The sequence below is a fragment of the Ascidiella aspersa genome, chromosome 1, assembly GCF_963924565.1.
Source record: "Ascidiella aspersa chromosome 1, kaAscAspe10.2, whole genome shotgun sequence".
Lineage (NCBI taxonomy): Eukaryota > Metazoa > Chordata > Ascidiacea > Phlebobranchia > Ascidiidae > Ascidiella > Ascidiella aspersa.
Window position 1 is genome coordinate 20,788,578 of NC_139447.1, and position 129,459 is coordinate 20,918,036.

At 35.4% G+C, this 129,459-nt stretch overlaps 2 protein-coding genes and 2 pseudogenes across 4 annotated transcripts; 2 read left to right on the forward strand and 2 right to left on the reverse strand.

Annotated features, from left to right (window-relative positions):
• The first annotated feature begins 20,139 nt into the window (after positions 1 to 20,139).
• On the forward strand, positions 20,140 to 77,532 carry LOC146168233 (kinesin-like protein KIF23). Of its 3 annotated transcripts, none has more exons than XM_083383273.1 (25): positions 20,140 to 20,253; positions 28,962 to 29,031; positions 35,609 to 35,710; positions 39,317 to 39,422; positions 43,716 to 43,852; positions 50,693 to 50,808; positions 50,970 to 51,137; positions 51,214 to 51,326; positions 51,437 to 51,558; positions 51,925 to 52,061; positions 54,593 to 54,758; positions 55,610 to 55,778; positions 57,463 to 57,552; positions 57,638 to 57,805; positions 60,007 to 60,152; positions 60,245 to 60,307; positions 60,375 to 60,485; positions 66,061 to 66,216; positions 66,284 to 66,451; positions 67,086 to 67,179; positions 72,001 to 72,140; positions 74,410 to 74,516; positions 76,530 to 76,605; positions 76,941 to 76,978; positions 77,298 to 77,532. In XM_083383273.1, exons 1-25 carry the CDS (start codon positions 20,243 to 20,245, stop codon positions 77,308 to 77,310), a joined length of 2,787 nt encoding a protein of 928 aa, XP_083239399.1. In that variant the 5' UTR covers positions 20,140 to 20,242; the 3' UTR covers positions 77,311 to 77,532. The 3 variants fall into 3 exon arrangements, with proteins under 3 accessions (XP_083239399.1, XP_083239400.1, XP_083239401.1); XM_083383274.1 differs by having other exon boundaries at positions 55,610 to 55,766; XM_083383275.1 differs by lacking the exon at positions 60,375 to 60,485.
• On the forward strand, positions 44,350 to 45,657 carry LOC146168234 (uncharacterized; annotated as a pseudogene).
• LOC146168235 (uncharacterized) lies at positions 62,292 to 62,922 on the reverse strand (annotated as a pseudogene).
• A 19,079-nt stretch (positions 77,533 to 96,611) lies between the features above and the next one.
• Positions 96,612 to 109,838, reverse strand: LOC146168236 (solute carrier family 35 member H1-like). The gene is made up of 9 exons (XM_083386176.1): positions 109,605 to 109,838; positions 109,395 to 109,542; positions 104,768 to 104,831; positions 104,617 to 104,689; positions 102,464 to 102,632; positions 101,051 to 101,134; positions 99,742 to 99,917; positions 98,141 to 98,270; positions 96,612 to 98,018 (listed from the first exon to the last, which is right to left on the reverse strand). Exons 1-9 carry the CDS (start codon positions 109,785 to 109,787, stop codon positions 97,915 to 97,917), a joined length of 1,131 nt encoding a protein of 376 aa, XP_083242302.1. The 5' UTR covers positions 109,788 to 109,838; the 3' UTR covers positions 96,612 to 97,914.
• Between the last annotated feature and the right edge of the window lie 19,621 nt (positions 109,839 to 129,459).

A 129,459-nucleotide genomic window follows, 5' to 3' on the forward strand; every position in this document is an offset into this window, starting at 1 on the left:
TCCTTGGTTAAGAAACACTTAAATAGTACATTAAAATTGTTGGCTATGGGACGATCGGGGGCAAAGTAACGCCCGAACCTGTGGATTGTTTATGTTAAAATATGTCCTGACTTACTGCAAAGCCATTTTCAGCCATGCTATTAAAAGTGGTTGTTTTGTATCCCAACTTGGTCGACGCATCAAAATATGTCATTTTGTTTGCCAACATTTCAAAATAAATAAATGCCTCATGACATGCAACTTTACTCAAACAACCTTTAACATGGAAGTTGTTCAGTACCTCTACAGAATTACAATAAATTTTATCTTCCAAAGAATTCACCTTAAATTCTATTCCGGAATAGGTTTTATTATACAAATGACCATCTGGAAATTTAGTTGCCCGATATCTATAGTTGCAAAGTTCACTCTCAATAAAGCTATACAACACGTTTCTTTGATCATAGTTTAGACTACCATTATCTAAACCTATTGTCAAATTGAAAGCAAATAAACAAGGCTTATTTTTCATAAAGAGCAAATGTCGACAACAACTAGGGGTTTTCTCTGCAGTTAAGTGTGGAGTTTTAATTATTATTCGTATTTGATTAACTATCTCACAAAATATTGTTTGAAAGTCAAATATTTTGGATGAAAAATGTGTTGAAAGGTTTTTGCTTAAACTAAATTCAATGCTTTCGCATAGTTGGATCTTTTCACCTCTAAATTTTGTCATATCAGGAATTTTTCGACGCCTTCTTTTAACTACAATGCGTTTGTCAAAAAGTTTCTCATTTTTTTCATCAAAATCTTTTTGGGTGTTATTAGTATTTTCTGCCGAATGTGGGTTTGTATGATCATCCTTATTTTCTATTGGAGATTGTTCGTTCAAGTCCATTGTGATGGTGTTACGATCTCCAATACACTCTAAATTTGTTGTTATTTTATAAAAGTAAATATAGGAATTTTCTAAAAGTTGTTTTTCAATTTCTGACCAAACAACGATTTTAACACTTTCATCATTGTATTGTATAATCTTATTTCCATAAAAAGCGTATGTAACATAATGGCCGACATTAACACTGCTAGATAACTCATAGACAACTTTTCTGTCATTAAAATAAGTGATCAAAAATTTGTTAGGTACAACTTTTTTAAAACATTTAAAACCAGTTGCGTTGCGACTAAGAATTAGACAAAGAACGTCAGGACTGCCCAAAATTCTACCATTAGTAGTACCACAAGAATATGGGTTGTTACATATAAAACAAAACAAATTTACATCTTTTAAAGCGCGATTTAAATATGATTTCAAATCAGAGTTGTCATCGTGATCAGAAAACATTGGAATTGTAAAAAAAGAATGATCGGAAGAAGTCACATTAATTTTGTTTTGGCAAATATCACATGTTGCTGATGTCTCTATCTTAAATAAACTTTGTAAACCACAATTTTCCAAAATTGAAGAAAAATTACACAACAACATAAATTCGCTTATATCATATTGTTCATTATCTTTCAGTTGTAAATCACCGCTTATTGCAACATACATATCTTTAAACTTATTATTATCGATTTTATTTTGTGCCAAATACCCAATAATCGGGGCTATTTTTTCACTTGCAGTACAGATAGTAAAAGTATAATCATGTTGCGCTCTTGTATTACTTTTTACTGCTTGTAAAAAGGAATTCAACCAACAATTATTAGCAAAATTAGGAAGACCAATTCCAACAACATTTGAGGTTTTCAAATAAGTGGATAACCTGTGGTCACATCTTACTGAATCCTGAACAAGTGCGTACAATACCCACATTCGAAAGCAATTTTGGTTAAAATCAATTTGACTATATTCAAGAATTTCACAACATATGGAATCCACAACATAACAAACACAAACACCACAGCTAACACTATCTGTTTGATTTATTTTTTCCCCAACATTTATTAAAATTGTACCACCGGAATACTGTTCAAGTAATGGCAACATATGCTGTCTTATATCAGAAATTAACAATTGGAGGTCTAAATTGCCGGAGTCATACAATGTTAGGGTATGCTTACTTTTTTGAAGCCACATTACCAAAAAATGATTTTTTAACAACAATGGGAAAAACACGTTGTTACGAATATTATTACTCTTATCTAGTATAGGTTTAAGAGCTGTGTTCATATTCTTGTATGTTTTTCCTTTTAGGATTTGACTTGCCAATATGCAATTTAAAAAACCAAATTCTTCAAAATTTTTCAAGGAGTTACATAAATTAACTGTTCTAGCTATGTAACAGTCAACAACTTTATCTGTAAGCCAACCAATTTCAAATCTTTGACCACCAATACATGCAAGAATCGCGCGATATGTTTTACCAACTGGGTTTGTACAGAGTGAACACAAGTCAAACCATGACAATGTTTGATTGTTGTTGCTGACAAGAGCGGTGTCACTGATACAATCTTTTAAATTGCACTGGTGCCAGGTTTCGCACGTAAATTATAGCATTTTTTTCGTAGAGAGGCCTTCGAAAAGGTTATTTTTCTGCAAAAACCTTAATGGCATGAGTTAGTGACTAACGTTATGTTGTTAAGTGTTGTATTAGGTAGTTTAACAGTAATTTTTAGGAAAATCATGGGCAGGGAAAAAAAGTTATAACCCGCCAAACTCGGAGGTTTCGCACGTAAAATATAGTATTTTTTTCGTAGAGAGGCCTTCGAAAAATTTATTTTTCGGCAAAAAGCTTAATGGCATGAGTTAGTGACTAACGTTATGTTAATTAGTATTGTATTAGGTAGTTTAACAGTAATTTTTAGGAAAATCATGGGCAGGGAAAAAAAGTTATAACCCGCCAAACTGGGAGGTTTCGCACGTAAAATATAGTATTTTTTTCGTAGAGAGGCCTTCGAAAAATTTATTTTTTTGCAAAAACCTTAATGGAATGAGTTAGTGACTAACGTTATGTTAATTAGTATTGTATTAGGTAGTTTAACAGTAATTTTTAGGAAAATCATGGGCAGGGAAAAAAAGTTATAACCCGCCAAACTGGGAGGTTTCGCACGTAAAATATAGTATTTCTTTCGTAGAGAGGCCTTCGAAAAATTTATTTTTTTGCAAAAACCTTAATGGAATGAGTTAGTGACTAACGTTATGTTAATTAGTATTGTATTAGGTAGTTTAACAGTAATTTTTAGGAAAATCATGGGCAGGGAAAAAAAGTTATAACCCGCCAAACTGGGAGGTTTCGCACGTAAAATATAGTATTTTTTTCGTAGAGAGGCCTTCGAAAAATTTATTTTTCTGCAAAAACCTTAATGGCATGAGTTAGTGACTAACGTTATGTTATTAAGTGTTGTATTAGGTAGTTGAACAGTAATTTTTAGGAAAATCATGGGCAGGGAAAAAAAGTTATAACCCGCCAAACTGGGAGGTTTCGCACGTAAAATATAGTATTTTTTTCGTAGAGAGGCCTTCGAAAAATTTATTTTTTTGCAAAAACCTTAATGGCATGAGTTAGTGACTAACGTTATGTTATTAAGTGTTGTATTAGGTAGTTGAACAGTAATTTTTAGGAAAATCATGGGCAGGGAAAAAAAGTTATAACCCGCCGAACTGGGAGGTTTCGCACGTAAAATATAGTATTTTTTTCGTAGAGAGGCCTTCGAAAAAGTTATTTTTTTGCAAAAACCTTAATGGCATGAGTTAGTGACTAACGTTATGTTAATTAGTATTGTATTAGGTAGTTTAACAGTAATTTTTAGGAAAATCATGGGCAGGGAAAAAAAGTTATAACCCGCCAAACTGGGAGGTTTCGCACGTAAAATATAGTATTTTTTTCGTAGAGAGGCCTTCGAAAAATTTATTTTTTTGCAAAAACCTTAATGGCATGAGTTAGTGACTAACGTTATGTTGTTAAGTGTTGTATTAGGTAGTTTAACAGTAATTTTTAGGAAAATCATGGGCAGGGAAAAAAAGTTATAACCCGCCAAACTCGGAGGTTTCGCACGTAAAATATAGTATTTTTTTCGTAGAGAGGCCTTCGAAAAATTTATTTTTCGGCAAAAACCTTAATGGCATGAGTTAGTGACTAACGTTATGTTGTTAAGTATTGTATTAGGTAGTTTAACAGTAATTTTTAGGAAAATCATGGGCAGGGAAAAAAAGTTATTACCCGTCAAACTGGGAGGTTTCGCACGTAAATTATAGTATTTTTTTCGTAGAGAGGCCTTCGAAAAATTTATTTTTCTGCAAAAACCTTAATGGCATGAGTTAGTGACTAACGTTATGTTATTAAGTGTTGTATTAGGTAGTTTAACAGTAATTTTTAGGAAAATCATGGGCAGGGAAAAAAAGTTATTACCCGTCAAACTGGGAGGTTTCGCACGTAAATTATAGCATTGTTCTCGTAGTGAGGCCTTCGAAAAATTTATTTTTCTGCAAAAATCTTAATGGCATGAGTTAGTGACTAACGTTATGTTATTAAGTGTTTTATTAGGTAGTTTAACAGTAATTTTTAGGAAAATCATGGGCAGGGAAAAAAAGTTATTACCCGTCAAACGTGGAGGTTTCGCACGTAAATTATAGCATTTTTTTCGTAGAGAGGCCTTCGAAAAGGTTATTTTTCTGCAAAAACCTTAATGGCATGAGTTAGTGACTAACGTTATGTTGTTAAGTGTTGTATTAGGTAGTTTAACAGTAATTTTTAGGAAAATCATGGGCAGGGAAAAAAAGTTATAACCCGCCAAACTCGGAGGTTTCGCACGTAAAATATAGTATTTTTTTCGTAGAGAGGCCTTCGAAAAATTTATTTTTCGGCAAAAACCTTAATGGCATGAGTTAGTGACTAACGTTATGTTGTTAAGTGTTGTATTAGGTAGTTTAACAGTAATTTTTAGGAAAATCATGGGCAGGGAAAAAAAGTTATTACCCGTCAAACTGGGAGGTTTCGCACGTAAATTATAGTATTTTTTTCGTAGAGAGGCCTTCGAAAAAGTTATTTTTTTGCAAAAACCTTAATGGCATGAGTTAGTGACTAACGTTATGTTAATTAGTATTGTATTAGGTAGTTTAACAGTAATTTTTAGGAAAATCATGGGCAGGGAAAAAAAGTTATAACCCGCCAAACTGGGAGGTTTCGCACGTAAAATATAGTATTTTTTTCGTAGAGAGGCCTTCGAAAAATTTATTTTTCTGCAAAAACCTTAATGGCATGAGTTAGTGACTAACGTTATGTTATTAAGTGTTGTATTAGGTAGTTTAACAGTAATTTTTAGGAAAATCATGGGCAGGGAAAAAAAGTTATAACCCGCCAAACTGGGAGGTTTCGCACGTAAAATATAGTATTTCTTTCGTAGAGAGGCCTTCGAAAAAGTTATTTTTCTGCAAAAACCTTAATGGCATGAGTTAGTGACTAACGTTATGTTAATTATTATTGTATTAGGTAGTTTAACAGTAATTTTTAGGAAAATCGTGGAAAAGGAAAAAAGTTATAGCCTGTCAAGTTTCGATTATCGCATGATAATTAAACTGTAAAATGTTCAAATTCACATAGTAAATTTTTAGGAAAATTCATCAGGAATTCATTTAGTTGATTTACAACATTTGTTTAAGTACCTTTCTTTGTGCGAATGTTCAATACTGTACCTTGAAACTATTGCCTCGTTGTTCGTTTCCTTTATTGATTGTTGCTATTGTTACGTCTTTAAAAGCCCCAAGGTATTTCCCCATGTCATTCTTTCTTGTCTAATGAAAAAAATAAAATATATGGTTATTGGTTACGTTGATGTTGTATCAATAAATGTTTAGAAAGTGAAATACAGAAACAGTATTTGCTTTTTGTTTTAGTTTGTTTTGTTTATTATCATTACAAACTACAATTAAAAAATGTGTGAATCTTCCTAAGTCGAATACTTACAAAAATATCGGTGTATAGGTTATCTGATAAACGTTTATAAAACTCGCTATTAAATTTTCTTGAATATGTTTTTTTTTAGTTCTTAGATTGGCAATAAACAATTTTGTGGTAAACGGGTTGAAAATTTTCTAAAAAAAATTACAAAAAATTATTTCGCCGAAATGACAATGGTTTAAAACGCATCACAATAAATGGCAAAGAATTTAAAGTGTCCCTATTTGCTTACGACACTACAATATTTCTATCGGGCAGTTATCAGGATTTTACAGAAGTTTTTCGGATTATCGATGACTTCGGCGAAATGTCAGGCTGCATGGTCAACATGTCCAAATCAAACGCTTTTTTTATCGACACAAATCGTAAAAACAGTCACAAACCGATGGAACAAAGCGGTATTGTATGGCCATCAGGTTCTATAAAATACTTAGGCGTTGAAAGGTACAAACAAGGTAATTACACGGCGTATACTCCCCATGCAAACGTTACGTTGCGCAATAACGGCGTGCAAACAATTCTTGGAAATCATAGATCCAAAGTCAAACAGCCGCCCGATTTGGCTAAACAAAAAAGTAAAATACCATTTAAATGTTTTTTTATGCTGTCACTTATAGATTCCAATATAATTTTTCACCAAGATTTATTGAATATAAACGGCGGGTACCTACAATATGACGCATTGGTCAATAAATTTAACTTTACACCTAACAACACAGATTTTATCCAATTCATAAAATTAATATCGAGTCTCCCAGAAGAATGGGATTCGGGTAGCGCTTTCAGATATGGTTTTGCAGGGCTAAAGCTGATAAGTAGAAGACTGATACTGGTTTCTGCTATGATTGAAACCGGCATCATTTGTTGAGTTGACTTGAAGGTTGCTTGAAAGATTGCGTGTTCTAATAGTTTAGCCACAGCAAGGTATTAAACGGATCTGAGTTTATTGTAAAACATCCGAACATCTCGCTCTGTTGTTTGTCAAGGTCAGTCGTCCACAACCGTGCAATGCAATGGAAACCTTTGTATACAAAACAAAAGAAATACAGTTATTTGTTCAATATTTTGGTTGTTAAATAGCACATTTCATTTAAGATAGTTTCAAACAAACGTAGTACATGAAAACACGTTTCTAAATTGTTGCTTTTCACCCCATCCGTCAGAAATCAGTGCAGTTCTAAGCAAAAAGGTCTACGACAATCAGTGCATTCAAAGGATCAAAAAGTCCGACTTTTAGACTTTGAGGTCTTGGACAATGCACTAATTTGCATTAACAAATGTGCATAAGAAGATTAAGTTTAACAATACTTGACCCAACCAAACCTAAACGCTAACCAGCACCCTAACCCCAATAATGTGCGATAATTTAATAATTATAACGCTTCAGGCCCCAATACATCAATTTGTGACGTAATAATCTTAAATACAATGGACGAGAAACCATCAGAGTTTGGGCTTTTGTCCCCAGCATTTAAAGAATTATTAAAATAACGCACATTATTTGGTTAAGGATTCGGGTTAGGGTTAGGGTTTAGGTGGGTCAAGTGTTATTTCTAACGGATCGGGTGCTGCATTGCCAGGACCTCAAGGTCTAAAAGTCTAGACTTTTCTGCCATTGGATGCCCTGATTGTCGTAGACCTTTTTGCTTAGAAATGCACTGATTTCTAACGGATCGGGTGTGCTTTTTCACTATTGCTTTTAACAAAGGCAGGTATAATGGGCTTATCCCTAAATTCGTGTTTGGACTTGCACGAATTGAAGCATATGTGTCGCGCGTGGAGAAATCATTATGCTTTTTACGAGGAATTTGACGTCTCGTGTTTTTGTAATCTACCTAACTAGACGCGTTCTGCGTGCTTTGATTCAGACTTCCCTAACTAAAACCCAAAAACGTACCAAATGTTTAAAAGAATTTGGAAATTTGACACGAAATTGTTTCGTGCACAACAAAATAAAATCAATATTTACAAGTTTTAGGGCTGTTATCAAAACTTTAAACTATATGCACATTTTTAACATTCATAGCTTTACGCTTAGCCTATTAATCGTGTTTCACAATATAAATGAACAGATCTTTCGATCGGCGGTAAACTTAGATTTTGAATATATATTTTGTAATATAGATCGACATTCACCTTGTTTGCTTAGCAGGTTAAGCGAAAGTTTCAAAGAAATCCAGCGGCGAATTGCGATTTGCATCGCTGCGGTGCCATTTCCTCCATTGTTGATTGGCGGTGCTTGTTCTCTTGTGAACATTTAGTTAGGTGCGCTCGTTGCAATTTGTTGGACAAATGAGGAGGAAAGTTCGTTGCTCGTAGGCTGTCTTCTTCTTCTTCGGGTTGTTGGTTTCATTCGGATGAACGTTGCGGCTCAGTTGTGAAGTTGAAAGGTTCAAACGATTTGCCTGATCCAACGATGACAGATTTTCTTCTTGAAAACTTGTTGCTTCAAATGTAACGCTTTATGGCGGCGCTTAATTCCAGACGCTGATTGACGTTCCTTAACGCGGTGGTCACCATTTGCAGGGCTAAAGCTGATAAGTAGAAGACTGATACTGGTTTCTGCTATGATTGAAACCGGCATCATTTGTGGAGTTGACTTGAAGGTTGCTCGAAAGATTGCGTGTTCTAATAGTTTAGCCACAGCAAGGTATTAAACGGATCTGAGTTTATTGTATAACATCAGAACGGCAATCAACTTACAGGAATAGATTAAAGTCCATGGTACAGTACTAACACAGTCAGCATCATAAAGTCTGTCCGTTACATTATATCAGTTGGTTAAATTGAGATCCAGTCAGTTCCAGTTACGTTCAGTAGGTTCAGCTAAGATGCCATCGATTAGCAGAGGCGTGTTTACGGAATGCAAATAACATCTTCGTGTTAATTTACGAGCAATCGTTGCAGGTCTGCAATTGGGCCACGTAATTAAATAACAACAAATAATAAGCCGACGCGCTACAGTTTAACTTGGGCGCAGTTGTTACAAATTACTACCTTTATTATTTTGGTAAAACCGAATCTAAGCAATGTACTTTTTGTAAAAAAGGCCACAGAAACCCTGTACACCTTGTTTTATTTGTGTCCTGTGACGTGTCTATACTGGGAAAACCTGAGGGCGTGGTTAAGTACTAAACTTCGAATATCGTGTATTTTTCCCGCGAGCAATTACACTTTGGAGTGCACAAAAACGAACCGTTCAATACATTATTGAATTGTGTCCTTTTATGCGCGTGATATGTTATTTATTAATGTCAATATGCCGAAACTGTCCCAACTATGTTACGATTTTTCATAATGTTATCTTCTGTGCGGACTTCTGAACGATATTCGGCTTTAAATAGAGGAAGTATGACGATACACAAAATTAAATGGTCGTTGGCTGCTTGAGATCTTTACTGTTTTGATTTGTTTTTCTTGTTCGTTTTTTCGCCATCTATCATTTTATTAATGTAAAACAGGTTAATTTTGCTGAAGCCAGACTCTCAGGTTGAATTTTTTGGCCATAGTCAACCTCGTGTTATTTTTAACTGAATCCACAACCCTGACTTCCATGTATTTGCAAATTACAATAGGATTTATTGCTAAACTGATGTTCGACACACGGAATTTCGTGGATTTTAAAACAAGTTGATGAAAGTTCGCCCAAAACTTTTAATGTAAAATATCCCCCTAAGGTTCAAAACTGTTCAAGATTTTTGGTGGAATGTTAATTTTAAAGTCATTTAGGGTTTTAGTCTTGGAGCCTAGTAAGAAATATTCTTTGATAGATCCAGCTTGCTTTAGGATGTTGAACCCAAAACATTTGCTGATTTGTAGGATTGTTTGCAGTGTTGAGTTAATGACTTGACTTGATTTAATGACTTGGCTCATCTTTTTGGAAAAATATCTTGACTTAGACTATCTTTCAGACAAAGGACTGGGTTTAAAGAAGTGTTTTCACTTTTTTAAATATTGAATATTTATATTAATTTTTGAAGAGGCTATTTACACGGACACTAAAGTAGTTTAAAACGACATATTATCATTATTGGGGGCAAACATAAAAATGCGATCTGGGCACAAATCCTATAGGCACTTACTAAAGCTATTTACATGATTAGCAAACTAATTTAAAATCGATTTAGGAATAATGCTTGGAAATTATGCAAAACTTGTGAATTTAAATGACTACCAACACCCAAACACTAACCCTAACCTAAATTAATGCATAATCACTAGGGCGATTATTTTTGGACCAAAAAAATAAGAAATTTTGACCTGAAAATTAAAATTTTGACAAATTTTGACCTAAACATAAATTATTTTGACAAAAATTTGACCCGTTAAACATACATTAATTTAAACAACACATTGTTGTTTGAAGTAGCCTTCTGCATTAGTGTCTAGGCGTCGTCAACCACACGTTTTTGATGTTTGAATGACTACAAATCGAACACAAAATTTTTTTCGGATTTATGCAAAACTATAATGAAAACATGTGGTTGAAATTTTTGTTATTTAAAAAAGACAAACACCTAAAAAAAATGCCAAATTAAAAAAATGTGGTGTAAACGGTTGAAATGCAACGAAAATATAATTTTGCAGAAAAGTTAACAGAGACCTAGTTTTCACAATAGGAAATGGGATAATTGCAAATCACAAGCGAAAAAAGAAAGCAAATAGGCAACTGTTAAATGCATTTGTCCAGATCAGAGAGGCCTCGGTGGTTAATTCGGCTCGCGTATATCGTATATATTGTTCTGAAGCATGCGTTTTGAATTGCAAGTCTCATTAAACTAATTTGCCTCGGCAATCAACCTCGCTATTGCTTCAATAAGTATTGCTGTTGTCTGATTACAATTCCACACAGTTTGTGTTGGCTATTATGGGCAAACCGGCTAATCCCGGCAAGCTGATCCTGAGAACTGGACATTTTATTTTTGTAAGCAATCCTTTTTATACACAAAACTTAGAAGAGAAATTTTCTGTGCGAGAAAAAGATTATGACGCAGCAATGACACGGCAAATTGTTACATTATCTAATATTAATTTCGTCACACGGGTGTTGGCTTATCGCCTTTCTCTCTCAACTTATCTCCTACAAGGAAGTTAGAATCTGTCCATATTAGTACACGAAAAGCGGCTTCTAACTGTAAACATAATTTCAATCATTGTTTTGAGATGCGGCTAATGTGCCAATTCTCAACGCGGCGATTTTTAAGGTCATACTTTTTAGTACAATATAAGGAAGGATATGCGTCACGATATAACATTTATCATGTGTGAAACAGCCGAATGCTTTGTTCTCATAATGACAGCGAGTGTTTGGTAAAAGGCGTAAAAAAAAGTGACAAATCATAAAATATTTGATAAATATACAACAGGATGTTTTTGGTAAGGATGCGTTATGACAATTTTGATAATTAGACAAGAAATAATAAAGGGGCGCACGTTTTTGTTGTTCGTTAATTACTTAAATCGATTAATTAAACATCTAAAAATGGCCACTGCCACCACAGTTCTAATGAAGATATAATACAGTTAAAATGTCGTCGAATGTGAATCAAAAGTTATTTTTTTTTTGATAAAATTGAAATACGAGTTCAAAAAAAAAATAAAACTGAACAACAATTTCAAAAGGCTGACTTTTTTGTTTTTTTAATTTTGTAAACGATTTATGTGCTTTTTATTCGATTCTGACTTAAAACAATATTGACAAATTTTGACCTAACGCGTAAATTTTGACAAAATTTTGACGTCAAAAAATAATTGCCCTAGTAATCACTGTTAAAACCAACATTTGAATATGTTGTTTCGAGCAATATGCAAAACTCTTTTATGTGCTCATCAATACGCCACCTTTTATATTGAAAGTCTTGACAATTTAAACCAAATAAACGCAGTGTTCATAAGATTTATTTTTTTTTTCACTTATACACACAAAAAAAAATTAAAAAATTAACAATGACTAAAATAATAAATAAACACTAAACCCTGACAATATACCCCTATAAAATATACAACAACCGAACCCCCGTCTAGTTCTGTATTGAACTTTTTCTACCGCTAGATGCGAGTTGATAGCTATATATAGAGCCAACACGATGACGTCAGAATATTTTAGTGTTTTTGTCCACCAATCAAAGGCCCCTAGGGGTCCAGACTCATAAACCTCTTATGCACACCTACATAGGGGAAGGTTGCCCATGATGGGACACGTTTTTTCAAATGATTGTAGTTCTCAGTTATACCAACAATTTTGAATAATATCATGCCTGTTTGATACAACTTTTTTATTAAATCATCTTAGAAAAAACGTTGCTGTGTCCCGTCTTAGGAAATCAGAGTTTTATTTGATGGGACAGTGTGATTCGCAAGATGGGACAGGAAGAATCCGTTGTTTTAAATTGATCAATTTGTACCACAGGCATTAAAAACAACTTTAATTCCACCTGCTACACTTACATAAGTTTAAAACTAGCCTGTTTAGAACAATTTCACAGAATCTTAAAACAAATTTGCTTTGGTAAGCGAAAATTAATATTTTTAAATTAACAGGACAAGTTCGTGGCAAAGAGTCACTGTCTTGGAACTTTAGTTCTGTTGTGTCTATATTTTTACATTGAATACATTATACAAATATTCTGCTTGTGTTGATAGCTCTCAACACACACGACCAAGGCCAAATCTCGTCTGTTTGCTCGTTTGTTTTTTTAGTGGACTTTTAAACAATAATTTTGTTTCAATTCGAATAGGTATGCGTTTTGTTAAGTGAAGGTTTACCTGCATTTGCAATATTTCTTACAAACATGTTGATACGGTAATCCATTTTAACCAGGTGCATTTCTTGACGTATTTTATGGATAGGGAAACCGTATAAAATGTTTTACGTCATACATCAAAAATTTTAAACTAACCATATTAAAATTTGTTAGTTAAAAACTTTTGAACTATAACAAAATGTTAGCTTCTTAAAAAGAGATAATGGCAAGTCCATTTTTTGTCACAATAACCCAAAATGTAGGTTGCAACAAATAATTCTTCACTTGGGAACGGCGTGTCCCATCTTATGCACCCCACATCACCATATACAGAATATATATTGGCTGCTTATAGGTACAAGATAATATGAAAAACTTACCTGTATAAGTAAGCCTGGTAATTATTACCCATACATTAGTAAAAAATGAAGTTTATACAACTTCAACAAATATGAAATAACTCAGATATAAAAATAATAAAACTAGCAAAAAAAACACCCCTATTTTCTTTAGACTGATATATTGTAAAAACGCCGTCAGCCTACTGAAATGTTTTTGTGTTAAAATGATGGCTACCATTGGGTGCTTCAAAAAATAATTAAGAATTGACGCTACCTAATGGTACGTTGATGTAATCCCCAAGTCCCGACTCAGGCAACGTCCCATCAACCTTCCCCTACCACTCTACGTTTTGTCTGAAAATCTGTGAATTCCACGATGTATAGGCCTACTTTTTCTGTAAAGCTTGGGACAAAAATCAGTCTGAAACATTAACGGCAAAAACAGGATATGTTCCGAAAATAAAATTTCGGCCCATATAATTCCCATTTATAACGATGTCGTCCTCAAAACGATAAATAGCACTAACTTTAAAATTACACGTCACAAAATTAAAAAAAATATATTTTGAGGTTTGTTTGAAACCAATCACAGCTAATTTTGCTGAAGCTAAAATTTAGGGGTTTAGGGGGTCATACGGGAGAAGTACATCGAAATCGAGTTGAGTTCGGGCAAAAATCGAGATAAAACGCCACAATGAACATATCTGCCACAAATCTCACGTCTACCTATCGTATGCATGCCAGAAGGTTTTTTTGACACAAAGCTCCCCCACTACTTAGTAGAATTCGTGATACCTTACGATAAAATTTTATGAACGCCCCCTAACGTGGGTTTGGCGTCCCCGAAATCAAAAAACGACTCACAACGCCCCCTGTAACTCTCCAAATAGAGTTTCTGGAAGAAAATTATTCTAATTTCACCCCTAAATTCAAACAAATTTGTAAATATTTTGTTTCCTTAATTAAAAAAAGTTCCACAAGTGGTCAGAGTTTAAATATGGGTATTGAAGCGTATCGCTAGTCGCGGGATAATTAAAGTGCGTTGTTGCTGAGCTTTGCATTGATTTGACAAGCCAATCGACGTCGCAGGTTTCATTGTAGATTACTTTTATCTAGATCTAGTTTTTTTTAAAGTGATTCTAGAATCTAGATGTAGGATTATACAATGTAAACAAGTTATTGTCAACGTGTTTTCTCAAATTTATATTGTTTCATTGAGCGTTGGCGCATTTTTATTGGTAGAATAAATTTAATTAGGTTTTTCAACGCTGGTCTAGAATCCTACCACAATTATTAAATCAATGCACAATATTTGGGTTAGGGTGCGGGTTAGTGTTGTGGTGAGGGTGGATCAAGTATTATTATATTAATTATTTAATAATAATACATTAGGGTTGGCAAGCCTGTCAATTGACGGGTCAAATACGGTCAATTGACCGCACTTTATTTAACCGGTCAAATACTCATATTAGATTCAAATGTTGTAAATTTGAATTTTTAATAATCTTGGTTGTAACTTTTTTAACAATTCAAATATGAAATGGTAGGGTTTACCTCATGCAAACACATGTTCTGTGGTAATAACAAAGTGTTTGTAATAGCAAAGTAGATTTATTTATTTAGAATAAATGCACCTATATGATGAATCGCGTTTGTCATAAAATAAAATACTAGTTGGGGTATACCACAATCTGAGGCTACTTAGAAATTTAGAAGAACCAAATGCGTTATCTCCCGTGGAACCTGGTGATGATTTAGAACAGTGTGGTTCAACTGCAGGCCCTTGGCCCGCGAGTTACGCTTTTTTGGCCCGCGAACTGATAGTCAGCTTTGCTTCCATCTAGCAATATTACTTCAATTTTTGTTATTGTAATTGACAAAAAAAACTTTGTGAATGACCCTTTGTGATTTGTAGCACCACTAAGAAAAAGTGTATAATATCACATGTAATGAAACATTTATCGTATTGCGTTAACTTCAATTGTTTTGCTGACCGTAGCTGAACAAAGGTGTGAATTTCATGAAGTTAGTATATATGCCATAAGCATAGGCTATGTATAAAGCAATAAGCCTAAAAATCGCTATTAAAAACATTGGTCCGCAAGATACAAAAAATAGTTTTTTGCCCGCGATGAAAGGATGTTGGACCACGCTGATTTAGAAAATTCAGAGTGACAAAAGTTGTGATGGGGAGTAAAAATATTTTTTTACTGATGTATTTACTTGTTGTTAAATCTCGGTAATAAACTTGTTGGCTTAACTTGGTGGTTGTAGTAATGGTAAAAATCACTACAATACTGCTATAGTATTGCTTGCAAGATGTGCATGGTTTTGCAAAAAATCTTATTGATAGTCAAAAAATAATTTATTCTGTTTTACAAACCATTGCACTTGAGCCAAAACGTTTGTATATTTATTTAAAGTTAAAACCAAGGTTATTTTTTACTTCAATTGCATTATGTTAGTGTGTTTAGTATTTGACCAATTTGACGAGTATTTGACCGGTCAATGACCGGATTTTATTTGACTGGTCAAATGCCCAACCCTAATAATACTTGACCCACCCTAACCCAAAATGCTAACCAGCGCCGATTTTTCTGCTTTTAAGCGCAAATAAAGCAACTCAGGCAACGACTTTAATAGGTTTGGAATAATTTTTTCTTTATATCAGTCAAAAACGACAAGTTTTTTAAAGTTTTGCTATAACCGGGATTATAAAAAAAAATTCATGAAATTCGGAATCATAATTTCGCGGAAAATCCCGGGAATTTCCTGTCGAAACATTTCCGGAGAGGAACCCTAACCTGGACACCAAAGTAGTTAAAATTGATATTTAATCACTAACGAGTGCAAGCGTCAAAGAGCGATACTGTTAAATAGCCTAATGCACCTCCTGTGACTATTTCCCGACTAACAAAGTAATTTAAATTGATTTCTTAAAAAAAAGCATTGAAATTATGCAAAACTGGGATAATGAAATACTATACCCCCCTAAAACGCCAGTATGGCAGTATGATTGCGACTATGTAGGAAGGAATACTCTGCACTACAGTTGGTGGGGATTAGTTTTGTTGTGCCATTCTAAAAAAAGTAACTGGAGTACGAAGCACGTTGTTTAGTGGGGAAAAAACAGTGCTAGGCTGATACGAGATTGGAAATTTTGGACTTTGCGCGGGGGAGACGATTTTGCTGCTTGAAATTGCATGGCTATAATAACATTTCCCAAATTTGCGTGGCTGGGGAGCCGGAGCCCGGAGCTAAGCATTTTCTCTGGAGCCGGAGCCATTGTTATTACTTTTGTGGAGCCGGAGCCATTTTTATTATTTTTGTGGAGCCGGAGCCCTTTTTATTATTTTTGTGGAGCTGGGGCCATTTTTCAATTTGTGGTGCTAAAGCTAAGAAATTATATTTTGTTCCATCTCCAACGTTAGTTAGCCAAAAGCAATTTTTAAAACTTGCCATTGAATAAGTGACTGGTGGCACCGGAGCTGGAGCCGGAGTCATTGGGTGTGTGTTTGATGCCTCTGGAGCCGGAGCCAAAGTATATGAGTTTTACTACCCTGGAGCTGGAGCCGTAGCCAAAGGATTGAGTTTTACGACTCTGGAGCCGGAGCCATTTAATAATTGCCTGATGGCGCTGGAGCCGGAGCTCATGCTATTTTACAGTGGCTCCCAAGTCTCCAGCCCTGCTGTAATACCGTTATTTGTAAAATTTACAAGGCTGCAAATGGAGTACTATGCTTTAGCGTAACGTAAGTTTTGCCTGTTTGAGCAATTTTCACGGCTGACCGCATTTTACGTTGATTTTACACGAAATGCGCGGCTATGATCGAGGTTGAGCGGCAAACTGGCCTTACTTTCCAACCTGGGGCTGAAGTACTCAATTTTAATCATAGAATTGTTGTGTGTTTGCAGTTTTTCTTTTAATTATCAGTGATTGATTATTCCTATATTAACCTAAATAAGCAATCACAATAGTTGTAATTCCAGTTAAATGGACTAGTATGACATTCGCATAGGTGGATTCAGGAGTACCAGGCCATGCTTCTCCACTTAAATAAGCTATATTTTTTGTCAGTTTGATTCATGTGTAAATGCAAAAAAAAATGCGCAAAACGCAACCTTAGTTTGTTTGTTGCCTAACTTCCTGTCTCTGTATTGCACAAATCTAATCAGCACAAAAGTGCAATGCATACTATGTCATGTTGCGCTGTGTGACTCAAAACCTTACGCGCTGTGTGACTCAAAGCGAACAATTTTCCTTAAACTGGACTATAAATGCCTTTATTTCAAGCAATATGCAAATGCTTGTTATATGCCTAATCCAGTCTGGGACGTATGGCAGATCTTGACAAAATCTCTCGGTTGCATGGCTGAAAAAACAGGGTGGCCGGGTGCAACAAAGGTAAAAAAGTGGTGCCAACACAGCACAGCACGCAATTATAATGCACAACATAATGACCTGGGAAATATGGCTTCACTGTGTGTGAACAAACACCCCCCAATAAGTATGCCACACCACAACTTGTTTGCTGAAATTGAGTATAAATACTGTTTTATCGAACAATGTGCAAAGCTTTTGTTGCAACAAAGTGTGTATTGTGTAACCTTGCTCCTCCATAATTTAAAATTTTAATTACCTTACACCAAATAGCCTCAGTTATTTTTGTGCCACTTTTTCCCTTTCGAGAAAAAAAAGGGAAGAGTTTAGTCACACAATTGTGCACAACTGCAACTAGGATGTCATGTCTCAAGGTTTTATTTGTTTTATAGCAGTGCATCCCTGGCTAAAACTTTGTATTCCTTTACAGAAAAATTCTGGATCCGCCCCTAATTCTTTCTTTCTTAACAAAGCAACCATTAACAGCTTTTTAAAAAGACTAGGGATGTTCAAAGTAGAATATCGAATCTTTGGATTCAAATCCAAATGGAATTTGTATCCAATTCTGCCATTTATTTCTGGTAACTGGAACTGATATAATTTAAAGTTTTTTTGTCGATGGTTGCCGTGTAATGCTAGGTCCGTAGTTTGCAATTTCCTTTAGTAAAATTCCCTTGTAAAATGTACTAGTCTTAGACAAAATGCGCTACAGGTTTACTGAAGGTCAGCTTTAGGACAATATTCAGCGAGGTTACGCACAGCATAATCGTCAAGTATTGGTTTTGGCAATAGTAACAGTTGTACATTGCAGTACATTATTTGAGTGCATAACTGATCACAAAAAAAGTAGTACTGTCACACAGCTATGTTTTAAAAAACAGGTTCTGAAAAAAAAAGGTTCTACACAGTGAACCTTTTTTTTTCAGAACCTGTTTTTTAAAACATAGCTGTGTGACAGTACTACTTTTTTTGTGTTGCATTGTACTCTCTATATTGGCAAAAAATAGGTTTAGGCAACAACCTGGACATGTATTATAGTTTACACAATTGCTTCAAATGGCACATGTTAAGAATGTTTCACATTTGGGAGATTATATATTGTTTTATTGCAATATACACATGTTAGCAAATTGTTTTGTGATTTATTTCTGTGACTATGGGCCCTGTAGGTTGTATTAAGATTAATCCCTCACCCAAACAAAGTTCAGGTTAAGTAATTAAATCTAAATGTACTAGGATTCAATATTCTGAATTCGTCATTCTAAATTTGATAACTAACGTACTAGAATCCCCTTGGATTCTACTTTGAACCTCCCTACTAACAGCTCATATTATAAATATTCAAGACCATTTTTTGACATAGTTTCCCACATATATTTTCTGTTTTATGTGTGCTGTTTAGACAAATGACATTGTAAAACCAATTTTTAAACTATTTGTTATTATGTTTCGAATTATATTAAAGCATGTGAGTCAGTGGTTCTCCGCGGTCCTTTTGGGGTCCGCAAGACAATTTTCTTGGACCGCGAAGCACCTACAAAACATCCTCACACAACGCTCCTGGAGAAGAAAATTTTTTGAGCAATAAAATTTTCAGGCAACTTACATTTTTAAACCAAGATTAACAAACACAGTAATAGTAACTGTGCCGTACATAGGCTTAGTTATGGGACAAAAGAAAGAAAGCTAAAGTCAAGCTCGACCTATATGTGCAGTGACATTAGTTTTTATTCACTTGATTGCATGCTTTGAGTTGAATTGTCAATTGTGACGTCATAGTCTTGCGTTGTGCTAATGAGAACATTGCGTTTTTACAGCTTGCTGCGCTGCCACTGTGAGCTGTACGGTCACGGTTTCAAAACTGTACTTTGCTTCACTTAAATAAAGTGATTGATTCACTCAAATAAAGTGATTCGTTTGGTTTCACATTTTCCGTGGAGATTTCGACCACAATCGGTCACTTTATTATCTTCAAAGCAGAGGCAGCGTGTGAAGCAGTTCGCACCCGTCCCATTGATACCATTAAAAACAATTTGTTATTTTGTGTTTATTTGTGTATATATGTTTTATCAGGGGACCGTGAGCAATTGAAAAAGTTGTTAAAGGACCGTTGCATAATTTTGTTTAAAAAGTTTGAGAACCGCTGATGTAAGTGATCCAATTCTCTGTCTTCGAAATCTATAAAGTTTATTTAAAAAGTCTTTGAATTTAATTTTTTGATAAAATTTTGTGGCAACCTTGTATTAATAGATATTTTATTATGTACGTTTTCTATATTTTGTCTGTTGAAGGCACACGCTTGCAAAAACAAGTGTAATTGGACTAGTGGAATACACTTACAGTTGGTGATTAAATGTGTGCTATAGGGCGCAGTGTGACATAAAACCCAAATACCAATTAAGTCCACCATTAATGGCACTTTTTTATTATGCTCTTTTCGAATGTGAACCTTGCTTTTGTGCGGTTGCTTAGTTTTTGATTATGAAGGCATTTTATACTATGAAATCGTTTGTTGAAATTTTTGCCAGACCAGTTCCATAAACCATGCCTAATACCACTCTCATGCCCATTCATGCATTTTCTGATGGTTTGTCTCGTTTACTCAACATAAAAAGTTTGGGAGCATTTCATGCAGGTAATTGCAGAAATCGCATTGGTTGTATAACAGTTGTAATTTCTTTATGTGATTTCTAGATTTAGAATTAGACAAATACGTCTACCAACAAATATATACATTATATATATTTAAAAATGTGCCACTTTTTAGTAAATATCTGTAATTACAATGTTTTTCAGTGGTTTTAGAAATGTGATTTTTAAGTTGTTTTGAAACACAATTAGAAGCAAAACCTCAACTTTCTGCTGCAAAACTCTAAACGCAAGAGGAAAGATTTCATCATGAGACCTCAGTAATCAGAATTTAGTTTACCTTATAAATATCAAGATTTTATTGTTTTAACTTTAAACTATATGCTGATCCATTAATCATTAGTATTTGTAGAATTTGTGATCGTTATTTTTGCTTATATGCTGGGGAAGTGGTTCTCAACCGGGGTGCCATTTTTAAAGCTGTGTGCCAAGATATATTTCTAATTCTTTAGGATTCCAATTTTTTCTCTATTGGTAAGCTTCTTGATACACTTATGTACGATAAAAGTGCATAAAAATAAAAAGTTTTTTTCAACCTTTTTGCACAGTTAATATGCTGTTTCATTCTCGTTTATACAAGCAAGGGTGGAGCGAACTATTTATATTTTCTATAGGGTGAAACACTGTGCTAGGGTATTTGTCTTATCAGGGATAAAGATTTTTTACACTTGGCCACTTTCAATGCAAGTTGAATTTGATCCGGATAGGTGCTGATTGACACCCACTTGTCAGACTAATGAATGCCCATATGATCGGTTGGTGTTTTTATACCTGGTGGTCTTAATTTGCAGCTGGTGGTCTTAATTTGTTCAAATATGACAAATTATCCACAACTTTAACAACAAAACCCTTTTTAAATATGCTTGTGCAACTGCTATAAGTCAGTTATAGGCAGGGTTACCATACTGTGCTTATTTATAAGATTTGTGCTTATTTTTGGGCACAGTGTCTTAGAAATCGCAAATGTGCTTATTTCTAAGAAACGTTCTTATTTAGAGTTGTGTGCTTAGCTTGTCTTATTTTAGTTTCTAAAAGCGTTCTTTATCAATTTTTTATTTATATTTAGCAAGTTATTTAACCAAGATTATAACAGTAATGCATTAAATTACATAATAACAATGGATGGTGATTGTTTATTCTAAATCTAAAAAGTACATTGTAGCCTATAGAAGTGCGGTAGGTTTCTTTAGCAATCAAGTAAACTTTCGGCTTGACGTGAGGACTGGCTTTTTTGTGTCAGTACAGACAAAATGCTAAATCAGCCCAGAGGCTATGGAAAACACAATGTTACTACAAAAAAAAATGCTAGATGCATTACAGTAAATCATTCAATGAATAATTTTATTACAAGCCAAACTCCGCCAAGTGAACCAAACTTAACTACCAGGCAGGGTCAGAATTAGGCGTTTCATGCTGCCATGCACCACCGTTTAAAAGGTGTATAACTGGTGCGCTCTGACGCGAAAAAATTGACAAAGCTTGCATTAAATAAGGGTGGTTAACTTGCCAATTTCAACCTAATGAACGCATTTTTTTGTGCTTGGCGCGATTAAGCTACGTTTTGCGCATACAAAAATAGCTGTTTTTAAAGTTTTTATTTTGTTTGATAACGTTATTTCTGAAACCTTTGATTTCACCCCCTGAGTCCTGGATCTGTCCCTGATCTTTAGTAGCGTGCTTATTTTTGGAGTAGGGTGCTTATTTTTTGGTCTGAGCAGATGGTAACCCTGGTTATAGGGTTGCTCATTTAGTTAGCCACATTTGATAAATAGTTAAAAAGTACCATTAATTTAATCATCTTGTGAAATTGTTTCGGCAAAAGAACTTAAGATAAAAGTGTTAGTTAGTGTAGATGGACAAGAACTATCCTACAAGTAATTCCATTTGTCCATCCATGCATCGAAGTACACCTGCATATTTGCCTTTTGAGATCTATGTATACACACAGATACAAAAATACTGATTAAATCATTGGTTAAATACAATTAGATTTTTTGTGGTAAGTCTAATTTTGTCTGGACAAGTGCTGATTTGTAGACACCCACCCAGCTGGTAAGTGCAAATTTAATTCAATATCAACCCCAGTGTTCCCGCTAATTTTTGACCATGTGCGCAGGTGCCCAAAGTTTGCCGCATTTCTCCCAGACATAAAAATGATTCTCTTTATTTGGAGAATTGCTGCTTGATACGCGATTTCGCTTGGCAGTTTGTGTGGCGGACTTAGTCAAGCGTAGCGCTGTTTAACCGCCTAATGGTCGAGGTAATTATCGCGCGTAGTACAGCCTTTTAAACGGGTTACGCAATTTTTTAAAGTGATAAATTTAATTAGAAACAAATTTGGCCTTCACGTCTTTCCTGTTCACATTGACATAAATTTAACCTACTCCTTTAGTTGACACAACACGCAACTTTGCTTTTTCGGGGTATATTGTAATTTGCGTTGTACACTGTTTTACCAAAAAATAAGCCTGTCTTCGGAAAGTCCTAACCTTTTAAGCATTAAAAAACAGCATGAAAAGTTTTTTTTGCAAATAAAAGCATATCACAGCCTCGCAGGTAATTGTAATACTTTTGTTTAAAAGTTTAAAGCTATTACGACGCGATGTTTTTTATATAAAGCAAGTACTTTCCTATAACACAAAACATACAGTGCAAAACACAAGTGAGTCTATTAGAGACACCGAGAACTAATCAAAATTAGTAGTTCAAAAACTTGCCAATCACAAAACCACGAACCAAATTTTACAGTTACTAAACTACCACCCGTCCGTCACGAATTAGTGCAGTTCTAAGCAAAGGTATTCGGCAATTAGGGCATCCAAAGGATGGAAAAGTCTGACTTTTAGACTTTGAAGTCTTGGGACAATGTACTAATTTAACTTAACAAATCTGCTTAAGAAGATTAAATTTAATAATACCTGCCAGCCGAGCCCAAACGCTAACGAGCACCCTAACCCAAATAATGTGCATTGATTTAGTAATAATATAAACACTTTCAGTCCGAATACATCAATGTGTGTCTTTGTGTGACGAACAATCCTTTATAACCTGGACTAGAAATTATCTTATGCCCACCCGAGTTTGGGCTTTTTCCCAGCGTTTAAATAATTATTAAATTAACGCACATTATTTGAGTTAGGGAACTGGTTATCGTTTGGGTTCGGGTGGGTCAAGTATTATTAAATCTATTTCATAGTTTTTAGTGAGTTAATATTTATAGCAGAACTTGCGACGCCCTGAGAATTTGCCGGCGCTCCATTTGGGTGTGAGCGTCTTCCCTAGTTAAGAACCACTTTTTTCGCATGTATATCTCAAAGTAATTAGAACAATTTTTTGGTTGTACGTAGCTCGAACAAAATTAATTTAGGCACTTTTTTGGTTGTACGTAGCTAAAACAAAACTAATTTAAGCACTTTTTGGTCGTACGTTGCTCGAACAAAACTAATTTAGGCCCTTTTTTGGTCGTATGTAGCTCAAATAAAACAAATTGGGGCACTTTTTTGTCCGTATGTAGCTCGGATAAAACTAATTTCGGCAATTTTTTGGTCGTACGTAGATAAAACAAAACTAATTTAGGCACTTTTTTGGTCGTAAGTAGCTCAAACAAAACTAATTTTGGGCACTTTTTTGGTCGTACGTAGCTCGAACAAAACTAATTTAGGCCCTTTTTTGGTCGTATGTAGCTCAAATAAAACAAATTGGGGCACTTTTTTGTCCGTACGTAGCTCGGATAAAACTAATTTCGGCAATTTTTTGGTCGTACGTAGATAAAACAAAACTAATTTAGGCACTTTTTTGGTCGTAAGTAGCTCAAACAAAACTAATTTTGGGCACTTTTTTGGTCGTACGTAGCTCGAACAAAACTAATTTAGGCCCTTTTTTGGTCGTATGTAGCTCAAATAAAACAAATTGGGGCACTTTTTGTCCGTACGTAGCTCGGATAAAACTAATTTCGGCAATTTTTTGGTCGTACGTAGATAAAACAAAACTAATTTAGGCCCTTTTTTGGTCGTATGTAGCAAAATAAAACTAATTTTGGGCACTTTTTTGGTCGTACGTAGCTCGAACAAAACTAATTTAGGCAATTTTTTGGTCGTACGTAGCTGGAACAAAACTAATTTAGGCACTTTTTTGGTCGTACGTAGCTCGAACAAAACTAATTTAGGCACTTTTTTGGTCGTACAAATAAAACTAATTGTGGCACTTTTTTGGTTGTACGTAGCTTAAATGAAACTAATTTGGGCACTTTTTTGTTTCGTATGTAGCTCGAATAAACTAATTTGGGCACTTTTTTGTCCGTACGTAGCTAAAATAAATCTGATTTGGGCACTTTTTTGTCCGTACGTAGCTCAAATAAAATAAATTTGGGCACTTAGTTGTCCGTGCGTAGCTCGGATAAAACTAATTTGGGCAATTTTTTGGTCATACGTAGCTCAAATAAAACTAATTGGGGCACTTTATGTTCCGTATGTAGCTCAAATAAAACTAATTGGAGCACTTTTTGTTCCATACGTAGCTTAAAAAATACTAATTTGGGCACTTTTTTGGTCGTACGTAGCTAAAATAAAACTAATTTGGGCTCTTTTTTGGTCGTACATAGCTCAAACAAAACTAATTTGGATACTTTTTTGTTCGTTTGTAGCTAAAACAAAACTAATTTAGGCCCTTTTTAGGTCGTACGTAGCTAAAACAAAACTAATTTAGGCCCTTTTTAGATCGTACGTAGCTGAAACAAAACTAATTTAGGCCCTTTTTGTTTCGGTACGTAGCTCGAATAAAACTAATTGAGGCACTTTTGTTTCGTACATGGCTTGAATAGAACTAATTTGGGCACTTTTTTGTTCGTACGTAGCTTGAATAAAACTGATTTGGGCACTTTTTGTTCTGTACGTAGCTCAAATAAAATAAATTTGGGCACTTTTTTGTCCGTACGAAGCTCGGATAAAACTAATTTGGGCACTTTTCTGTTCATACGTAGCTTAAATAAAACTGATTTGGGCACTTTTTGTTCCGTACGTAGCTTAAATAAAATAAATTTGGGCACTTTTTTGTCCGTACGAAGCTTGGATAAAACTAATTTGGGCACTTTTCTGTTCGTACGTAGCTTAAATAAAACTGATTTGGGCACTTTTTGTTTCGTACGTAGCTTGAATAAAACTAATTTGGGCACTTTTTCGAAACTTTCGTGAAGCAAAAATGCAGTACATAAGGTATTATATGTAATAATCTTTGCAAAATAGTGATAATTTGGACTTCAGGAGACAACTGGAGGTCGAATTGAATTGAAGTAAAAAAAAAAAAAGAAAAACGTGCGCAAGTGCCCAAAATGTGCTTAGCGGGAACACTGATCAACCCTCTTGTGTTTACCTGTCCATCATTAAACCAAACACCTTCAAAAGATTAGTATGGGGTCCAGAAAAGGTTTCTGCTGTATAAAGAAATGACAGAACAATTTTGTTCAAAATGGTTTATCTTTTTTTGCACTAACTTTATAGTTGTTTACATGTTGTTTATAGACATAGGCCCCGAACGTGGGTGTAAAGAGCGATTTTGTACGCCCTGAATTTCTGGCAGGGCGTCAAAACGCTCCGGAATTTGACCAAATTACATGTGCAATTGGTGTGCAAATTTTACTAGTGATAAATCCATAATAAGATAGCGCAATACACGCCGACAGGAGATTTATGTTCGCTAACTTACTTGAAATATATACTGACTGAAGCGCTGGAATCATAAAATACAATTCGCGTTAATGTAGGTCAAGCTAAGACTTCTGCTTTTGAAATTAAGCTTCTGTGGTAAAAGATGTTTCAACCATCAACTTAACCTGAAATCTAAAAAACTATCAACCTATTTTTTTTAACCGAATAACACACTGCTTTGTCTGACATAACAATTCCTTAAAGGGCCATTCCGTGTCAATTCACACAGTCAAGAAATCCCGATTTTCCTTAAATTTTGCACACCTTTTCACTATCCTATATGATGAACACCTGCAAAATTTGAGCGTAATTTGTCGAGAAACATGAGAGGTATGAAGCATTTAGTTTTGTGGGGTCTGACGAGGGGGCGCAATTTTTCTATTTTTGACCGTGTTTGAGGCCCTATTACTGCTAAACTAAATAAGGAAACAACCAATTTTTTTTACAGGTGATAGAACTTCTACCAAATATTAAAAAAAACATCCTTCACATTGTCACTCTTAAAAGGTTAAAGGTCATAGACATCCAAAGTTAGCCGTTTCTAGCTCTTGGATAAAATTTTCCCAAATTTTGAAACTTCGCCAAGACCCCATTTTTGATTGGTTTTGATTAAAAATGGGTAGAAGTGTTGTTTACAGGATTCTCTCTGAAGTGCAAAAATTTCAGTACAAAATATTAAAGGGGTTGGGAGATATTAAATGTGAAACATGGGTTGAAATGAAGAAAAGCAAAAAGTGGGGTCCTTTTAATATCCCGGTTACCCATGACCCCAGTGAAAATTTGCACTGAAATTTTGTCCACATATTTACTAAGATATGACAAGTCTTCCATGCAAAATTAAGCCATGGTTCTCAATGTTTTGTTATAGAAATTGTTTGTCAAAGTTTGGACAAAAAAATAAAAAAATTCAAATGACTTGTAAATGTGTTTTTGACAATTGTTACATCACAAAACCAAATGTTATACTTGATAAATGAATGTATCACTTGAAAACTTAATGTTTTACTCTTTTTTGACAGATTACTGTATAATTTAAAAAAAATTCACGCATTTTTCGCTATGCACACTGCCGCATTTGTTGTGCTATGTAAAACCTTATTTTCTGGAATGGCAATGAATTTACTCCTAGCAAACTATAACTCACTTTTATACAATTCTAACTTGTGAAATAATAACTTGATTATGGGCTACAAATGCTGACATATTTACATTTGGCAAGACTTTCGATAAAATATTCCAATGGGGTTGCGGCACCAAAAGTTTGAGAACCCCTAAAATAGAGGTTGTCAATTTTTTAGTTTAAATACAATATATTGTTTAATGTTATAAACAATTAGACGAAAACAACAGTTTTATATCTTTCATAATAAGATACAAGCAATAGGCTCATACTGGTAGAACGAAATTTAACTGAGCATCTGAAGCCTGGATGACTTAATTAAATCAGTGTTTGGCTCCTTTCTTGCTTTAAAGACCCACTTCTTCATTAGCAATTCATAATAAAGATACTTGAAACAAAATAAACAGAATTTAGCTGATGAAGTTGTAATATTACTTGATTTTGCTGAGTTGTCCAAGATGCTGTGTAGAGGTTCCATTGGGACTTCACTCCATGTGATGAGATTGATGGCACAAACAAAAGATTTTTTGCATGTGCAAGTCTAGATCTTTTCAAATGGGCACAAAATCTCAGTTCTGGGATTTAATATATCTGGCTTTCCTCAACTGAAATTGAAGACCTTAACACAAAATTTAAATTGGAAAAGTTACATGCATTGTGTAAAACAATAACAGTCACAAGCTTACATCTTAGCTTTATTCCACAATCATGTCAGTCTTTTAAAATGTGTCCACTGTCAGACGATATTTAAGGGTGATCATTACGTAACACAAAGCAGTGTGTTATACGGCGTATCAAAGTTCAAAAAGGCTTAGATAGGTTAATGCAGATTTTACCACTAAGAGATTTTTTTTTTTTAACACAGAATTTTGATCAGCCTATAAGCTTGTCCTACATCAGGGTTCATCAACCTTCTATCTGTACGTCAAAGCCAAACCTAAAATATTTTACTGGGCCCAGATTAAATTTTAACTGACAATGTTTTTGTTCACAATTTAAAATGGGTCGATAATTAAAACAGGAAAGTAAGTGAAATACATTAAAACCTACAAAGTTGGTGCAAATTTGATTGTTTATGGTTTAAGTGGTGTGTGCATGGCCCATTCAGGGTGAAAATTCCCTCAAAATGCTACTCACAAGATACAAGAACAAGATTCGCACAAAGTGGAGAAAAAAAATTATGCAGTGAAAATACCTAAAAAGTATGCGAAACTGCCTTACACAGGCCGGCTGATTACTTTGATGTGCCGTATGCGAGTTCGGCACTTCGGTTTATATATCTGCAGGTCTGAACAGACACTTCCCCATGCTGTAAGTTTTGCACATTATTTTAGTGAACCTTGACTGTGCAAGTGGTCGCTTAACTTCATTATGACGCATTGATAGAAATGCAGTACATCTACGTTTTGCACACCCACATTCGGCGCCTGTGAATTTGCCGAACTGGTATATTCTATAAAACTTGCCATATGCAAAAAAATAATTATTTTGAATACTTATGTTTTAAAAAAAGATCAATGCTTGTATAATAGCAATTTGGGCACTTTTTTGTTTGACTGTAGCTCAAATCAAATTAATCAGGGCACAATTTTGGTTGTACATAGCTCGATATAAACAAATTGGCGATTTGGGGAACATTTTTAGTTGTACATAGCTCAAATAAAACTAATTTGGGCAACTAGTTAAAACTTGAGTAAAGGAAACATGGGGTACTGAAGGTATTATATTTATTTATTGATTACAGAATAGTGATCGCTTTGACTTCGACAAAATTTTGTGAAAAAAAACATTTTAGTTTTCTTTGCTTGCACACTCTACATGTAAAAAAGTAATCCACTGCCCAAAATTTTGCACAAATGCACTTAGCTGGAACACTGGTTGTAGTCGGTAATAGGTTAAAAATATGTTTAGTGTCAAACATGAATTTCGTTACAAGTGATTCCATTTTGAAAAGCTAAATTAATAAACACACTGTCCTTCCACACAAGAACTATGTAAACATACTGATATAGAAAGACATGTTAAATCAGTGGTGAAAAACTAATGACTTATGTATGACAAAAAAGTTACAGACTAAAAAAAATGCAAAGTGCAACTAGCATTTTCATTTTAAAAACCATTATATTGCATGTTTTATTTTTATCAGGCGCACACCATTGAGGACTCCGAAAAAAAATTTTACAAGGCATCCAAATGCACCAACAGATCCTGTTGAGGTAAGAAGCTAGTTTTAAAGAAATCTTGTAAAATGCCCTTGCCTTGTCGAGAAATTTTTTAACAAATAGTGCATTTTTCGCTGCTATTTTGTTGTTGAATCCAAACCCTACTCCACAGATGTTTGTTGTAAAGTAGTAACACATGTTTTCGTTGCAATAGAGTGACGTTTATACTAAAGTTTCCGACAAATGTTTTCATTGGAAGAGAGTGACGGAGCATGGTGTGTGGGAGAGCATGCGTCCTTAACGACAGACGGTGCCATAAAATAGAAAGAATGTCATATTTTATTTGAAATAATTTGTACGATACCAGTTAGATTAAATGTTGCTTTCACATTGGCGGCATACTTTATAGGGTGTTACAATTGTTTGGAAGCATTTCATAAACCGATTTCAGACACAAACCAGTGGCAAACACTTAAGGGTTGACTAGCACCTTCGTCATTTTACAATAGGCTACATGTTTTCCTATCATTCCAAAATGCCAAAAAACACATCACATGTTATGAAATTTCTTTTTTGCTGAACGTGCAGCGACACATGGTGCATTGTCTATGTATAATTAAAATGTTATAACATATGAAAAAATATTTTCACATTAGCCCTCTGTTGAAGATGTTTCGCTAGATGTACCATTACAGGGTTGTTCCTAAGCAAAAATTTACACTCGCCAGTTTGGCGAGCGGCTATCAATCAGCACTTGCCAGGACGAAATAACACTCGCCAAATTGGTTGGCATGCCGTCTGCAAATTTCCGTCCTAGCACGGTCATTTCTTGGGTTATCGTTAACCTGTCTTTTCTATACGTAAACATCAGAGATTGGAAACTTTAGATTTTGCGCAGGAGAGACAACTTTGCAGCTTGGCTGTAATAAAGTTATCTGTAAAATTTGCTTGACTGAAAATGGAATGCTATACTGAAAACCGTTAGCGCGACGAAAGTTTTGCGCGTTTGAGCGATTTTTCGCGACTGACCGCATTTTACGTTGATTTTACATAAAATGCGCGGCTATGAGCACGGCCGAGCGGGTACTTTCCAACCCGGCGCAAACATTAGTTTTTATAAAAGTCTGGTCGTTTAGTTTTATGCATGTATGAACGAATGAATGACCCATAAAGCAGTTTACGCTTAAAACAATGATTTTTAGCCGAAATATTTTTTAACTTTTAGTGAAAAAATAACACTGTGACAATTCCTTGCGCTCTTATTTTTTTCGTATTCTGTTTTTATGTGCTTGCAGAATGTTTCATCGCAGGTTGCTTCGCACCACAAACAAAACGCCAAATTTCGCCTAACACTATAGTTACTGGTTCAAAAGCAAAAAATGACAAAAAGTTAACTTAAATTTTCGCAAAGTTAACAACCACATGCACTAGAGCAGGGGTGGGCAACCTACAGCCCGCGAATGTAATTCATCCGGCCTGCCGCCTCTTTGACAAATTAGACACGACTCTATTTTAAATGCTTTTTGACTATTTTAACTACGTAAGTGCGAAAATTTTTTGCGCTTCGCGCGAATGTTCATTATGCGCCCGGGTTGTTTACGTTTGATGCTGCCTTTTTAACTAGATCAGCGATTCTTTACCGTTGCACCGTGGAAGGCTGACAAGTGCGTCACGCAAAATATTGGATATATATTTTTCAACATTTTTTTTTTTTCGGCAATGTAATGAAAACTCGCAAAAAATTTAAAAGAAATATCGGTACACCAAAAAAAAAAAAATCGCGATCGCTTCGCTCGCCAGATGCGCCTTGACTTAAAACAGCAAACACTGAGCTTAACTTTAAATGTTATCGCGTTCCCTCAAAGTAGATTTATGGCACTTTGCGCTATAACTTTAATGCCTCTGTAAATGTAATTAAACACGTTTCTAAGTGCAAAAAATCTACGAGGCCTGCCTGATTCGCATTTTTTTCTAACATTTTAATAACACCATTCTTACTTATCAATTTGTGCGGCCCGCAGAGACCTTTTTAAGTTTCGTTTTGACCCGCGACTAGAAAAAGGTTGCCGACCCCTGCACTAGAGGTCTGTGCGGCGCGATGCCCTATAGTGGGTCGTTTCTATTTTCCAAGGGCGTCCGCAATGGTTTCGATTCGTATCTAAACTTAATTACGATATAAAATATTTAAAGACAGTTATTTTTTAAGCTTTGGCTTGGCTGACCGCTATGAACTTTAAAAGATCGCAACAACATACTTACGTAGACGTAATTAACTGATTATCAGCTGTAGTTACACAATTAAAGGCGATATTTTGAATAACGTAGTGTTCAGTGGTCCGTTTCAGTCCCTCAAAACATTTTAAAAACAATGCTTACAAATAATATTTTAAGACATTTGCTTCGAACTTATTGTTACCCAAAACTAGAGCAACTGCTGCTTATAATTTTCTCAATCAATACAGAAAAGTAATTTTTTTATCGCTGGGTACGTCCAATAAACTTTTCCAAAGGCGTCAATGACCGGGTTAAACCTTAACAACGTTCAAGTTAAGCAATAAACCTCATAACTGTTTTTACTACTGCGGCAATAACGTCTTTGGTTGTTTGCCGGTAAACGACTTTTTTAAATGGGACAAAGAGTCTTTATTACGAGCTTCGAACATGACTTCGATCAACCTTATTATTTGTGTAGTGTTGCATGTATTTGCACCTTAGTGTTAAGGAAATAACTGGCGCTAAGTAATATTTCACTTAGCAGTGGTGCCTAACACAAGTTGTCCTACACCAACTAATTAAATTTCCCGCTGAAGCCACTCGCCAGTCGGGCGAGTGGGTGTCAATCAGCACTCGCCCGGAGCGAATTGCACTCGCATTGGCGAGCGGGCGAGTGCTTAAGCCCAACCCTGCATTACTTCTTGGTTACATGGTAGTTGCGAGGTTTATTTTTTAGAATTAGTTTTATAATACACCAAGGTGGCGTGCATATTCCAGGGGAATGGTCCCTTACCAGTTCATTGCCTTATATTTTTTCTAACAAAATATAAGATAAAAACACATACACAAAAATAAACAATGCTCATATTATGGCAATTTGGGCACTTTTTTAGTTGTACGTAGCTCCACTAAAACTAATTCGGACACTTTTTTGGTTGTGCGTTACTAGGATAAATGCAAGAGAAGCCATATATATGTGATATATTCTATTTTCTTACAAATCTGCTGAAACGTGTAACTCTTTCAAGACTCTCGAAGTCTCCGGACACTTTTGTCCCATGCGCTACCTACAATTTACTTGGAAGTTACAAATACTTCTCACATAATGCTGAATTTGCCCTATATCCAGGGCTGCCACTCTAATTTTTCATTTTCCCTACCACACATGCCAGTTTTACCCTACGTTTTCCCTATGCTGTGTCTGGTTGATCTAGGGCAGGGGTTGGCAACCTTTCGTACTCAGTATGCCAGTTTATGAACAATGTCAAAATATCAACAACTCGCATGTCAAACAATTTTCTATGTTTAGTTTTGCACTGGCAATCAGGGCTGCGCAATCGGTTAAAAACAACCCGAGTCCTAATCCGGCCGAATATGCGATTTCATTGAGTCCCGAGTCCTACTCCGACTCTACAGCCTGTCTTTCACCAATTTACGTGACTTAAACAAGATGGATATTCCGCAATCCACTTTTAGGGCTCATGGAAAATATTCTACCAGCATATGCTATTCCACCTTAGCAATTTACAGTTTGCTGCCTTATCAGTTAGCCTGTCTTTTACCAATTTACGTAACTTAAACAAGATGGATATTCCGTAATCCACTTTTAGGGCTCATGGAAAATATTCCACCAGCATATGCTATTCCACCTTAGCAATTTACAGTTTGCTGCCTTATCAGTTTCGAAATTTGGTACTGCGCATGCGCACACGTCCGCCCCGAGTCTGACTCCGTAGCCCTACTGTGATGTGACATCTAATTTATCTTTCTTTTTTGGAATATACTTCCATGCTTTCAGCCGATACCTAGTAGTGTTAACTATTAGTTTCGCTTTCGGTTGGTTTCTCAGTCGCACAAAAACACCTGTGCTTACTTTAATGTAGAGAAGTGGTTCTCAACCTTTTTAGCATACAGACCGGTAAAACTTTAAATCAAATTTTGCGGACTGGTTGACCTTCAAAAATTAAAATCAACCCAAAATGTAATTATGACAAAAGTATGCAACTTAAAAGCAAATAACAGAAACTTCAATGTAATAAGCAATTTGCTGCTGTCTTTTTGATATCATACGTGTTATACGTGGTTCTATTGAAGTTTTTCAAGTCCAGACTTAAAAGTTTAAGACTTAAACGAGTTGTAGCCTAATTTTAAACAGATGGGCACATGTGACGTATGACGAAGTCCAAAGTAGATCGTTCACAATGCTGCAAATTACCGAAACTGGCGAATTACGTAACTGAAGTTTTAAATTTGATGGACAAGCTTTTAACATCTCGCATTTCGCAATTGAGATATAAGATTGAATTATATATTGCGGACCGGCACTACAGTTGACGCGGACCGGCGATTGAGAACCACTGATGTAGAATGCCCTGCTTTAACGCGGTAAACGTCCTGCCACTTTTAGGGCATTGTGACGTAATACAAACGGTTAGTCGTAAACAACAAGTGTAACGTCCACAAAAAATAATGTTAAATACAATAGTTAAGACACTTATTCATGACGTGAACTGAAATTATGTGCAACATTTAGTTAGCGCTAGTGATATAATAATATGTTTAATGATGTGGTAGTGTAATGGTTGCTTTTTCTTAAGGTGGATATAACGGTCGTGTTAAATCATTTGGCATGCCCTGAAAAATCATCCCGCGTGCCAGGGGTTACCGACCCCTCTAGGGGCCTATATTATAGGGATCTAGGGGCCCTATAACGACTGTTTTGACGTAAATGGGCTAAACAACAAAATAGGAAGAGTCAACTTGCCTGGCAACCAAGGGCGTATCCAGAAATTCAAAAAGGGTGGGTTCCGAACCCCCACCCCCTGGATACGCCACTGCTGGCAACCCGTTGCCGTACTTCAATTTTGAAGTTATTTTCTTTAATTTTCCATTTTTAGAAAGTTCGGTAAACTGCTAGTGCCTTCTTCTGCAGAATATTTTCTCATTGTGGTAGGATTTAGACCAGCCCTGAAGTTTTCCCATCCGTATTGAACTTTAAAATTCGCACTACTCTAACCGGATAACCGGATTACCAAAATTACAATATGATTTATTGCTAAAGCCGTTTACAGTACTTCGCAAACAAACTTTAAAATTTTACTACTATAAAACGGCTTTAGCAATAAATTGTGTGATAATTTTGCAGATCCGGTTACAGTAGTGCTAAGTTTGGTAAACGGGCGAGCCGGGCAAATAGCCTGTTCCAACAAAATAGGAAATAGACAAAAACAGTACAAATCAATTAGACGTCTTAAATCAATCGCCGAATATAACGAAAGGCATGAATGAGTTATTGATGTCTAACTGCGCAGAGTACAAAACGCTGGATGACAGATATTTGCTACGACATTTTGATAGGAGTACCCAAACTCTAACCTGCACCCTAACCCAAATTCCTTGTGGTACGATTGTAGACCAGCGCCCAATTTTCCCCGCAGGTATTACCTACTCCCTACTTTAGGCGAAAATACCCTACCGTAGGGGAATATCCCTACAAGTGGCAGCCTTGTGGCGATATTTGGCTTTTTCAGTTCAATTAAGCTTCAAGCTACCATGTGATTTCATGGTTCACTGCATCTCACAATTTTCTATATCTGCAACTTAAGTTGTGCCAGGTCAGGTTGTTTAGCTAGTCGTTAATTTATTAAATTTTGGATATTTTTTAAGCCAAAGTAGCTTTAGAATGTCCTGATATACTGCTCTTTACGCAGGAACAAGATATGGACATTGAAAATGATTTAAATGATGATCAACAAGTAACACAATCCACTATTGTAAACTTTGTGTGGTCTAATGCAGTGGTTCCCAAACTTTTTTGGCTTGCGGCGCACTAAAATATCTTAAATATTTCGCGGCACACTTTTAACAGAACAAGAATAGAGTCATTTTGCAATCACCTTTAACGCATGACAAACTATATGTAAATGTCTCAATATATGATTAATTTGTATTAGTGGGTATTTAGGTCTAAAATGCTTGCGTGTATGCCTATTGGTAATACAAATAACTTATTTTCCAAAATTACAGAAAGTTTCGCGGCATGCTTGACTATCTTTAGAGGCACACTGTTTGGGAATCTAATGTGATAAAATACTTTCTGCCATGCATGATTCCTTCTGCAGCTAGGGAGTCATCAATCCGATAAAATGTTTAGAAGTGTATTTAATGTGTCAATAAAAACTTTATGAAATACTGATTAACATAAAACAAACCTCATAGCAATATCTCATCATTTCATTTTTTAATAATTTTTTTAAATTTTAAAGAGACTTTATGGACACCCTGTATATATATATATAAAATATATTTAATTAAAAGTGGTTGTTGATTATTTTAATAAAACGATTTATTTAGTTGTGTAACAATACATATAATTTAAATAATTTTAACTGACTTTAAAATGTTTTATTCACCAAAGGTTTGTGCCAGAATTAGAAATCTGACAAACAAAAATGAGGAGAAATGCATTGAAGTGGTCAATGATACTACAATACAGCTCAGCGCTTCTGATAGTAAAGTTGTAAGTTTGTTATTTAGCTATGTAATAAAGTAAATGTTGCAATCTTACTTGGTTAATAAGCTAAAAGCAACTAATGATCCTAATTGATTGTTAAGTTTTCAGTTAAGTTATATTTCATATTTTCCTAATTTTTTTTATTGGGGTTATCTCTCGGACCCACCTCATTAGTTGGTGCTATAATCATTTTTTTTTCGATTTTGTCGGTGTTTATCTCACTGTCCAAAACGGCAATGTTTTTTTTGTCAAAATTAAATGCCAAACGTTTTCTTTTGTTTCGTTTTTTGTTCGAACCTGGATCTACCAACGCAATGGAGCTAAGTCTATTTTTTAGATTGGTTGGATTGCGCTTGGTTGATTTTGTGGCCGACTTTAAAAACATTTCCGCTTTGGACGGTGAATTGAAATCTAACAAATGCAAACAAAAAATGATAATATTACTTACAAAAGGGAGAAAGGGGTCTGAACCTGGATACACTACTGCTGCCACCACATGGGCCATATCTTTTGAGTTGTAAAATATGTTTGAAGTGCTTAACCTAGTGTTGCATGCTATAACCGTGTATTTAGTCCATTTCATAAACAACACATACATTACAATCAGGTTACTAGGCGCGTAGCGTGACCATTTTAAAGGGGGGTGTCTCAAAATTTCAACTTAGGGAATTCCCCTATTTTCAGTCTGACAGTAATCAATAATAACGTCATAAAATAGTGATTTTAATAACGTCATAAAAAAACAGGATGTCGAACCGGAACATTGTGAACCGGTTTTAGGCCAATTTTTTCCGAACCGTACCCGAACCTGAACCGTTTTTTGTAAAATTTTAAGGAGCCGAACTGGAACTGAACCGAATAATTTGAAAGAACATGAACCTTAACCGAACCCGAACCTGTAAACAAAAGCGGTTCACTCCAGTATGACGTCACAACTTGTATTTTGCAGAGTCAAGTTACGCCATGTTCAAAATTTTATGAAAAAAAATTGAAAATTGATTAAAAAAACGTTTATTTTTTAGATATTTCAATAATAGCCTAAGTTGTTGTTTTTCTAATACGTCACTTAACTTAGATTAAATGACTTGCAAAACTTAGATTAAATGACTTATTCAAAGATTATTCTCTACATTTATTGACCCACATTTTTAGATTTCACATAACTTATATTGTATCCAAACCGGAACGTTATGAACCGGTTTTGAAATAACAATTGTCGAACCGGAGCTGAACCGGAACTTTTAAATTGCTTCAAACCGGAACTGAACCGGATTCTGAAAAAATCATTGAACCTGAACCGAACCGGAACCGGAAAAGTCAAACGGTTCCATTCCCTTTTAAAAATAACCAGAAACAATTAACGTCCAGCAGAATCGAACACGTATGTGGTTGACACTCATGCCGGCGCCAGCTGCTTAACCGCTTAGTGTGCAATAAACTTCGGTGAAAAACTAAACGAAGATCGTGAAAAAACATGTGTGAATGATTTTGGAATAATCATAATTTGATTATCAGCCAAGTCAGCAAAAAACCAAGTTGCTGTTTAGTGAAAATAAGGTGTGTCAAATGTACACTAAAGACATGATCTTAATATATGCTTACAGAGAAAAATTTTGCGGTCACCATCATAACATAAAAATGGCCACTTTGAAACGCGCGTCACAGTCACAGCTCACCTTTTAGGAAACTGCTTCAGTTAAAAAAATGCCGTTGCACCAATAACGGATATTAGCGCAGACAGTGAACAGCGAGGAACATTAGCTGCCAAACACAACATTTTTAGCAAGAAAAAATAAGAAGATTTGTCTTAGTGTTGTCAAAAAAATAGCGTTGTCAATTGTCAAATACGCACTTGCTAATCCAACCTGAATGAATAACGAAAGAGAAAAAATATCCTGCGTTTAAAGTTGACCAAACAAAAGATGAAAAACAGCGTTTTGCGTTTTATTTTGGTTACGCATTAGCTTAAGACGCGTGACCTAATTACGTTAAAAACATTGCCGCTTCGGACAGTTGTAAACCCTGACAAAAATGAACAAAAACAATAATAGGTATATCACTTACAAAAAGGAAGGTGCGACCCCAGCCCCTGGATATGCCAGTGGTGATCAGCAACCCAAATAACTTAGGGGTCTCAGCGTATGGTATAAACTCCCCTAGCAGTTACGGGTGGAGCCCAAAAAATTTGAGCTTACGGCTGTTTAAAATTGTCTGTTTGACACTAGAAAAACGCAACACTTCGTTGACTCATTTACATCCGAAGACACATGATTTCAATTGTGCGTGAAAAACTATGGAATTGTGTTGTCAAACCAGCCTCTGTGACGTATCTATAACAAACTGTTGTACTTCGTTGTGAGCAAAATTAACGATGCTTATCAACAAAATTTGTGATTCGTAGTTTGATTTCGCCGATTGCATAAAGCCTAATAATATTATACAAGAGTTCATATAAAAATTCGAGAAGAATAAATTAATTTTGTTTAAATTACACATTGTTGTAGGTTAAACGCCTGTTTTCTCTACGCCGTTGAGAAGTCTGTTCGTTTTACCAATAAAATATATATTCGGTGACAGGCGAACTGCTAAATTAAATAACAATAACGAGATTAGGCGGTGGCGGCGATAAGCGCCCACGTGTTTTTAATACCAGGTGCAATGTTGCCGATGTATCATTGAAGCAGTCACGGTTTTAGTTTTGTGGTCATTGTTTACTAATATTTTAAAGGGGGGTGTGTCAAGACTCCTAGACACCCCCATGCTACGCCCCTGCAGGTTACATGTTAAATTGCCACGTTTATCAGTTTAATGGCTGTGATTAAAACTAGACCTTGCTTGCGTTCTCTGTTTAAAAACACTTAAATTCAAGTGCTCATTTCTTCGATCCATTTAAGACACAACACACACAGCATTGCTTTTGGTTATAAAAACAGTGGGCGTTTTATCTTCGCAAAGTCCTGAATATAGGCTTGAAAAAAAACAGTGTCCAATTTTTTTTTTTTAAATAAAGTCTACACGCAGATAATTGTGATAATTGTTTTGAAAAAGTTTAAGCTGTTACGCCACAAGATTTTTCGTATATAGCAAAATTTTATATGAGTATTATTTTACAAGGACTAAACATTTATTTCGATTTTTACAGTCACGTTGACAACTGCTATAATGATTTATAACACGTCAGTCTGTTAAATGACACACAGGCCACACTGGTTCTCAAACGTTTTTCAGTTGTTAATCGTCGCCTAACAAAAGGAGCAGTGGTGTTCATCTTGACTTTGTTTTACCCGATGATTTTACTTGCACCAAATTTGTCTTATCTGCTATTGAAACTAACGTACTGTAAACAAACTACAACACTGGATATTGAGTGTCACATTGCTCATCCTATTGACCACCCATATGTCTTTTAAAAGCATGTTTCATTATTTTTTGCCTTTTGATTAACTTATAATTTGTAAAATGCTCCTTCTGAAGTTATACTTTGTAAATGAGTTTGTTGCTTTTCCTCGACAGATGAAAGTTAATTATTTTTATTGGATTATTTTGCAGATTGTTTTTTGTTTCTTAGCTCCAAGTTCATTTTGGTCATTTTTCTATTTACATTAATTACAGACTGAATGCCAATTTTACAAAGTGTTTTCTTCCAACGTTGGTCAAAACCATTTGTTTCATTATGTTGCGGAGCATATGATTGACGATCTTGTCCAGGGAAAAAGTGGTATGTCATAAAGTTTATATATATATTAAAATATTATTAATATTCTAATAATTATTTATTGATAGAGATATGTGTAACTGATTAGCATGTCTAAATATCTGTGCAGGCATCTTTTTAACAGTTTTTAACACAATTTCTTTTGAACTAAATTATTTTTGATTGACTTTCTAATTAAGTGTATTTATATTAAAATAATCTAGTGAGTTGTAAATACGCGCTTTACTAATTGAATTACAGAAAGGATATATATATATTTATTACCATGTTACCTTAACTTGTGTGCACGGTTGAGATTTTGAACTCGTCCAAGTGCAATTGCAATTCCCTTCAGTGACTGCTGGTTGATGGCCACTCACCTGACTGGCGAGTGCCCTTAACTCACAACTTTTGTTGTTGTCTTCAGACCTACTTTGATGTATTGATCTGTAACAAATTATGTCTATTGTAAGGACTGGGCCAATTATTTTGTTAAATCGCTTACAAGTATGGTGGAATGCTGGCGATTTGGTGACTACTTCTGCCGAATTATCAGCCAGAAAACCAAAGAAATTAGTGCAAAAAATGTTTTTAATTTTTTATTTAAACTTTTTAAAGATCAATTTTACACCTTATGTGCAACACTTAAAACACATATTAAGTCTCATATAATTTGCCCATCTTCTGTCATAAAATTGTTGTGCGTAGGGATGTTTAAAGTAGAATATCATATTCTTAGAATCCGAATCCCAAGGCAGGGTTGTTCATAAGCAAAAATCTACACTCTCCAGGCGGGCGAGCGGCTATCAATCAGCACTCGCCCGGACAAAATACCACTCGCCAAATTTGTTGGCACGCCGTCTGCAAATTTTCGTCCTAACGCCTCATTTCTTGGTTATCTTTAACCTGTCTTGTGGTTTCTATACGTAAACATTGTTTTTATAAAAGTCTGGTCGTTTATTTCCATGCATGGATGAACAAATTAATGACCCATATAGCAGTTTTTTAGCAAAGTATTTTTCACAACCTTTAGTGAAAAAAATAACATTGACAAGTGATAATTTAGTAGCCACGCCTGCCTGTTTTTGCGCTCTCTTTTTTACGTATTATGTTTTGTCTGTGCTTGATGGACGTTTCACCGCAGGTTGTTTCGCGCCAGAAACAAAACGCCAAAATTTCGCCTATAATGGCAAAGTAATTGTAAACTACAACTAAACCATTTTTTTCTCACAGTTAACAAACACATGTGCCAGAGATTCTGTGATGCATGACGCCCTATATTGGGTCGTTTCAATTTTCCAAGGGCGTCCGCAATTGTGCGATTTGCACCTTAACATAACTGCGATATAAAATATTCACAGACAGTTATTTTTTAAGCTTTGGCTTGGTTGACCGCTATGATCTTTAAGAGATGGCAACAACACACTTACGTAGACCAATTGCTAATTCTCAGCTGTAGTTACACAAGTAGGCGATATTTTTAAATATCGTACTGTTCACTGGACCGTTTCGGTCTCTCAAAACATAAAAAAAACACTTCTTACAAATATTATTTTAAGACATTTGCATTTAAACTTATTGTTACCAAAAACTGTGGCAATTGCTCTTAATTTCGTAATACAAACAATTAAATAAATACAAAAAGTAGAATTCTTATCCTGGGTACATCGCATCAGGTCCAATAAACTTTTCCAAAGGCGTCAACGACTGGGTTAAACATTTAAAAATTAACAATTTTGAAGTTAAACGATAAACCTTTTAACTATTTGCTACTGCATCAAAGACGTCTTTGATTGTTTGCAGTTAAACGATTGTTTGTTCTAACGGTACAAAGAGTCTTTATTACGATCATACAACGGGACAAAGAGTCTCTATTATGAGCTACGAACGTGACTTCGATTAACCTTATTATTTGTGTAGTGTTAAATGTATTTGCGTCTTAGTGTTTAGGGAAATAACTGGCGCTAATTTATATTTCGCTTAGTAGTCGTGCTTAACACAAGTTGACCTACAGGACCTACACCAACTAATTAAATTTCTCGCCAAAGCCACTCGGGTGAGTGGGTGTCAATCAGCACTCGCCAGGAGCGATTTGTACTCGCATTGGCGAGCGGGCGAGTGCTCAACTCCAACCCTGCAAGGCATTTTATCCTATTCTACCTTTTATATTGTATCACATAGTTAAAACCACCATATTTTTTTGTCGCGAAGTTCGAAAACAAGGCCTGCTGCTATGGCAAAACATTTAAAGTGTTTACTTTAAATATAACAATATAGTTCGGTGTAAGCGTTTTTTCAGGCAACGAGCCACTTGCCGTTGCTTTTTGCCCTAATCATTAAACGCCTATTAAATGTTTAACAGTTACTGTGTAATGCCAGGTGCAGGTGTTTCCATCGATGCGTTAATTCGCTAATGTAAAATACTATGGTAAAAAGGGCTGGCGTCTGACTACTTGCACTACGGGGTTACTCTAGAACAGTGCTCCGCAACTTTTTTCAACTTGCGGCACACCAACAGCGCTAAAAAAGTTTGGCGGCACACCTACGAGATATGTGTCGATCGACAATAGACATTATCATCAAATATCAATGGCAGCCTGGTGAAGATGGGGAGATTTAAAATAAAACACGTTGAAGGCACCAAAAATTCATGTATTACATTCATTTATCTTCTCCTTTTTTGGTTAATGTTTTAGGCGGGTCAATTTCTTTAAAATTGCATGTTCACCCCTTGCTATGTTTAATAAATTTTTCGGAACAGCAGCCAAGATCAATCCATACAATTAGAAAACGCCAATAATAGGCCTACCAATAATGACATTTCATGGGTTTCAAGCGTATGAATATTCTCCCTTTCCACTTTGGTATGAAGTTTGCAAACAGCTGTTGTATATTTATACTCCTGGCATTTGAGTCAGTTAAAAACACTATTTAGAAGCAAGCTTGACTTCTGGCGATTGAACGTAAATGAGATGTACAATTTTTTTTTTTTTATGTACTAATTAATAAAAGTACCCTTAAAACGCAAGTAACACACCTACGGGAACGTCACGGTGCACCTGGCATGGTTTCGGGTGTACCGCGGCACACCGGTTGCGGAGCACTGCTCTAGAACAGTGTAGGTTAACATAAAAGCTTCGGCAGAATTCTGCGCAGCAAAATTGCCAAGTAACTGTAATGCAGTGGACAGCATACTATAGACCGCCGCTCATATGTGGGCTTTTTCTCAATTTTTAGTGGGCTGCTAAGTATTTTTTTCTTAGTTCAGTCAGTTTTATTTTGACTCATTTTTTTTACCTTAGATCAATTTAACTCTGTAAATTCAACATTTTTTTGCGATTCCATGAACTTTAAATGGTTTTACTTGAAACATATTCAACCCAAAGGCACGATACATACAGTATAACTATGGCATGTTGCGTTGTGTGACTCGCGAACTGTACAAAGTCAAATTTATGTATTTCAAGCAATATTCTAATATCTTTATGTGCCTCATGTATTACAAATCATTTTAACTAAGGTTTTACTAAAAAAATATATACACATACGTTCTTGTTGAATGCAATTAGACTTTGCTGCACATTGCACACGAGTTTGTTTTCGCTGCACATCGCACACGAGTTTGCTCGAAACAACTAACCATCAACTAAAAATTATCCTAGGTTCTTTCCTGGTTGTTTCCCCAAAATATCCTGGAGTCTTTTTGGTTGTGCACTTTTTTATCAATTTAAACATCGCTAAATATTATAGTTGTCTTCTTAATTTTCTTACTGATGTATTGGACAAAAACACAATAAAAAAGTGTTAAAGCACTGGTCTAAGCAAAATGTTTTAATTAAAAATGAAACTTTTGTGAAATATTTGTGTGCCGGCTGAAAAGTATTTGCAGATCCCTGAAAAAGTGTTTTGTGTGAAGTAAGCGCCCATGAGAACAATTGAAATATGTCGAGTCTTTCAGATTTGACCTAATTCATGTTTACTTAATGCGGTATTCCTCTGCATGGTATTTACTAATTGAGTTTTTGTGCTGTTACATGAAGATATTTCATGCTTTTAACAATTTGTGCTGTTACATCAAGTTATTTCATGCTTTTTTTTAACAAAGGTTTAAGGTCTGCTAACAGCTGTCACAGTTTCTGGTAACGAAAAATTGTTTTTTTTACTACAAATAGGGTCTAAAAAAGTTGCCTTAGATACCAGGTTCAATAGCTGTTCCTAAAACTATAGCACTAATCAAAATGCTCAAATGGGTTTTACTAAAACATATTGTACAATTGTTATTTACTATTATTGTCTTGTTTTTCGTTTTTATTTAAGGGCTGCTGTTTACATACGGTGTGACAAGTTCTGGAAAAACATACACAATGACAGGAACTCTGGAAGAACCTGGATTTTTGCCGCGCTGCCTTGATATGCTGTTTAATTCTTTGCACAGTGTGCAAGCTTCTAAATATGTAAGAGTATATATAGTAATAACAGTGGTGAATCCATGGGGGGGGGAGGGGGTCGACCCCCCTTTTTTTAAGTGATATTATCATTTTTTGTTCATCTATGTCAGGGTTTAACGCACTGTCCGAAGCGGCAATGTTTTTAATGTTTTGTGGTCAAGCGTATTAAGCTAATGCAAAGCCAAAATCAAATGCAAAAAGCCGCTTTTTTGTCTCTTGTTTGGTCGACCGTAAATGCAGGATCCTTTTTTTTCGCCTTTCGTTATTCGTTCAGGTTGGCTGATTAGCAAGGGTGTATTCGACAAATGACAACGCTAAGCCTTTTTCCCTTTTTTCTTGCTAAAAATGTTGAGTTAGGCGATGTTTCTTGTTGTTTGCGCTAATATCTGATGTTGGTGCAACAACGGCATTTTTTTAACTGAAGCAGATTTTCTTATATTCTATTTGAATAAGGTTTAAGGATTTCATTAAAAATAAACTTAAGTAATATCTTGTAAGTGGAAATGTCACCATCTTCACCTAAATCAGGAACTACTGTGGCGGCCAGGCTGGATGCCTTTTTTAACATTGTGAGCAAAGATAAAGAAGATATAAAAAAAAAACTGAATTCTGTTCTAACTGAACTAAATTCAATAAAAAAAAGTCAAGAATTTGTTTCCCATAAGTTTGATTTAATAGAAAAAAAAAGCTCGCCAATAACGAAGTAGATGTTAAGTTTAAAAAAAAAGAAAATGCTGCATTGAAACAAGAAATAAAACAAGTACAGAGCCAACTCATTGAAAGTAAGAACAGTATTAACAATTTAGAGCAATATAGCAGACGTGATTGTTTAGAAATTAAAGGAATTGCACACAATGAACTGGAAAACACAGATGACATAGTGGTTGCCGTTGCCATACCAGAGATGACATCAACATCTCCCATCGTCTTGGAAAAACTCAAGATTCGTCTGACAAGAAACACCCTAAAATAATTGTGAAATTTATAAGTAGAAAAATTCGAGACAGTATCTACAGTAATAGAGCTAAACTTTTTAAATCAAACCAATCTAAATCTTCAGTTAATCAAATATATATAAATAAAAGTCTAACCAAAGAAAACCGAAAACTATTCTACTGGTGTCTACAATATAAGAAGAATGAAGGCTTCAAGTATTTATGGACAAAAAATGGAGTAATTCTTCTAAAGAAAAATGATACAAGTACAACTATTGTTATCAATAAACAAGAAGACCTAAAGGTACATAACATACCATTTATAAAATAAATATGCTGTTGCTACCAGGCATAGTATATTTAAAACAGGTTCCTCTGGCAATATATATTACTTTCTACCAACGTTTCGGCTTACTATCCGGCAAGCCTTCGTCAGGGACTGACACACAAAGCCAACTAGACACAAAGTAAAATCACAATAAGAAAAAAGGAGATAAAAATGTGCGAGACGCATTCAAAATTCACAGCGATAAAACAACGTTCAAAATATAAAGCGATAAGACAACGCGCAATTTAGAGGTTATCTTTTAGCACCTGTCGGTACGGCGCTGGAAACAAAACGTCCGTTTTGATATTCATCGTATCCGGCGTTCGGTGTATCTGCCAGGATTCGCGAAACAGCCGTTTTCGGTAGTCGCTCTCTCTAGCAAGAACAGTGCCCCCATCGAAATTAATATCGTGTTGACGACTGCAAGCGTGCTGCCCAAGGCTGACTTTTTGGCAAGAATCCTGGCAGATACACCGAACGCCGGATACGATGAATATCAAAACGGACGTTTTGTTTCCAGCGCCGTACCGACAGGTGCTAAAAGATAACCTCTAAATTGCGCGTTGTCTTATCGCTTTATATTTTGAACGTTGTTTTATCGCTGTGAATTTTGAACGCGTCTTGCACATTTTTATCTCCTTTTTTCTTATTGTGATTTTACTTTGTGTCTAGTTGGCTTTGTGTGTCAGTCCCTGACGAAGGCTTGCCGGATAGTAAGCCGAAACGTTGGTAGAAAGTAATATATATTGCCAGAGGAACCTGTTTTAAATATAACATACCATTTACTTTAAAAAATTGACAATTTATTATCTTTTGCTTGTGTGTAACACATATATACCTTCTTAAAATATGTATTTGTTTTTTGGAATTTGTATTTACCAATCGTTGCTGTACTTATTATTTAGTTTTTTGAAACCACGAATAAAGCAAAATATTTTGGATTAGAAGAATTTTCGGCTAAAACCAACACGACAACTTAAATGACATCATAGTGGTACATTTTAATGTTCGCAGTTTAGTGCGCAATATTATACATTTAGAGGAATTCTTACAAGAATGCTCTGTCATTCCCCATATAATAGCTATATCGGAAACTAAACTAAACTCCAATACCTCTTCAAACATTAATCTTCAAGGATTTTGCTTTGTAAGAAAAGATTCAGCAACACATGCAGGTGGAGTTGGCATTTATATTAAAAGTACACTATCATATAATGTTACTCATAAGTACGATATTGATTTAATTAAATGTGAAAGTTTATGGATTAATTTACAAACGCAAAATAGGAAATTGGTTGTTATTGGTGTCGTTTATAGACACCCTGGGATATGATATTGGCCCCTTTGCTGATAAATTTGAAAATTCCCTTTATGAATAAGCAAAACAAATACAACATATTACATAACTGGAGACTTCAATATCAATATACTTGACAAAACAGCAAAAATAATATCATTTATGACAATGGCTGAAAGTTGAAACGCAAAACAGCTCATAACAATTGCATCTCACATTGAACCACATTCAAAACCTTCAGCTTTGGACCACATATACACCAATAATTTTACAGATAATATTATACCTGGACTAATAACTTTTGATATTTCATACCATTTACCTTCTTTTGCTATTATTAAACAAGTTAAACCGACCTCACAAAATGAAAACAAAGTCCTGAGAAATTACAAACACTTTAACTTAGAAAATTTCTTAAACTCAACCAGTACAATTTTAGTACGTAACTCCCATAATATCGATATTCATGAAACCTTTGAAGAATTTATATTACAATTCCAAAATATTATTAATTTTGAAGCCCCGTACAAAACATTAAGTAGAAAATATAAAAAAAATCAATACAAGCCTTGGCTGACCAACCTAACCTAATGCCTAAATCAATTCGGAAAAAGAACAAACTCTACAAAACTTGCATTTTAAATAACAAAATAACAGCTACATATAAAAGTTACTCTAAAATTCTTAAAAAGGTTATAAGAACAGCAAAACAAAACTATTACCAACAGCTATTTACAGAAAACTCACATCACGTCAAACAAACATGGAAAATTATCAATACCTTAACAACCCATTCCTCCAAATCCAAAATAAATATTCGCCAAATATCTGTAAACAACATTTTTATAACCAATCCAAAAGAATTTGCAAATCAATTCAATACTTACTTTGCAAATATTGGTAATACAATGGCCAAAAAAATCCCCAGGATAAATAACTCTTCAAGATACTATCAACCTCAAAACATGAAATCTTTCTACTTTGCTGAAATTAATGAAGAAGAGATTAATAACATTATACTCCAGCTAAATGAAAAGAAATCGGCAGACCCATATGACATACCAGTGAAACTTGTTAAAATTGGGGCTCAGAGTTTAGTTCCCCTGCTATGTAATTTGTACAACAAATGTATTGAATCAAGCACTTTTCCAAGTTGTCTAAAAATAGCAAAAGTTGTTCCAATTTTTGAAGGGGGAATAACAAGTGAAGTAAGTAATTAGAGGCCTATATCAGTATTACCTATTTTCTCAAAAAAATTTGAAAGACTTATTTATAACAGAATGGTTGATTACCTGGAAAAATTTCAATTGTTGACTAAATTTCAAAGTGGCTTTCGATATTCCCATTCAACATCACTGACAGTTGCAGAAATACATGACCAATTTGTGTGTCCCCTTGACAAAAACATGAGCACCTGTGCAATTTTTATCGACCTTGCGAAAGCCTTTGACACTATTGATCATGGTATTCTGATTAGCAAATTACAAAGTCATGGCTTCCGTGGTCATATGCTTGATTTTTTTTAAAAGTTACCTGCACAATAGATAGCAATACACGGTCATGTCTGGTCATTCTTCATCACATAAATCCATAACATGTGGGGTACCTCAGGGCTCAACACTCGGGCCACTGCTTTTCCTTTTGTACATAATGATCTACCACATGCCTCTTCATTTAATATACGCCTTTTTGCTGATGGCACACTTCTGTGGATGACACACAATAATATTTCCACTTTAAAAGAATCTGTAAATGCAGAAATGGTTAAAATAGATAAATGGATGCGAACTAATAAATTATCATTAAACTGCAAAAAAAACAAAGTTCATAATATTTTCCAAGGCCAAAACCAAAACTAAATTCCAAATACATATCAACAAAGTTGAAATAGAACAGGCAGAAACAATAAAATACCTTGGATTTACAATTGACAAAAAGTTGTCATGGGGTCCTCATATCCAGCAAGTTTCCAAAAAAATTACCAAGGTTGCTGGGGTTCTCTCAAAACTGCGTCACTTTGTCCAGCTACAAACACTCAAAACAGTTTTTATGCATTGGTTTATCCAAATCTTTTATATGGTATTTTTGACATGGGGCTAAAAGTTTAGTTGTTATGCAAAATAGAGTAATAAACCTCATCACAAATAGTCCATTTCGTAGCTCCATGAATCCACTCTATAGTAAAACCCAAATCATTGGTTTATCCAAATCTTTTATATGGTATTTTGACATTGGGCTTTGCCAATAAAAGTTTAGTTGTTATGCAAAATAGAGTAATAAACCTCATCACAAATAGTCCATTTCGTAGCTCCATGAATCCACTTTATAGTAAAACCCAAATCTTGAAGTTATCTGACATACATTACGTTGAATTGGCCAAGTTTATGTATTTATTTAATTCAAAGCTATTACCAGATATTTTTCAAACTTATTTTATTGCCACATGTGACATACATGCACACAACACCAGATGTCTTGCAAAGGGGCAATATTACTTACCAAAAATGCTAACAACACATGGCCAGAAAACACTGAAGTATGCAGGTATTAAAGTATGGGATAACATTCCTGAAGATATTAAAAAATTAAGCTTAATTCGTTTCAAACGTTGGATGAAACAAACACTTGTAAGCAAATACGTTACTTAAAACTAACCTGTGTTTCATTCATGTATAATTGTGTATGTAAACACGTGACATTGTTTGTAAACAATTTGATTGCGCGTTGGTCGCTTTGGATTGACCGTTGCCTTCAGCTGAACTGACCATTGCCGTAGGGAACTCAAAACTGATTTGCCTGCCTGATTGCCTGAAACGTGTTTTCCTACCGTGTGAATATTTCGTTCCGCATTGTGGTTTTAGTTACTCTCATAACGATTGGTTGTTCATTGTTTCATTTTTCGCTAAACATAGTTTGCATTGCCAACGTTCCTTATGCATTTTTGCTTTAATCTTCTTTTTTATCGCTGTTATTTCCTATTTTCTGTTGTAACCTTAGTTCCTTATACCTTCAGGGTCAATTGACTCGATAACCATTTTGTGGTTCTTCGTTGATCCTTTGCTACTGTGTTCGCATTGTAGCAACAAATAAACAGTTATCAGTTATAAGATGGTCTAACTTTGACTGTTCAAAGTGCCTTTTTTATGTAATGATAGTTACCGCAAAATTATTCTCTATAAGCATATCCTAAGACCACGTGTTTAGTGTGTAATTGACATAACTTTTTCTCTCAACCACATCTTGTATTTTAGCTGACTTGGCACACTGCTCGGCGCAGATGTTGCGCCAATCGTGGCATAATAAGACCCGGGAAAAATGATCTTTGTTGAGTATTGCGATGGCAAAATGGGTGCTTGTAATTTAGCGTAGTCTCGTACCACTTAGAAAACTGCGCTGCTGATAGTCGAAACATGATTCTTCCAAAATCAATCACTGATATTTCACCGTCTTGGTTTAGTTTTTGTTTACACTAAATGGTTTCCACGCACGTGATCACTTTGCGTCTTAAAGTTTTGCTTTTGCTGGACGTTAATTGGCTGTTGCAGAATATTTTTTTACGTCATTATGAATCACGTTTTTAATGAAATTGACAGGACAACCATGTGCTTGTGTAAACAGGGTGGATAATAAAAGAAAAGTTAGCCCCATTTATTTTTCATTGCCTTTGTATTTCAGCATGCGCCCATAGTTCCTTAAAAATAGTCCATGCACTTATTTGCGTAATTGTCTGGACAAATTGAGTAACATGTAATATAGTTAATAATCAACATTTAATCATTAAGTGTCAATCAAGTTTTATTCTGTCAGGTGCAGAGTTTGCAATTTCCCTAAGGGTGTTAGATTGCAAAAGTAACATCCATCGTAAAACGTACTGGCCTTGGACAAATTACACTATGGGTATGGGGTTACTTAAGGTCAACTTTAGGCCAATGTTCAGTAAGGTTAAGTATTAATTATGCATTACTGGTGGTAGTAACTTTTGTATTCATTACAGCACAATATTTTACTGCCTAACAGTTCAGGTTTCTAGTACATAGAACTGACACACAAAAATGATTTATAAGACGGATTGAATTGCTATTGGTGAATTTATTTTGTTGCATTGCACTCACTTTATGGGCAAAATGTTAGGTTTTGGGAACAACCTGGTGTTTGTATCATGTTTTTGTTTCTCGTTACAATTTAAACAACTGCTTTGAAAAAAAAAAAGTTGTTTAGAATGTTAAAAATTATCTTTTTTTAAAAATTTAAAAAATGTAAAAAATATAATGTTGTTTTATTAAAAGGTATTTGTACCAGATTGCATGAATCAATTCTGTGTACAAAGTGAGGCTGATGCTTTGTTAGAAAAGCAGGAACGAGACATATTACCACATTTAAGTACACCAAAGACTCCAAGCAAGTAAGTTATCAACCAGAATAGAAATAACAGTGCTGATTGGTAGACCCTTGTCCGAATGGCGAGTGTAAATTTTGATTCAATACCAGACCTGAATGCGCTCTAATGTAAAATCCTGAATGTGCTCTAAAATCAACCACGAGTATTTATGCTATTTTTTTTAGAATGCGCTCTAAAGTTCCAGACATCAGATATGAACTAGAACATTGTCAATCTGAAAACATAAACCCTGACTGCCGTTATGCAGTATTTGTTTCTTATGTGGAAATCTATAATGATTACATTTATGATTTGCTGGGGGAGGTTGAACTGGATCCGTTTAACAGGCCTAAGTAAGTTGTTAAAGACTTTTTATTTTTATTGAGATTATCTGAAAGAAGTTGCTTTAATAAAAATCCACAACCCTAGGCCGCCACAATCAAAACGACTGAGAGAGGATAAAAACAAGAACATGTTTGTATATGGAGTGGCTCAAGTAGAAGTAAAGTCCACTGAAGAAGCGTTTGCTGCCTTTCAACAAGGTTAATTTTTATATTACTAAACTATATCAGTTAAACACATATAAAAATACTTAAGTTTCTTTGTTTTTAATTTTCATATAATTTAAAATTTTGTACTTTTGTATTCACAGGCCAAGAACGTAGACGTATTGCACACACACAGTTAAATGCTGAATCAAGTCGCTCCCATAGTATATTTAATATAAGACTGGTTCAGGCACCACTAGATCCACTTGGAGAAGACTTGCTTCAAGTAAGTTAATGACAACATATGAATGTGTTTCCTAACTTTATTGATCTGAACCTCATTTCTATACCCTTCCTTACCATTTTAACATGACTTCTGTTATAAATTCTCAATAAATTTTGTTACTGCAGGTGTTTGTTTCTTGTCAAAATATTTTATTAATGAAAACATATGGCCCTATTGTTGCTTAAATATATTGTTGATTGTTCTACAAAAAAGTACTAGAATGGAAATCACTTTTTGTGAAAACTACTAAATGTGGTTATTTATGTATGGCATCCATATTTTGTACATTTCTTGAATTGAATAACTATTAACAAAATAAATAATTATGTCATATTATATTATATAAAAAAATTTTGATTTTTTTAGGAAAAAAGCCTAATTTGTACCAGTCAATTGTCGCTTGTTGATCTTGCTGGAAGTGAGAGAATGGGCCGGACTGGAGCTGGTGGTGAAAGGTTAAGAGAAGCAGGAAATATAAACAGTTCTCTCATGACCTTACGCAGGTAATTTTAGCCAGCAAGATCCAACCACATGCCAACAACCTGCCAGTAGAACACACACACAGACATTGCTTGCAAATTTAGAGCAATTCATCTAAATTTTATAACCGAGCTGTAAGCGATAAATACCTGTGCATTTTTACTCATGATATTGTGGAGAAAATCTCACAGGTTAAGTAAGTATGTGGTAGCAAAACAGTAATGGACTAGACGAAGCGTTACCCAGGTTAAATAGGGTATTTACTTGTAACAATAATTAAATATGCGGCCATTTGCAAAAAGCGCAATATATTATGTGCGTTCCTGCAATGCCCAGATTTAGTGTGGTAAATCTTGTCTTCCCTTGACTTATAAGGATCTGTTTGGAAGCTACATTGAATCGACTGGCGTGGTATAACTTGTTATTGCTCTAATCTGCGTGACTGTAAAAATTCCAAATTCAATTCTTTGTCTTGTGAAATTAAATTACTTTTTTCATATGTATTTTTATACAATGCAACAAAGTATGTAACCGAAAAGCAATGTTGTGTGGTACAATAAGACTATCACCCTAAAAAGATACCGCCTGTGTGAAAGCGGCATGTTACAGTCGATGGTTTAAAAAATTTGTGACAATTTAACATGCAATCAAAGTGCAATGTTGTAATTTGTTTCTGTAATGGTAAAACCGACCACATTTATCGATCCAGAATTACTAACAAACGTAAAACTTTACGTTGTAACAGCAATTGTTTATACTTGCATAATATGCAAGCTCATAATTCCGGTAAACTGCGTCATACGTGAAAGAGACTTCTTTTTCCTTACGATACAAAAATTGTGTGACCGGATTGTGACGGCGCTCGTTTGAGATGCGCGACTTCCTTCTTCTCATAGAAAGAGACAATTTTTTTCTGTCTGGGAGCACATGAGTTTCGTTCTATTTTACCCTCTCGTCCTGTCTATCTCTTTTTTCATATCAGCGAACGATTGGCGAATGTGGGTAGTCGACCGACCGGCCGGTCGACAAACTTTGTCATTTATATAGTAGATATTTTTGAAAATTGATTTGCTTCAGCTTCAGAGATATTATTATCTTTATTCAGTACCAACTGAGAAAAAAAAATTAATGATGTAATTCACCATTTTATCTATTTCATGTCATCAAAGTGTGGTTTTACTTACGGTGATTGCCAGTAATGGCTATTGTTTGTATTATTATTGGGCTCCTTTTACTGGTCTTGGTTTCTAGTATCAAGCAGAAAACACTGGCCAGTATGGCAGAATGCTGGCGGCTAGACGACTATGTCAGCTGAAGAATTAGACAGAAAACCGAAGAAATTGGTGCAAAAAAATAAATTTATTTTAAAACCGATTTTACAAAAAAACTTTTTTGTTGTTTTCCTACATATTCAATCTAACATATTTTTGCACGAAATAGGAAGGAACACTCCACACACTACAGTTGGCGAGGATTTATTTTGTTGTGCCGTTCTAAAAAAGGAACTAAAGTGCGAAGCACATTGTTTTTTGGGGGAAAAGGCAGTGCCAGATAGGTTGTTTTAAAAAGTACTTCACACAGCGAACCTTAGAAACTATGTGTTGCACAAATCTAAGTAGCACAAAAGCACAATGCATACCATTTCATGTTGTGCTGTGTGACTCAAAACCTTAGGGAACAATTTCCCTTTAAATTGGACTACAAATGCCTTTATTTCAAGCAATAAGCAAATTTTTGTTATGTGCCTAATCCAGTCAGGAAAGTATGGTAGATCTCAATGTGGATTTTTTTTTCTTTCATTAATGAGCTGGTGTGCTTGATTAGCCTGTTAGAAGAACCCTATGTGCAGGCTACATACTAGGGTGTTTGTTTAAAGGGCAGCCTGTCTGTAATAAATATTAGGTTTGATTTGGTGTTAGTTAACTTCAGTTAAATCATTTGCATAACAAAAGTCTTGACTTAGTGCATGGTATGTGGTATTCTTGTAGTATTAACTTTGAATGAATTGCAAAGCAAAAAGGTAGATCAACATCATCTTGATTGAGACATTTCGATTCCGTGTTGATCAGGTGTCACTGTTTAAATAACTGAAACAATAACTGAAGATGATACAAGTTTATATCGAAACATCTTCGAGATCACGTTAATCTACACAACCTTTTTGGCTCTGCAATTCGTTATCAAGTTACATTACAGATCTGTGCATAGTGTACCACAGACTATTGAATTAGGATTTTAAAACTTACTCTTTGTATTATGAACTCATGCCATTTGATAATTTGACTCCATTCACTTTACTTTATTGACTTTACTTGCCCTACTTATCATGTTTTAATTATTAAAAGTGTTCATTTTAACTTTCCACATTAGGAGTAATTTCTGTTGATTGTTTGCTAATCCATATAACAAACTTTTGTATGCCTCAAGACATAAACTGTTTTAACGTCTTGCGTACTGCTGGAAGGTTTGTGTTGTTCAAAGTTCCAGGTATTATTGCGGTAGTTTATAGTATATTTTATTAAATTAATTTCTAAGTGTTTATCTTTGTTTTTAGATGCTTAGAACAGCTAAGGGAAAATCAAAAGAATGGTACCTGTGAAATGGTAAAATATCGCAACTCAAAGCTGACACATTTGTTCAAAAGTTACTTTGAAGGTCATGGAAGAGTGAAGATGGTTGTTTGTTTAAATCCTAATCTCCAAGAATATGATGAAAACATGGTAAATTTTTTGATTTGTAAAATATAGTTTTCCTTTAAATTTTGCATTACCTGACACTATTATCAATCTGACACTATGTGTTGTAAAATATTAAATTTAAATCCTGATGTATTTTTTGTTTTTTTTTGAAGAGACTTATCATCCCTGTGCTGTTTGCACTGATTTTGTCTAAAAGTGGGTTCATTGAATACCTTCTGAGATAAACCTATCATAAACACCTCTGACCTGAGTAATAGCAGCTATTGGTAGACTGGCAGGAAATTCGGAAATATATAATGATTTTTGTTAAATTCCTAATCATTGGTTTAAACAAAGACACCGCTTAAAAAAAATACATCACCTGTTTGAAAATGACATACCTTAATCCAGTGTTTTTCAACCTTTTTAGGCCACTGAAGACATGTGAATTAAAATAATTTTGTGGAACACCAAACAAAACAATATGTATTAAAATAAACAACATAACAACAGTTTATTCTTTTCAGGAAGATTGTGAAACCGCATTATTATTAGATTGAAAGAAAAAACTTAAAAAACTGTGAACACACTGTCTTGGTTATTTGCGTATATGTGTCTATTGCTGTTTTACTATATTTTGTAAATTGGTTGCCTGTTTTACTTTAGGTTTGTTTTTCTATCAGCAGGGTTCATCGATATAGTTACTAAAAACTTGGAATATTTTGTCATTTTTGCTGGGGAGGAATTGACAGTGTTAGGGATTGTAAGGGGGGATAGTTTTTATAAGAGCTTGACTTTGGCTACTACAATTATATTTTACATTTTTCAAAGCATTTGATCAAGTTTTTTGCTTTGCTTGTGGTTGCATAATAACATATTTGATCCCTGCACAGCATGTCGTTCAATTTGCTGAGATGGCCCAACAAGTTGAGGTTGCCCGCCAAGAGGAGTTTAAACTAGATCGAGATTGTATAAAAAAAAGGGCAATGGAGGCAAGAACACGGGAAGAGGAAAGGAAAGTGCAACACATTTCAACTAAACACACTCACAGTGAGGCTCCAGGTTTGTTTCATTTAACTTTTTTTCAGGTTTTATTTAGTTCAGCGGTTGTTAAACTCAGGTCCATAGACTCCTTTGGGGTACGTTGACTACTTTTTTTTTTTAATTGAAAAAAAGCGCTTTGGTGCCTTCTCCTTAAATGTATTGAGACTTCTCTTCAGTTTCACAGTTGTTTGACCGAAACCAGTATTTGTCTAAAGATTACTGGTTTTAGTTTCTTTAAATTTCATGCCGGTCCAGGCGAAGCCAAATTTTTTAAGGGGTCCGTGTTGAAAAAAATTTTGAAACCACTGTGTTTTAGTTGAAATTATGTACAAAAAGTAGCAGTTCAGTCGAAATGTCAACATTTTTTATATGACATGCTGACCTGAAGGAAATCTTCCTTCCTGCATATGGTAATTATTTCACATAACATCCATCCTAAACAAACTAACTTGTTTGAGTGGTATTGTGGTTAGCTCACTGACTGCTGGAAAGAAAAGATTTCAAAAATATCTGTTACAACAGTATATTTTAGTAATATTTTTTTTCCAAATTTCCAAATTTCCAGAAATCCATTGTGTGATGTCTTTGCCACGTACTACTAAACCAGGGATGTCCAACCTTTTAGCAGAATGGGCCGCATTGCAACTTAAAAATTTCGATTGGCCGCAAAACCTCTCAAATTAAAGGGGTGACGTCATAAGTAACGTCATATCCTGACGCCATAAAATAACTTAACATATAAATACCCGCTCTTTAAGAGTGAACTCATGAAATGTTTTAATAACGGCTACTGAAAATGACAATGAGTGGTGGGCCGCACATAAACATCAGGCGGGCCGCAATGCGGTTGGACATCCCTGTACTAAACGAACTTCATTTTTCGCTGGTGTAGCGCAACATCTGCGCCAAACAATGTGCCAAGTCATCTATAATTCTTTGCAGTACATTATTTGACTGCTTAACAGATTAGTTAGTTAAAAAAACTAGAACTTAAACACAACAATATTTTAAAAAGCAGGATCAAAAGATTAGGTTCTTGGAACAACCTGTACTTATATTACAGTTTACACAACTGCTTCAGATGTCATTTGTGAAGAATGTTAAACATTTAGGAATTTAATTTTCAATTGCACAAAACATGTTAGCAAATTATTTTGTGGTTTATTGATGTGACTTTGGGCCCTGTAGAGTATATTAAGATTAATCCACCCCTCCAAACTAAATTGAGGTTAATTTAGTAAAAAGATACTAGGATTTGATATTCTGGATTTGTCATTCTTGATTCAAAACCTTAAGTTCTGCAATCCCCTTGGATTGTACTTTGAACTAACCTAGGCATAGCTATAAGTTTTCCTTATTCCCAGAAGCATTTTTTCTACCTTTGATCCTGCTGCCTTCTATTGCGAACTTAACCAAATAAAACAGCAACACTAAAACTTAAATAATGCACTTAAAAACAATTAAGGACAACGGCCTGCTCACCTTCCACTCACTTGCATTCGATTTCTTTGTCCTGATGTAATTTCCCAGTCACATAGTATATGATATCATTCAGTCTTTTAACTATTTTGAAATAAACTTAATGTTGACATAATAAATGTTTAGGAATTTCCAAGGCCTATATAATGGTCAATTTATATACTGTCTTATGTCTATCAATATTTGCTCTGTTTATTATCATTTATACTATTTTGATTTTTAGGGCATCGTTTGTATAAAAGAAACATTTACAAGAGAATGCCATCAACCACGGCAAGCTCTGATTCTACTTCTACAACGCCAACAACTACAGGTTAGTAGTAACACAGCAATAAACACAGTTTTTACAGCCCTTACTTTTGGATTAATTATATACCAAGACAATTTTGTTTTTTAAGATTGTGAAATAGAAGAGTGGGAGGGACTAAACTTACAGGTCACAGAAAGTTTTCCCAATCTTGAAGTTGTGGATTCCATGGATGATGAGACAATCCCAAACCTTATTTCATTTCTCAAACAAAGAATTTTGAAAAAAAATTCAGGATTTAAAGCAACAAAATCATTAGGTAAATTCGCTTTGGTTAAAAAGATGCTGCAAAGTAGCCCAAATGAATTGCAAAATTGTGTGAAAAAAGTAAAATTTGTGATTGCTATTGTTTTATTGCTAATGACAGTCATGTAGTAATGCAAAGATAAAAAAACACATATCTAGTTATCTAGTTGGAAATTTGGGCATGCCAGCCTTTCAGAATTAGTAACCCAACTGATACCTATTATAACATTAACAATACTTTTTATTGTGATATTAATAAAAAAAAACACTTTTTATTGTGATATTAATGGTCCTGTGCTGTCAGATTGCTGTAACAGCATGTTTAGTTATTTAACTAAAAAAACGTTCAACAATTCGCAGTTAGCAGATTATTAATTTTTGTAGTAGTATTTGTGATTGGGATACTTTTATTTGCATTTCCTCTTTTATACGACCAATTTCACCTATATTTTGTCCCAACAATCTGTTACAGTTGATAGACACCTACATTGTGGTGCCCTAGGTCAGGGTAGTCCAAGGTTGACAGCATCGCGGGCCACAATATTTTGTTAATATTCTTTGCAGGCCACATATAGAAGGCTACATGCATGTTGGGGTGACAGGGCGTATCAAAGAGTTTTGTTTAGTCGGGACATAGAATCTTCAAAAATGATGTCACAAAATTTATTTAAAAAGTAATGGCATAGGCATTTCAAGTTGTGTGCAAATATGCAAATGAAATTGCAATCGGCTCGAAAAAATCGTGCGCACCAGGCGCAAAAATTTTTTTGTGATGCACGAAATGTTTTAGGCAAAAGAGTTGTGAGAGCCATTGATTCCTTAACTGTAAGGTTGAAAACTGTAATACAGTCGCTGACTAAACAAACCATGCGTTGTTTATCTTGTTAAAAATTACCTGTATAAAAACTTTCCAGAACTTTGATATGTTTGATCGTTCATTAGTTTAAAGTGGCAAAAAAGTAATTTAAATAAAGTCATTCTTTCTATGTTTAGTTTATATTAAAAAGACGGAAAAAATTTGGGTGCTGCAGGAAAAACGGAAATATAACATATAAGTTCGCTAAACAGTCATTTAAGTAAGTGACATAGGACACAGATGTGCCTACCATCGAAGCCCGTTAACCCATACAAAATATTAGGCCTTCTTGCCACCCTCTATATCCGAATTGGTGAACGATCGGAACCTGGTTAATTTATTAGTATAACTCGCAAAACGTAATCATATCCAAACTATTTGAAATATGCTAGCAATTTCTTTGTAACTTATATTTGTTTAATTAAACCTTCAACGGAACACATTGCAATAATTTAACAGTGCTCCGCGGGCCACTGACAATGATGTCTCGGGTTAGGACCACCCTGCCCTATATGATAAAAAATATAAAAAGCAGAAAATTGTGCAATGGTCCAAAACAGTCAAACAAATATATAATTTGAGAAAATTTTGATGATAGTATGTTTTTTAAATTCAATCAAAATACGCACAGGTTTATGTTCGTTCAGTGCTTTCCAACCAGTGGGTTGAAAACTATTTCAGGTTGGTCCGAAGCATTTCTAAATGTTACAGTTTGCTATTATATAGGTAAATTATTGCATTGCCATTATGCAACATTTATGCAACAATATCACAAATCCAATTAATTAAGTTGTGTCGCATTAACTATTTCCGTATGTGCGCCAATATTGAGGATACAGGTTTTATGTAACTTTATTTGTTTGGTCATATCTCATTGTGGATCACCCCATAAAACTTGCATTAAAAGTGGGTCGCGAACTGAAAAACGTTGAGAACTGGGAAGCACTGTGTTAGTTGATGTCAGTGTGGCCCTCTCTATTTTCAGTGCTTTGTCTTTAGGGTTTACACTTGTAACCGAGGCATAAGCTTGGTAGCCATTAAAATAATAAAAATAATACGGAAAAGTGTTACCTGTATTACATACTTGAATTTTTTAATCCTGATCCAGAAACTTCTATTTCTATTAAAGTTGGCAACTATATTTTTCTATCATAACAAGCAATTTCAGTTTTTAGTTTAATTACATGTCATTGGTATACAAAAGTTTGTTAAATTCCTTTACACCATGAATAGTACCAACCATGATTTTATTCAATTTATTTTTTTATTTGGTTTTTGTGATCCGAACAACACATATTTCAAAATAGTTACTCTGATCAACGTCATATTTAAAAAAGTTTTCTTAATGTTGTAAATAGCGGTTCAGTTTCGTTCCACCTTAACTTCAAGCACCCAAAACGATAAAGAGCTTCAAGAAAAACTCAGAGAGTGTGCAGAGGAGCTCTCAGCCAAAAACAAAGATATTCTAAAGGTGGAAAGACAAGTTAAGAAGCTGGAATCAAAGGTACAATGGAATAATTGCAATATAAAAATGCTTTTTTTGTAGGTTCAAGCACTAAAGTGTATTTTATAAATAACTGTGTTTCATGTTTACAGAATCAAGTATTGACAAGAACAACACAAGTTTTTGAAAAGGATAAAAAAAACTTACAAGACCAAGTAAATACAGTTCTTTTATTTTTCATTTTTATTTATTTAACATATGTGCTAACAATATCTTTATTAGCTTTGTGAAACTGAAGTGCAATTAAAGAATTCTCAAATGGAAACAAAAAAGATGGAATCAAAGTTACGGGGAACTGTTGCTAGCACAAGGTCGCAAGTGGAAAAGTTATGTGTATGTACTTTTATTGCTTTGTGTCTGTTTGCAGAATTGCCTAAAACTAATATGTTGAGCCTATACCAACCTCAACCAACTATATATAGAGTGGCTTTAAACAATTTATAATTTTATTGTTACAGATATTTGAAATATTTCTTGAAATCTATGTAATTAAATTGCATTTATTTAAATTATAAGGTTTGATTAATCAAATTGGTAGAATTAGGACATCAAAAAAACCTAGCTGCCTAACAAGTTTAGTCCTATTACCAATATTTCTGTTGGAAATATCACCATTTTTACATGCCTGAATGTAAATAGAAAAAAGCAATGATTCTGGTGGAATATCAATGAAAAAATATTTATTGAGATATGAGGGTTGCCACAGAGGATTGATTTGCATATTGAAAGGTCTTTGACAAATCTTATGCTTTTTTAACAGTCTTTGAATAGCACCGTGTAACACGATTTTTGTTCCCGGGTTCTAATTGATATTTCCTGATCTCTCTCACCTAGAAACTTCCAAAAATCAATATAGTTCATTCCAAACATTGATTTTGTGGTTAGGAGAGTAATTTTTTGAATTTGCTAGTATGTGCAATATTGTGCATGGTTATACTGATTTACCCTGTAGGACATGGATATTTACCAAACTGTCTTTGATCGCTGTAAGTCCATTTTTAATCGCTTGGCATCGACTAAGAAGTTATATTCTATCAATGTATTTACTAAATATTCTGACGCGTTAGTCGTAGGCTATCGATTGCTTTTTCGCAAAGTAAATTACAGCCTATTTTTCTGTCTGGCAAAGGGTTAATTCTGAGTTGGCATAACAATAGGCAACGAATTAGAATTTTTGTTATTAAAATCAAATCACAAAGCACAGGCATTTGGTACATGGAAATTTGCACATAAATGTATTAACTGTATCCGAATCAATACCATCGTTAAATGTTAAATGCAAAACTAAATAAATATTTCAGGCTAAAACAGTTCAAGTATAAAATCAGTTAAAAATGGGATGTTTTGCGGGATTTTCTTTTGTACTCTACATCACTTTCCCGCATCAAGGCCCAGACATAATCTCCCATCATGCTTTCATTATATTGCCCTTGGCTTCTCCTTTCAAAATCTTTTATGTCTTGATGGAATTGCTCCCCTTGTTCTTCTGAATAAGCTCCCATATTGTCTTTAAACTCGTCCAAGTGAGCATCAAGCATGTACTTTCATGGACATTCTGCACCCCATGTTTCCATACGACTTTACCAAATTGGCAACGAGCTCGGCATAGTTATCTTCCTTGTTATTGCCGAAGAACCCATTCATCACATCTGCAAAGCTATCCCAAGCCTTCTTTTCAACATCATTAAGCATTTGGATAAAATCATTCGACTTGAGAATCTTTTTAATTTGTGGGCCAATAAATACACCAGCTTTTACTTTAGCTTCTGATAGTTCAGAAAACAAGTTCTGGAGAAACTGGAATGCGTCACCACCTTTATCCAATGCTCTCACAAATTACGGCCAAGTTTTATGTGAAGGGGACATAAGCACTTTGTTTGGGTTAATCAACCGAGTTTGCTTTACGTTTTTCTCTCCAACAACAAATTCGTTTCGTTTTGGCCATATTTGCTTTTTGTAGTGTTCTGTGGTAGCCCTACTCTAGCAAGTTCCATTGCTTAACTCGAGATGTCAACAACTCCACATTAGATTTGGTCAGACCAAGATCTCTGATCAAATCATTCAGATCTTTCTGATTATAGTAATATGGTTTTCCCTCTTCCAACTAAGGAGATCGAATAAATTCATCAATGGCAACATCTACATCTTCTTCCTCGGTGGTGGACTCATCATTTGAAAGTTGCTCATTTCTTGGGGGGGATTAGGCACTGGCAGTTCATCTGAATGTGGCACCGGAGATATTGAGGAAGGAATATTTGGGTAAGCAATAGGAGGAGCGTTTTTTTCCAGCTCTGCGTCGGGATGGATTAACCATATAAAAATAGCTGTCATCTGTGTGGTTCGTTGGCTCCCGCTATACCCTTGGAAGAGCAAACTTCATCGCCCTTTTCTCCCCTCGATACCAACCTAAAAACAAATAACCAATTCTTAATTTGCTGTAACTATAAACATACAAATAGATCAATTTCAATATAATTAAGATTAGCCCAAATAATATGATCGATGAAACCTTACCTTCCAAAGTCTTTTTACAGTCAAGGTCTGTCTTGGTCTCCAACAGGCATTCCAAAATAAGCATTGTAGGCTTCACACATCTTAACGGAAGCCAAAACTGAGTGCTTCTTCGCTCTTGTCTTGATAAATTGTCCACAAATGAAACAAAACGCATCAGCAGAGTGTTTGCAGCTACTAGGCATTTTGAAAGTACTCAAAATGTTGTTGAAAAATTATCAATAGAAAATCATAATATTTTCTATACAACACCTCAAAAATCAACCCTACAAACAGAAGTATCTATAAAATGGCAAATATTGCAGAGTATATTAACATTTAAAAGTGATTAACATCCATCTTGAATGCTCTTTAGCCATATCTTTGATATATTTTCTCAAAAATATTGCGATTTTAGAATTTCATTCTCTAAACCACAAAAACAAAGTTTATATGAAATAAAGTTGATTTTCGACACTTACTGGTCCTAAGCAATAGGGAAAAATCGATTAGAACCTGGGAACAAAAAAAAATCTTTTTTTGTTACATTGTGTAGTCATTGAATATATTTAAGGTTCAGCCTAAGTTACATGTAGAAGTTTGCTGCAAGGTACAAAGTATCTACCATGCAAAAAAAATTCCAACTCAAAACAACTTATCTGGCACACACTGGCATCTGAGCAAGTAATGTATGTTGTTATCTGAACAACTGGCAGACCAAAAAGTCTGTTACAACTGATGATAACACCAATGACGAAGGCCAATATTTGTTTACCTATGCAAATAATTGGCTAGTCCATGAAATGTTAATGCCCTGTTAAATCATATAATTCGTTTCTTATTATTTGTGGGGAGAGATATTTTGGTATGGGGCAATCTTAAGAAATAAAGTTTTGGGTTAGTAATGATAAGATCAGTGTTTCAGCATACACACACACACACACACACACACACCACACACACCACACACCACACACCACACACCACACACCACACACCACACACCACACACCACACACCACACACCACACACCACACACCACACACCACACACCACACACCACACACCACACACCACACACACACACACACACACACACACACACACACACACACACACACACACACACACACACACACACACACACACACACACACACACACACACACACACACACACACACACACACACACACACACACACACACACACACACACACACACACACACACACACACACACACACACACACACACACACACACACACACACACACACACACACACACACACACACACACACACACACACACACACACACACACACACACACACACACACACACACACACACACACACACACACACACACACACACACACACACACCCACACACCCACACACCCACACACCCACACACCACACACATGTTTTTTCGGATCTTTGCAGCCATATGACCCAAACTGTTCCAGATGAAAGAAACATATTACAGTGTTTCTTATGACCAAGTGTTTTAGTTTATTGCTAACCTACTATTTTACCAATCTAGTATTATACAATCAATTTAGGTTTATTTATTTACTTGTAGTAGTAAGATATTCAGATAAGGCTTCCTGTAGGTGGAATGATGAACAATGCAAAGCAGGAAAAATATTCCGTAATATTAGGTACCAGTATACTCAGTCACGAAAATGATATTTTTGCTTTACTTTGAAAGTAAGTATGTATACAAAAAAATAAGCACACTACTCAATAATAACATACTTAGTTTACTGCACAAATTATTCACTGCAAGCTTTTACGATATTCTACACAAATTATTGTTTTTTTTTAAATTGTGAATTGGCAATGTTTAAAATAATATCGTGAGCTAGTTTATGCTTAGCATAAAGTAATAGGTTTTATTTTTTTACATTTGCAAAATCATTTTCAGATATTCATTTAGGCCCTGCACATACTTTAAATTGAAAAGTTTAGATGATCACAAGGGATAAGGTACCACACAAAGTAGGGTGTGTACTTTACACTTTACAGAACAATCAACTATTGTTTTTACAGAATAAAAAAAATTGATAAGCATGCCTTTGTCTAAGCGTCTAAATTGATGAAAAACATTCCTAGAAATATAACTCAAGACAAACGAAGCACACAACTCAAATCTAAGCATGTTTCTTAGAAATAACACATTAGTGTTTTCTAATACATTATACTAAAAAATAAGCACAGATAATATTGGAAATGAGCACGAAATGTTAATCCTGGAACTAGACTGGATCTGTTTTTTCAGAAGTAGGCTTGGTTAATAACTTGCAATTTTGTGCATACACATTGTGCTAACTGGTCAAAAGTCCCTCTCCAAGTCGGTTAAATATTTGTGTTTATTTGAAAACTTTTGTTTAGATGTAGGCAGGACATGTTGGATAAAAGAAGATGCTAAATTAAATGATTTATGCAAATGTTCAACTTTCATTGCCATTGATGCCTAGCTGTATAGCTTTCAAAACTCTATGACACCAGCTTATGGTCGCATAAAAAAGGTTAAATAAAAGTGGTTTTAGAAGCACCATGATTTTTAATGTATACTTAATTTACAATATCGTAAACCCCCCCCAAAAAAAGTTTGTTTTGGAAAGTTTTGGAGAGCAATTGCCTCTTTGGCACTCCTAAAGCACAACCTTATAGAAGGTATAAAAGTTGGTTAAATGAAATTACATGTCCAAGATTGTCCATAAATGAATAAAGCAAAGTTATTTCATGTTAATTGTGGTTGGAACAATAAACAGAATGAAAACAGTCCAATAGGCCTTTGACTACCATACATTCCCAGGTCCATGAAAACCTTAATCCTGCCCTCATTGAAGCGCACGGTACAAAAGGCATAAAGTTGGTTGAGTGAAATAACATGTCCATTGAGGCGCTCAGTGGTCCTTGTACTAAAGTTATGTTGAATTAAAAACATTGTCGATAGAACTAGCTTTGCACAATTAATTATTAGACAATAACAATTAACTCAAACATAATACTTTAATTTCATTCCTGTAAACTAAAAATTTTCCTCTAGTGGGAAACTTCCCCAGTTAGGAACCTCTGTTTTAAGCCATATGTCAAAGATGTTTGTGAGTTTTTTTAAAAGAGCTTAAACTGTGGTGTAATCTTAGGACTTAGTTTGGTATGTTTAAGATAAACTGTTTTCTCAACAAAAGCAGTTAACATGCGAAACAAATCTTTAGATTATAAAGGAATTTAAATTATTAGAATTTTCTATTTTCTATTGCATGGGTTCGTAGAACAGTCTTATAAACTTGTGTGAGGACAATTGACTTAATCTTAGAAATTGTATGCCCCAAAATAGCAGTTTGATGTTCCCAAAATTATAGCGGTACTATATACAATGTTTGTTAAACAACATATTTTGTACAGGAAAAACGAGTTCGTAATGTTCAAACCCACATGCAAGAGCAAATGTGGGTAAAGAATGAGCAACTTCGTCAACTGAAAAACATAATTACAGATGGACGTGAGGGTCGAACTGTCACAAGAAGGGCAACTCCATTACCTCCAACAGCAAGCACTTCTGTAAATAAATAGCAATTATTTTATGTTTTTATACCTGGATAAACAAATGTGACCTATTAATCTAAAGGAGAGTTGTCGTTCAAGACTGGTTCACAAAAGGCGCTCAAGATCGGCTGAAAATCTTTTAAAAGACACAAAAACTTTAAACAAATCTCGACATATTTCAAGTTCTGACAATGACCTTCGACAACCACTTAAGAAAAAGTCATCTGCTTCATCTGTGCCATCACTAGAGGTACAATATATTAATGTATAACTTATAATATTCTTGTTAACTATGGTTTACAACATGTTATTTATATAGGAAAAGAGAAAGTTTTAATTGTAAAATAAAAATGTAGTATACCAAGAGACTACCAAGTCTAGCAATGAATAGTTCAAAAATCTTATTAAAAGGCAGTTAAGAAGCTTAATCGGAATTTATTTAACTAGACTCATTATGGTGGCAGGTTTTCTTGAGCTTTTAATTTCAACAGTTTATTATTTATTGTCGCTTTTTATATCTTATAAATTAATTTACCTATTCTGTTGGAAGTTTTTGGTCAGTTATTAACTCTAAGACCAGCATTATTATTACTTGAAAACATAGATATTTTGCAATATTGTTACTGCAGAGAATGGAGACTGGGAAGGAAAGCCATGTTGCCACCAGGCAGTTTTGTTATAGTTATTTAGACAGTGAAGATTTTCTGGAACAGGAAAATACAAACTCCTTGGGCTGTAAATATGTGAATAAAAACAAGGAAGAAGCCTTTAGACACAGGGTAAAGCGAATGATCATTGTTGTTGTAAATACAAACCCATTATTTTAATAATCATATAAACTACATCTATATATATTTTTCAAGTAGTGTATTTTTTATTTGCAGCCTGCACCCCCAGTTGCAGCCAAACATCGACGATCCAGATCAAGTAGCACCAATAATTGGCTTGCACACTTGCCAAACACCACACTGCCAACTGGTAAATTTGCCCACATATATCAATTGCCTGTTAACTTGGGTCTTGATAGAGCTATGTTTCAGTTATACTAAACCGTGTTGTTATTGTTTGTTTTTTTTTGTACATTTTTTCATTTTATTACTACGGAATCCTGTACTAAATGTCCCTAATTCGATATGGCGTCTTGAGAGCCGCCACCACAGTGCTGTGACTGAGAGCGTAACCCTTACAGCCATTACAGAATGCACTTGTGGTCAAATCTTGTTTTAAGCTTGTAAACTCTTTTGCTACTATATCTTAAATAAACAAATGAAGATCCCAAGATCATCATGCCGAATAGCCTTTTGGATTGAGGAGTGATTCCTTTCCAGTTTAACAAAACAAAGCTTGTCTTTTTCAATGTGTTTTCTAATCCACTAAGTTCTGCAATTGGAATTTTCATACCATGTTGCTTCGATGTATATGTATGAGTCTATGTTGCTCTACATACATTGAACCTGCAACAAATTTGGGGTAATTTATACCACTTCTGACATTCAACTTACCGATGTCCATACCTTAACTAGGTGGACTAAATGTGTGAAGAAACGCAACAAGAAAAAATGTTCTGTTTATCACTGTCAAACAAGAATGGTTATAAATTTTTAAATATAAATAATTGTGGTTGACAGAATTAAGTTTGGGAAACTCTGGCTCAAACTGTTTCAGTCTGAAATCAATGTGCATCCCAAACATGTGTCCCTGAACGCCATATCCGATGTACCATTTGTTTAAAATAAGTTAATCTTAGCGTAAGAAAAAGTATTTTTTGTAAATTTGATCGATTACACATTGATAAAACGAAAAATGTTGGACTGCCAATCTAGCCTTATTAGGGCAAACTGGGTTCATGCAACATTTACACTCAAAGTTAGAAGGTAATAGTTGACAACAGATTTACACATGACTAATGCTTGGATATTTAGCGCAACAAGTGAAATTCTAATAAAAGCTGATAGCTTCAAAACAGTAGCTTGGAATGTTGCTGGTTTCTTGATGAATCACAAAGTTTATTAGAAGCAATTCCAGTTTATTGCCATATTGACATAACAAAATGATTATTAGTTTTAAGTACTTTTTTTTTTATTAAAACAACAGTGACTTAAGTTGGTGCTTCTCAACCTTTTTTGTGGCAACCCAAATACTAAACGTTAATTAATAGCGATGCTGAGGCGACCCAATTTTTTTACACAACTTTTTCTAAGCATAAGTGAGCTTCACACAAATAAGACAATCTAATATAAACATAAAAGTTTTAATTTATTTAAGGTGAGCCTTGATTTTGTACTGTTGCTCCAACTTTGGCAAGAGAGCTGTTACTGCGTGCATGCAACTATTCTTTTTTTGTTCTTGGTTTTTGTCCGAAATTGACCAAGAGTTTCTTTCTTGAATCTATTCATCAATGATCTGTCGCACTGAACGTCAATGAATTCCTCTTCAAATCCAGTAATGCTTTGGTAGCTTTCAGGCTAGGCATCAACATAAATAACAAATGTATTGCGCACCCCATTTCAAATCTTCTGCATTTTTAGGGATTATCGAATCAATGAAGCTAAATGCCTGACTTTGACAAATTGGATATCATCAAAGCACACCTCCATATCTTTCCATAAACGGGAACAGGAAATGATGCTGTTTTTTTTTAAACTTTATCTTCTTCCACAACTTCAGCTTTTTCCCAAAAGCAATCAGTTTTTCATATACATCAACAAACATTATTTATGTTTGGTCCTTGCAAAGATTGATTCAAGACATTTAACTGAGAAAAGACATCATAAAGATATGCTACAAAGGCAAGCCACCTTTGATCAGCAAATTTTCCACCAAATTATACTTCTTTAACGAAAATCCTGGAATATCCTTACAAGTGACAAATCTCTCTGATACTTAGCCACGACATAGCCATCTCACATCACAAAAGTATATCAGGTGTTGGAATTCATCATTAAAATCTTTGCATAGTTTTGTCTCGAATTCAAAGACTTTGCCTTTATGAAATTGACTATGTGGATTACATCCAGCATGACATTTTCTAATTCAGTTGAAAGCCTGCGAAATGCTACATTTTTTTGATGGATGAAGCAGTGATTGATTATTACATCAGGATTAATTTATTTTACACTAGACGTAAAACCTCTGCGGATCCAAGCATGAATGGAGCTTCATCAGTGCAAATACTGGAGCAATTTATCCACTCTAATCCCTCTACAGTCATAAATAAGTTGACCAAAGCAAAATATCTTTACCTCTGGTGGTTGTTGCCATAGATTCGCAACATAAAAAGCCTCGTTTCAAATTGTTTGCACTAAGGTAGCAGACATAAACGTTTAAGTAGCTAAGCATCATCGCTTATGTAAGTACTTTCGTAAGTTTGCAAGCTAAACTCTTGACATTGTTTTATAGAAGAAATCAACTGTTCTTCGACATTCGGTGACATAGAAGCAGTGCACATAACAATCGTGTCATTAGATAACCGGACTATATCTAACTTCTTTGCTATGTCACACCGCATATTATGCACACCATGGTGATGGCTGCTGGCTTTAGTAAAGGCTGGCTTAGGGTTTTTTCGGACATACTATGAGTGATTAGAATTGATTGTTGAAATTTTTTAGCAGCAGGTTTGATAGATTTTGCACATGCAAATCCAGATCAGGGATCGTCTGTAGCCTATTGACAAGAGATAGCAATTGCAGCATCTGTAGGGTTGTAGAGCATGGCAAGTTTATTTAAAGATGCCACTACTGTTAGTTTACTACATGTTTCTAAATTTCCTTGCACTGAGATGTGCTGCAGCGGAAACATGACTTACTGGTAAGCCAATGTTACTGAAAAAACCTTTACTTTAAACCTAATAACTTTTTTTTAGTATAATTGATTGATGGATTAGAGCAGAGGTTCCCAACGTGGGCAGTACCGCCCCCCTGTGGGCGTTGGCGAGTTCCAAGGGGGGCGTTTTGAGTCTTTTCATGATTTGGGGGGCGCTGAACGCACATAAGGGGGCGTTACATGAAAGTACTTATATCAAAATTTTATAAAAAGTTCACATAAAAATAGTAACAAACAGCACTGTAGGACGTAGGTAACTTTTAACCTTAAATGACAACTTCCGTACTGCGAACTTGTAGTAGTTTCCCGACCATTGTTACGTAATAATTGGCTTCCTTATGTAAAGCTGTTGGTTGTTGTTGCGTTTCACTGTTTTATACGCGGCAAAATGTTTGTATATTTAAAGCAGGGGTTGCCAATCTGCGGCCCTCTACCCGCCGACTCTTTGACAACTAGACACGAGTCCATTTTAAATACTTTTTGACTATTTTAACTTAGTACGGGCAAAAAAGTTTTGCGCTGCCCGAATGATCTTTCTACGTCCAGTTTGTTTACGTTTTGATGCTGTCTTTGGACTAGATCAGCGCTTCTTTACCGTTTGGACGTGGAAGGCTGCCAAGTGTGTCGCGGACAAACGGAAAACGTATTCAAAAATACTAGACATAGATTTTATAACATTTTTTATTTTTTCGCCAATGTAATAAAAACTAGCAGGATATTTAAAAGAAATGCCGTTATACCCCCAAAAAATCGCGCTTGGTTCGCTCGCCACGTGTGCCCGGCCTTACAAACATTAACAAACACTAATACACTTTTTCATTAGTAGTATGGATAAAAAAAATCCGAGGCCCGCCTGATTCACAGTTGTTCTAACATTTTTCTTTGTTAACATTTTGCGCGGCCCACAGAGACATTTATGAGTTTGGTTGCGGCCCACGACTAGAAAAGGATTTAAAGTCTTGGTGCAGAAAGATATGAATTTTTCCTGGTAATGACATAACCTGGTAAAATAATGTATGTATAAATTCCAATAGTGAATGTATGTTAGGCAACCTAAAATATCACTGACAGCTTATCAAAACAAAAGTGAAGACAATATGATGTTAGACAACGATTAATATAATACTTTACTGTAAAGCAAGATGAGGGGGGCGATATGAAATAATACTGAGCCCAAGGGGGCACTAGTGTAAAAAAGGTTGGGAAACACTGGATTAGAGCTACAGCAGCTTGTTTTACTGACCTGCTTAAACACACATATGCAGGAGAGTACAACGCAAACCCAGAAATATTGGCATTTCTGCAAAAGTATCGCCATTGTAAAGACAAACAACTTTGCTGAAAATCTTGAATAATTGCAATCAAATTCTAATGTTCTTTTAAGCTAAATGTTGCTTCTGTATGTTCTTCGACAGCGTTTTTTTATTTGTTTGTTAAGTCAGTCTCTTTATTGAATAGCCCATTGTCTCTTTTATTTAACATGTAATAGTGGTTTTGTGAAGCTTATCACAATTTGCAAGTAATTAATTGCCACAAAAATTGCTAACTAAACATGGCTTAAGCAAACAGCACATCGCAAATGTACTAATCTGTAGCAACCTTTTGCACATAAGATTAGATTTAAATTACATGAGATTCAAATCCTTAGAATCCGATATTCTATTTTGAACATTTCTGAACTCCACACAAAATAAATATTTTTCTAAGGGATGATATTTATAGGGTGATATGGACATTCTTCTTATTTATAGCGGGGTACAGACATTCCAATTTTAAAAAGTTTTTGATGCATCAGTTGAGCACAACTTGTTAAAAACATCCATTTTACAAAGTTATTCTACTATTGTGACATCTATGCTTTTGTTTTATGATGTCACACCTTAAAACCCTGATGAACATATCCTGTAACACACCAAAAGGTGTGCATATATCTTATATAAAGTTTTGTTTGTAAACAAAGTTTTTGGTGTTTAGAAACTATTATGCAACCATGCATCAAACCAACACGTGTGGTAAATGTACCATCACCGAAAGATGTTGCTGGTGCTAACAAGTACCTACTCACTCATCAAAGAGAAGATAAACATGGTGAAATTGAAACACAACTAGTTAAGGTGAGTTCATTTATGAGAAAAATATTTATATTTATAAATAGTGGTATGCTGACCTTAGTAAGACCATGGTTATTAAGATAACATTATCCCTTTGAGCATATTACTGAACACAAAATGCCATCTTAATATATAAATATATAATCGTAGATGAAAATTGGTTGTTTTAACACTTGATAACCAAGAAGGCTAGCAAGTTGCTTTATGTCTGTTTGATTGTACTTTACTTTCTTGCAGCATTACATTGCATTCACTATATGCATATCAAAAGTATTAGGCAAACTCCACTCTATGAGCGGTTTAAGATTTTTGATTTGATTATTTGATCCCATAAACGGAATTTTGGACAAAAATAGTTTGTAGTGTTTTTAACAATAGTCTTGCACCTGGTGCGTTTCATTATTTTTTAATAACTGCAAATGAACTAAAAAATAGAAACTAAGTTGTTAGGTAATGAACTAAACCATTAATTTTAAAGACTCGGCCATTGAAAACATATATTTTATATATTTTTTAATAAAAATATGAATTTTAGCACATTTGATAAAATCAGTATATTCTTCTGTTTTCAAAGTATCCACAATAACTTTTGTAAATCTAAAATGAAAGTGACAAAACGGATGAAACTATAATAAATATGCAAAAAATAAGATAAAGTTGGGAAGATCAGCATATAAAAATATTAGTGAAAATTCCTGATAGATGTATATGAATTTGTCCCTTTATATACTAATTTTACACAAAGAGCTTTGTGATAAATCCTATAATGAAGCATAATCAAATAATTTCCGTCTTCGCTTGCCTCATTATGTGAAAAAGTATAGATCCACGTTTTATTGATTTTACTTGCCACACCCAAAGGCAAAACATTGAATTAAAAAAACAATTTAAAAAAAAGGTAAGTCCAACTCTGGATGAAAAAATCAACTTGAAGTCCAAGTCTGATTCAGGTCAATTTGCTGAATCCGTTGAGTCCCAAACTCCGACTCAGCATGTATTTCACCAAATTTTATTTGAAACAAGGAACTTATAGGCCGGGCTTAGTTCGGTGCCAGTGACGCCGCTTCGCGTTGTACCTGATTTTATTTCCTGTCTTCATATCCAACTCCTACCACCATCTGTGGTTAGAAAATGTTCTAGCTATTCCACCTTGACAACTTAAAGATTGTGCCCTTTTCACTTTGCTAGAGTCTTACTACAGTGTAATAAACCAACTCGAGTCCTGAGTCCGACTCTGCAGCCCTGGTTTAAACACCCACATTGTATCGTTAAATCATAATAACAGGTATATTAATATTGTCTAAATATTCATTGTTCTACTTTTTCACATAAGGCAATAGTACGCATAGCATGAAAAAAAGTGCTGTAAACTGTGATATGTTAAGTACAAATGTAAAGTTTGGGGCCACTTCGGAAGTTTTGGTGGGCCACCCTGCATTAAATGCAACAATTTTGTAATACACAAAAATATTTTTTAGTTACACGGAAGATTTTCATTTTTTTTATTCACTCTTGACGAATAAGTTTAAAGCAATTGCATCTTATTTCTACTTTCGTAAATATTCCTACTTAAATGAAGTTTATAAAAATATATGTTTGGCCCAAACCTGACATAATTAATTAAATAAACGCTTGTTTTTCACTGGATGATTTTGAAAATAAATTTTGGTTCTACAACCTGGTAGCAAAAGGCAACAAAACACTTTTTTTGTACAATTTATTCCATAGCAATCAAGCTTTGTCCTGTGGTGTGTGTGATTTGCTACTAGTTTTTTGTTAGCATTAAGAAGGTCAATAAGCTTTCTTTGCCACCACCTTTACCTTATTTGTCAGAAACAATGCAGCAAGCAATATTATAAGCAGAATCGCTTCAACTTTATTTTCCACCTGAAGTATGGCGAATGACAGTAAAAAGAAACATAATTATAAAATAAAATCTTTTTGGACAACATAGGACTACATGTTTTTGTTTTATCAAATTCTTTAAATCAGCTTATAAAATTAAGTTAATGTTTGAAAAAGTAGTTTGAAAAATATTTCATAGAAAAATAGTTTGGGCCACTAATGTTTACTATCTTTGCAAAAGCAGCCAACAAAATAATTTTGTTGTACTTAGTTTACGAGTTTTAACAGCACTTAAAAAAAATGTTGTCAATTTTACTTGCTGTAGGCTCAGTTGTTTCCAAAACTCATTTGACTAAAACACGACACGTTTATGAATATAGGAGTAATTTTTTTTGTATAGATCTATTTTGTATTTCTTCTTTTCTAGGGCGAAGTTTTTCACACACGCACAGGAGGACAACAAGTTCAATTTGTTGATATTGAAACTTTAAAACAACATGACCCCAAGCATCAATCCAAGAAACCATCACCCAGGTGCATTTTTTGTGTGTTTCACCATACTAATTTAAGAAACAAATGACGGTTATTATTTTTCATGTAAAGTTTTCACTTATTATTAATTTTATATCACTTATTATTAACTTTATTTTTCTAGTTTAAGGGATATTTAGCCAATAAGTTGTGATGCGATGCTCAACACAACGCATATGTCACATATATTTGGTCATCTTGATTTATGTTGCACTTTAACAATATTGCGTAGGCTACACTTAGCAAAGTTTTGTCCACAATGCCCAAATTTTCAAAGAAATGTCATTATACTGTCAACGTTTTCTAGTCCGGTTAAATTGCCCCTACAAAGGTCATGCCAATAATTCTCGTGAGTTCAAGCATCTCTAAATATATTTTGCTGGTTTGTCCACCGACAGGTGCCGGTCACCGACATACGTTCTATACAAAAGAGCGACGGGCTATGTCGCGCACATGACGCTAGTTGTAACATCACTTTTTGATTACATATGAATTGCCATATTAATTTTAAATAAGCATGGGTTATCCGTTAAGGCCCGTTTACACTACAGCTGTACTGGGCTGAGCTGGGCGTAAAACTCGCTCCAAAACGTATCGTTTTTCTATAGAGCTGCACTGGACTTGAGTTTAGCAAAACGTGAAACGCTTGCCACAATAAAATTTAAATGCAATTTTTTTTTTTTGTCCAGCATGTTCAGATCATCAACTTTGGGTATCTAAGTATAGGTCAGTCCATGATAACGCAATCTATGGTTTGTTTCTCGCTACACTCGTAGGCTGTTGATAGGGCAGCGTTAAGGTTTTGCACTCGCCGGCTGGCCAATGCAGATCTTGTTAAGTTATTGTGCCAGGACTTTTCCTCGTGGTACACCGTTCTTGAGGCGCCATTATAGTTTACTGAGTTTGCCATTTTCCAAAGTGAAAATTCCCGATTCTTGCTTAGCTCCGTGATCATGCGAACCATCAGACTGTAGGCATTCGGGGGCGGTACCAATTACGTCCGTTGTCAATGGACAACCTGTATTTTACCAAAGTTTTTTTGCACCGTTTAAAACTGAAATTTTATCACGTACCGGCCTTAAAACAACAACAAATGTTCAGTGTTCTAAAGTTTATCGCAAATTTGATTCAATCAGAGAGGCTTGTTTTGTCCCAAAGGTACGTAGTTATAAAACAACATTTAGTTATCACACAGAACGACAGGCCTACACCTAATAAAGTATAGACCAGGAGTGGGTAACCGTTTCCTAGTCGCGGGCCTAGCGCGAAAAAATGCGTTTATTTGGTCGACACGGTATCATCCATGGTCACAATAAAAAAATAATGAAAATAATTTATGGAAACGCGATGAGTATCATCGGTAATTTAGTTTATGGTGTAATTTGAGTAGGGCTATTTATAAGTCTTGGTGTGCATGTTAAGAAGACATAATGGATTTCGGTGAAGCGCGATAAAATGCATTCAGATATAATAAGTTGTCACAGCTTTCATTGGTAATAGTTCCAATCTTAATTAGGCTGGACGCTTTCAAGCCGAAATAATTTCCTCGAGCGATCGAGGGCCATCGGTCTGGCATCGGTCGTTTTGGTGCCAAGGTTTGGACGCCCTAGTCTGACCGGCGCCGTCAGGGCGCCGTTGTTTTGGCACCGAATTTTTTGTCCTGTTTGGGGTTATTGGTGGGTAATGGTTGGGTTTAGAAGATGGGTTAGTGTTGAAATTATTAGGGGGTTAGTGATGTACTTAGGGGTGGGGTTTGGGCTTAGTTAAATTGTTGTTTAGGCCTGATTCTGACCTTTTAGGTCTTATTCCGACGGACTTTTTAGACGGTACTAATACCATTCGGTAATAGTCCTATTTTGGCCTTATTCCGAATTGTGTTTTATTCTGACGTTGGTGTTGTTCTTATCTCGGTCTTATGGCTGGAGTCCCTTCATTCTAACTTACTCGCCAAAATAAAAATATTTTTATTATTTTACAACATAACGTTTATTAATGTACTTATTTTATGTTATTAAGAAAACGAAAATCTAGCACCTCAATGGATAACTTGTCAGCTGGTGAACAATCAAACTGGACCGACGTAGAAACAAGAGTAAGAAATTCTTTTTTTGTAGCAAATTAATCAAGTCCATGCTATCATTGGCAAACTGACAACCCAATCTGCTTCTCTTAAGGCTTTTCATTTATTTCTATTTTCATGATAATTTTGTCTCTGTGGGTTACATCCCAAAATTATGCATGTAACCCAGCCGGTAATAGTTCGAGTTTATTCAGCATTAACACTTTCTTTGATAAAAAATAAAAAACAAAAATTCACCCTTTTTATTTGTGTAGGATTCAGAAATTAGAAACATAAATCAATGGAATGTTTTGTTTCAATTTAATAAATATAACCTAAAATCCCTTTTTTTAATTTTTGTATTGTAGTGTTCGTATGCAGTGAGCAGCAACCAAGCATCACATAAGTATATTTAAATTTATTTTATTGGACCTAACATGTTTGTTTGCATTTTACTTTATAAATTATAATAGGCATACAGGCAAATACCTAGCATAATGATTAGAGATGTCCGATGTGGTGGTATCGGTACCGCTCCCTACCAAACTAATGTAGTCATTTCAGTCATAGTATGCGATTTAACTGAGCGTTGTTAAAAGTTTATAGTAAATAATTTTTGCTTGTTTTATAGTCCTGAACCTCGTTAGTAGTCGCCAAGTAGCACGTATTTCTGCAATATTAGCTAAATGTTTTATTCAAATTATTTATTTAATGTTATTTTACAGGAAAAAGAAATAAAGTGGGAGTGTATGATTCTATGAAAGTACACTATACTTCCCTGCAACCTTGTGCTGGTGTTAAATAATAAACCTAGTTTTCCAATGCTATTGTTGATAGACCAATGTACTCATCGTTAATATGTTTGTACAGTGTGTACTTCATCTGTTTATTGGCACTGTTTTTTTACTTTTACGATGTATGTAATGTGTATTATGCTTGTCAATAAAATATATCACTACCAGTCTACCATATCTAGTTGTAGGCTTGCCATTTTTTAGAATTGCAAATCCGGGACGCATATTAAAACTGCAGACAAACTTAATGTAGGCTACGCCTAATACAAAAGAATTTAACGAAACTAATTAACTAGACGGGGTTGCGCTTGTTGTATATTTTATGAAGGGGTATTTTTCAGGGCATGATTTTTAAGGGTGGTTATCTTAGTAATTGCGTCATCATAAATAGAATAATTTATCAGATTAATTCAGTATTATATATTGCACTTTGGTTTGTTCGTTTTAGGGTATATATGGGCTGAAAATTTCCTTCCTTCACCTATCACTGTACACATTCAGAAGTGGTTTTCAGTTAAGTTTTCTTTCTAAAACTAGGCAAAAATCATTTGTTTCAGTCTTACCAACCCCGACCCTGGTCCAAGGTTGACAGCGGGCCACAATATTTCTTTTGTATTCTTTGCGGGCCCCGTAAAGTGCTACATGCGTGCCAGGCTGCCAGGGGTGTATCGTGATTAAAAAGACGCCACAAAGCAACTTCAAAATGTTACGTCGAAAGACATAAAAGCTCTATAAGCTGCTCTCGTCGAGCTTGCTAGAAGACTGCATTTTATAGGCGTAGAATATTTTTAACTAGATCAATTTTGACAAAATTGCATCATGGAACAGATCAGGGCGTTAGCCTTAAGTTACAAAGAAAACCTGCAAAACAATAATTTCCAGAAGCGCAAAATATTTTATCGCTTTTTTAATTTAAAGTTGTTAAAATAGTAATTTTAAAAGAGTCGTACTTTTTACGTTATGTTCGTGGTAAAAAGACGAAAAACAAATATAACGTACAAGTTTGCAAAACAGCCATTTTAAAAGTTCCATAAAGGACGCACTGCGACTTTCAAACCGGTCTAAAGGTACACATTGCAATAATTCAACAGTACTCGCGGGCCACGAAAAATTATGTCGCGGGCCAGGTTTGGACCAACCTGACTTAACTGATGCGAAGGGAGCAGTTTGATAACGGATACAACTTAGTTAACGGTCTTTAGATAAAAGCTAAGAATAATTACGTAATAGTAACAATATAAATACGTAACAAAATAATATTATTTTAGGCGCTTATTGAAATACAATTAACCCACTACGCATTACAACGAAATCGAGAACCGAGTCCTGTTTACGAGATATTGCTACCACTCGATAGGAATGTAGAGCTTACAGCGATTGTTCGATGACACCACACTTATTTAATGATTACGTTCTCTAATTTAAGGCCACTAAGGGAACACCAAAAAACATCTCTCAACAAAAAAATTGGACTACCCTCAAAAAGAAATCTCCCAGCAACCGCCGGATAATATCCATTTAAATATTTTACCCACCACACACAAAAAAGAAACTAACCTCAGCAACCTCACCCATTGAAAAAATAATAATCTATGTTATAAAAATTTTACATTTTTTAAATTTTTTTTGTAAATCATAATTTGAAAATTCCGGGACAAACTGATTAACCAAGCAAAACAAGTCATTAAAATCGGGACTGTCCCGGCTAAACCACGACGTATATGGCAAGCCTATTAGACTGTGTATAGTGTGACATCCATGTTAATTGTTTGCTGCTGTTGTTTATTTGACGTGTATAAACTAAAAGGTAATTCGTACGGCGAGAAGTTGCTTCAAATTGACTAGTTAAAAGCAGGGCTGGGAAGCCTGAGCTGGAGCCCGAAGCTCTGGAGTGAGTCATCATTTTTTAGTTTTGTAAAGTTGGAGCTTTACCTCAAAAGAATTTTAAATTGCTCAAATGGAAACTGCTATAAATAGTTGCAGAGTATTGGGGTCCGTAGTTAGGGGTAAGAGGGCACTGGCTCTGTAGACGAGAGCCGGCGGCTGCCTGAATCCCTTACAAGTTCTTAACCCGACTCCAAAGGAACAGGCCGCTAAAATACCTGTCCTTAACTTCTTCAACTCTGGACAAAGTCACTTCACTCAGTAGATAATTGCCTGTTGAGTATATTCACAAATCTTAGAAACATACGATAAACGGAGCTGTGATTTACGCCGCTATTAGTAAGACGTATATAATAGAATGAATGCGAAACGTTGAAAGCGCACAATTCGGCGTAAGGTCACGCGTCAGTGCACATCGGTCATGTGTATAGTGACGTCGAATTAAGCAATATCGAGTAATATTGTAGTTAAATGCTACAATAGTTGTGTGGCAAATTTACCTTAATTTAGCCTGTGCTAAAGAAATTTTAAAAAGCTTCTACGATCTGGAGACATGGATATAATTTTTGGTGCTTAGGAGCCATTGGTTAAGTGTTTGCTTGTGATGTTAAAATATGTTTAAGCCACAAGAAATGCATAGAAGGAGGCTATCAAAAAAGTAATTTGAAAACAATTACCTTGTGAGCCATAGAATAAATGCACATGACAATTCGGAATAAGGCCATAAAGGGACTAATACCTAATGGTAATGGTATTAGTACCGTCTAAATCGGTATAAGGCCTAAACAACACTTTAACTAACTCCAAACCCCACCCCTATAATTACATCAATAACTCCCCTAATAATTTCAACACTAACCCGAACCCCATCCATTACCCACCAATAACCCAATACAGGACCAAAAATCCGGTGCCAAAACAGCGGCGCCCTGATGGCGCCGGTCAGACTAGGGCGTCCAAACGTAGGCACCAAAACGGCCGATGCCAGACCGATGGCCCCCGATCGTCCCATATCCTCTACCCACAGGTTCGGGCGTTATTTGGGCCATTTAGGCCTTATTCCGATGAATTTTGGCCTTATTCCGATGAATTTAGGCCTTATTCCGATGAATTTAGGTCATATTCCGGTGAATTTAGGCCTTATTCTGACAGATTTAGGTCTTATTCTGACGATTTTGATCTTATGCTGTACCGGTACTGGATATTACTGCGTAATTGACTGTATTATGTCGTTGGTCTTAATAATACTATAATTTTATAGATTTTTATGCTTTATGTACCGGTATTGTTGCGTTTTAGGTGTTATTGTGTGTTCCCATGAGCTTGTATTGGGGTACCGGGAATCGAAATTAATTGGCGTTAACAGGATTTTTTGTATGTCGTTGGTTCGACATACCGGTACGACCTTTCGATTTTCAAGTGCCTCAAAGAGCACCTAACATTCGTGTTAAAGATCTAAATTTGAACACACACCTTGTGTTGGCATTAGCAATCCAGCAATCACACTTTTAGAACAAAAAATATTTAAACAATACACTGGTAAACAGCCAGTTTAAAACGGAAATGTGATAGATTGATTCTTAGGTGGTTTTGGCGCTGAATCTGAAAATGTTCAAGTGGGCCATTGGCATTTTATTTTTTTTAAATCTAAAAAAATAGTGTATGAAAAAACTTTTATCAACATTTTTAAAGTAGTTAATTTCAGGGAGTCGAAGCGGAACCGAACCTTTATGAACCGGTTTTGGGTCAATTTTTTCCGAACCGTAACCGAACCTGAACCGGTTTTTATAAGATTTTAAGGAGCCGAACCGTACCTGAACCGAATAATTTGAAAGTACCTGAACCCTAACCGAACTAAACTCCTGCATGACGTCACAACTTCTATTTTACAGTCAAGTTACGCCATGTTCGAAATTTTATGAATAAAATATGAATATTAAATAAAAAAATTGTTCATTTTTTTTATTTTTTTGATATTGCAATATTGAGTTGCTGTTTTTTTAATAAGTCACGTAACTTAGATTAAATGACTTACAATTCAAAGATTATTCTCTACATTTATCGACCCACATTTTGAGATTTAACGCAAATTATATTGTATCTGAACCGGAACTTTATGAACCGGTTTTGAAATAATGTTGGTTGAACCGGAGATGAACCGGAACTTTTAAATTCCTCCGAACCGAAACCGGAACTGAACCGGATTCCGAAAAAATTCATTGAACCCGAACCGAACCTGAACCGGAAAAGTCAAACGGTTCGACTTCCTGGGTAATTTCCATACGTAAAAACAGCTTCCAAGCTGAGTAGTGAGTATAAATGTTGTTTAAACAAGTAGGCTACTCTGGAGCACTACAGCAGAAATATTAAAATGAATAAATGTTCAGTAATGCCAGATTTTTATCACTAATATCGTTCCTTACACTTTTTTTGATTTGTGTGACCTAAGACAAGCAACAAAGTATCATTTAATATATCAATAGGTTGGACAGTTGTACTTAAGCTGTTAGATTTAGCAAGGAGACCAATAGCTTACCGCATCATTCCCAATGCGTGTTTCACTTTCTTCTCATGGAGGTCTTGAATTCTCCCTGATAAAGGTAAAGATGTTGGTAATATGAACAAAATGAAAGTTCAAAACCAATTTTGTTTTCTAAGCTAAGCAAAATGAAAGGAAACTTGATAGGCCATAATATTAGTAAAATTCCACAGAATGCACACTGTAAAAAGGTGGAATTTCGTGCTTGCTTACATTGAGTGACTCGCGTGCTAACTTTTCAGAAAATTCAAATTACTTTCTTTTCCGGTACGTTTTGATGATCATTCAGGGTTCGGCAATCGCTGGCACGCGTGCCACTTGTTGCTACCACATCATTAGCATTATTACTACATCACTAACAACTAAATGGTTGCACACATTTCCAGTTCGTATCACAAATTAGTGTCAACTGTTGTACTGGTATTTAACATTATTTTTGCGGGCGTTAAAATTGTTGTTACGATTAACCATTCGTATTACAATTATACATCACAATGCCGCAAAAGTGGCGTGATGTTTACTGCCTCAAAGCAGGGCATTCTACATTGAAGGTGAGCACGTGTCGTTTTATGCGACTGAGAAACCAAGCTAAGAGCAAAACTATAGTTATGACTTCTAGCTCTACCCGAGTTCGACGTGTGCGCGGTAACCCGTGTGTAACGACTCAATTTTGGATAAGAAGGAAAGTGCCGAGGATTTAGACACCGTATGTGCAATAGACACTCAGTAATGCGTTTTACTTGCGAAGGTTGGCCAGCTAAAAATAGAGTCGACATCGACGATCAAGTCGAAAAGTTTGTGAAAGTCGACGAATCATTAAGCACATCACACGGATGCCTACTATACGGCTCACGAGTAGTGGTGCCAACAAGTATCCGTGCAAACGTCTTGGCCCTACTACACGAAGGTCATTGCGGCATGCAGCGTATGTAGCAGTTAGCCCGAACATCCGTCTATTGGCCAAGTATGGATAGCGATATAGTCGACCTGTGCAGGAAATGTCACACCTGTGCCGAGCACCAAAACACTTCTTTAATGGTTACTGTCCATCCATGGATGATACCCGAGAAACCACGGAGTCGCTTACATATGGACCATGCAATCAATTCCATGGGGTACAATTGGTTAGTTATGATTGATGCTTACTCCAAGTACCGGTACCCTATACATTTTACACTTTCGGTGTCAGCGAAGGCCACGATGGATCTCCTGGAAAGAGACTTTTCCCATTTTGGCTATCACACCATTGTGTCGGACAATACCTCGACATTTCGTTCGGAAGAACTGAAAGACGCGCGGAATAGTTCACCTGACAGGAGCCCCATATCATCCTGCAGCGAATGGAGCTGCTGAGCGCCTGACAACTTTTAAACAGGCTTTGCGCAAGTCATCCAAGCCTCTGAGAGAAGCCCTGCTCGAGTTTCTCATGCGGTACATGCGGACACCAACGGCAACCGGATATATACTCTCCCCGAAAATCGACACGGTGACGGTACTCCTGCTCTTGCTCACGTGGCCCGGGGCAAGCAAGCCAGAGAGGCTACCAAATCGCCATCACGGGAGAAAATACATTAAGTGGCACCCACATACCAGGTGGGTGATCCTTGTTACGCTCTTTACTTTGGGCCAAGGCGGAACCAACAACTTCGCTGGTTTCCGGTCATTGTTATCAAGAGGCGCGACAGTCGCAGTGTAAACGTGCGAGTGGTTCTATGGCGACGCCAAGTGGAGCAATTGCGCCCACGTTAAGCCACGATCGAAGATAAAGACCGCGGCGAACCTCCAACGGCGGTTTCTGATTCCTTGTTTTCATCGACCGGTGATGCAGTCCCTGAGAACGTCGGTTCCGCGTCGACAGAGACACACCCTCGGTCATACCCCCATTCGAACCCAAGAGAACGGTCTTAAACGTGGTCGAGTACGTTCCAACGAACCCGAGGCGATAAAAGAGAGCTCGTAAACCGCGGCAGCTCTTTGGTTGCTAACCCTTTAACCAAAACATTTGTTTTTCAGGCTTATTGGGAGGGTGTTATGGAATTCGACCATCGTATCAATTTAGTATCTGTATTTCGTTGTTGCACTCTATGAGTCTACCGCCATGCAGCATGCACGATTTGTGCACGACTTGCTCCCGTTGGTATTTCGCTATAGCGTCCCTAAAGCGCAGTAATTATTGGTTTAAGTGGGAATGGTGATTGATTTCTGGGCCTTATATAACCGTGCGTGTTTTCGTTCTTTCATCCTACTTTACTTCTACGCCCATAAACCTTCTATGAATACAACAATTTACAAAATACTTGTTTTTTAAACTCTAAAGTTTAATCATATTCGTTAAATAGAATCATGAGCAAAACGTTTTATAAGATTGATCGTAAAATTGGACGTTTCAACGAAAAAAGTTTTAATAATGGGCAATCTTTTTACTGAATTAAACGCAATGAAAGATTAAAATAAAACCATAGGCAAATAAATGTTACTCTTGAAGGTTTATATACCATACCGTATAGGCTTTTTTCAAAACACCAACGTTTAATCTTCTACGTAAAAATATTTACAAAAAAGGCCAAAACACACAAGAAAGCTTTAGTTACAAATTATTCAGCAAAAAAGTAACTTTGCCTTTACTTTAACTTTAACAAACGCATAATTTTACTGGGCTATCCGTTTATCAACATCCCCCAAACACATTTTGTCCTCTCTCTAGTTTGTGCAAAATCGAATCTGTCTAATTTTTGGCCACAAACGTTTTTTAAGCGACAGTCATTGTTCCGTAAACCAGTGGTCGGCAACCGCCGGTCCGCGAGGAGTTCGTTACCGGTCCGTTGCAGAGATGCAAAATTATCATTTTTATTTCAACCCAAACCGTACGTAGCCTACTGGTCTCTTTGTGTCGGTGTGTGCACAGATGGGGCTTCAGCCTTGATTGTCCGCCTGTCTGGTTTGACAGTCAACCTCATCAAAGCACATGCACTTAACACCCGGCTAGGCACACCTGGCGAGCGAAGAATTACATCGGCGGGTCGGATCCGGCCCGCGGGCCGTAGGTTGCCGACCCCTGACCTAAAACAATTAATTTTGACGTGAAAAATATAATTTTTAACAACATTTTAGCCTTCTAGAAACAATTTTTTTACTGAATACCGGTCGAACATTTAAAGAAGTCTCGTTTTCGCTGGTATCAGACGAGGCTGCGGCACAGTTATAAATAATTGATCTCCGTGAGAAGAACATCTGACACCTATATTTAGATAAGGGGCCGTTGGGTTTTTGTAACATGGCCCAATTAAAAAATACCCGACCATCAAACGGACTACACTTGAAATACTTTCCATGTTTGGGTCCCCTTGCGTTTGTGCGCCTGTGTTTTCCACTCCGAAAACGTTAAATCACAGCACCGATCAGTTATGACTGACACAAATGTAAACGAATTGCTTCGATTGGCAACAACTAAATACCAGTCAGATTTGAAAGGGATTACTTAAGACAAGGATAGTCAAAACAAGTCCCGCTAAGTATTGTAATTTTCACAGGACAGCAAATGTCTTGCAATTTTTACGTTTTGTTGCTGGTGTGTAACGTTTAAAAAATCAATTTGAGCAAAGAAATAGTATCTGTGCATGTGAAACGGCGTTTTTATAGTGATTTCTCCACATTTGTAAGGTGTGTATAGCTCTTTGCAGTTAACACAGCAAAAATGTGGCTCTTGGTCGCTCACCGGTTGGCCATCCCTGCTCAACAATAAAAAAAAACTACAACAATTCACCTTTTTGAATGTTTGAATGACATTATAAATATTGTTTAAGCTTAAAAACGCGACAATATTTAAAATTTACGTCTCTTAGTTTTATTAATAATTTGCATATCCTTTAAGAAAGTTGCTGTCGTATGAACAAACAGTACAGCAAAGCTGTTGTTGAAGGAGAACTTAAAGAATTTCTAAAATATGCACCTTATAAAAAGGGGGAACAAAATACAAGGTGAGTTCTGCTGTTTTTATTTTGCTTCAAATATATCTTATTATAATAATTAGATTAAATATAGTATTTACCAGTTTAATTTTAACTAAAAAAGGACTATATTCGCGTTGTAACGGCGATGTAAATAAATTACCATGTGTGATATCCAAAAAAAGAAATAATTCCGGTACCAAACTGCGTCCAAAGTACGAAAAAAAAACGTTTAAAAAAAGAAAATTGCTTGCTGTTATAACCAGCTACAAAAAAAAGCAATTTGCAACCGTTCACTAAATTTTTGCGTGGCTAAACACACTGTAAAACAGACCCGACCCGAGGCTTTTTTTGCTTAACATAAGTTTAGGTTAAACGAAAATAAGAACGAGTTTATGTATATTTTGTTCTATCGTTTGTATACACTTTTTCCAGGGACGGATCTAGTCATGACCACACCAAATTCGATGTTTAGCATGTTTTAAATAATAAAACAGAAATTGTTTTTGCGCTTCGCGTGAATCTCTTCTGTCTTACTCGTATGTTTTACGCGATTTTTAGGCATCTTTACAAACAAATAGCGTCCTCTGCACTGTGGCAATGTCTCCAACGAAAGTTTAACAAACTTAGCCTAACAGTTATATTTTTTTTGCGTTTCGGTTGAAAGTATTCCGTCTTTAAAATATGAACGAAGTACCGACTGTTTTCTAAACTCTAAAAATCCGGTTTACATTTGTCAACCTAGTTTATCTATTGCCATGTTGTGTGTTTCTCCCGATTTATATGGTCTTTGGAATATGGTCATATGGCCGTTGTATCGCCAGTAACACATCGGCAAATTAAAGCCTCAGAACAGACAAAAAAAAACATTGTAAGTTTTTTTGTGCGAATATTTTACGTATTTTATTCTTAACTTCTGGGTTTACGCCATAACGCACCCCACAACTATATAAACGCCAATTTAATAAGCAATCTACATTTTTATCTGTGTTCAATGCGTCACGTCCCTCCCTAAATGTAAATTAAAGTTTTAAAACAAATATAGTCGTATTTTTTTCGCGCTACTAGCTACGTCACGTGGCATTCTTCGGCCCGCCACAACATTTTGAGCTTCTCATGCGGCCCACGGTTAAAATAATTGTCCACCGCTGCTTTAAAAAGACAATTAGGCTTTGGCCTAAGCCCTAAAGCAGGGGTCGGCAACTTTTTTTGCAATGCGGACCGGTTTAAAACTGAAATTAGGTCGCGGAACGGCTTTAAAAAAACACAGTTGTTTAGTGAGGAAAATTTATAACTTTTTTTCAATGCGAACTTTAAGCTTGTTTTCCCGCAAAGAGATGCTGCCATCTAAGAATTATTAAACTTAATGAAACCCGCGGGCCCGCCAAGCAAATTAACAATGCCCGCAGACACTTGTATACCATTATTACCAATTCCTACTATTAAACCAGCTTGTCAAAATAAGGATATTTAAAACATTCTATCAAATGAAGTCACACTTTGTATTAATGTATTTCAGATCTCTTTTTTGACCAGGTCCTACCTACAGGACACTTTATATAGTTACTTAATATAAAAAACTTAAAAAAATAAAATAATGGCATTATGGCAATATGAAGAAATGCGAACCACAGACCGACACGGGAAAAGTATAAAATAGAAATACGTAGAAGGCTTGCCAGATTGACTTTGTGACAACAAATATCCTAAATCTGGCATTTTTTAACGTTGTTCATGTCAGAAAATTATTAAACGTTTTGGCTTTTTTCTGTCATTTTGTTAAAAAACTTAGTAAACTGAAATGCATAGGGTTTTTCGAAACTTTTCCTGCTTAAATCCCTCACGAGAGCTTATACTAATTGTGATTTTGTCATACCATTCAACCATAGGGTATATTAAACCAAAGTGAATGTGTTTTTAATGTAAAATACAGTTAATTGTTTTCGACTTTTTTCCAGGTTTTTAAGTTACAGTTTAGGTATAAAATTCAAAATTTTATTCTGGTAACCCTGCTACGGACCAGTCCGCGGACCGAGGGTTGCCGGCCACTGCCCTAAAGCATTATTAAATTATTCTCGGGTAGATTAGTATTACAGTGTCCGCTTAGTTTCCAAATAAAAAAGGTCGTAATGTCCCATTGGGTGGCGCGCTACGCTTGACTAAGTCCGCCACACAAACTACTAAGCTAAATCGCGTCTCAAGCGAACGCCATACTAAGAGTGCCAGTTACTGCCTAAACAAAAATACTTTTTTTCTATTTAAAATTGTTGCAACGCCTCTCTTAATACGCGCCATCTTTATGGCTCCGTCTCCCCGTTGCAACTAAAAAAAAAAACTAAATACATTTAGAGATTATAATTGGGAGTTTATAAAAACAAAATTATGCAAAAATAATATTTTTCGCTACTGCTAACAAATTATTTAGAATTTCCAAGTTAAGTTTCCATAATTCTCATGAAGAAAACACTAGTAAGCAGTGATTAGGTCATCAGGTGAATCTACCGCCTACCGCCGCGGATATTACCATAGGCAGCAAACAAACCTAATAAGTAAAGACTTGCGCAATTTTTGGGCATCTGTGCACGTGGTAGAAAATTAGGGGGGACACTGTTTTTTAGTTATTTATCATGTATTTGGTTTTAGTTAATTTAGGAATTACTTTTTGTGTCTGGTAAATTCGTCTGTTGGTAAATAAATTCACATAATTCTCAATCCGCCAAAGGAAAGGGAGGTTTTATATCTAAAAGTTTATTAAAAGGAGTGACCTAAAGCAGTGATGACGCTTGGTCTGTCAAGAGTCTTTACATTAGCAGTCTGAAAAAAGGACCACAAACAAAACGTCTGCCGCGAGTCTTGGCGGCAGCAGACTGAAAAACAGAAACAACGAAAAAAGTCCACCGCTGCTACTTTACGTTTGAAAATTTGTGCACTTAGCGCAACGATTTTCGGCGCATGACCAGGATTTTGGGCACCTGCGCACGTGGTAAAAAATAGAGGTAAACATATGTCCAGTTTGATCTTCTTCCAGTTTGATCATCGACTTAATATTGTCTGTTCCTATGTTAAAACACCATGGTGCTTGCTTTAAATCTGGTTAAGGACTGCAACGCCAGCGTTTTTTGGGGCGCTCAATTACTAACCGATTGCTTTAGTCTTTCCTTCCGGCAACCTTCATCAAGTGTTAGTCAACTGTTATTGTGAGAGTTGTCAACATAATGGCGGGATGTAGATGTTAAAAAAGTTGTGTTCCATCGTAAAAAGTGCTGTATAAAGTTAAACCAGAGGTATATTCTAATTAATCCCCTATATTGACAACATTATTTAATCATTAATAAATAAATTGAATATATATTCAGATTAGATATTCTGGATTGGGTATTCCAAACTTGAAACCTACTATTCTTGTCTATTTAGTTCGAACTTTCCAATTTAACGATATTAAGGTTTTCTTCAAAACTATTAAGATTGTCTCTTATAAGTTGAACAAAATTAAAAAAAGTAAAAAATAAATTAAAACAACAACATATTTTGGTTAATTTTTGTAGATGTTACGTAGGGTGTTTATTTTTGTAAAATCTTGTTTGCATTAATACAAACGACTTTAGTTTAAATTCAAAATTTCGGTATTTACAAAGTAATGCTATCTACTCCATAATTTTACTTATATCCAATTATATATTATTGGATTTATCCACAAATTTTGCGCAAAGTTAATTGCATTTATCCAAAAAAATTCGCTAAATTTATTATATCAGGCATCAGCCAGGGGAATGTGAAAAAATATACATCTAACTGAATTCTTATTTCTCATTTGTTATTTTATCTCCATCTTTTAACACTAAGTACTTTTTAAGAACATCGGAATGCCAGAATCCAGCAACGACATGTCTACTTCATCGTGCACAGCATTACTATTTACCTCGGATGAATCTGATTAGACAAAACAAGATTCGCTGGACTAGACTAATATTTTTATTTCAAGTGTTTACGTCAGATGTTTACCGAATCGCCATCAAAATACGAACGCTACCTCAGGTTCTACTGTTTCGTTTCTTTTTTTCATTTTCATTTTATCTACATAATAAAAGAGAAAGTTTGTGAGATGTAAGATGTAAGATGCAAGATGTTCGCACAGTCGGTGATGATTATAATATAAATTTCGAGCAGTTTAAGGTTGCGCCGCTTTAGCTCAGTGGTAGAGAACAGGTTTCGTGAACCAATGGTCGTGAGTTCAAACCTCACTGGTGTAAGACTGTTGAAATGTTCACTTTCTGTTTACAATATGTTGCATCACAGCGTTACGTCATACTCGAAGCGAGTGGATTTACATGGTTCGGTGAAAACGGGTTAGGGAAAAAATGTTAAGAGAAAATGTCTGTGAACGCTAGCGTTGTGTGTTAGTTCTTAATGATTAGGCCCTACAAGAATTTCTCCAGAAAAAGAATCTTTTAATTGTAATCACAGTAGTGCACGCATTGTAGTGGAAAATGCATTTTGAAAGCTGAAGACCCGGTGGCGCATACTAAGGAAGATTGAAGCATGCATAGATTTTGCACTAACAATAATTGGAGCTTGCTGTATTTTACATAATTTGTGTGAATTGTTAAATCGAAGCAGTGACATTTGGCCATCATAATCTACCAGCCTGCCAGTAGGCCCTGATGTAACTACATGTGATGGTGTGCATCATCGTGAAATCTTGATGCAACATATTAGCTTCTTACCTATGTTTGGTAATTCCTGCTCTTGTGGGGTTCGGCCAAATGATCAAATATTGGTTTATTTCTTTGTTTTCGGCCATCTATCTGCCTAAGGATATCTTTTTTGGCAATTAAATCAACTAAAAGCATGGCATCGTGATCGGTCCATGATGCCCGTGATGTAATCTGCTCCTTTTTCATACTTACCCTAAAACATATAACCTAAAACACTCTTTATAGATTACCATTATACTAAACCCAGATTAAATTGAGCTAGTAAAGTATACTTTTGCTTTGCGTTGTCCAAATGTTATGCACAGAATTAAACCACGGCCTAGACTTCGAACAAAGAAATCGTAACCCACTAAACAAGTGCGTAACCTACCTGTTACGAGCGGGTTAGAGTTGACTCGCTTAAGCACGATAATAATCAGCGAAGCGTAACGAAAAAATGCTGCGTCAGTTCAAGTGGGTTAGGAAACCGTGTTAACCCACTTAATTTCACCATGTAAAGAGATTGTGTTTAAAAGCACGTATCCCAAGCCCCAGCGTTAGTTAATTTAATATAGGTATATTTAGAAGTAGAGTATAAGTAAAAAATAGTCCAAGTTTAAAGTATCCGCGCAACACTTTTTTTCAAGCCCTGCCGGGAAATAAAAAAATAAAACTAAGTATATTTCCTTAGCAAAGTAAAATTTTAATGTTTCCAACTAAGACTATTATGTTTAGGAACTTATTGATGCCTGTTACCGCGTAAAATTTAGGTAGAGTTCGCAAATTTACGAAGTATTGAATTTTTATTTTTAAGCCGTTTGTTAGCGATAGTGATTGAGGCTTATGACTTCTTACAATGTGTTTACCCACGCAATACTTAGCAGAGTTCGCGAAATATTGCGTTTATTGCAGGAGTTCACAGTAAGCATTTGTTTTTTCAATGAGGATTTTTCTCACGTTTGACGCAGTTTAGCACCGGGATTACGTATTTGCTTAAACATGACGCTATCAAGCAAGTCTAAGCAATTGCTGCTGCAACCTAAAGTTTTACGTTTGGGAGTTATTCTCAATTGACAAACGTAACGGGTTTTCGTTACTGAAAAGGTAGTGTGTTGTGCGCTATAGTGCGCTATAGTTAACCGACATGGCATTTAAAAAAATATGTTTCCATTATTTATGTCTTTAACTAAGATCTTACGAATAACCGGTAAATATTCTATTTCACCTGGGCAACGCCGGGTATTTCGTCTAGTCAATAAAATAATATAGCAAGAACAACGTTGTGTTTGCGTTATTGAAACGTAGTTGTAAGTCTCAAATTTTGCACAAAATTTATTTAAAAATCTTTTACGAATTAAGAACGTCACCTGAAGGCTACAGGGTAAAAAACAGATCTTTCTGGGGGTCTACACTTTTACGTCCATATAACATTTCCGTACAACGTTATAGGAATGTCAGTAATAAACGTTTGTGTTTTACGTCTGTAGTATTTATCGTTTTACAAACGGTATTAGAGTCTACACTTTTACGTCAATACAACATTTCCGTACAACGTTATAGGAAAGTTAGTAATAAATGTTTGTGTTTTAGGTTTTCAAAAGTTAGTATTGACGTAATATTTATCGTTTTACAAACGGTATTATAGTCTACACATTTACGTCCGTACAACATTTCCGTACAACGTTATAGGAAAGTCAGAAATGGCGTAATATATGTCGTTTCAAAAACGATACTGGGAGTCTACACTTTACGACAAAATAACGGTCCAAAACAACGTTATTGGTAGTTTAAAAAGCCCAATAAAAAACGTTTTTCCAACGGTAAATTGTTTGCTGGGCTATTGGTAATAATTAGGGCCATTTTTATTTTAAACCTAAAAAAAAAAAATTAACTTAATTTTTATCAAATTTGAACTTTATTTTAACCTAACGAAATTGCTTGTTTGTAGAGGCCACAGTTCTTCCTTGAATTGATGCCAGTTACCCAAACATAATATTTGTCGATTTCAGACCCAAACGTGATATTTTATCGCAAAGTCAAGGTGTTTTATGGATTATAAAAAGTGCATCTTTTTTTGGCGATAGATTTAGCTTGCTTAGGGATTTTTGTATTACAGAATGTCAGTAGGCTATTCCTAAAATTCAAACTGTTGATCTGAAGCAGTGTGTTTAATTGCAAGTCTTATTAAACTAATTTGCCTCGACCAATCAACCACGCTATTACTTCAAGGTATTTGCTGTAGTCTGATTACAAATCCACACAGTTTTTTTTGTTGGCTATTATGGGCAAGCCGGCAAATGCCGGCAAGCACAACCACTCACTGTGTTGACTAGACAAGACTGGTTATATATTGATATAAGTTTCGCATATACAAGTTGAAAGTTTGCATGAAAGAGAGAAGGCGACACGAGAAAGCGGAAATGATTTATAACCCGAAGACTTTTTGGCAGCCGGGAACTGCAACAATAACGCGTTCACACAGGTAAAATACTTTTATCTATAACGGAAATATGTGTCACGATATAACATTATTCATGTGTGAAACAGCCGAATGCTTTGTTCTCAGTATGACAGCGAGTGTTTGATAAAAGGCGTAAAAAGTGACAAATCATAAAATATTTGATAAATACACAATACAATAAATTCCAAATTATCCACTAATTATTACTTATGACGCTACAGACACTCCAGCACAAAAAGGATTGCCGTCGTGTAACACGGCGGCTGCTTTTCGCAAAATGTAACACGGCGGCTGTTTTTCGCAATATACCCGAAAGGTTTCTATTTTTTTTTTAACACAATTGACTTTTGTTAGAAAGTGCTCCATACAATTTGAGCGAAATGAACATGAACAAGGCAATGAGTCACGAGTTGTAGCTTTTAGCAACACGTTCAACAACAAGTTGTTTTCTTCTGTCGATAAGTCAACGAACGACAGGCGTTTTGTTGTTGTCTTGTCCAGTCCTTTCGTCGTAAATAATGAAAAAAAAAACGTGAAACTGTGAAACTGTGAAAACAAAATAAAGGAGGGGCAGTTATTTGTTCGGAATTAAATTCTATTGATTTTTAACATTGAGCAACATCTCCTTATAAATTTGCATTTTTTTTAGTTTGCACAATTCGTTCAATGTGAGTTTTAAAATAACGACGCATCACAAGAAAATACGCTATGAAGTTGTTGCTTATTCACTATTGCTTCCAACAAAAGGCAGGAAATGGGGTGTTCCTAAAGTTGTGATTTAAAAGCTAATGTTTCGCGTGTGGATAAATTATTATGCTTTTTGATACGAGGTATTTAAACTCGTGTGCAAACGCGGCTGCGTGATGAGAGAAAAACAGACAAAAACCCAAAACGTACCAAATGTTTAAAAAAATTCGAAAATTTAACACGAAATTATTTCGTGCACAACAAAATTAAGTCGTGATTCACAAGTTTAACGCGTTGATTTCAAACTATTGAGCTCCAAGCACAAAAATTAAGCTCTTTAACATTTATCAAAAGATCGTGCGATCGACGTTTAAGCTTAGACTTCATAGATATAGACTATACATAGTTTGCGAAATGCGATACATAATGTTTTAATAAAAAGTCGCATTAAAACAATTTACAGACCTTTCAGTCGATATTTTTACTTATTGTATATATAATTTTAATTTTATTTTTATTTTAAAAGTATAATAGATTTTTCACCTGATAAACTAGGCAGAATCGCAGTTATAGTGAAATCCATGTGCAATTGCGTTTTCCATGATTCCAAACGGTGGTGATGTCTCTTATCGGCAACGCTTGTTTGTATTTAGTATTTCGAATTCCAAGCAAATGCTTTGCTGACGATATGGGGCGTCTTTCAACGTATACTTCGACGAGATCAATTCTTCTAACAGCTAGCTTCTTGTAGGTTCCAAACACGGCAGTTTTTAGGCGGTCGTTTATAGGTAGTCCGTACAGATTAAGGTACGTCTTCTCTTTGAGCTTCGTTCGACGACTTTTCTTGGCCATAGAGTTATTTTTTTCCTCACTCGCGCGGCAACAATTTGAAGCAGGCGGGTTTAATTGCAAGTCTTATTAAACTAATTTGCCTCGACCAATCAACCACGCTATTACTTCAAGGTATTTGCGTTAGTCTGATTACAAATCCACACAGTTTTTTGTTGTTGGCTATTATGGGCAAGCCGGCAAATGCCGGCAAGCACAACCACTCACTGTATTGACTAGACAAGACTGGTTATATATTGATATAAGTTTCGCATATACAAGTTGAAAGTTTGCATGAAAGAGAGAAGGCGACACGAGAAAGCGGAAATGATTTATAACCCGAAGCCTTTTTTGCAGCCGGGAACTGCAGCAATAACGCGTTCACACAGGTGAAATACTATCTATAACGGAAATGTGTATCACGATATAACATTATTCATGTGTGAAACAGCCGAATGCTTTGTTCTCAGTGTGACAGCGAGTGTTTGATAAAAGGCATGAAAAGTGACAAATCATAAAATATTTGATAAATACACAATACAATAAATTCCAAATGATCCACTAATTATTACTTATGACGCTACAGATCTTCGAAAAGACCACGTTTATGAAGAGGAAGTGTTTTATAAGAATTAGGCATTTGTGTCATTTTGCCTGCTTTTATGGGTTAATGTGGTTTAATTGTGTTGCAGTTCCTGATTTTGCTTCCACGACGATGTTTACAAAAACTACTCTCAAGAAACACAAAAACGTTGTCAAAAGCCATAATTTGACAAATTTTGACTTTATTAATAAATTTTCACTTTATCTTTATTTTAACCTATAAACTTCTTAGTAACAGTCCCCTCGGTGCTGAAAACAACTTTATTCTTTGATTCGTGGACAGACGAGGTCCTTAAAAATTTTTAACTTTATTGACTTTTGCGGGCCCTAGTAATAATAGTACACAAGTGGAATTTAATGGCATACAAGTGTAATTTAAGAAAAATGTAAAGGTCTAAAGGTTTTATTAAAATGAGCTGCGGGCTGGGTCAAATTTAATTGCTTGGCGGGCAGGATGCCGTCAACTGGTTTCAGTAAATTCAATAATTCCTATATGGGAGCATCTATTTGCGGCAAAATAAGCATAAATTTCGCATTAAAAAAATTGTTATATATTTCCTTTACTGAACAATTGTTGTTGTTTTTAAGGCCGGTCCGCGACAAAATTCCAGTTTTTAACCGATCCGCAAAAGTGTTCGCAGAAAAAATGTGTTAATTTGGGTTTAATTGAGGTGTCGATCTAAAAGCATACGACCAAAATTTGCACATACTCGATATATTGGAATTTATCAAGATGGTTTAGACCAGTGTTCCCTCTAAGGTGCGCAGCCACACCAGACAAATTGCGCAGTAAAAATTGCCTTTGCGCACTTAAATCATTCTCATACTAAAACCAAAAATGTTCACTTTTTTGCCACAAAGTTTAAGCATTTCGCATTGGCTATCTTTTCATTGAAGTTTGTAGCTAAAAGCAAGTAAATAAAATTCGCATTGACGATTGTGATGTAATAGATTACTTTGTCTGATCGGTTTTCGTCATCCATGCTGTGTATGTTTTTTTTCTCACGTAGAATTAAATGTGTACTCAGGAAAATCAAGAAAAAAATAGTTTATAACAGAGCTGAACACAGCAGTGGAGTGTTTGACAATAATGCGGGATCTTGAAACCGAAATGTATTTTCAGGACGTAAATTTTTAACACAATTACGGTTTTTACGCGATTTAGGTGCAGATACAGCTGTGGGGTCAATAATGGCGCCCTCACAAATTGATAAATGCAAATGAGCGGATAGTTTGTGATTCTTGATTGTGCGCGAAAGGCATCACGCATTATATTTGTAAAATTAAACATTTTGTCAATATAACCCAAATATTCGGATTTTTTTTTCGCACGACCGCATTGTTTGCCATATTTTGTTTCATGTCGTCACGCTTTGAAATATTCTTGCGCACTACAAGAAATATTTGCGCAGTAGAAAATTTTCTTTGAGGGAACACTGGTTTAGTAGACCAGAGGTTCCTAATCTTTTATGTGTTGATGGGCCCCTTTCACGAGGTCTATACTATTTGTGGCTCATATTTTGGAATGTGCGTTGTCATTTGTACGGTATTAAACCAATGCGAAAATATTTAAATTGGGCAACTTATTTGACCCTCAGCAATATTTTAATTACCGTAGCAAAAAACCATGCCCATCTTGCAAGAAATACTACAACCAACAAGTTTATTAACGAAATTTATCAACAAGTAAATGTATCAATAAAAAAATTGTCACTATCTGAATTTTTGCAGTCATGACCAGTATCTGAATTAGGATCCACTGGAGACTAGGGATTTGGTTCGAAATTTCTAAGTAGCCTGAGATTGTGGTATACATTACACCAACTAGTGTTTCCTTTTATGACAAACACGATTTATCATATACCATTGTGGTGTCACTAAAAGAAAGCCAATGAGTTTAAAATGTGTGGTGCAACTTATACAAGTAGAGAAACAGACTGGGAGACTCAAAAAAGATAAAATGCATTTATTCTAAACTAAACAAAATAAACATACTTTGCTATTGCATACACTTAGTTATTAACACAGAACATGTGTTTGCATCAGTACCATTTTATATTTGAATTCTTTAAAAATGTTACAATCAAGATTGTTGAAAACTTAAATCACAACACAAGCCTGATAAATTTACAACATTTGCTTCCAATATGAGTTATTTGACTGGTCAAATAAAGTGCTGTCAATTGACCGTATTTGACTGGTTGACAGGCTTGCCAACCCTAGTTTAGCTAAAAAAAATTAATTGAAATGATGCCGTTATAATTTGTTGGTGTGTTTATATCTAAAACTAAACTAAACACTTGTGTGAAGCGGGAAACACAAAGTTGTACAAAAAGGAAAGTACAGTTTGTGCGAAAAAGACTCAAAAAAAAGCTGAAAAATATTACAACGCCATATTAATGCGTGCAATCATAAAAAAGGGTAAAACATACTATCGTATACATGGCATTGTGCCACCTCAAATCGCGAATTTAATTGTTACTTTGGCAAACTCACAGCAAATTAGCTCACTTATACAGGGATAATATAAAATACTAATTTAGGCAACAACTTGGATAATCAACCAGTAAAAAAATTTAAGCATGCCACTCCGTATTAAGAGAATGAATATAATGTGGTATAATAATTAAAAATACAGGCCCTGTTTTCGTAAAACCATCATTCAGTTCTTATTTCCCTTGTTCTTGTGTGATCCTATCAAAATCAATTCAAACACCCTCGCAATAGTTGTTCTGCTCCAGCATCTTGGAACTACCAGGTTTAGTGCAATTCATGGTTTAGTGACATTTTTATGCGAAATAAGCAAACATATTTTGAGTAGGAGAGATTTTTCCTTGTACTTTTTGTTTTAATAAAAAATAAAACGTCAACACCAATTAGATAGTTTGGTTGCAGAATGGCTTTGCTATCTAGGATACGACGAAAATATTTCATTTTCACTGTCACTTTGTGAGTGAATAGAATCAAGCAGTTTCAGTTGAATGTCGTTATCTTTGTCATTCTTATCTTCTGAAACCCAAAAAAAAACTATACTTAAAAAAATACAAGAAAACAAGTTATCATTTAAAAATACACAAAATATAACATAGTTTTTATTTGTGTAAACAAAAGTTATAATTTCTAATTAATACCTTCAATGTGTTTGTATTTCAAAACAATGTGACAAGCGATTCCCATTACACACATAAAAAAGCCAGCCCAGTTCATCATTGTTAACGTGTCTCCATTGTATGCAGTTGCTAAAACTAGAGTGGCAATTTCCTTAATAAAGTAACAGTTCAACAAAATAACACTGTGCATACATATAATTTTAAAAAAGCTCAAGGCACTTGTCGGTTTTTGAATGATATACTTAAAAAATAATATTTTTAATAAAGCCTGGTATAAAAGGTCAACTAAGTATGAAACTTGGAGAACCGAAAAAAGGTTAAAATTTTTCACTCGTTAGAGCATGAAAAATTAAAAGCAAATAGAACATGAAAATTTAAACCATTGTACTGGTTGGTGCACTGTCCAGGCCACAAATGTTGCAACTAAACAAGGATGCAATTATGAAAAGTGATGGCATAAAAACACAAAGTTTAATTGGTTTAAATATTGTTTTGCACAAGCGGGAAGCTATTTTAGGATCTATGAGTTTCAAAGTTGCTGGATCCCCATAAGAATTTAAAAAGGATTCGTTTAACTTTAAGCATTTGGGTATATTCACAGAGAAATCGCTGAATGTTAGGCTCTCTTGACCTCATTGTGGACCAGATATACTATTTAAATTTTCTAACAGGGGTGTAATTTTGTTCTGTATTAGGTCGCCAAGTTGTATCTTAACACCTGGTATTTGATAGTACCCGTATCTGATGTGCATAATAGACCATTTTGTTTCATAGACTTGTTTTTTTTTTTTGTTTTTTCGAATGAAAATGTCTACTTTGCAGCCTAACATCTAGCCAAAGTCTTTCGATTATTCAAAATACACGACCATGTCTTATCACCAGGCAAGGCATTCAATACACAAGACCTATCAAGTTGGAGAAAATGAGTCTCCTTGACGTACGCCGCAATCCATTTTAACAGACTGTGATAAAAGTTGTTCTAATCATTATGCATTACGTGATTTAATTAAAACATTTAATCAATTTGATAATCTGATAGCGAAACCGAAAATATGCCAATACTGTTCATATGAAGTCACACTTCATAAATTTAAAGCAGTAAAAAACGCATGTAGTATTTTTGATTGTTCTGCGTTTATTTTTTAGGAGATCCAGATTTTCTAGATTAACTTTGAAGCGATTTGGGATCTAGATTAACTTTAAAGCGATTGGGATTTTTGTTTTATTTGATTTCCGGTTGTTTATAGCATTGCTTGTTAAAGCAGACTAGGCCGTTCAATAAAAAGTTTAAATATACCGACAAAGGTGCCCAAACTATAGAATATAACTAAAAAAAAAATGTTTTGCTTGCCAGAGGTAGTAGAATAAATGTTAAAAACACCAAGGTATTAGCATAACTAGACTACATGCAATTATACCAATTTCAATCATAGGATGAAAAAGGTTGACAACCACTGAATTAGATAATAATGTTTGTATATATATTTTGCTAAAAAAATACAAAACAAAGTGAAGTAATACTTTTTTGAATATTGTATTAAGCATTTTACTACCACTGTGGTCTGTATTGGTTTTATATTACACCGATCTAACTATTTTTTTGTAGTTTATATTACTCGTACCTTAAAAATACCACATATAGACAGTGTCAATGAAGATGTAGTACTAAGAAGCAAGTATTCAGAAAAACTTAAAAAGAAAGCCAAAACTCCACCTCCAACCATCATATATATGGCAGACATAACTTCATTAATGTTGTTTGTTGCAAATAAAAAATTGGAGGTAAAAAAGGTTAACCCTGAAACAAAAAGCATGTTTATTAAAAATTACATTAAATTGATGTCCAGATAATGATTAGAACAAATTAAAGGAAAAAGCTAATTATTGGGGTTAAGTGCTTAAAAGTGCTTAACAAAATTTTAACAATTAGGAAAGGTGGAGCAAAACTGACCCCTCACTTTTTGAAAAAACGTTTGTGAAACAAAATAAGGATGATTCGATTTTGGACAAACCAGGGAGAGGAGAAGATGTGTTTGAGGGATGTTGATATAAGGATAGTACAGTAAAAGTATGTGTTTGCTACTAAGTTCAAGTAAAGGTGAAGTTACTTTTTTGCAAAACAATTTGTAGATAAAGCTTTTTATAATCCGACAGTTGGACTTTTTTAGTGTAGAGATTTTAAACAAATCAGGTTTTCATGTGATGCATAGTGTTGTGGCAAAACGGACCCCCACAAGATAATCCGTTGTTATTCGTGTAACTCAACTTAAAACTTATAATTTTTTGTCGATTGATAATAATTGTTTTAATACTTTTGAGTTAGTATGGCATAATAGAAATATATGGCAGTTTATGTACGGCTTTAATAACCGTTCAACTTTTATATTGATGCAATGCTACTTACGTCTTATGCATAGTCCTTAAGGTTTACTTGTATAGTAATGTTTTGTCCTACTTATGTAAAATGTTTTTAACCTTTAAGGCGCCATGTATACCATTACTTGAATTATAATGTAACGTTATGACGCAAATTGGGAAATTATCTCTGAAAATTTGTATGTGCCCCTTTAACAAAAAACCTGATCTGCCATTTTCGCACATCAAGGCCAATAAAATTATCTTTTATTAGTTGGATCCATTTTGTCCCATGTTAAAATCATTAAAAAGGGTAATTTATTCAGTAGGTATGCTGCTTTCCACTGTTTGTTATAGCATAACAACAACTTTCAGTAAGACCTTTTGGTTGTTTCCCCACTGATCAAAAATATTTTGTAAAACTCAGAAAATAGCATTCATCCCTTAAGAGGTATGTATTGCCCTCCCTTTTCCTATTTAATAGAACGCTATATTGTCACAACTCTGTAATAAACCCGCTAAGAATGAAATAATTAAGAATACCATATGTAATAAATGTACAAGTTAACAGCTAACCTTCGTGAGCTAAAGCAAGAGGAAAAAGCCCAACAAACATTGTTGGTTGCAAATGATATGTCAAATCTATAGGATTAGACAAACCTGCAACAAAAAAAGTAAAATGATTAATGATTTGCAAAACAATGCTTTAACATTAATATTTTGTAACAAGTTTGAGTAGAATTTATGGGAACACACAATAAGACCGGAAAAGAATCAAAAAAACACAAAAAATCTCTTTTAAAAACAAAGTCATATAGAATGCATTGTGTTAATCAATGCACTTTTAAAATATCAAATTTTGTCAAAAAAGTATTTTTAGGGTAAAATTTGCACTTTTCAGGTCAAAATTTCTCATTCTTAGATTAAAAAATATTCACCATATTTCAAATTGGTATGTATAACATAAAGGGCATTTTTTGTACTCGCAGTTAAAATGCTTTGTGCTATTGATTGTTATCAAACAAAAAAATATGATGTTTTATAAATATAATAATTGCCCCTTAATAAGCCTTTTTATAATAATTTGCCCCTTAATAATAAGTTTTAACGAATAAAGTTCTTCATGATATCACTATCACTTTCATGGTTAATAACTATGTACAAATTTATTTGCTAGGTAGTTATTTTTGGGACAAGTCTAAGGTGTAATAAAAAAATAATATATGATCTGACCTACTCAACAAACAATAGGCATCTAAGCACCACAAACTCAGCATCCATGGCTGTACCAAGGCTAAGACGCTATATGCCAGGGGTAGGCAAACTTCGGCTCGCGAGCCACATGTGGCTCTTCTAGTCGAATCGTAAAATTCCAAAAAAATGTGGCTACCAAGAGTACCGTTAATGAATGTTTCTCTCCTTTTCATTTCTTTATTTAGGTAAGCAATTCGTTTATGACGTAACACTAGACATAAAATCCAAAGAGTTAGTAAACAGCAAGTCAACATAATTCCATTGGTAAGGTTTCAGAGATTAGCAAATCAAACAAAAGACTGACATTGATAAATATTATGCGTGTTATTTTGTTTTTATCAATATTATTATTGTGTTATAATCATATTACAAATCTGTTAATATTGCTGAATTTGCATTATTTACCGTTTTTGTACTGAAATAATTTTTCTTTGGTACTTGTATTTTCTGCAAATGGCTCTTCCATTAAATACATTTGCCCACCCCTGCTATATGCCATATTAAATTTAAAAAGGTAAAACATTTGCTATTAGTTTCTATGTTTTTTTCCATAAACACAATGTGTAATTGCCAAAATCTGAATTAAATACTGGGGTGAGGGTATTTTAGCCACAAATAAATCAACTAGTTTGTGCTTATTTTTTGTGTTAGTTTGTGTTAGGGCAAAGATACCTTGGATAAAATTAGGTAATCAATTATTTTTAACTGTAAAATTTTCAAAGGCTAATTTCCCACCTAAATCTTTTTTTTGAGTAAGAATTTGACTAAAAGTCCATCTTATTCCCCCTACAAAGGATGCAGATAAAACAAGAATAAACCCTTCCAAATTGAACTGTGTAGACTCGTATACAAACATAAATAAACCAGAAGATATAAGACAGACAACAATAATGAGAGACCATTTCTGAAATACAAAACACTAATATTAATCAGATAATAAAAATGTATTTACACAAAATATAAAAAAACTAAAAAAACGGTTAAATAAACTAAATAACAAAAGTAACAACACAAAAAATAAGCAAAACAAATTCACCTTAAATTTGAATTTTATATGTTATTTATACCTGTTTATATAAAGCCTAAATGTAACAAAGGAGAAGACAATAAAAAAGTTCAAAAGAAGTAAGCAGAGCCTTATACACAAGAGATATTGCCATTTAACAGTGCATCAATAGTTAAGCTATTCATCTATAGAATTAACTAGTTTGTCTAAAGCAGTAATTCCAAACCTGTGATACACAATCTTCACATTTTAACGTAATATTGATACTATTGCGACTAGGGCTGAAATTGGGTTTGTTTTAATTTATCTTTTGGTTTAATAAATGTGAGTAAATTTGAGCAAAAATGCCTCTTTTAGCAACCATAACATATGAAAAAAATAATTTAACCTGAAAATTTTAAAAAATTGGCAAACTTTGACATAATTTCTTATTTGAATGGCCAAGTTAATGTTAGGAAAATATACTAAACCATTATCCAAAGAATTCAAAAGGCCCATTATCAAAATTATTTATGAAAAGTATAACACAGGGTTGTTCTTAAGATAAAAATTACACTCGCCAGCCTGGCGCGGCTATCAATCAGCACTCGCCAAGACGAAATAACACTCGCCAAATTTGTTGGCACACAGTCTGCAAATTACCGTCCTAGCGCGGTCATTTCTTGGGCTATCGTTAACCTGTCTTATGGTTTCTATACGTAAACATTAGTGTTTATAAAAGTCTGGTCGTTTATTTCCATGCATGGATGAACAAATTAATGACCCATAAAGCAGTTTACGCTTAAAACTATGTTTTTCAGCCGAAATATTTTTTTCCAGTCTTTAGTGAAAAAATAACACTGACAATTTAGTAGCCACGGCCTGCCTGTTTTCCAAATTTTTAAATGCTCGCGCTCTTTTTTATCGTATTCTGTTTTTTCTGTGCTTGAAGGACGTTTCAACGCAGGTTGCTTCGCACAACCATATGCCAGAGATTCTGTGCTGTGCGACGCCCTATAGTGGGTCATTTCAATTTTCCAAGGGCGTCCGCAATGGTTTCGATTCGTATCTTAAAATAATTACGATATAAAATATTCACAGACAGTTATTTTTTCAGCTTTGACTTGGTTGACCGCTATGAGCTTAAAAGATCGCAACAACATACTTACGTAGACTCATTATTAATTCTCAGCTACAGTTACACAAGTAGGCGAAATTTTAAAATACCGTAATGTTCAGTGGGCCAATTCGGTCCATCAAAACCTTCTTAAAAAAGACTGCTTACAAATAATATACGACATTTTCATTCGAACTTATTGTTGCCCAAAACTGCAGCAATTGCTTATAATTTTCTTATACAAACAATTCAATCAATACAGAAAAGTAAACTTCTTATCGCTGGGTACATCGCAAGTTTAGTAAACTTTTCCAAGGACGTCAACGACCGGGTTAAACATTTAAAAATTAACAACGTTTAAGTTAAACAATAAACCTCATAACAATTTACCACTGCAGCAATGACGTATTTGATTGTTTGCCGGTAAACGATTTTTAAAACGGGACAAAGAGTGTTTATTACGATCATACAACGGGACAAAGATTCTTTATTACGAGCTTCAAACATGACTTCGATTAAGCTTATTATTTGTGTAGTGTTTAACGAAATAACTGGCGCTAATAATGTTTCGCTTAGTAGTGTTGCTTAACACAAGTTGTCCTACACCAACTAATTAAATTTCTCGCTGAAGCCACTCGCCAGTCGGGCGAGTGAGTGTCAATCAGCACTCCCCAGGAGCGATTTGCACTCGCATTGGCGAGCGGGCGAGTGCTTTAAGCCCAACCCTGTAACAATTAATATATTGAGGGTGATCATAAAAAAAAAGTGACATATATTTGTTCTTACCGGAGTTTCAAGTTTAAGGACAATCGCAAATCCAAGAATAAAAATTATAGCTGTTGATTTGACCATAGTATATCTGTAAAGTAACACATATATAAAATGAAAAGGCTTCAAAGCTATAAGTGTAGGTAGATGCAATTCATGCTATACTCACAAAGAAACTGTAATGAAAACAAAACTCCAGTTTGATAGTCCAATGTCCAGCGCACTTGCAAACCCTAAAAAAAGAACTCATAACACATGTTTTGTGCATTACACTGTGATCAGACAAGAACTAACCTACATTGAAAGCAGCGAATGAGCTGGTCGTCCCTATGTTGTTTGGCACTCATTGTGTCTAAAAGAGGGTGACTAAATACTTTCTTACAGTAAAACTAGCATCTTACAAGGATTTATCAATTTGGAAGCGACATTTAATCGAATTTAGTGACATACAAAACAAAAACATATTCCAACTAGACGGGGGTGCAGTTGTTGTATATTTTGTCAGGGGGTATATTTTCAGGGCTCACTGTTTATTTTCAATTTTTACTTTATTTTAATTTTTTTTTTTTTTAATTTTTTTTTTAATATTTTGTATTGTGTACTTTATATTATATATTTTGTTTTTCATTTTCCTTAACTTGTTTCTGCAAGCAAAAACAGATATGGGCCGAAAACTTCCCCACTTAACTTATGCCTTTGATGCGAAAGGGGTTCAAATATGGCATAGATTTTGGGGAATGATCGAAACATATATTTGATAAATAGAATTTACGTAGATAATGCGTATGGCCATTTTATTACATTTTGACCAGCTTACGTGTTTGAAAATCAAATACTATCATTCTCTTAAAGACTAAAAATGGTTTAACGCCTATGGTTTGCTATACTTTTGCAAACTTTTACTCGGTAATTTTTTACCATGGCTTGGTCCGAGCAATTACTGTTAAAACAGGCTTTAAATCTGTAGTTTCAAATAATATGAAAAACACTATTATGTTCTCAATACGCAAACTATTAAATCGAAAGTTTTGCTAGATGTTTTTAGGCCTGATGTTGGAATGCTGGTTGGAGCAAGATGCACGACAGGTGCTAACAGAGAGGCGTAGACTGCGTCAAGATTTCGCATTTAAACTTGCGGTGGTAAATACACCCTATTGACACTTAATTATTAGGCGAAGCTTATCGCGAAGTAATTGGTCGCCCGAAAAAAAGCTAACGCGGCATTGAAAGCAAGCATTATAAATGAGTCGCCAATATTCGCTTTGAACATCTCTACTCGCAATGCTTCCCTCCGTTAATTGTACGGTGGGTGAAACTTTATTCACGGCCGTACCTCTTTGTGTATTACCGCGACAATACGATGAAATACGATTTGGACAATATTGGAAAAATCGTATTTGGAGAATATTTGCTATTTGCATCTGTTCTGTATGTTACTCCAATCCAACATATCAACACACAATTATAAGTTGTGTATAATAATATAATAACTTATGGCTTTGAAGCGAAAGGGATTCAAATATGGCGTAGATTTTGGGAAATGATCGAAACATATATTTAATCAATAAAAATTTACGTAGATAATGCTTACGGGCATGTTATTACATTTTGGTCAGCTAGCATGTTTAAAAAGCCAATATTTTCATTCCCTCTAAATGATTTAACGTCTATGGTTTGCTATACTTTTTCCAACTTTTACTGGGTAAATTTTTACCATGCCTTGGTCTGAGCAATCACTGTTGAAACAGAGTTTAAATCTGTAGTTTTGAGCAATATGCAAACACGTTTATGTGCCTAATAAGCCACGTTTTATATTGAAAGTTTTGCCAATTTAAATCCAATAAACGCAATATTTATTTATTTATGACGCCATGTTATGACGTAGCTTTGTAACGTCGTCGTTAAGAATGCGTTCAACTTAAGCGTGGTAAAATATTTTGTGTTGTAAGAGCAATAGGTTTTTTTACTTAGAGAGGCCTCTTTATGAAAGGCAAGTCGCAGGCGCCTAGTTTTACTAGGCAAGCCACTTCGAACAAAAACGTTGCACGCGCAGGACAATGAGACACAGCAGGGATGCCAGCAGCCGCCTCGTCGCGAGCTGAATAAAGCAAGTGAATGAAAGCATTCTGTATTGAAGTTTTTCTGCCGCTAGATAGTAGTAGATAGCTGTTATGAACTAAAACGATGACGTAACACTTTTGTTTTTTGTCCCCCAATTGGAGGTGCCTAGGGGTGCAGCCTCATAAACCTCTACATAGCACCTTCATACCACTCTACGCCATGTCTGAAAATTTGAAAGTTCTACGATGTTCACTTTTTCTATAATGCTCTGGACAAAAATCGGTCTGAAACATGCCATAGCAAACCATATGAAACCAAAAAAAAAACAACGGCAAAAACAAGATATGTCCCGAAAATAAATTTTCGGCCCATATAATTGACAAATATTTTGTGAGTAGGTTTTATTATTTTAGGAGCTAAAGTAAACAATTTTCTCATACAAGCAAAATCAGTGACTTGTTTGTCAGTACTATCATTCAACTGCAACAATGCGAAAAGGCATTTGATGAAAAACACAACAAACAGCCTCGCTTTATGTCATTGTAAAAAGAGAAGATGCGAGAATGCAAGATTCTATGCCAAATTAATATAAGATTTTATTTCAGACATGATTTACGATTCTACCTTTGAAGGTAAAATTAATAAAAAATAATTGGAAGGAAAACTTGTAAAATAACATTTATTAATTAACACCTGTAACAAAACTTTTTAACTCTAAAATATTTTAAGCAATAACCTGGAAAATTTTGCTTAAACTTTTTCAATTCATCTATTTTGTTTGTTTCAGCATAGTCATGATATCAACTGGTACCAATCGGATTGTCATACTTCTAGTCTGACATATCGGATATCGGCTACCTAACTAAATTTAAAGCCAGCACTATAAACGTTCCCCCACAGTAAGAGGCCTTGATCAAAACTTGCCACCCATGTCAAGTACAATTAGACCAAACCTTTTCGCTGGCAAAAACCCAAGGTATTCAAATCCTAAGGATCCGATATACTAACATAAAAGGATAAACTTTGCCACATGAAATTTTATTTTTACCAAGGCAATCTACTTAACTTATTTTTTACGGTCACGCAGGTTATTGCCTTATAAATGCCTAAAACGTTTTACGCTTTTTCGTCAAGAGGTTTTGCGAGAAGTCGCATGCGCGCCCCTTGGATATAACATGCAACCAAAGTGCAATGCTGCGTGATGTTTTGGAAATGGTAGGACTAAATAATCGACTATAGCACACAACACTTGGCTAAGCATGTCAAATATATGTTAAGTAACAAAGACCTGTGTCATTTGTTAATTGAGAATAACTCTCAAACGTAAAACTTTGGGTTGTACAGCAATTGTTTAGACTTGCTTGATAGCGTTATATTTAAGCAAATACATAATCCCGGTGCTAAACTGCCTCAAACGTGAGAAAAATTCTCTTTGAAAAAACAAATGCTTACTGTTAAACTGCTGCAATAAACACAATATTTTGCGAACTAAGTATTTCGTAGTTAAACATATTGAAAGAAGCCATTAGGCTTCGGCATCAATCACTATCACAAGATTGCTGGGAAGGCTTTTGCATGATATGCATGCAGGTTTCCTGGTGTTTAATCAAAGTATGTTTAGTATACAACCTGTGTGGTAGCAGTATTTGTTCTTTGTAAAATGAAAGAAAACCTCATTTGAAAAGGAATTTTGAACATTGCTTAGTATTCAAACTTCAACAACAAACACTATATTATTTGAACTCTGCCTCAATTTTGGGTGGTTAAACATACTGCTAGAAGTTTTTAAATTATGCCTTGGAAACATTGCATACGTTCTTAAGTTTGAACGTTGCACTCGTTCGGTAGCAATAAACTATGTTATTTTTTTGCCTTTATGTGTAGCCTATTGTAAAACACCGTAAGCACTGGTTGTCTCTTGACTTAAAAGGATTGAAATTAAATTACTCTTTTCACCAGGTTTTGTACACACTGCAACAAAATATGTAGCAACATTTATCATTCCAGAATTACTAACAAAAGCCTTGAAAATAAGAATTGCTTACCCGTGACCGGGTTGCAACGGCGCTCGCTTGGTATGCGCGACTTTCTCTCATAGAAAGAAACACAGTTTTTTCTGACTGGGAGCACACGCCTTTCTTTCTATTTTACCCACTCACCTGGCGACTCGCTTCACAGGGAGCAGTATGAGCGACGTTGCTCTGTCTGTCTCCCTAAAATGCGTGCAAATGTGTGTAGACGGACAAATTTATATAAATTAAAAAACCTTTTTTTTTTGTCAACTATCTAGTATACATGGTGGGTCAAAAGTAGGCTTACAGTTATTCAACTTTTTTTAGGTAGCATTGAATAGCCACCATGACCTCCTGACCTGACACCAATGGATTTCTTTTTGGGGGGTGTTGTAAACAACAAGGTGTATGAGAAGAACCCCAAAATAATAAGTTTACTTTTAGACCTAAACCCTACTTTTTATAACTGTAAGCCTACTTTTAGCCCACTCTATATATATATAAGATAATCTTGTTTTTGCCTAACTATTAATAACCCATTTTATCATATTTTGTTACTTCAATTTAGCACACTTGTTCCAAAACTTTTGTGTCTGAGTCGAACAGCGGGGTTTCCAGATTAAATTGATAAAAGCATAAAGTTCTCAGTTTGTGTGACATAATTAATGGGTATTACAGCCCTTTAGGGTCTGTATTAGCAAGATAATACTCTGTTAAACTGACCTGTGATAAATATGTTTTTACAATACATTTTCCAGTTTAGTGTGGGAGTTGCAGACCGCCACTTCCACCAAATTGCTCTTGATATTGCACAGTAAATAAATACAGAAAGAAAATGAAAGCTTGTTGTCATCAGTGGAAAATGATATGTCTAATACATAAATTATTTACTAAGCGTGTTTATTAATAGCTCTTATGTATGTTTATACGAACCTTAAACATCCACTTATTATAAAAGGTTAACCCAATTGAAAAGGTATAGTAAAACAAAATGAGGAATCCAGCTGTGATAGCTTGCCATAAAGTATGTTTAAAAGATTTGCTTGGTTTTGCTGGGTGCAGAATATTTTGAGTAATTCCACAGAGAACCACTCCTCCATCAGATTTGTAACCCATTAAAATTAAAGAACAATGAAAGTCATTTTAACTTTGTTTACTTTTAATATTCTAAATCTAAAACATAAATTGGTAAAAAACATAAATAGTGAACTTTACAATGTAAATTTTGCTAGTGAGTTAAACTACATGGACTCTAATATTGGCCAAAGGATGTTTTTTCGAAATATGATGCTATAATCAGGGGCATAGCGTGGGGCGGGGTGAGGTGTCAACCAAGATTGCTGCGATGTTAAACTGTTAAAATTACACCCGGCATTTAAAACCAATCTGTCTTTTTTTACGATTAATCACCATTCATTACAGCTGTTTTCCTGGAGCACCTGCCGCCAAACCACGTATCTAAAAGAGCCCTGATAATGGACCCAGTATTACTAGTAAAACAACCCGCCAACAATGTACAAAAGAGGAATGTAACTTTTTTTTTAAATTTATTTATCCTTTTGTTTTTTGACTAAAATTCCTGCGGGTGGCTCTGTTAAAACTAGAATAACTGGTAAGGCCATTTTGACCCTTTTTGATTTTTAATCATATATATACCTTCACTTAGGTAATAGAATATTGAATCTTTCTAAGTCCAGGTTTTAACATGTAAATTTTTAGTTTATTAGAATAAACACAGTATGAGGTTGAAGCGATTTACCTTAAATTAAATATAGGTGCCAATCTGACGTAAGCACCTATTAGACAGATGGCAGTTTCCCCAAAACACTCCCAGCCGCCTAGGTTTTGTGGTTTGTCACCCCCTGACATAGCTCTTTGAGAACATCATACTATGTGTCTAGTTATAATCTATAACTTCGGGCCGCACCCCACCCTCTAATATGTTTAAAGGTTTCAAACTTCATATTATATGACACACCTAGTGGATTGCTGAATATCCACAGTATTTACTTATGTAATTGGCGGAATACAGGCTGTAGGGGCAGAATCGCACTCGGGACTCGACGGAATTGCACATTTGACTATTATCATCTTTGAATATATGTTCTCCTGGAGAAGAAAAATAATTAATAAAGGCCTAATAAACTGGTTTGCAAATTCTGCCAGAAATAAAAAAATATATAATTTCTGCATTTTGTGCTTGTTTCCATGTGTTTTTTATTGTATTCTTGTAGATTTTCTTGTGGCATTATTTGTACAACATTAATTTAGCCTTAATGCCCTTCAGCAATACTCATTTTTTTCAGATGCAGTCATGCTCTGTTCCAAAGGTCTAATTCATTGCTCTGTTATAATGATACTAGATATAACCTCATTGGTTATACAAATCACAAGTTGAACAATAATACTACCAGCAAACTAGGGTTGTCATAAACTGATACCAAGTGCACAAGCAAACTTTTTCAACAGATCAAACATCTTAAGGGAACCTACTGAACGTGGAAACTGACTGGATCCCAATATAACTAACTGAAATAATGTAACGGACTGAAGTTATTATGCTGTACCGTTACTACCGTATGGACCCTTTCGCCACCAGTTTAGCCCTGCAAATGGTGACCACCGCGTTAAGGAACGTCAATCAGCGTCTGGAATTAAGCGCCGCCATAAAGCGTTACATTTGAAGCAACAAGTTTTCAAGAAGAAAATCTGTCATCGTTGGATCAGGCAAATCGTTCGAACCTTTGAACTTCACAACTGAGCCGCAACGTTCATCCGAATAAAACCAACAACCCGAAGAAGAAGAAGACAGCCTACGAGCAACGAACTTTCCTGCTCATTTGTCCAACAAATTGCAACGAGCGCACCTAACTAAATGTTCACAAGAGAACAAGCGCCGCCAATCAACATTGGAGGAAATGGCACCGCAGCGATGCAAATCGCAATTCGCCGCTGGATTTCTTTGAAACTTTCGCTTAACCTGCTAAGCAAACAAGGTGAATGTCGATCTATATTACAAAATATATATTCAAAATCTAAGTTTACCGCCGATCGAAAGATCTGTTCATTTATATTGTGAAACACGATTAATATAGGCTAAGCGTAAAGCTATGAATGTCAAAAATGTGCATATAGTTTAAAGTTTTGATAACAACGCTAAAACTTGTAAATATTAATTTTATTTTGTTGTGCACGAAACAATTTCGTGTTAAATTTTCAAATTCTTTTAAACATTTGGTACGTTTTTGGGTTTTAGTTAGGGAAGTCTGAATCAAAGCACGCACAACGCGTCTAGTTAGGTAGATTACAAAAACACGAGACGTCAAATTCCTCGTAAAAAGCATAATGATTTCTCCACGCGCGACACATATGCTTCAATTCGTGCAAGTCCAAACACGAATTTAGGGATAAGCCCATTATACCTGCCTTTGTTAAAAGCAATAGTGAAAAAGCAACAATTTAGAAACGTGTTTTCATGTACTGCGTTTGTTTGAAACTATCTTTTAAAAATGAAATGTGGTATTTAATAACCAAAATATTGAACAAACAACTGCCTTTCTTTTGTTTTGTTTTTCAAAGGTTTCCATTGCATTGCACGGTTGTGGACGACTGAGCATGACAAACAACAGAGCGAGATGTACAGCAGTTCCCGTTGAACTTCGAAACACCAACAGAAGATTTTTCAACTTGCTGCTACCTGTGCCAAATTTAACTCGTGATTTTGTTTTGTCTTGTTCATGTTGTTCACAATTTTAAGCACAAATCTTTTATGGCTGCGATAGATATGTAGCGCGTCGGCTTATTATTTGTAGTTATTTAATTACGTGGCCCAATTGCAGACCTGCCACGGTTGCTCGTAAATTAACACGAAGATGTTATTTGCATTCCGTAAACACGCCTCTGCTAATCGATGGCCAGGCGTGTGTACAAAAGCCTAACTAGACGGCATCTTAAGGGAACCTACTGAACGTAACTGGAACTGACTGGATCTCAATTTAACCAACTGATATAATGTAACGGACAGACTTTATTATGCTGGACTGTGTTAGTACTGTACCTTGGACTTTAATCTATTCCTGTAAGTTGATTGCCGTTCTGATGTTATACAATAAACTCAGATCCGTTTCTTGCTGTGGCTAAACTATTATAACACGCAATCTTTCAAGCAACCTTCGATCAACCTTCGAAGAACCTTAACAAACGGAGCCAGAATCAATCATAGCAGAAACTACCATCTGCCTCAAACCAATCAGTTTTAGCCCTGCACCCATCCCTTTCCCCAGTTAAAACATAGAAGAGGAAATATCTGCAAAATATGGAAAGGTTGGGTTGCTAACTGGAATAAGAATCTTGACTTTGAATTCGACAAGAATACCCCCAAATATGCCGTAGCAATGAAGTGCTGCACGGACGAGTTATTTCTTGTCGAGGAGGGTAAAGAATGCCGTCCTGCGAGGAGCTCCAGCGAGAATTCAAGACGAATGAAGGTGTGCTTGAGTGCATACAGTGCCAGAGGTAGGCTACTCTGTTGTCTGTAATTGTTTTACTGTTGACCCACCATCTAACGTAACGATGTGTAAAACGTGTAGGCTAATACCCATTGCAAGTATAAGATAGTAAACTGCAGTTGCGGGGAAAAGGCATTCCTGTCTTATGGGTCCCAATAAACCGCTTATATGTGATTGTGAGTAGCCTACGAGTGGGACATTGATATTGGTGTTGAACGCATTTAAATATTTTTTGAAGTTTAAATATTGTTTCACACAACCTTCGAGTTTTGAATATTGAACTGCGATGAAAAGGAAATCAATTTTTAAATTTTTACGTCGTACAAGTGTCACGTTGCTTTTTTGCAGAAAACCCACAGTAGTGCCAAGCACAAAAAGTTATGGGGTATGAAAGGGCGCACGGCACCTACAAGCAGTAGAGGGGTGCCGATGGTAATTGATAAAAAATGTCCTATACTGTCTCTCAGGCACACGAGTAGACCACGAAGGTCGATACTTAATGGTTAAAATTACAATAAATGCAACCCCAATAGTATTTGTTAATGTTTACGCGCCGAATAAGGACGATCCAGAATTTTTCGCCAATTTATTCGCCGTAGCCTACTCGACAGCTTTTCCGATGCCCCGATAATCATGGGAGGTGCTGACTTTAAAGGAGGTGCTGACCTAAAAAAATGAAATTAACCCAGCACCACATCGTTACTAAATGACCAGCGTTACAAGATAAAAAAAAAGAACGGCAATCACTTATTATGAAGCAAATTACCATAGGCGCAACCGATCCTAACGTTAGTTGGGACGCCTTGAAAGCAGTGGTTCGGGGAGAAACTATTAGCCATTCGGCCAACTAAAACGAAGCCTATATATTAAGCAAAACGATTTAGAAAAACTGATCGGGTAGACACAAGACGCTATTTTGAATAATTCTGAAACAGAATAGCTAGCCCCCTGCACGAAAAATTGTCCAAACTAAAATCGGAACTTGACCAATTAATTCTCCGCCAAACCAAAAGCGCCGTAACGCGTAGTAGGGCTCGCTGGACAGAGGAGGGCGAGAAAAATACAAAATAATTTTTAAACTTGAAAAAGGGTATTAACAGGCTATTGGTCGACGATAAAATAATAACTGACCAAAACAACCTTTTTGACGGCCTAGTCGTATATATGGCAGCTTGGTGACATAGGTAAATACGGGTAGGCTGCCAGCTTCTCAGTCAGAAGCAGTAGTAACTCTAATTCCAAAAGCTAATAAAGACCATCTTCAACCGGGCAATTTTAGACCAATAACTCTACTGAATGTAGAATACAAAATTGCATTAAAAGTAGTTAACACCCGGGTCTGAATTGTGCTATAAACGACATTATCTCGCCTGCGCAAAATGGTTTTATTCCGAATCGATACATAGGCACCAATATTCGTCTTTTGTTCGATATCATCATTGACTGCGCGGACTATTACGATATACTCGGCGCGATACTGTTCTTAGATATGTTTAAGGGCTTTGACACGGTGAACTGGAACTTTATATATGCAGCCTTAGCTGTTTTCGGGTTCGGATAAGATTATTAAATTAATCGAATGTTTTTATCAAAATCTATCGTGCGTAAATGTCAATAACAACTTTTTGTCACAATCGTTTAACGTTGAACGTGGCGTACGCCAGGGAGATCGTGTTTCTCCAACTTTTTTCGTCTTATGTATCGAATGCCTTGCCACTGTATTAAGACAGGGCGTTTACAACGGCATCACGATATATGGCAAGAAATTTAGTGTCCCTATTTGCTGACGACACTGCAGTATTTCTATCGAGTGGTAGTGATCAGGATTTTACAGACGTCTTTCGGTAATCGAAGACTTCGGCGTAATGTCAGGCTGCAAAGTAAACATGTCCAAATAAAATGCGTTTTTCATTGGGACAAATCGAAAAACAGTCACAAACCCATGGAACAAAGTGGTCTTCTATGGCCATCAGGTACTATCAAGTACTTAGGCGTTAAAATTCCCACTAGCCCGAGTAACGACGCCGATCTAATTGAAAACACTTCACACCGCTGCAGAAAAAATGCAAATAGTATCAAATATCTTGTCCTCAATGGTTCTCTCGCTTCTCAGAAAAACAACAGTTATCAAGACCCTCATGATCCCAATTTTCAGTGCATGATCAATATAGATACATTCTTTTTAGCCTTACGTATAAAATGGGTCTTTAAATTACTCGACGAAAATGCAGAGGCTAATTGGAAACATATTAAAGGCCCATTTGACCAAAATAACAGACTAGAAGCGTTCCTTAATTGAAACATAGGGACAAACTTGTTTGCAAGACGTATACTCCCCCTGCGAACTTTACGTTGCAATACCGGCGTGCAATAACTCTTGGATATCATAGATCCAAGGGGAAACAGTCGTCATCAAAAAATAAAATACCATTCAAACGTTTTTTTTATGCCGTCACTTATATAATCTAATATTATTTTTCACCAGGACTTATTGAATACAAACGGCGAGTACCTACAATATGGCGTATTGGCAAATAAATTTAACTTTTTATCAAACAACACAGATTTTGTCAAAGTCATTAAATGAACATCGAGTCTACCAGAAGAATGGAATTCCGGTAGCAAAACTACGTCACGATCGTATACAACCCAAACATTAAAAATATTTAGTCACCAGTTCAACTCCACCAAAATGGTTTATGAACAACTGCAAACAAAAACCCTCTTTCCACCTAGAGCTCAATTAGAATGGCTTCAAGATAAAGTTTAACTTGGGCGCAATCATAACAAATGATTCACTTTATTCGTATTGTAGGCTAAGGTAGATTTGAAATTTTGAAATTTTTATGTACTTTCTGCAAAAAGGCTACGGAAACCATATACCACCTGTTTTATTTGTGTCCTGTGACGTGTTTATACTGGGAAAACGTGAGCGCGTGGTTTAGTATGAAAGTACGAATATCGTGTACTTTTTTTCCGAACAATTACTCCTTGGAGTGCACAAAGATATACCGTGCAAAACATTTGTAAATTCTGTCCTTCTATGTGCAAGGTACGGTATGTCATCTATCAATGTAAATATGTCGAAAGTGCCCCGACTGTTACGCTTTTTCGCAATGTTATCTTCTGTGCGAACTTCCGATCAATATACGGCTTTAAAAAGAGGAAGTAAAGCGATTTACAAAAGTAAATGGTCGTTAGCCTAAAAGCTTTTCTATTGTAATTTGTTTTTCTTCTGCATTTTTCGCTATTTTATTTATTAATAAAAAAGCCGCATTGACAGTCTTATTTTCCTCACGGCCGCAAGTTAAATGTTTTTAGGGATGACTCAAAAAGTTGTCAAATCGTGACGTCATAGCATAATTAATCTTGCGACGTTTTGTCCAACGAACGCGTGGTAAAATATGGAACCTTAAAGCAGATTGATCGCGCGAAGATTTGGCAAAACTTTTAATTCAATCGAAATGGGCTGAGGCCCATAAAATAATCGCATATTGTTATAAACACAAGCATTTATGTAAGAATTGGATTTTAATAGTAATGCGCCCCAATATGCCATGATATAAATAGCACTTTTGAAATTAACGGATTTAGTTCAAAGGGACTAAAATACAAAAAGACAGATAGTAGAAGTTCGCGCAAAGCGCGAAAAATTAGCGTTTGCATTGAAATTTGTCAAAATGATATTTTTAGGGGCATGGCCAGGATCCACCCCTGTTCTAATGCTCTCAGCTCTCAGATCTAATGACCAGCAGTGATAGACGAATGTCTGGCTTGCCTATAACATAAAAACCCCGTCTAATTTTAAACCTGTCTCAAAGTTTAAAATTCAGCATTTTTTTCTATAATGGCATTTGTTTTCAATTTCGTGCAAGTTTTTATTACATTGCCAAAAATTAAAAACAAATTAAAAATATATGCCCGATATTTTTGAATACGGTTTCCGTTTATCCGCAACCCACTTGTCAGCCTTCCACTGTTCAACGGTAAAGAAGCGCTAATCTAGTTCAAAAAAACAGCCTCCAAACGTAAACGAACCGGACGAACAAATATCATTCGTGTCTATAGTTTGTCCAAAGAAGCCGTGGGTCGGATAAATTACATTGGCAAGCCGTTCCGGTCAGCGGGCCGTAGGTTGCCTACCCCTGTCATACACTGATTTCTTTGTGCATCAATCAATCAATGAAAGCAAGTTATTTTAGCGCACATAAGAAATCTGTTCACTAAGAATGCAGCGAAAGAGCTTAGCTCACTGATTTAACTGCACTCCCTAAAGTCGTAAAACAATATAATCTGCATTTAGTATATCAACCATTAACGCATGCCAGCACGGTCACGACCGCCAACACATGCTAATTAAAATACGTGTTAACGGCCGCACAATTATTCATCGACGGCCGCATGCGGCCGTATACGGCCGCAGGTTGGACACCGTTGATCTAATTAATCCATATGATATGGAAATGTGAAAAGCATGTGAAATATTTTTTAATAACATCAAGCTGGCGAAATGACAAAAAAAGTTCTTATTTTTTTGACCATGTTTCTGCATGTTCGAAATGTATTTTTGTACTACTCGGATTTAAATATCTGCTGGCGCAATGCCATTGTTATTATTTATCACAATAATGATCAACACTGTAAAAATGTATCCAATCATGGTCAGTTTGTGTCTAATTTAATGGGTTGGCCAGTTGGCCACACATATGGGTTATTTACAATACAAGGTAACTAGCTAAATATGAAAACACCTGTTTGGTGGAAATTAGGATTTTGTAGGGAAAAATTACACCCCAATTTCTATAGCGCAAAACCTACAAAAAACGTTCTTTGGAGATGGCAATCTAATGATGATGGAATTACTAGTATGTGTTTTCCGTTTTTTTGACCAATTCGGTTATGCAGGTAAGAGTTTGATTAATAATGATCTGTAATCAAAGTAGAATTTGTTAAAAGTAGAACTACCAAAATGTGCATTTATTTTAAAAAACTTGCTCGACTTATATAGTTTTTTTCCCAAGAAAAAATAAATAGTATTTTTATCAAGAAAATGTGAATTTTCGCCAAAATAGTCAGATGAACTAAACATTTAAGGTTGTATTATATTAATAATGACGTTCGCTTAGCACCCAAAATCCTTGGAATTAACATTGTTTGTAATATTGGTTTAAAGCATAACCAAATCAATTCGGTTAAAATAAAGAAACGCTACCGAATGTTTTGGTGTATTGGGTATTGAAATTGGTTGCTGTGGTCAAAATTTTGTTACTTTTAACCTAGAGTGTTCAATACAAAAGCTGCAACGATGGTATAGATTCGCGCTTAGCGCAAAACACCTAAGTTGCCAACATTTTATTTTCGAGGGTGCGATGGGAAGCAGGACGCCTTTGGGTTATCATTTGTTCAAACTTCCGTTCCCCCAAAACAAGCAAGAACAAACGTTTTCCATTGAAAAACAATTAGCAAATATTTATGCATTTGAATAGTTTTAGTTGGCAAAATTAAGACCCTGCACTAACGGAACCATTTAATTATTTAAATAGGCTAGGATCTCCATTGCTTGAGCAACAATTATTTTATAATTTACAAACCCGCCGGTCGATATGAATTTTTCAAGGCATGTGTAATTTAGCCATAGAATGCTTATAAAAGTACATATGAAGTTCATCTTTCAACCGGCTCATTTATCTCTTCATGACTAAATTACAGAACCATCGGTGCACAAATATCCAAGCATTGAATTGAAATGTATAACCATTGGTGCAGAAATATCTAAGCGTTGAAATGAATAGAGCTTCCTGCTACATTTTATAAAATGCTGGTAAAGCATCTACCTAAGTGTTTCGAAAAGTACGACGACTGCTGGTTCACATAATGACGTCAAACTACCAGTGCAGATATGTGTGTTCTCAGTTATATACATTTTTGCAACAATAAGATGTTAGCCTGCAGCCTAGTGGCACTTAACGTAATTGTTTGTTGCATTGCCTGAATAAAGATTTAATAACGGTTGTAGATGTGCGGATTTGTCAAAACACCAATTTGGAAATTCGACTAAATACAATTTTTTAGCAATGTAATGTAACGAAAAACAGTCAAGATGAGAGCTAACGGCTTGTTTTTTAATGTGAAGAGTGTGCCAAAACAAACATTGTAAACAAAGATACTGTTGCTTAAAACTATATTGAACTTGACATTCGCCTGTAGTGTTACGTCAGCACAAGTAGAATTCTTAATTCGTGCGGTTATGAAGTACTTAAGGGTAGGGTCGGGGGTACGCTTTATGTTATGACACCATAATTTAGTTTACGTTATGACACCATACCAATGTATTCGTACTTTGCTAACTTAAAATATATGGTTTCAAGTACTCCCAGAAAGGTAAATTTACTTGCCGTAAATAAAAAAAAATAAATAAATCAAGGTTGTTTTATGGATAAAGAGGCTTGTAACATTATAATATTATTATATACTCCGCTGACTCTTCGTTTGATTGTTCCACCGACTCTTACTCCGACTCGTCACCAGGTATTTCCTTTTCTCTCTTGTTTGTAAATTTAGCAAGACAGTCCAGATGCACGCCAAACGTATGCATAACTAACCAACGCGATTTAAGCCAGTGTTTTTCGACCTTTTTTCGCGGCGACCCAACTACCAAGGGTAAGTATAACGACTAATCTTTTGCGACCAATTTCTATAAACTGAACTTTTTGTAAGTCAACACAATATAAAACAAGGGGCATATAAATAATTGCGAGTTTAATTCCTAATCTGGGCCGTATCTTTCATATTTATCCACTATCAAACCCAATAAATCTAAATGTTAACTTTGCAGTCGGCAACTAAACCACATCAAACGGCGACCAAATTTTGGGTCTCCATCCATAGGTTGAGAAACACTGATTTAGGCCTTTAGTGATAAAATATAGATTAAGAAGATATTTCATATTTTTTTATTATATGAATTTGTATTACCTCGTTATCTTTTTAATTTATGAGCGAAGACTAATGTTGTTACAGAGAGTTTAATCGAGTGTCGATTTCAGTAGTTTTATCAGATTAGATTTAAAGAGATTGATCCCCAGTGATATTTCTCCAATGTTTTGCCTAAGCAAACCGAAGATTCAACACATATTATTTAAATTCTAACATAATAAAGCAAACAGCAAAATAATCTAGGAAAAGCTAGCAATTCAGGTCAGACACATTAACCAGATCTTAAAAAGATATATATATATTTCGCCAACTAAGGCATCGTCAGTATATCTGAATAAAAACAAACGCAACAGTATAAGAATGAGTCAGAAAACATTAAAGTTTAAATAAAACAAAGTAAAATAACTAAAATATAAAAGCTGTTAAATAGTAATGGCATCCAAGTTGTACAACCCCTGTACAGAAGCAATAAGTACGGGTCGAGAGAAACGCGGCAACGCAAAATAACGGCACAAAAACGGCAAGGCAAAAAGAAAAAAAGAAAAAAAGGAGTAGAGGCGTAAGAAAACGATAAGAACTAGACAACTACTTAATTTGGGGCAGTACCATTTTTTGAATATTGATTCTGGCTTTAATTTTGTTAAGCCATCTATCCTCACAAATGTCTAACATGTGGAACGGTGGCTGGGCAACAAACTGAACAATATAACAGCTAGAAATTAACGGTCTACAATCAAGTATATCGGGGTGGGATATGGCGTAGTGATGTTGCAGTGCGGTTTTGTCACTTAGACCATCGTGTCGAAATGCGTTCCATAACGAACGATGGGTAGACCAACGGGTGGAAAACTTATTTTTGGTTTGCCCCACGTATTGTTCTTTACACAACATGCATGTCGCAACGTATATGCCGTAATCGCGGCAGGTAAGCGCTTCTTTAAGCGGTATAGCATGGCTGCGTGTGGCTATGTGTGACGTTGAGCTCACCATTGCGATGTGTTTGCCGAAGTGGCCACACAAAGCACAATGTCCGCACGGGTGGGATCCCGCAGGTAGGGTCGCTTCTTTTTCAACGCCGTGCGCGATTCTTTTATAACCTGTGAGGAGGTTACCAAATGTAGCCGGCCTCTTGTAGGTGATGGAGATGTTGGGTTTGAGGACCAGCTCTTTTTTAGTAGGTCTTAATAGTTGAGGAAAATTGGTAGCCCAAACATCCCTCACAACAGGCTCGTTCGATTGACTTGTTTGCGGTGGGAAGCGTTCTGTCCACGTGCTTGCCAGGGTGATGATGTCTTCTGTCAAACCTTTAGGAAACCCAGAGCGCAGTGCCTTCAATTTTAGGTTGTAGAGGCTGTCAAGGTAATCCTGATGTTCCTCGTTGAGACGTCGCATTCTGACGGATTCTCCATGAACGATAGATTTAAAGATTGACAATGGGTGATGTGAGGACCCCTGTAGGAAGCAACGACCTATTGCCGTGTCCTTGGTGTGATTGACCGTCTTGAATCTAAATTTGGATGTGGTAATCTGATGTTCGACATCAAGGAACACCAGTTTGCTTCCCGTTTTGCTCGTGTTGGTTTGCGCAAAGGTCAGCTCTAAACCAAAAGTTTTAAAAATGTTGGTAAGAGTAGTGATGACGTTAAACGTAGCTTTGTCACCGAAGCATAAAAATACCATATCATAAAACGTTTAAAAAATTCTGTACTGCTTAAGATAACAGTGGCTTGAAGAATGACGTAGTGGACAGCAATGTTGGCAAGGGAGACCGAATGGTTGTCTCCGGTGGCAATCCCGGTACTTTGTTTAAAAAAATGTTTGCCATGTTGTAAAATATTATTTTCTAGAGTGAGGAAAATAAGTTTTATAAGTAACCGTATTGACGTTGGTTTGAATGGTGATGCTGTACCAAGTGAATCCAGTAAGGCAGAGGAAATAAGCGTTCTGCGGAGATTGGGGTAGAGCGATTTTACGTCCGCTGCTACAAGGTAGAGGTTGTCTGTGGAAAGCTTAAAATCGATGGTATCGTAGTTATCAAGCTTCCACATCACCAGTTCTTTAATGTAATCGCTACTGTCTCGACAGTATTCCGATACACCTTGTTTACAATAGGAAACGCTGATGGGTTTTAAAATAAGTTCCAAAAAGGCAGTTATTCTTGACAGGGGCGTATGGCCGGACGACTGCAATAATCTGACAGGTATGTCATGAACACTGATGTTTGGCAAGTTTTCCACGCTTATTTTATGGGTTTTGAAAAGCGGATAGGCAGCAAAAGCTTTTGCTAGATTATTTTGCTGTTACTTATCAGGAATTAAGGTCGACATTTATCTTGCAAGGGTCAAGGTGATTTCTATTATTCACATATTCAGTGCAACATAATAAAGCAAATATATAAATTGTTGTTTAATATTAAAAGTCTATGGTAATTATGTTTATTCTACAACGTTTCGGCAACCTTTTCAAGTCGCCTTCTTTAGTATGAATGACGTCGAAGGGAGTAGCGGGGTTGCCAGCGAAAATTTATAGAAAACCTTAGATTTTAATTTTCACAAACCTACATTTTGCAGGATAAACCTAGAATACATTTTTATTCATTTATCTCAAAGTACTTCCTGTTTGCCACCTTCCTAATGCTATGACGTACTTACATTATTTATTCGTCATCACTGGCTTTATATGTAGAATGATTAGATTCATTAAAAATCACACAACCCAAGTTTTTGTTAACAAATTTTTCATTTTCTAACCATACATATTTTAATAATTGGATATATTATTTGCGTTTTTTCTTTTAATAAACGTTTTCAGTTAAGGGCCATATGGTTGTTTTACGAATCTAATTTTGGCTAAAAAAAGATAAAAATATTTTAACGCAGATCGAGTAGCTATATCTTTAGCCTAGGAATATGGCAGATTGACAGGGAAAATAGTTAAATAACCCCCGAAAAACATCTCTAAAATGCTGCTAGCTTCTAAAAAGTGTCCTGTATAGGTAAAGAAAATAACAGTGTTTGAAAAAAGCTCACTTTATTTCTGAATTTGCAACCCTCCAACTACCTTTAAAACTGTAGAACGCCGGACTACATCAATGTTTAGTACGAGCATTTTACGACCGTGAAATACAATTTTAACGTAAAAAATAATAGAAATGTTTTCACGTGTATTTACATGTCCATGAAAATCTAATATTATAATTGTTTTGGATGCAAAGCTGTTGTAAAACAATTGATTTTCGTTATTTAAAAAAAAAAATAGAAACCTAAATGAACTTAGTCGGTATACCAATCTAGTTCCCACCATCATATTTAGTTTGCTAAAATATCGTTTACATTATTATTTTAATGTAGGCCTAATTCTTAAAACAGAAATTAAACTCTTGATTATAAGCTCTATAGCCTCTAATGTTCCTTTTTGTACATCTTTGTACTATATACCATGTACTTAGCTGAACAATATGTTATTCAAAAACTATATTCAAAATATAAGAGCCAATGTATTTGACAGTCAGTGTGAAGCTTGTGGTTACTTTTGTCTCGACAACTCATAAATGCGTGGAAGATAATTGGAAAGAGCACAGCGAATTTTATTCTCCACGTTCAATCTGTTTTTCTGTTTTGTTTTCATTTGAAAAAGAGTTAATAAACCTGATTCACATATATAAGTGGAGAAACGGTTGGATACTTCGAATAGCTCTTTCAGCCACTTTGGGATAGCAATTACACATCAGTTGCCAAAATTCAGTAATTGATTTTCTCGGATTACATTTCTTGCGCAAGAATCCGATTTGAGTTCTAAAAACTCATCATGCAATTTATCGGGAACTTTTTTCACCAACAATGTGAATGAATTTCGTATTAAATCAAGCTCATCGTCATCCATTTTAGGAAAATATCGAATAAATTCCGATTCCAATGCTGTCAGATGTTGCAAAATCAAATCGTTTTCCTAATCCGGAAACTTGTTCTTTCCCATCAACAACCAGAACTGATGAAAATTCTTGAAACATTGCAACATTGTTCATTCTAACTTTTTTCTTTCAAATATCGAGCTTGCTGGTAATTGGAAACGCTTCCAAACCATCTTTAATAGTATTATATTGGTGTTTTCCCTTGCATCTTTAGAATCAGTTTATTCAATTGATCAAACATATCAACACAATAAGCAATACATCTAATCCCCTCCAGCCATAAGACCGAGATTAGAACAAAACCAACGTCAGAATAAAACAAAATTCGGAATAAGGCCATAAAAGGACTAATACCTAATGGTATTAGTACCGTTTAAATCGGAATAAATCGTAAGTCCGCCGGAATAAGACCTAAAAGGTCAGAACCAGGCCTAAACCACACTATAACTAACCCCAAACCCCACCCCTAAGTACATCACTAACTCCCCTAATAATTTCGATCAACATTAACCCATTTTCTAACTCCACCCATTACCCGCCAATAACCCCAAACAGGAAAATCCGGTTCCAATAACCCCAAACAGGAAAATCCGGTTCAAAATCAGCGGCGCCGTGACGGCGCCGGTCAGACTAGGGCGTCCAAACGTAGTCACCAAGACGGCTGCCAGACCGATGGCCCCCGATCGTCCCATACCCTCTACCCACAGGTTCGGGCGTTATTTTGGCCATTTAGCCCTTCTTCCGATGAAGTTAGGACTTATTTCGATGATTTTCGCCTTATTCCGACGAATTTAGGCCTTATTCCGATAAATTTAAGACTAATTCCGATAAATTTAGGCCTTATTCGAATTAATTTAGGCCTTATTCCGGTAAATTTAGGCCTTATTCCAATGAATTTAGGGCTTATTCCGACTGATTTTGTGTTCTTATTCCGTAGTGGGTATTACGGCGTATGTCACTTTATTATGGCGTTGATTTAATTATTGTGATCACTGGCACAAGACAGACATAATGGAGGCTTCACACTTAACAACCCGTAGTATAAATATCTAAATGAAATTCAAACTGCTTTTTGGCTGGCCTATTTTAAGTATTGTTGACACGGTTACTGAACGATGTCTATTTAACAGGTATGGTATTTAGCGGCCGTGCCTTGACAGAACTCTGCCGTTTGTCCTGTATGCCGTCAGTATCAAGTCAAAAACACTCGCCATTTCTGAGCTAATTAACAATTTTCTGAGCTACTTAACAGTTACAAGAACGTTCCAGAACCAGTAAAGACGACTCCCAGAACTGATATAGAACTAGTCAAGAATTGAAAATCACTAAATGTCTGAAAATAACCTAGTTTAGATCACAAATGCATAAGAACTGAGTCAGAACCACAATATATATTAACAAAAGGAAAAAAAAAAACTAAGCACTAAAAGTTTCTCAGACGAAATAATACAGTAGGCTAATCTTACTTGATAATATTTCTTTCACTTCACACACGAACTGAAACTTCTCGCTCCTAATATTACCTTATTAAATCCCAGCAGAACACAATAAATCACACACTGATCTTCCTTCGCACTATACGAGCTCTATTCACCAACCGCCCACTTCTGAATTCTCCTCTACATAGCAACTGCCAGGCAATCAGCTAATCAAGTGACCTAGACTTCACAATAATTCGTGAACAAGTGCAAAGCTGTTTTTTGTCTTTTCTCAAAATTTCTTCGTACATTCACTTTTTGTATTGCTGCCGCAAGTCGATTCTTTTTCTCAGCTTATCTGTAGCAAATGCAGCAATAACACTTAACACAGACAACCAGTAAGAGATTAGTATGGTGACACAACATTACAATATTCCCCCCTGGTTGGTAACCACTGGTTGAGGAGAACCAAACCATATTAAAAATCCATAATACTTTCATTTGGTACCAGGTTTTAAATAATTCAGTTGTGACCTACAGAGCCCACTCTCATGTGATGCATTCGAAGCTGAAAATTGTGTCCACCCTGCTCTTCTAGTCCGTATTAAAGTTAATGATTTAAGTAAATAGATTTAAAAAAGTAAGCAAAAGAGATTTGGGTCGCTAACGTGTATATTGTGTGCTCGCCGGGTTAATTAGTTCGACCCGCGGTCTATTTCCTAAATGAATATAAAGTACAGTTGACATGGTGTCGAATGCAATTCTAACTATTAATTTTAAATAAATTTTCATTCGACAATTTGTTGAGGCTCATTGCAAGTTTAATGCATAGTTATTGACATTTAAGTTTGAAAAAAATTGTATCAAGCCAATGATCATAAATCCTTACAGTTATTCGACCTCGATGGTCAGGCTTTACAGCAGTGTTTCCCAACCTTTTTTGTACTAGTGCCCAGCCCTTGGGCTCTATATTATTTCATATCGCCCCTCACCTCCCATCTTGCTTTCCAGTACGGTAATATATGCACTATGCAGCGCTGGGATTTAGCCGGCTCGCACCGGTTCTATAGAACCGTCTCGCGGAATTTTATGAGATCGGCGAACCGGTTAGCATTACTGGTTACCGGTACTGTCAATGGATTTTTTTTATAATTGTAGTAGTTTTCGTTTTGCGATTGTTTGTCTGAAAATTGAATTGCTGCGTCTTAAATCATGAGACGACTGTTGCTTTTTAGAGTGGCTGCTAGCAGCGATGTGATTCAGCCGGTTCGCAGTTCGCAACATTCGCTGGAACCTGGGGTTGTATCCTGTTCTTGTAACTCCATGCATTAATTATTTCCCTGAAAATATGACTTTTTGTAACAGAAGCGGCTGAAATATATAGCTTTTGTGATAGAACCGGCTGACAAAAAAAATGAATTCCACCACTGTATATATTTGCCTGTAGTGCCCAAATGGATAGTTGGATCGTTGTCTAACAATATACTGCACTTTCGTTTCGATGAGCTGTCAGTCATGTTTTAGGTTGTGTAACATACATTCACTATCTTTACAGTTATTCGGCCCTTCATAAAAAAAGGTTCGGTGACCCCAACAACATGCCGCGGCGCTCTGGTTAGGAATCGCTGTGCTAGTGGGAGGTCTATTTATTTCCTTAAAAACAGCTATCACGTCACAAATTATAATGAAATAGCAAAACACTTTAGAACGACATTCTGTCCACATTGGCGGGCCGCGTCAGACCCGCAGGCCGTTGCCGTCTCCTGCTTTGGATAGAAAATGTCACAATAATACACGGCATTCAAAAGATTCCTTTGAAATAGACAAGTGTATAAAATTATGCGTTTCTTGTAAAGCGCGAACAATTTTTGCATTTAAGTAGAGTTTAATTAAAGGGAGCGAAATGTATACTTTTGGGGGTATGGCCTTGTTGTTATCTGTAATATGCGACATACATACGCAACACTGCGATTGGTATTCCAAACAACAATATTTTTGAGGTATTGTAACAACCGGGTTGACATATGCACTATCTATAAACGTAACTTAAGTTAGGTGATTGTATTGTGTCGGAGCATTATCATTGCGTTGTACCTTTAAGGCTTAAAGGTAAAGTTTAAGCTGTGAAGTGACAACAACCAATACTGATGACAAAATACTATAATCTGATGTTTTGATTTTTGAAAACAAACATGCACTAGTGGTCCATAATATTAAAAACAATTTACATAGATCACAGGGAGTCTATTTTATTTTGACAAAAACTATACAGGTAGGTCTATGAATAGCCTATAAATTGGTCTTTTCTTTTAACACTACTGTGTTTATATAAGTTATTCCAACATATGCTTGTATAAAGAAATCAATTGGTTTAATACTCAAGCTTGTACATGTGACAAACAAGGCCAAGCTTGACATGGTTCGACTTAAAAAATGCGATTATTGGAATTCTAAATGCGATTATTAGAATTATTTGTAAGTGTAATATGTATTACTTATACACCATCCATTGCCCCCAGTAGCGTATCCAGGGGGAGTGGGAGTCCTTACCCCCCTTTTTGTAAGTGATATTATCGTTTTTGTTCGTTTTTGTCATGGTTTAACAAACTGTTCGAAGCGGCATGCTTTTTAAGTAATTGGGTCATGCGTCTTAATCTAATGCGAAGCCAAAATCGAGCGCAAAACGCCGTTTTTCGTCTTTAGTTTTGTCGACCGTAAACGCTGGATAGTTTTTCTCTTTCGTTATTTGTTTAGGCCAGGGGTTCTTGAACTTTTTTTACCGCGGACCCCTTATTTTTTGTTTTGCTTAGCATGGACCCCGGTAGACAGGAAATGCTCCAAAAAGACGTCATAAATTGACGTCACAAAACAAATAGACTTCATGACTCTGTTATTTCGGTCCGAAAAATGTGAAAGTTAAATGGAGTCTAACTATACATTCATTCCAAAACCGTTTAATTTTAAATTAAAGTGTTTTCTTTTAAAAATTATTTACTTAAAGTATACACTAGTTTTTTAACTAGGCCTTCATGGACCCCTTAAAACTAGTTCACGGACCCCCAGGGGGTCCATGGACCCCAGTTCAAGAACCCCTGGTTTAGGCTGTCGACTGATTAGCAAGTGTGTATTCGACAATTGACAACGCTAAGTCAAACCTTCTTTCTTTTTTTCTCGCTAAAAAACGTCGAGTTATACCCACTATGTCCCTCGCTGTTCGGTCTCTGCGCTAATATCCGATGTTGGTGTAACATCGGCATTTGTTTAACTGAAGCAGATTCTTAAAAGGAGGTATAATGATGACTATCGTGCGCGTTTCAAAGTAAACATTTTAAGTAATGATAGTTAACGCAAAATTATGCCCTTTAAGCATACTCTAAGACCACGTGCTAAGTGTGCAATGGACACAACTTATTTCCCCTCAACCGCAGCTTGTAATTTAGCTGACTTGGCACACAGCTCGGCGAAGATGTTGCGCTAATCGTGGCATAATAACACCTGAAAAAAACGATCTTCGTTTAGTATTGCACGCGGTGAAAGGCGTGCTTGTAATTTAGCGCTAGTTTCGTTCATGGAACTTGAAAACTGCGCTGCTGATAGTCGAATTATGTATGATTCTACCACAATTAATCACACATATTTTACGGTCTTGGTTTGTTTTTTTGCCTGAAGTTAACGATTGCACATTGTGGTTTCGCAGCTTTCTTTTTTTATCACGTCTTGCAATCACCATTCTATGACGTCATACTGTCACTGTTTTATGACGTCATTATTCATTAACGTCAGACGAAAAAGTGTGAAAATTGAAAATTCAGGACCCCCTGGAAAATTTTCTGGTTACTCCCCTGATTGCCCCCCCTGGAAAATTTTCTGCGGGCGCCCCTGCTTACAGGCCACAGTTGCCCATGTCTGTGTTGGTAGAGACAACAGGTAGGCCTATAGGTTACACGTTTTAGGAGAAACAATAAAACTGTTCTCTCCGAATTGATTGGCATATAAAATTTTTAAATCAGTTAAAA

What these genes read in the sequence shown, in the direction of transcription:
- LOC146168233 (XM_083383273.1), top strand. An exon ending in TCTTGTCCAGGGAAAAAGTG is followed by an intron (nt 39,423 to 43,715) that starts GTATGTCATAAA and finishes TTTTTATTTAAG; the next exon opens with GGCTGCTGTTTACATACGGT. An exon ending in TCTCTCATGACCTTACGCAG is followed by an intron (nt 52,062 to 54,592) that starts GTAATTTTAGCC and finishes CTTTGTTTTTAG; the next exon opens with ATGCTTAGAACAGCTAAGGG.
- LOC146168236 (XM_083386176.1), bottom strand. Translation starts at nt 109,787, where the DNA reads ATGGGTTACAAATCTGATGGAGGAGTGGTTCTCTGTGGAATTACTCAA. An exon ending in TACTCAAAAAAAAGATTTAG is followed by an intron (nt 101,135 to 102,463) that starts GTGGGAAATTAG and finishes TTTTTGTTGCAG; the next exon opens with GTTTGTCTAATCCTATAGAT. An exon ending in GAAATACAAACACATTGAAG is followed by an intron (nt 98,019 to 98,140) that starts GTATTAATTAGA and finishes TTTGGGTTTCAG; the next exon opens with AAGATAAGAATGACAAAGAT.